The 144,179-nt window shown below is 36.6% G+C and overlaps 6 protein-coding genes, 1 long non-coding RNA gene and 1 pseudogene across 9 annotated transcripts; 6 read left to right on the forward strand and 2 right to left on the reverse strand.

The window, feature by feature from the left end:
* The first annotated feature begins 1,224 nt into the window (after positions 1-1,224).
* LOC129259485 (solute carrier family 35 member F2-like) lies at positions 1,225-17,860 on the forward strand. The gene is made up of 6 exons (XM_064098456.1): positions 1,225-1,386; positions 4,029-4,335; positions 5,312-5,465; positions 6,957-7,122; positions 11,151-11,358; positions 12,445-17,860. The coding sequence occupies exons 1-6, from the start codon at positions 1,286-1,288 to the stop codon at positions 12,736-12,738; spliced, it is 1,230 nt and encodes a 409-aa protein (XP_063954526.1). The 5' UTR covers positions 1,225-1,285; the 3' UTR covers positions 12,739-17,860.
* Positions 17,861-21,089: 3,229 nt separating this feature from the next.
* LOC129259484 (epithelial cell-transforming sequence 2 oncogene-like) lies at positions 21,090-49,883 on the forward strand. 3 transcript variants are annotated; one of them, XR_010293373.1, is made up of 22 exons: positions 21,095-21,563; positions 23,757-23,792; positions 24,433-24,672; positions 25,080-25,217; positions 26,030-26,132; positions 27,053-27,261; positions 27,851-27,987; positions 28,401-28,533; positions 29,240-29,355; positions 29,754-29,932; positions 30,573-30,665; positions 31,812-32,003; positions 33,014-33,120; positions 34,732-34,863; positions 35,529-35,717; positions 36,697-36,914; positions 37,817-37,964; positions 38,507-38,737; positions 44,780-44,940; positions 45,655-45,827; positions 46,695-47,410; positions 49,466-49,883. XR_010293373.1 is itself a non-coding variant. In XM_064098457.1 (21 exons), the coding sequence occupies exons 1-21, from the start codon at positions 21,276-21,278 to the stop codon at positions 46,823-46,825; spliced, it is 3,354 nt and encodes a 1,117-aa protein (XP_063954527.1). In that variant the 5' UTR covers positions 21,090-21,275; the 3' UTR covers positions 46,826-49,883. The 3 variants fall into 3 exon arrangements, 2 of the variants coding, with proteins under 2 accessions (XP_063954527.1, XP_063954528.1); XM_064098457.1 differs by having other exon boundaries at positions 21,090-21,563; positions 46,695-49,883; XM_064098458.1 differs by lacking the exons at positions 45,655-45,827; positions 46,695-47,410 and having other exon boundaries at positions 44,780-44,887.
* Positions 49,884-50,511: 628 nt separating this feature from the next.
* LOC129259483 (fatty-acid amide hydrolase 2-A-like) lies at positions 50,512-63,500 on the reverse strand. Its single transcript, XM_064098459.1, has 8 exons — positions 63,451-63,500; positions 61,209-61,403; positions 60,091-60,310; positions 59,021-59,230; positions 58,287-58,406; positions 57,299-57,558; positions 56,353-56,608; positions 50,512-55,288 (listed from the first exon to the last, which is right to left on the reverse strand). The coding sequence occupies exons 2-8, from the start codon at positions 61,380-61,382 to the stop codon at positions 54,930-54,932; spliced, it is 1,599 nt and encodes a 532-aa protein (XP_063954529.1). The 5' UTR covers positions 61,383-61,403; positions 63,451-63,500; the 3' UTR covers positions 50,512-54,929.
* Positions 63,501-68,789: 5,289 nt separating this feature from the next.
* On the forward strand, positions 68,790-72,025 carry LOC135153966 (very long chain fatty acid elongase 6-like; annotated as a pseudogene).
* An 811-nt stretch (positions 72,026-72,836) lies between these two features.
* Positions 72,837-73,809, forward strand: LOC135153879 (very long chain fatty acid elongase 6-like). Its single transcript, XM_064098460.1, has one exon. The coding sequence runs from the start codon at positions 72,939-72,941 to the stop codon at positions 73,722-73,724; it is 786 nt and encodes a 261-aa protein (XP_063954530.1). The 5' UTR covers positions 72,837-72,938; the 3' UTR covers positions 73,725-73,809.
* A 2,794-nt stretch (positions 73,810-76,603) lies between these two features.
* LOC129258404 (uncharacterized) lies at positions 76,604-85,226 on the reverse strand. Its single transcript, XM_054896683.2, has 2 exons — positions 84,729-85,226; positions 76,604-81,337 (listed from the first exon to the last, which is right to left on the reverse strand). Exons 1-2 carry the CDS (start codon positions 85,007-85,009, stop codon positions 80,698-80,700), a joined length of 921 nt encoding a protein of 306 aa, XP_054752658.1. The 5' UTR covers positions 85,010-85,226; the 3' UTR covers positions 76,604-80,697.
* Positions 85,227-91,362: 6,136 nt separating this feature from the next.
* Positions 91,363-102,560, forward strand: LOC129258958 (charged multivesicular body protein 2b-like). The gene is made up of 8 exons (XM_064098461.1): positions 91,363-91,826; positions 93,103-93,194; positions 94,924-94,965; positions 95,413-95,514; positions 95,903-95,953; positions 97,802-97,904; positions 98,883-98,986; positions 99,912-102,560. Exons 1-8 carry the CDS (start codon positions 91,796-91,798, stop codon positions 100,017-100,019), a joined length of 633 nt encoding a protein of 210 aa, XP_063954531.1. The 5' UTR covers positions 91,363-91,795; the 3' UTR covers positions 100,020-102,560.
* Positions 102,561-114,679: 12,119 nt separating this feature from the next.
* On the forward strand, positions 114,680-118,444 carry LOC135153967 (uncharacterized). The gene is made up of 3 exons (XR_010293449.1): positions 114,680-114,857; positions 116,495-116,619; positions 117,164-118,444. It is a non-coding gene; the product is annotated as an uncharacterized LOC135153967 (long non-coding RNA).
* Positions 118,445-144,179: the final 25,735 nt, after the last annotated feature.

Here is a 144,179-nt window from a genome sequence, read left to right on the forward strand (position 1 = left end):
CTGAGAAGGATCCGTCTTATGCCATTACTTTTAGCAAGTGCCCTTTTGCCATCTTATAGGTGCCCTTTCTCGTATCAGTGCCCCCCACAAACGTGTTCTACCTTGCCCCTTTCACCTGAGAAGCAGTGGCGTACCTGGGATATTTCACAGGGGGGGGCAAAACCGTCCGCCAAAAAAATTGACAAGCAAAAAAAAAAAAAAAAGGGGTCTTCAAGCTCGTCAGGGGGGGGGGGCAGGGATACGTCCTTTGCATGGGTTGTGGCTCGTCAGGGGGCAGACTGCCCCCTCTGCCCCCCCCCCGTAGGTACGCTAGTGCTGAGAAGGACTTGTTTTACGTGTTAAAGAATGCCCCTTTGCCTTCCATAGGTGCCTGCTCTTCATATCAGATAAGGTGTCCTGAAAAACCATACTCTTTTTGTGCCTGATTAGCGCCCACGGTATCTTATTTAGCATCGTTCTGCTTCCTTCTCTGCAAGTGCATGGGCGGAAATCTGTCCCCAAATGTAGGGGGACCACGGGCTGGAAACTTCTACAACTAAAAAAAAAAAAAAAGTTATCACCCCCCCCCCAAAAAAAAAAAAATTGACAAGCACCAAAAAAAAGGGTTTTCACCAAAAATGTAAGGTCATTTAGTCCAAAATACATATTATTACGATTTTTGATTATGTATTTTTCTCCATCATAAAAGACCAAAAATAGTACTGAGGGGGACATTTAATATTGTGTCCCCCCTACTATTTTTGGTAGAGGGGACGCGTCCCCCTGGGATTTCCGCCCATGAGTAAGCGCATATTAATTAATCATAAACTAAATAAATTAATGTAGGCCTATATCATTTCAACTCGTCCATTTATTAGTATACTTCCATTTCACTGAAAGAAAGATTAAGAAATAGCATGCACCCCCTCCGCCCTTCCCCCCCCCCCCGCATTTTACATTGCTAATTCGCGCCTGCATCATATTGTTTAGGGGTTTTTTTTCATTTCATGACAAATAATCCATCAAACAAGCAAACATGCAATAATTAAAAGGGGGTAATTTCCCAGGGGTGCAGGAAAAGAATGGGGGGCCGGATCCCGAGATCCGGGCCCGATCGAGATACATGTATCCATGACCTTTTTTCCTCTTGCCTCCGTACCCCCTCCCCCTCCCCGCGGGTCCACTTCTCAAATAAAGTAAACTCATCGCCAGTCACTCTTGTCGCGTAAATATGGATTATGTAGTGTCTTGCGAAGTATACTACATACTGTGTGCATGTGTTGTTTTCTATGGTTGCGACACCAGCATGGCTCTCGGAAACGATGTTCCGTACGTTAGTACTACTGAAGAAATTCATTCCAGCTGTTGGACTAAAACAAGAAAAATATTTTCACCTTTATTTACGATGTAAGTAAAACCATGAATATTTTAATTTTAGATTTACCGGACTACCAAGGCACCATCAAGCCGGTGCACGAGTTCGCGATCGCATCACTCTTCAGACCAGCAACATGAGCAAGGGTATGCGCTGTTGTTGTGCCACTACGTTAGTTGGCCGTGGCTAGTAGAGGGGCCTTGCATGCTGAAGAGAGTGTGTGTTCGGGGGTACAGGCTTATTCACGTGGATGTCGTGTGTGTATGTGATGTCGGCTGCTTGCAGCATGCCGCAGATGCTACAAATGCATTCCTGTATGTGATGTGACTGTGACTTTGTGACAAAAAAAGTGTTATTCAGTTTTACGTTTTTAGAAAAATATTCCCATTGTGCATATTGTTTGGCAAGACTTCGTACTTCCATGTGTGATAGGTCCCATCCACTATACAGTGCGTCCCCCAAAAAAACTATACACTTGAATGCATGGCTGCCAAATAAAATATATATCACTTTGGGGGAAAAGACTTATATAATTATAAATGGAAAACCAATAAAGTCAACTTTCAAATGACACTAAAAAGTTGGAAAACTAGTCATGCTCGAGCGAGCAGTGCCCACTGAAAAAAAAGGAAATGAAAATTAGGCTGGGCCGGAATTAGCCTTACAATTTCTTTCAGGTTTTTTGGTTTGGAACTTGCAAAGGGGAGGGTTTTGTAATGAATTAATGATCAATTGTGATCAGTTTGTTGTTTGAGAAAATTTCATGAGTTATTAAATTGAAATTTAATGCATGAGTGATCATGAATTGCAATTTTTAGTGCAGCATTTTGACTTTATCATGGGATTATCTCAGCAATGTGTCCATGAGAATAGGGGGTAAGATAGGACTTAAGTAGCTAGGTGAAGTACGTTGATGGGATAAAGGTCAACAGAACATTTAGCAACCCCTCCATCTCTTACCCCCCCCCCCCCCCCCCACTTCTCCCCTCCTGAGAGACTAAGCTAGGCGGCTAGGCTGGGCAGGAATTTTTCTCAAGTGCAGTTTTCGAGAGGTTAGTCCTTTGGAACTTACAAAGCTAAGGATATGCTAAATAAATGAGCGAGATAAGTTTTGGTTTCTTAGGCAAATTTCATGAGTTGCTCAATTGAAATTAAATGCATGAGTGAACAGGAATTGTAAGTTTAGTGTAGCATATTCATCTTGTGGACCTCAGCAGTGTGTTCGTGAGAGTCAGAGTACATGTGAATTGTGATGGTACCTGTTACAAGCAAGAGGGCGAGATATGGTAGGACTTCCTCTTTGTATCCTTTTACAAATTAAAATTCATATGTCTATCCCCTCCACCTCCATTTCCCCAGCTCTCTCCCCCCTCTCTCTCTCTCTTTCGTACTTCCTGGATTCAAATTGACATTTTTTTATTTAATAAGATATATTTCACAAATATCCGTAAAACCCAAAGTGGAGGAATAAAAGCAATATAGCCACATGAAGCTGCTTGCTATTGTTGACCTCGTACCATCTAATATCCCAGAACCCCAGGATGATAAAACCCACTTTTTGGCTGAAAAAAGGTTACAAAAATGGGAAAATTTAGGTATAATTACCTTTTAACTCTACAAATAATGGTTTAAAAGTACTAATTATAGGAAAAACAAATTGCCTGCCCCCAAAAACATATGAATAGACACCAAAACCAGAGAAATTGACCACCAAATAAAAAAGTTGTGGCCAAAACTGTGATTTTGGGGGGTTTTGGCGGCCATTTTGGATTTTGACTCGGCACACTTTTTTCTCGGACCTGAGACAAAAAATATTGTCATTTCATGTTGAGATACATTACAAGGAATAAAAAAAAACTGTTGTCATATTGAAATTACAAAAAAAGTATTTTTGACTCATGTATAGCCCACTCCTATTAGTAGTGCAATTTAATTCACTTTCCCAGGCTTGGAATTTGAAAAGTAGTCTACCCAAAAAGTCCAAACCAAAACTTGTGGTAAAACGAAGAATTCATGTCATGTTCTTCTCTAACTTTGTTTATAGTTAAGTATAACTTTTGCTTTAAAAAAGCTTGTGGCCTCTAACATGTATTGTAGACTATGGGTAATTGAACAGAGTGCATCTCAGTGAGCAATTTCCCATCTTTTTCTCCCTTTTTAGAGACATTTTTTAGTCCTTTCGAGAGAAAAAAAATGCTTAAAAAAACAGCAAACTTTGTCCATTTAGTTTTCTCCAGTATAAACTGTTTCCAAACCATGAAACACATTTTTTGTCCATAATGCACAGCTTCGCTGAAGTTACTGTGCCAAGGATCTTCCATTGAGTACAGTGCTCTTTGCTTTCTTTGCTCCTCTTTGCTCCACTAAGATCTCCGATCTTAATGGAGGAAGAACACAGGAGAGGGAGAGAGAGTAGCCCTGATTCATAATTTTAAGGCCACCCCTTGAATTCACATAGGATTCAGTGTAGCACATTTTAGCTGGTTTGCTAAAAACAAACTAACCCAGGCACATAAAATTTGTTGAATCATTTTATTTTTCACCTGCTTATTCTATTCTTCTTATTTACAGTAGCACTCTATCTTTGTTACCCTGTAACTTACATGTACATTTGTGAATTGCAAGTTACTCACATCTCATTTTGCTATAAAAACTTTTTTTTTGTTCATGGCAGATCTTTCCTGAAGGTTTTCCTTGGAGGCCAAGCGTTATCCTTGCTCATCTGTGGCACAGGGGTCACCAGCCAGCTCCTGAACGACAGTCATGGAATCAACGCCCCCACTACCCAAAGCTTTGCAAACTATCTTCTCCTGGCGCTGGTGTACTGCACCCTATTGTGCCTGCGCAAGACCAGGGAGAAGAACTTTTACCACATCTTCACCAAGCGATGGTGGAAGTACATTCTGATAGCACTCGTAGATGTGGAGGCAAACTACTTGGTGGTGAAGGCATACCAGTATACAACGCTTACAAGTGTCCAGGTAGAAATACACCTTTTCATTGTGATGTCATGAAAATAAAAGAAGTAAAATATTTGGATTATTAAGAGCAGCAGTGTGCTATTTTTGTCTAGCTCTGAAAATTCCATATTGATGTGATGTATTGGTTGCAAGATTTATCAGGGACTCAGTTTTAAAGGGAGCGAGAGCAATCGCTTGCTACGGCTAGCCTTAATCCATTTCTGGTAGAGCGATTTATAGCTCGCCTATAAAGTGAATTTGATTTTTTTTTACATAAACTGATAAATGCAGAAAAACTAGAAATCAAGTACATTTAACATCATGCACTTCTGTATTGTTTGTACAACATTCTACATCCATGTATAATCTCTATTCTGACGTCACTTAATCTGAATGTCGAACGAGTGTCAGTCAATGATCGAACTGTTAGAGCCAACCTTGAAACCCTCATTCTTAATCAAGGTTTTGATTAATAACACGCAATTACATTTAAGCATTTAAGCAATAATACATTTAAAATGAGATAAATATTGCATATATATTCAGGGCATCTGATTTATTGTCTCCTTTGGTTGTGGGTTGTATAACTTGGTGTACATTTCTCCATCCATTTTGTTAATCAGACAAAAAAGCTCCCTTTGTATGTCAAAGAAGAGCTTTTTGCAGTGCTTCCCTACCAGTACCACTCCCCATAAAAATTTTAGGAGAGCTTTTTATTGCGGCCCTCATAATTATAAAACTCGAGTCCCTGATTTATTATTAAATTCTTTATTGTTACTATTTTGCAAAAGCTTTTTCTCCATGTATCTCACCATAATTTAACATTTTATATTGATAGCAAATTGAAACCAGGGTCTGATTTACCTGGTGCAGGTTACTGCTTTGGCATCTCCATTACAAAGATAAAGGAAGGATGATGCTTTACTTGCAGACAATTTATATCAATTATTTTGATTACTCTGTTTATATCACTGTATGATTATTATTCCTTTTCTAGCTGTTGGATTGTATCACCATACCTGTGGTAATCTTACTTTCGTTTCTCATCCTGCGTACTCGCTATCGCATCATTCACATTGCTGGTGTGGTAACATGCATTGCTGGCCTTGGGGCTCTCATTGGAGCTGATGTACTTGCAGGCAGAGCTGGCGGTAAGCCAATTTTCATTAAACACAACGGCTTGGATAGCCAATTGTGTAAAAATTTGACATTGCATTTGGTGCTCAAGTCATTAATACTTGTTTGGGAATAATAATGAGTAAAATACTTTTCTTTTGGATTAGTGTTTGGATAAAGAACATAGTAAATATAAGAAATATATAATCTTCATGAAATCATGAATGTTTGGCTTCTCGTAATTTTAGCTTTGACTTTCATACCACGGTCTAAGTTAAACCAGACTGGGTCATTGTGTGTTCCATTTACAATGTCCACTGATTTTATTACATTTTGAAAGTAAATTATTTTTCGCTTTTCTTTAATAAGTAAATTAAGGGTTGCATGGGGTAATAAATTCTAAAAATCAATTTGGTTATTCAACATTCTCTGGCTTTTAGTTGTGAACCTCTGCTAGTTTCTAATAAAGATGGGTTGATACTTGATCAAATTTTCCAGAAAATTATATGTAGAAAATGTATTTTAATCAGAGTTCATCTTCATGCTGATAAATCTCAGGAATGGCATCTGGGAAAAATAAAATAGGGTATCTTAGCAGAGAATAGCTAGAGGGATTTCATGAAGCAGCTTGTAAGTGACTTTCAACTGACAGCTGTTGTAAACTACTGAAATTCTTACATCTGATTGGCTGATAGCAAATTCATGAATGAAATTACAGGCAAAATGATTTATGAAACTGACTGTAAATGTTGCAGTTATTCCAGGTTCAAGAATATTTTAATATTTCCAGAGGGAGGTATTAAAGATGACAGGACAGACAGGTGGCCATTCGTAGAATTCCTGGACAAAGCAATAAAATGGTATACAGTATATGCATTGGTATCCATTTGAATGCCTCAGCTGCACAGACAACTGTCCTGTTTTGAGGTCCCAAATAAATTCATGCGATAAATTTTGACCCAACACGTTGTCGGATTGGTTTCTGGCCATGCCCTAGTTGAAAAAAAAAACTGTGCTTGCAACAGTGATCTTAACATTTGCAATTGGGTCACAGGTCTTGTATTTGTTGTTTACATCAAAGAAAAGGGAGTTCCTAACCATAAGATATGGTCAGAAGTGTGTAAAGCTGTATTTACAGTACATTTTTTGACATAAATTTAACCACCATTTATCTTTTTATATAGGGAGGTGGGGAGAGAGAGGGGCGGGTTCAGGGGTTAGAAATTGCAAGTGTGTTGACCCCATATAGTCACAGAGCCCTCTCAACTCTGCTAATATAACAACAGAATTTGGGGAGTTTTGCTGGTGAACTCACTTGAGATAGTGATGAAGTCAAGTGATTTTGCTTTTGCCATGAAAGAAAGCAAGCTCATAAAATGAAATAGCTAGGGAAATTAGTATGAGTTGATTATTGTACATTTTCTTCTCATATGTATCTTTAATTGTATCTTCTTTTTTTTAGGTGAATCGTAGGTTTCAATTTTATTAAATCCATCCCTTTTTACTTGAAATTTTTAAATTTGCAGATGGTACGGCCCAGAACAAGCTATTGGGTGACATATTTTGTTTGCTTGGAGCAAGTCTTTACGGTGTCTCCAATGTAGCACAGGAGTATGTGGTCCGTCAGTATACAAGAACAGAATTCTTGGGCATGGTCGGACTCTTTGGGACATTTGTATCTGGAATACAACTGTGAGTAGGATGATTTTTTTATTATTTCACAATCATTTTTTACTGTTAATTTTTTTATTTTGGCAGTCCAACATTTTTGGTGGTGTTTTTTGTTATTTTTATTGTTACTGATCTCTCTGTTGTTATATTTATATAATAAATGCAGATAATGATGATATTTCCTTTCTTTTCTCCCCCTGCCTGTCTCGTCCCCTCCCTTTTCACTGATCTGTCTATCACTTTCTTTTTGCTCTTTTTCTCACTTTCCTCATGAGTTAAAGACCATCTGTTGAGAAAGACTTCTCACTTTCCATAACTTCTCTTTATGTTTCACTATTATGTATGGCAATAAAGAAGGCAAAGTTAGGATTGGCATTTTAAGTTGAAGGATTACTTCAGTTCATTGTGAAGTGTAATCTTCTTTATTGAATTTCCACAGCTTGTGATTTTGCACAATTTTCCCAAAATTTGTACTTTGTGACTTTGTCATTTGTAAACTACCATTTACCCAAATCATAAAATCCTTTTTATAATCTTTATTGCTGTATCTTATCATTTAGTCAGCTATAAAATGTTTCAGTTAGAGAAGGTTCATTGTACTCGATTCTATTACATGTTTTATAACCTTTATTTTAAAGGTAAAGGTTAGATTAGGGTATCTTAAGAATTCGTAACATAGATCAGGTTTTGGATGTAAATTTCTGTTATGGTTTCATTGTTGCAGATTGAATAGTCCGTCTTCATAAAAATCTTTTCTTCAATATTACATATGGATTAATAGTGTTAGAAATATGACAGAAATTGAGAAATTCAATCCTATCCCAATGAAACTCCCCTTTGTATCACTTATACAGTAGACTCATGTACGTATGTAAATATGTTTGTAATTGTAAAGCATACTAAAACTCCTGGGGGGGGGGCCACTTCCATTGACGAGTGGATACCATGCGCGACCATGGGGTCTCGAAAAGCACCCTAAACACTTATTTTCCTTTTTCTGAAAATGCACCCCTTAACAAGTATTGGCGTGTGAAACCCTACCCTTAACAAGTATTGGAAACAAAACGATACTCTTGCATATAGCAAGTTCCCTGAATTGACCCCCTAAACAAGTACAGCGATATTTTTGTCTCACCTGCATAGCAGAGTGAGACTATAGGCGCCGCTTTTCCGACCGCGGCGGCGGCGTCAACACCAAATCTTAACCTGAGGTTAAGTTTTTTAAATGACAGCATAACTTAGAAAGTATATGGACCTAGTTCATGAAACTTGGCCATAAGGTTAATCAAGTATTACTGAACATCCTGCCTGAGTTTCATGTCACATGACCAAGGTCAAAGGTCATTTAGGGTCAATGAACTTAGACCATGTTGGGGGAATCAACATCAAAATCTTAACCTAAGGTTAAGTTTTTGAAATGTCATCATAAATTAGAAAATATATGGACCTAGTTCATGAAACTTATACATGAGGTTAATCAAGTATCACTGAACATCCTGCATGAGTTTCACGACACATGACCAAGGTCAAAGGTCATTTAGGGTCAATGAACTTTGGCCGAATTGGGGGTATCTGTTGAATTACCATCATAACTTTGAAAGTTTATGGATCTGATTCATGAAACTTGGACATAATAGTAATCAAGTATTACTGAACATCCTGTGCAAGTTTCAGGTCACATGATCAAGGTCAAAGGTCATTTAGGGTCAATGAACTTTGGCCAAATTGGGGTATTTGTTGAATTACAGCCATAAATTTGAAAGTGTGTTGGTCTAGTTCATAAAACTTGGACATAAGAGTAATCAAGTATCACTGAACATCCTGTGCGAGTTTCAGGTCACATGATCAAGGTCAAAGGTCATGTAAGGTCAAAGAACTTTGGCCATGTTGGGGGTATTTGTTGAATTGCCATCATATCTCTATAAGTGTATTGGTCTAATTCATAAAACGTGGAAATACGAGTAACCAAGTATCACTGAACATCTTGTGCGAGTTACAGTAGTTTTCAAAATCAGCACTGCTGCTATATTGAATCGCGTGATGCAGGTGAGACGGCCAGAGGCATTCCACTTGTTATTGTTATGTGACGGACGCCGGTCGTCGGTTTTACCTTCACCTACATCATTGGGTTTAAATGTAGTACAGCCCCACCTACCACATCTCGCGTAAATCATACTCTAAACACGTAGTGTTGACTCTTGGGGCAAAAGTACATCCTTTATAAAACATTTTAGTCCTAATTTTTACACCCTCGCAAATTTGACCCTAAATACGTAGCTTTCCTGGTGAAAATAGATACCCTATTTTCATTATTTTAATGTTTTTGACACCCTTATCACGTTACGTACGTAACGTGTCCTATCTTGAAAAAGACATCCTTTTTACGTGTTTTTTGGGGTCGCGCATGGTATCCACTCGTCAATGTAAGTGGCCCCCCCCCCCCCCCCCCCCCCCGGGCTAAAACTTTAGGTAATACTATATGAAGATGACAGTTATGGAACCACGTTTTAATGTCCTTTGCACCCCAACTTGCCTCCCCCACCCCCACCCCATTCCGCAGAACACTCTTAACATGGGCTCTGAGTTTGATAAACATATGGGGCATTGCAGGGAACTTACACTGTACGTTTTAGTTCCATCAAATAATGTAAATCAATAGTATTTTATTAATATCAGTTCAAGGCCTTTTTACAAGACAGATTTGTTGATGAAATGCATTTAATATGAACTTGTCATATTTCTTGCAACAGCCCATTGTGCTTGATTATGGAACTTAAGCTAGGTTTGTAATTGAACTTACATGTACATTTAGTTAATTGCAACATCTCATCTACTCCTGCTACATGTATGCTATTATATGGGGATGATGTTACAGTGTGCATGTATACACTGAATAGTATGAGGGAGGGATAGGTGACAATGAGAAAAACAAGGAAATACATGTAAGACTTTATAACGAGTTTGCATTGATGACTAGAGTCTTTTGTGTTGTTTGTATAGAGGCAATTTGGATTTCATTGTATGCTTGAGTGACTTCTAATGGAGAGCCTTGACAGAAATTCAATTCTTTTAGGTGACTCAGACTCCCCACTAATTGGTGCTGAATATCATGCTGTATGATAGTCTCAATGTACATTGTTATCATTTTGAATGGAATAAAATAGATAGTGGCTTAATTGGAGTATACTGAGAAAACTTGCATTCTTGAAGATAGGAGATTCCCAAGCAGTGCGTGTCATTGTGAGGGGATCAATAAACCAAAGAGAATAGTTCTGCAGTTTATGCTTGAGTGATGGTATCATTACCATCCTTTCATGCATGGCCCTTCATGGTAATGCCCTCCCACTTGTTTTTTGTTTTGTTTTGTTTTTGTTTTCATTATCATTCCCTCTATACTGTAGTGTCAATGCCAGTAAACAATAAAGGGTATTTGGCTTTGCCTGGAAATTAAGTTGTTTTTTTTAAGAGCAGGGTGCAGTAATAACAATAATACCTTAAGCTTATACAGTGCTTTAATCTCTAAGCACTAGAAATGAGTAGTTACAAAGATATAATAACATATTAACATAAACATATATGAAGAATAAAAGTAAACGATATGTCCAATCAAAGTTCATTTCAGGGTGAAGAGATATACTTTTTTAAACGATTCAACGGAACAATGCTCAAGTACATGTTATCATTCATTTTGAGTTGAAAATGTGTTCACTTTCCCACTTTGAATTAAAGACAGCGCTACATGTAGGTGTTCTTGTAAAAAAAATGGTGTATGCACAAGTATTTTTCATATTTAGAGAATGTTTGAGAATTCTAATGATGCTATTGCTGGCCAAGATTAATTGGATCAATCACAAGTCTTTGTAAGACTTTCTTGTCAAGGAGAGATCGCAAATCCGGTATGGTGTAAATCAAAGTAGCTGTGCTTGAGCATCTGTTCAGAAAAGTTAGATGCAAACACTGGTATCTACAATACATGTTTACGAACATCCAGCCATAAACTTTAAAGCGAGTTCCTTTCTATTCTTGTTCATTTTTCTCTGTCATTTCAGGGTGGCTCTGGAGCGTCAAGAACTCGCCACCTTCTCCTGGGACATTAAGGCGATCCTGTTGCTCCTAGCCTTTGCAGCGTGTATGTTCTGTCTCTATTCTCTCTTCCCTGTGGTCATCAAGTGGAGTAGTGCCACAGTGGCCAACCTGTCCATCTTGACAGCTGATATGTACACCTTGTTCATCGGGCTCTTCGTGTTCCATTTTGTGGTAAGATATCTTGAGTAGTCGCCAAGCGGAGACCCACCCCACCTTGGATGTGATTACGCTCAGTTTGCCAAGGCCAGAATAGGCATTTTGAATCATGTATTAAAACATAGTTGCATCCTCTTATCTATTTTTCTACCATGCGGATATAGATGAACTGAAAATTCTTCCCAAAATGTGTGTTTCATATAAGCACTTCTTGAAAACATGGTTTCTTGAAAGCATCAATTCAACATCTTTAAAGGTCAAGTCCACCTCAGAAAAATGTTGATTTGAATGAATAGAGAAAAATCAGACAAGCACAATGTTGAAAATTTCATCAAAATCGGATGTAAAATAAGAAAGTTATGACATTTCAAAGTTTCGCTTATTTTTAACAAAATAGTTATATGAACGAGCCAGTTACATCCAGATGAGAGAGTCGATGATGTCACTCACTCACTATTTCTTTTGTTTTTTATTGTTTGAATTATACAATATTTCAATTTTTACGAATTTGATAATTAGGACCTCCTTGCCTGAAGCACAAAATGTTAAAATAATGGAATTCCACGTGTTCAGGGAAGAATGAAACTTCATTTCACATGGCAATGACGAGAAAATCAAAATATTTCATATTTCATATAATAAAATACAAAAGAAATAGTGAGTGAGTGACATCATCGACTCTCTCATCTGGATGTAACTGGCTCGTTCATATAACTATTTTGTTAAAAATAAGCGAAACTTTAAAATGTCATAACTTTCTTAATTTACATCCGATTTTGATGAAATTTTCAGTGTTATGCTTGTGGAGTTTTTCTCTTTTTATTCAAATCAAGTTTTTGTTGGGGTGGACTTGTCCTTTAACAAATGTGCATTTTAGATATATTAAGAAAAAGCATTATCATCATTTTTATTTTATTCATTTACCCATATAAATGACATGATGTACATTCATGTATATACATATCGAAAAGATAGAGATTGATCATTGTGGCATGTGGATTGGGGTTCACAAAACAGAAAATCTTTCATTTTGATTAGAGCTATGTTGACCCTCAACACGTAGTCTTAAAGTCTCTCTTATCTTATATTTTCCTCTTCCAGTTTTCTGCGCTGTATCTCTTTGGCTTTGGCCTCATCTTCACTGGAGTGATCATCTACTCTCTCAAACCCACAAAGGACGCTCCTTCGGGACCAAGGTCATACAGTCTGTTCCACAACAATCAGTCATCGGAAAACATCACCCGCATCAGCATCCGAGATGATGACGATACCGCCGAAGGGACGACGACAACCTTGACAGATGGTGCCGACATTGAAGGTGCAGCGCCGAGGGATGACGATACCGAGCAGTTACATAAAGAATTTAGCAAGAGTCTCAATGGTGATTCGAACTGAAGGAGAAGGTAACCTCACTCGCTTAGAGGTTGCCTTTTTTTTTCTTGTATTCTTTTTGTAAGTTATTATTGAATTTGTAAAAAAATTATTCCATCTCTGCTTTGGCCGGCACGGCTGGATTTGGACTATGGAAATGTGCAAGGTTTCATGGACATGGAATTTGAATGAACTTCTCTGTCAAAGCAAGATCTGCAATGAATCCATAAGCTGTGTATCATCCGCTGAAGGGAAATCTGTGGAAGTGCCAATGTTAAAAGAAAGCAGTTGCAAGAGAAACATTTTCTCTATGTATCTACATGTGATCATCTACCTGATACAAAACTTCCATTGGAGGGATAAAGACTTGAAGATAGCAAAATAATATTTCATTTGCTTGCTTCAGTGATTGGAAATGCCGGACTGTTGGGCCAAAAGGCAGCAATGCTATATATCAAAGCATATGGGTCCCTTTTACCACTAAAGTTCAATTTTGTTCACTGTGATATATAGTTATAGATTACTTCATAAAATTAATCACATTACCTTATCAATTTGCTTGAATGATACATGTATATCCTCCATACTACTTTCTCATCTTTTCTGCCAAAATGATTCATTCGAAAGTTATAATCAATCAAGCGTATGATATCACTTACAATGACTGTACAAACCCAGTGCACTATGAAGCAAAATGCAGGCAGTTCTATTTTCTACGAACTGCTGTGAGAGCTCATTGAATTGTCCTTGAAAATGACATTGAGGGCAATTCCATAAAGAATATACATTCGACCCCCCCCCCCCTCATCAGTTGACCTTCTTATAATGGATTGGTTCTATTTTCTAGTTCATATCCATATAAAAGGATGTAATGGTCTCAAACTATCGTGCCTTGTAGAGTTAGTGGAGTTATTGGAAGTAAGAGTGGAGTAAAATGAAAGTAAAATGGCTGATGATTTTATGAAATTTCCATAGAGAATTTAATGTACAGTTGAGGCCAAAAATTACATACACCCATGGAATTCAGTGAAATTTGTTCGCTTGCCAAACATCGTAAAATTTACTCTGTCTTCAGAAATATGGATACTACTGTGACGAATTTGGTATTAAATTAAAGAGGGTGTTAAAGAGAATTCCAGTAGTTGCAGTAAACACTGATTTCATGAGAAAGTCTGTAAAACCAGGCTTAATTGTCAGTATATCATCGAGGATCTAGATCTGGTACAGTTACATAAACTGAACTTTGTGAAATCTTGAAATCTACGCTGAAAAATGTTCAGACTGAACTTCCCCAACACAGATAAGCGCACGTGGGACTGTGTATAATTATTGCTTTGAGCGAATCCTGTGCTTATTTGCTGATTTCTCAGCAATTACACAATTTCTTCCAGAATCCTTTGGCACATGCGTTTTATTTATGCAAACAGACACTTTGGTGGTCATTTCATTGGATTCTGTACGAACTCATTTTGGTATCGTTACCAAAACTAGCATTTACCTTTAAGCTCTTTCACATGATTGGGATGCAGTTGGGATCAAAGTATATTTGAGATGTCATTTTTTTTTTTAAAGTGATATGCCAAATGTATTCTTTGTTTGTTATTATTCTTTCAAATATTTCATCGAAATATATAAATGTCAAATCTATGATTCATATTTCATTTTCTATCATGATATGTCACCACTGAATAAACAGTGTAATCTGAAATGTTTGTGTTGAGAATGAGAAGTAACTAGCACAAATATGAAATGTTTTTGTCAAGTTTTTATATTTTGATTTGTCTAAAATATGAAGATTTTTTTTTTTTGGGGGGGGGAGGGAAATGACACCTAAACATTCTTCAGCTCCTGATGACAAAGCAATGTAATGAAGGAGCATGACATACTCATTTGTTTGATATCAAATTTGTCATGATAGCACAAATATTTTATAAGATACAGTAAATTTTGTGATGTTTGGCAAGTGTCAGATTTTCTTTGAATTTCCTGGGTGTATGTAAACTTCTAGCCTCAACTGTACATGAAAATTTATGACACTGTCAAAGGGGTAATCATGTTGAAAAAATTCTTACTTTTTCTTTTGTTTGGGGAGAAATTACTGTACATTGATATCATGCTGTAACCATATTGATATACATGTATATCCCCTATGTTAATTGCACAGTTGGAATAATTAATTGAGAATGGTATTTAAATACTTAAATAGTGGAGCGTTATGGCCCAGTGGATTAGTCTTCGGACTTTCAAACAGAGGGTCTTGGGTTCGAATCCCAGCAATGGCGTAATTTCCTTCGGCAAGAAATTTATCCACATTGTGCTGCACTCGACCCAGGTGAGGTGAATGGGTACCCGGTAGGATTTATTCCTTGAATGCTTTTGCGCCTATATATGGCCGCTCAGCTACAGCCGGGGTAATAATAATATACCAAGTATATTTCAGCGCCTTGAGCACATAATCAATGTGGATTTGGCGCTTTAGAAATACTCTATATTATTATTATTAAATTTCCTGCAACAGATACGAAGAAGAGTTCTTGTGTTATTTGACCTCATTGGGAACAATATGTGGTCACATACATTGTATGACATAAAAGTCGGGAGGGGGCAGACCAGTGAGCTGCTTGAGTTACACTTCCCATGCTTTCAAAGTAATTGCTCATTGGTAATTAATGTAGATATGGATTTCTCATAAATTCCCAATCATGTTTTAGTAACCTGGGGGTGTTTCACAAAGATTTAAGTGTGACTTAGAGTCGCACTTAAATGCTGACGCGTACATGATACGCAATGCGCAAGCTTATTGATCAATATGCAGTAGTGCGCATCACTTTAGCACGATCTGACCAATGCGGTCTTGGCTTATGATATGCGGTGCCCCACGCAACGAGGCATTTAAGTGCGAATCTAAGTCATGCTAAAATCCTTGATGAAACTCCCCCCTGGTTTACTAGATAGGAATATGTGTCTTATTTTTCAGATTTTAAGCATTTTTTTCCTTAGCTACCTGGAGGCACTGAGTGGAGCCAGATGAAGTATTGGCAAACCTACCAGTACCACTGATGTACAAACAGAAGCTTTTAGTCATCTGACATACATGTACATGTATGTTAAACATAAATCTTGTGCTTTACGTCCACTGTGTTAGAAAAAGGTGAATAGGTATGGTTGCCTGTACAGAGATGCCTTTCTCTTACTTTGTTTTACATTAATCTTTCATTTTTTTGTACATAATTTGTCTGTACATGATTGTTTTTAATCATTTTATATGATATGAATTTATATAACTATACAGGAACAGTACAAGTATTATTCACAGCTCAAATATCATTAGCAATGTATCATTTATTCACAGGTAGTTTGCATATTTTACAGTTTACAATTTACAGAGAATTATAAAAAGAATCAAAGATTCTAACATAAACAAATCATGCAGCCATTTTGCACAGATACAGTACCTGTAGGCAATCATTGAAACTAGTATATAATATAAGCTTTGTTAAAATTGGTATACTTATTTTTGGCTCTGGAATGTTGCTCTGATTGTACAGAAATAGTTACAAATATTACATGATTCATGTATTATTAGCTATTGGTCATTTTGCAAAACATCTCAAAGTGCAAAAACTTGAAACATGTATTCTCTTCTTTTTTTTTCTTGCTTTTTTTTTCTCAATTTCTGTATTCAAATTCAAGTTTGATCAGTTAATGCTTTATTATAAAACATCATGCCAGAAGATATGTACCAAAATAAAATTGGCATGTTCTCATATTATCCAAGCCACTGAAATGTTTCTGTGAATGTACAAGAGAAGTAGAATCTTTATTTCTATGTTGCTTGCCACCCATTTATTACCATTTTTTTAGGTCTTGGTTTTCATTTGAGTAATATTCATGTTCAGCCAATCGCTGATACAACAGGGCCCCGTCTTACAAAGAGTTACGATTGATCCAATCATATCCAATCAATCGTAACTTTATGGAAATCCATCAGTGTCATAATTTTTTTTACAGAAAATTTGCACAATGTCCTTTGTAAACAAAGAGAAGCATAATGACATTTAAAGAAAACAATGAATGCATGATGGCATTTAAAGAAAACAATGAATGCATTGTGGTCTAGTGGTTCTGACTCTTGCCTTTCAATCAGAGGGTCATGGGTTCGAATCCCAACCATGGCATGTTTTCCTTCAGCAAGAAACTCATCCACATTGTGCTGCACTCGACCCAGGTGAGGTGAATGGGTACCCGGCAGGATTAATTCCTTGAATGCTTGTGCGCCTAGGCAGCCCAGCTAAAGCCGGGGTAATAATAGCAGGGCCCGCTGGGAGAACAGTTTTCGGAACTGAAGTGGCTACCCTCGGTAAATATACAGCTATTATTAGAAAATATTTTGAACAAACATGCATAATAGATGTTGACGTTGTTGCTGGCCGTCCATAGTTGTGATTGATCGGAACAATCGCAGCTCTTTGTAAGATGGGGCCATGATGTTACATAATGTACATACTACATACATGTTCAAGGTGGCATTATAAGTAACAATTTATCATCAAAGCACTAAGAGTCTGTATGTCTCACGCTTCATAGTACATTAACTTATTCTTTTATCTTGCTTCTTTTCAGTGTCATTCAGGTTCAAAGTTTCATAAGAGAATGAAAGAAAAGGTTTGCACAAAGTAGACATATCAAGTAGATAATCATCGAAGGCCCCTTTCACTGACCCAAAGGGCAACATTTAAGTTGAAAATTCTGGCTGTAAGGAATTTGCTAAATATTATGGTGGTATCTGTCAATTGCTCCCGAGCTGTTTGATAGAAATTTTGCAAGAAAACAACAAAATCCCACCGAACTTAAAGTAAATCCTTAAACAGTTTGTTTTGGTACCAACCTTATCCACTATACAATTGAACATACTTTAGTAAAGTATGATAACAGTGCTAGATATTGAATCAAATGTTGTAATGTCCTTTTCATTTATCATTTGCATGTTCACAAAAAAAATGTACATCACTTGAGAGAAAAGATTACGATTTTCTTTATATTCAACTGTAGGATCCTTATTAAACTTGTTGGGTTTATTATCAAAACCCTATTTCATAAAAAAACACCTGCATTTATGAAATATAAAAAAATATATTATACAGTCCCCATTGCTTCTATGAAGTATTACTCTGTGCAGTTTTTGATACATTTAAAGTACTGAACATATTAAGTCATTGTAATGTCTGCAAGCACTGCCTGATTTATGTGTTGTGAGTTTTAAAAGAGAATGCCCTTTTTCTTGTCTAACAAGAGGCTATTTTACTACACATACATGTATTATTCATGAAGAACCCAGTATCCAGAAATATGGAATGTACTATATCCTTAAATACTTAGGACTGTATTCTGAAGTCAGGTTTAACTTAGACCATGGTCTAACTCTGTGCTAGAATTATGGGAAGCCAAAAGTGTAAAAAATTTTATTAAGTTGTATGTTTCTTATGTTTGCTGTGCTCTTTCCTGATTCATTGATGGTGAAGACAATCGTCGATTTATAATTCCTCGACAATTATGAATGATTTGAGAGCCAAATGAGCTGAAATATGATATTTCTACCATTAGTGGTTTATGTGACAATTGGCTTTCCATACTTAAACCACAACTTTAAACCTGAGTTAAAGGTAAACCTGACTTCAGAATACGGGCCTTAGTGATAAGCACATAAGGTTCCAGGAAGTATTCAATATTTATTTTTCAGTTAAGTTGGAGCATGGAGCTATTAAACACCGATAGCTCCGTGGTGATAGTGTACCTGGACTAATGGTTTAGTGGTAGTCTCCTTTCAGGAGACAGTGGCCCGTATTCTGAAGTCAGGTTTAACTTAGACTCAGGTTTAAAGTTGTGGTTTAAGTATGGGAAGCCGAAAGTATCAAATTTATTTATTAAGTTGTACGTTTCTTATGTTTACTGTGCTCTTTCCTGATTCATTGATGGTGAAGACAATAATCTATATATCTTCCTAGACAATTATGAATGATTTGAGAGCCAAATGAGCTGAAATATGATATCTCTACCGTTAGTGATTTATGTAACAATTGGCTGTCCATACTTAAACCACAACTTTAAACCTGAGTTTAAGTTAAACCCGACTTCAGAATACGGGCCAGTAAATTTTGGGTTCAAATCTAAACAGATTGTTTTCAGTACACTCCAGGCACCCAGTGCAAAAGGAGTTGCAATCAATTGCCAGCCTTGAAATTAAACGCAACTTGATTTTCAACAAATCAGAAGCTTTCTTTCTTCAACGGGCTTCTAATCATGTATGTTATCTTTACTCTGCGCAAGCCATGATTGGCATTACATAAATTTAAAAAACTTGAGACAATATGAATGAACCTCAAAAAAACAATGTTTTATCCACCATGACAGTTAACCAAAGTATTTTGTAAATAAGCTTAAAGAACTATTGCATAGAGTTGGGGTTGAAGAATCAATTTGCAGAAAAGTCCATCCCTCAAAAAATGGCTCTCACAAGGTTGCCATCCTAGAACTTTTAACATTCGCATTAACAGTACCAAGAAGTAGTTGGTCATAAAATGCTTTGCATGTTTGCCTTGCATTGTTCAGTTAGTTTGATCATAAGATTATTGTACATGGTCATTGGTATGCACATTGCATGCTAAGGAAATAAATGAAATACCTTCTTACTTTCATATTTATCCACCATGTTCTTATCGAGGTGTGCTTTCAGATTCGATTTACTTAAGGACGTTCCACAGTTAAAGTGAAATCCATGTCATTTTCACCATACTTTGCACATAGATAGTTTAGAACCTTAATATTCGAAATATGCAAAAATTAACATAGGTCCATGTGCTTGATTTTTTGCTATAGAACTTCAAAGTTCACCCAAATTGATGTTCTTAGGAATTGCGCATTCAAAAGAATTTGGCATTTTTAGACCGCCCAAGATTACTACAATGAGTTTAAACCTGTATTACTCAGTCAAAATACATGAAAAAGTCATCAAATTTCGCAAGAGAGTTAAAAATTGTATCGTTAGAATGGAGAATATATTTATAGTGCTATTTGTTTGCAATTTTAAGTTTAACAGCACTGTCAGTTCTTAAAAATGGCGTAAAAGATAACAAAATCCCAATCTAAAAAATTTGAAATTTCAGTACCAAACTACAAAAGTACAATAAATGCTGCACTTTATTCAAAATCCATGTCATTTTCACCAAAATTTGTAGAGTTGTAGAGGAAGGTATACCTAAGAGGAACAAACATTAAAAAATAGGGGTTCATGTGCTTGTTTTTAAACTATCAGTATTTTTATTAGAGCAAATGTGCTTTTTAAAACACCAAAAATGCGCCGAATGCTTTGTATCTATGTGAAGAAAAAATCAAAACCACTCTAACATTTATTCAAACTCGGGGTAATATTCGTGATTCTTGGCAGCACTGCAGAGTAAAGTATTTTGAAATTGTAGAGAATCTTTTTTTTTAATGGTCCATGGAATAATTCCATTTTTTAGCTTCATGAAATAACGCAACCGATCTGCAGTTAAAGTGCAGAAGATGAGAAAAATCAGCACATACCCGCAGCTAATTAATCACCTGTTCATCCATTGTGACGTCAGCGCGCAGAGTGTAAACTATGCGCAGATCATAATGCGCACAAACATAACTGTGGAACGTCCTTAAGTGATATCAAAGCAATCATTGTTATGGTTTGTACTATTTCATCATTAAATCAAGTTTTCAAGTCAACTTCCCCAAACAAGTCAAATTTTCATTTTTTCTAATGTTCCAGGGTTTGGTTACTTAAACTTTGTTACTTTGCACCTAAAGATGTTCTGTTTTAAATTTACATTATCAGTCTTACTGTTCTAGATACAGGGGGAGAAAGATAGAAGGGAGAGAGAGAGGGGGGCAAAGATTGAGATAATATGCATCTGGTTGGAGGTGGGGATGGACATTGGGACACAGAGGGAGAGAGAGAGATTAGAGTAGAGAAAACTTATGAGGATCAAACACTGTAGGAAAGAGAAAGAAGAAGAGAGGAAACAAAGTGTAAAGTGAATGTGAAGGAAGAAAATACAGACAGGAATTTGATAACTAGTGTCATTAGTGAAGGCCTGAAAATAGAAAGAGAATAGTGAGAATTGAAAACATTGACAGAAAAAAAATCAAAGAAAAACAGAGGGAGACAAAATAAATCAGGAACTCCTCATCACGTTTTCCCTGATGAAGGGGAAGGACCCCCCCCCCCCCCAAAAAAAAAAAAAAAAAAAAATCAAATGGAGAATAAAATTATTTGGAATTTGCGTTAATGCGTTCGAGTCTTTTTCGGATACGCAAATTTACTGTCATACATCGGATCGGAATATACTTCGGATACAATATTTGTTAACCGTTAATCAATACTGGAAAAAGTAGCGTCGTGTGGCCATGGTGACAACAGGATTTTCCAGCTTTGTTTGCTCTAATTTAGACCTGAAATATCAATTACCACTTTACGCATGACTTAAAGAGTATTTTCACGGAAATATTGAATCTACTGGAACATTGTAAAAATGTCGAACTCTCCAACAAAATCAATTCCGCGTCCGAGGACAAACAGCCCGTTGAGCAGGTCGCTGCCGGCTTCGACCGCCGGAGCTTCGGGGACAGCACCTGTTGATAGGGTGCTCCATTACAGGGCGGAACATGCAGGTGATCGTTCATTGAGGAAAACGGCGCAGGTCTCTCCTCTTCAAATGAGTACACCATCGATGCGCACTGGAACAACTTTCAAGACCAACAAACTGCAGACAAAACACAGTACATGGACACCGATATTGCACAAACCATCAAATGAACAGGTAATTATTAATTAGACTTATTTATAGTATAGTATAGGATTAGTCAGTTGTTTTTAAAGACCAGTTAAGTAATGTTGAATTGAACTTTGAAGGAATGATCGGAAGCAGTAGGATGGGGGGTCGGGTGTCCGCACACTTTATATTTTTGAAGCCTTCTTTTTTGTCTTTGGCTTACACTAAAAACATGAATTCAATAGTTGTAATCATCTTCTATTTTGTTCTCTATAATATTTCCTAACATTTTGTACTAAAAATTGATGAAACTTCGCTTGTAAATTTTTCCAAATGACTTTCTAAAATTGATCGTCCAGACACACAACAACTGGATATACAGGATCACCTACTTCTTCCGTACAATGATCATTAGGAGGATAGATCTGTTAGGCCTAATCTTATTTCAATTCAATTGACATCAAAATTTCACAATCAATCATCAGTCAATAATTGAAACAATAAATAGAATAATGCCTACAAATTCAACGGATAGACAAAGTACGGTAAACAAAAATAAACAAGTGGAGGGACGAACAAAGAAAGGCCTGAGGCCTACAATTCAATTGCAATGGCTTGTCCCCAACATAGACTCTATATCATGTATATATTATCATTTTACACTAACTGATCATAAGCAAACAAACAGACACAAAAAAGCAATAAAGTCATTCATAAATTAAAATAGAGTCAGGGGGTATACGACTCGGTCATGAGTCATGAGTGATCAATGCCTTTTTAAATATAGACAGTGTACATAGGGCAACTTTTGATATCAGAATCTAAACGATTCCATAGCTTTGCTTTGGACCAATAAAAATATAACAAGTTAGTTGTTAGACAACATTAGACATTTTGCAGAAGTTTGTTTCAGTCTAACCTTTACTTAGTCTAGATCATCTCTCTCAGGCTCAAACTTCATTGATCAGTTCAAAGAGTTGAAGCAGTCTCTCATCTAGACCAAAAGCTTCGGTCTCTGTTATGTTGGTTGTTCCGCTGAACTCCGTTGGCTCCACTAACCAATTACAGAGACTCAATGGCCCATGGCCATATGTTTATGTATTAAGTTCGAATAAACCAGGGAAGTGGGAGTTGCGCGACAGCCTAATTAATTCACTGTTTTCCCCCTTTTAAGTTTAATTTTTCCTGCTTTGGTGCATTTCAGGCCAAAACAGAATAATAATCTTTATTTTAGTCCAGTTCTTTTGATATATTTTTATGAAATAAAGACAAAAATCGATGAGCCCCGTTGGGGGGATCTTGCATTGTTAACCCCCTAATGGTGGCTGCACGATCGCGAGCCGTCTGTGTACGAGGATAAATATTTAAAAAATGTTTTAAAAACTCCTCAAAACAAACGGCTGCCATCTGTCTATTTCTCATCTACTATCTAGTCATACTGTCATAGTCATTTCTCTAACTTCTAAAGTCTTAATCTTGATATTCTCTTAAATTGAATTTAAAGTGTTAGATTGCAATTGAAGTCAAACTCAATAAGGCTCAAGAACTACACACCACACAAGTATGTTCTTTTTTTTTAATGATAAATTCAACATTTTCTTTGAAATGTAGACTAGATCTAGTCTCAATTGGTAACTTTTTTTTTTGGGGGGGGGGAGTATTAAAAATTATGCGGTTGGTAGTCAGATTTTCATTGACTATAGATAGAGCAAGGAGTAGCCAGGGAGGGACAGGTATGATTTACAATTGCACAAATCCAAATCAAAGAATGAAGCATAACATATAAGCAGATTGTTAGCCCCCCCCCCCCCCCACATTTTGTGATTTGCCACAGGAATGTGTGGAAAATCTTATATGTTCACCCAATTGCCCCCTAATTGGCAGGATTCTTGTGCAAGACCACAGACACAGCCTAAGCAAGTGCAAGTAATTTCCCACTTTATGAAAGGGTTCCTGGCATAATTCTGCAATATGGACTTCATATTATTTTTCCTCCAAACGTTTTCTGGCATGCTAAATAAGTAACCCTGAGAATAAATATAGTGTTAGAGTCTTCTTCAAAGTCGTCTCCAAATCTTGCAAAGTGTAGAAAATTGGAATAGATCAAGATATATACGTACAGTATGTAGTTGATTGCATTAAAAAAAACAAATTCTTGTGGGATATCAGGAGAGACTGTTATCCAGGTTGAATTTTTGTATATTTGAATGATAATGTCTTTCATGTTTGTTTCAATTTCAGCTCTATTTAGAAAGGAGAGATTTAACTGCACACTGGGTAAGTTTTGAAATTTAAGACAGATTATTGAACAATGTGAACAGTGATGTAGGAGTAGATTCTGGTTCACAATCTTTATTTGGTCCCTGTCTCTAATTCATTTAAAACTCTTTTAAAAGAAAATTGGAATTCGGAGGAAATGAATGTGGCGTTCCTTCTTAAGACTAAGGATTGAATTTGAGATTGAAGATTAAATGGAATCTTAATATTTATATAGGCCTACTGCTGCACATAAAAGATAAACTAAAAATTCTACCCTGGAAGTAAAATAACCAATACTAATTATTTGCAATTTTGCAAGATGGCAATGGATTATGGGAATTATTCATATTGCATTTTTTTTCTTGTAGTATTTATTGGTTATTTTCATCATGATTTTATGAGTGTGAAGGTTTTTTTTTTTTTTCTTCAGTTATTCACATTTGCTTTAAATTTGCATCATCCATCATCTCCATCTATATTTTCACCATCACCATCAAAAGTATGGTCATCATTATTATTATAATCATCATCATCATAATTATCACCAGTTACCTCCAAGACTACCTCCAGTTCATCAGCATTCTTCTACATCACCCAATCCATCGATCTGCATATATTGTGAATTGATAGAGACCCTACATGTATACAAATTTTTCAGTTTGACCTGTGGACGGATTCCCAACGGAAGCGATTCCTGCAGTTCCTTCTGGTGCACTGCAAGCGTAGCCAGCTTGTCTTTCTCCAGCAGTTCTTTGACAGTAAGATTCCCCTCACCCATGTGGACTTCACCAAGATCCTACCTCGCTTCCTCTGCCTCTATATCTTCTCGTTCCTGGATCCCCGCAGTCTTAGCCGTGCCTCCATGGTCTGCTGGCACTGGAAGTTTGTCACAGAACAGGTATTTTACTGTTGGGGGTGGTTAGAAAAGAGAACTTAATGGATTATTGTTATTTTACTTTATTTATAAGAAAGAATTGATTCTCTTTAACCAGTTGTAAGTCCTGTTTAATGGACTGTTAATGAAGATTAAAACCATTTTGAATGCATGTTTTCAAGAGATACAACTTCTTGATCATGAGCGTATCAATTCCATAAGACAAAGAAACAGAATTATGTGACTGAAAGTTACTGAAATAATTCTTTGTATTTCTTAATCTTTTTGTCAGATTTTTCATAAAGGTAATTCCCCTTTTGTTTTTACATGTTTTGACAACTTAATTGATCTTATTTATTGCATTTATGATATGAATGCAAATTTTTTTTTTCATAAAGCTTCCATATTGTTCCTACTTCCGTTAATTGCAGGATGAGCTGTGGGTTCACAAGTGCCTCCGACATGGCTGGCTGTTGCCTTATGTGCCAAGAGAGAATGAATTTGGAGCTTGGAAGAAGCACTACATCAAATGTTTTAGGTCACTTGATGTTACTCAACCAAATGAGAAGGTAAAGGAATCTCTTCAGCTACTGAGATGCAATATTGGAAATAAATAATTTGCTAATGAATGATTCATTTTCTACCGAGATTGTATGGCACATAATAGTTGTTCAGTGGTGTGAATTGGTTGAAAGCACATACGACTGGTCCTTTATTTCTCCTAAAGACTTACAATGTACTATTGACTGGTGGTGAGCAGTTATGAGTACATTATAGTAACCAGTGAGATGGGGAAAGTTTATAAAATATCAAGGATCCACATTAGTATCTCATAAAACATAATGCACATAAGTTTGCTCAGGCAATGGAGTGATAACCCACACTTTTTTCCAAATGTGTTATGGGGCCATTCCACTATCATGATCTGAAACCCAGACCATTAGATCGGCGGAGAGTGGGAAAGGAATCGGTTGATATCGGGGGCAGCGCAATAACAACGTTGAAACAACGGGTAACAGTGGGTCTAATATTCAGATCGGCTAAAAATGTTATACATGTTCAAAATTTCATGCCGATCTTCCCGAAAGGAAAAGCGTAGACGACACGGCGTGCAGTATTGGGCTGAGGGTAATCAGGTCTTTCCTGGCGTACGAACAGCGGCACATGGACAATTCGTATTGTACTGCAAATTATATTTTCGCCTACTCCCAGTAAAGTGGTTCATTTTCCCCCGATCTTACCAGATCCGAAGGTTTGTCAAAATCGTAGCAACATTGCCATAATGGAACGGGTGCTTTAGAACTGTTTCAAAAGGTACCTCAAGCTTATTTTTACTATTGCACCCAATGATATCTATCATTTTTAAACTATTTCCCTCCAGTCTGATAGGTATGGCAAGCTCGGGGATGGATCAACACTAGCAGAGAAAGAATATCTCAGGAAACTGAAGGCAGGCCGGATCAAGGAACCACCTCTAAATCCACGTGAGTTAAGGCCACCACACACCTTACGACCCGACTGGCTTGCGACTGAGTGAGGGAGGGGAGATGAATCGCAAGGTAGTCATAAGCCCCGACACTCACACCTTGCGATTCGACTACCATGCTGTCTGCGACTCACTTATGCGCTTTCTGCTTTTTGCCATAGCAACTGAGAAAATGGCGCTTACTACTGCTTACGCGCGTTGTATATCATATACGCGTCATGCAACTCTGCTGTCTGATTGGCTGAAAGTTGGATTGAGCTTGCGATCCAGTCATAAGGATTTGACATGTCAAATCCTTACGATTTTCCTTGCGACTTGTCTCTGACCGGTCTGCGACTCTCAAGCTGACAAGAGCTGTGACGTCACATCTCCCCTCACTCAGTCGCAAGCCAGTCGTAGACCAGTTGGGTCGTAAGGTGTGCGGAGGCCTTAAGACTGCTTTCCTTAATCATCTGATCATCTGTTGATATAAAATAAGTAGAATTGTGTGTGACACTCAGACTGACAGGTTTCAATGTCATAGAAAGACTCGTTGGAACAACTAAAGACCTATTGACATTACAGAAAAGGAAATGAGTAGAAAAGGAAGGGGTGTTCTGGAGAGATGACTATATTGCATAAAGAATTTTTTACATAGCCTTAACTCTTGGAATGGGCATACTGAATCTAAGTATCAAGTTGAAAATAAGAAACTGTAGTTTTAGATCAGACTTTTATTGGAATTTGATTTGTTAACCTTCATTTGGTTAACAATCACTCAAGAATTGTTCTTTGAATTGGCCACTTATAAATCTCTTTTGCACTTTTGTTTTAAAATTTATGACGCTTCTTAAACATAAGTGCTTGATTGGTTTTGTAAATTCATTCAATACCGTATGTTCCACTCCCAGCCTTTTAAATTTATAATTTGTCCCCTAGATCCCTATGCTGAGAGGGGACCATGGCTTGACCCTGATCCTTGCCCCCAGGACACCGAGAAGGCTTTCAAGAGCATGGCGGACACCGCCAACCCGACCTTTGGCCAGCCCCTTCCCAGGGCACACCAGAGATCGTGGACGGAACCCGCCCGTAACTTTGAATATGGTCTGGAGTCTGGCAATAGAAAACAACAGCACAGAGTGAATCAGGTAGGCTGCTTGGTGTTTTCCTTGGGATAAAAAGTATTTATTTTTCATTTGTTATTTATTAATTTCTGTCTTTTCATCTATTCATTTATCTACATGTATTTGTATATTGATTTGATTGATTGATTTGATTGATTGATTGATTGATTAATTGATTGATTGATCGATCGATCGTTCGCTCGTTCGTTCGTTCATTCATTCATTTATGTATTTATTTATTTATCTATTTTAGATATTTTCACTCTTTGATGAAACTCATTTGGAATGTTATTGGTTATCAATTAGCCTGAATCGAAGTAAATTTCAGTCATCTGCTTGGTTTAGATTTGAATTAATCTTAAGTACAATCTTAAGTACAACTGATGTACGTCCTTTACCAACTGAGCCAAGTCGCTATACCCTTGTTTGATTATTTTCTTTCCTTTCACGATCATGTAACTTTGCTGGACTGAAATATCACATATGATGTCCTTGTTAAAAATTGTAATTGCTGACATAGCACACACAAAAATTTGATTTCAAATCATGAAGCATTATTCAATATTGAAATATTAAATTTGTTTTCTTATTTGTTTCTTTATTTTCACTGTAGGATGTTGAGGAGACAATAGGCAATGACAGGAGTCTAGCCACCTCTCTATCTGCCTGTATTGCTGTTGAGCTCAGTGAGAATCCAAATAAGATCAACAGGTCCTGGGCTAAACCCCAAGTTCAGCCTGTTTCTAGAAGGTACTATGATAATGGCATAAACTCAATCATTTAAAGTTGCATAAAAAGAAAGATCTCGGCTCTTATTATTTTTTGTGTTTGGCCCATGCTCTGCATCCATGTTCCTTCCTTTTTAGTTCAGAGTAAACAAAATATATTGATTTCATTGGTGATTGGAAAGAATACTAGAATACTCGAAGGAAAATTTATTGACTATTAAAATTTTAAGTGGCAAACAAAGTAGCAAACAGGAATAGCTTTATTATTCCATGGAACCTCCGAACCAAGTCTAAGTGTTTTGTTGGAAGATCAGTTAAGTTTGGCAGTTCCTTTCATTACATCTTGATGAAATAGATATTGATACTTTATTGTGCTACAGAAAAGAATTTAGTGCTTCTTGCTATTTGACAACACCATGACCCTTTATTTCACAGACCAGATCTGTCTCGAGGGGGAGACTACTCGGCTTTCAAGAAAACGTGTAAACATGATGTAGGGTCAAAGGTCATCAGAGGGGATTCCCCTTTCAGGATTATGCTTATATCTAGTGAAGTACCAGCTTATCAAGTAAGTGTTTAAGGTTTTTCTACCATTTCTTACTATTTTTCTACTCATTTGCTACTATATCTTTGAATGTAATTTTGAATGAAAAACAAATTGAAAAAGTGAGGTAATATATAGAAAGTGTTGGAGTGAATAGACTTGTTCTGTCAATGATGTTTCTAGAATTTCATTAACAGGTTGATTTCATGCAGTACATAATGATTAATGATGTACCTGTACCTTAGGAAGCCATTTAATATTCATGTTTATTAATTGAAATTATGTTTGAAAGGAATGAGATGATATCTGAACATTGCCAATATAAGGTTTTAAGCCATATTAATTTTGGTCCAATGAAAACCCTTTACTTGTGTGGGTTAAAACATTTCATAACTTTTGATGTAGGTAGAACCACATTTTGAAAACGTGAATCCAATTCATAGCACGTCTTTCCTTGCTGTTACAAACCACTTAACATTTTGCTCTGGACACTAGATATATACATATTGGTCACTGAACTGTGATAACATTTCAAACGAGTCGAGGCGAGCTGTATGGACAAGCAAAGTTTCATTACAGTTTACTGATGTAAAACTAATTGTCTTTAATTTCAGATAATTGATTTGTAAACATCATTTGTTCCCCTCCCCTTTCCACTTTCTGAGTAAATATTCTTTTGATTAAATTCCCCTCTTCTTTGTGATATCTTTTCCATTCCATTTCCTCTTAGCTCCTGGTATCAGCAGCCAAACCTGATGTATTGCCCATAGTATATGAGTATAATGGTAGCACCATAGAATCTCTACTTACCTTGCTCCAAGCGACAGTAGGATCATATCAAGCTAGGTAAGATATTCAGGTCTGTCATAAACCTTGTTCACATGCAGGAATGTCACCATTGTCATCATTTGAAGGGAAATCCAACCCAATTAAAAACTTGTTTTTAGAGGGAGAAAAATATCAGGCAAGTTGATTCCCCTTTAATTTGTGATCATCATCACCATCTCCATCACCGTTTTCATCATCATGAATATCTTCAACATCACCATCACCACCGTCATCATCATCTTCATCGCCATCACCATGCATCATCATCAACACCATCATCATTACTATGTTACTATTTTCATCATTATCCTCTTTGCCATCATCATTACCATTTTCATTATTATCTTCTATATCATCCTCATCATCAAGACCATCCTTATCATTGATATTCTATTGTTTTTTTATATACCCTTTAGGAGTATCGGTTTGTTCACCCTTGGCGAGGACTCGGTTCGGATTATCAGAGAAACAGCCATCACGTCTCAGATGATAGAACACCCGGACATCAAGAACTTCTGGGAGTCTTTCTCCCAGTGCATTGAGTCGGCCAAAGAGGGAGGATCGCTGGATTTCTTTGCTCCACTCGAGGCAACAGGTAACATCTCCTTTGACAGTAATTTACTACCCCACCTGTTTAGCAGGATGGTCTTGACCTCTTGGTCTACCCTGACTGTGTCTACTTTCCGTTTGTTCTCATCGGACCTCGGTATATCCTAGTTCATCTACAAGCAGTTAGTCTACAAACAATTTGATCTAATTTGCCAATTAGCCCATTTACCTATTTTTTATAATTTCCAGTTGGGTTAACATCCCTTATTATACATCATTAGTTTATGAACAAAATTTCCAAATTGATAAAAGTTCAAAATAATAGGTTGATGAAGTGGAAATTTAGACCATCTGTGCATGAGACTAAATGGCAGTTAAACTAAGTGGGTGTTAGACTGATACATGTATGGCCAATCCTAGATCTAATTCTGTTAAATTTCCATGTTTTCTGAATAATTTCTGATTATATGCTATAATGGCCATTAATTTCACCGTTTGAAAAGATTCTCGATCTGATTTTATTCAATATTGACAGGATTTATCTCTATTCTTCTCTACATTTTGGTCTCTTATTAAAAAAAAAATTAGTTAGGTTAAAGTAGAAGTTCCTTTTGAATATTGTGCTACCCATGTATGAAACACATATGGATTCTCACTTTTGATTTCTATTTGAACATTACTTTCAGCTGGTGGCCATGAGATGATGTCACGTCTATCATCTCTGATTGGTCTTCGACTATCCAGCCCTGCCACCCTCTCACCCACAAGGTTCGATTATGGTAAGTTTTAGTGAAACAAATCAAATTACACAAATTCCTTTGATTAAAAAGAACGAAATTAAAACAGCACCTGTGTAGTTTCAACTTTTCAGAAGTTAATAGGGTCTATAATGATAATGATAATGATAGTTTATGATTTATATAGCACACTTTCCATCTTGATTTTTTTATTTATTTAAAAAGTACCAAGTTCTATGACATTTCTTAAAGCAGATTACAGGCGATACATTTGATCCTTCTAATAGATCATAATATTACATACTTCATGTAGATTCGGATCATTAACAGGTCAGTAGGCTATCAAGTGACCATATCTGTGAGGATCGCATTTGTAATATTCTAGGTTTTGACGTTACCTCAGTGAATACAACTGTGTTGTATTGTAAATGACAGCAGTATATTCACTGAGGTGACTTCACTCACTGCTTATAAGCTGCACAATCAGGTTGTTTGATTGATGTTTGTGCTGTTGTGTGTGCCTAGATTGCTTTAAAGGGGAATCCAGCCTTGGTCATAAAGTGTTGAATAGAAAGCAGAAAAATAAATAAAACAGAATGGCGAAAGTTTGAAGGAAATTGGACAAGCATTAAGAAAATTATTGCTGCTTTAAAATCGAGATCCCTAAGACTATGTAGATTTCAAATTGGCAACAGGGTAAGTAAATTATGACAAGGGGCAAGCACAACTTTCTCATTGGCCATGTACTTAATAATCTGGGATTTGTGGTTTTCTCCTAAGTACCCATTCCCTGGGGCAGTAATCTAAATATAACCAAAAAAGTATATTGTTTTTATCCTCATGAACGAAAAATTACTTGAAGTAAAACTTTTGAAAAAAGGACTTTTAGCCATTTTATGTATTGGAGTACATGGAAGAGTAGTCCTTGCCTTACATCACTATGACATCACCTATGCGGCCAATTTGAAGTCTCCATGGGTATAATGATTACCAATATTTACAGCTTTAAAAAATTCATGACTTTTTTACTGTTTGTCTGAAAGCTATATTTTCACCTCAGAAAGATATGTTTTCTTAGCGCTATGCACTTCAGGAAAAATATGATCCCTAGAGAAAAATGTTGTATTCAACATATAGGTAAGCAATAATTTGTAAGTAAAAATAACATTGATTTCTTTTACCCGACAGTGACAGGGGAATGGCAGGACACGGCTCATACACGACCCAACCCTCCGCCCAACTCCCTCTACTTTCAAGCAGCACCCCTGCAGGCGTGGCAGGCCCTAGCTGGTCGGGTGGCTGAGGCAACCACACGATGCAGCGAAGATCTCAGGGGGTTCTTTGTGCAGAGGAGGGAGCAACTCCTGCACAGAGTAACAGGTAATTTTTCATTTCGGTTCAAGCATTTATTTCTCATGTGTTAAATAAACATTTAAGGTTACAATACAAAAATATATCAAGAATTCTACATAAAAATTGAACTAAATTGGCAATAAATCTGAGATACATATACAAAATCAATAGCTTGATTACATAAGATGTACAAAACATGAGAAATGAGGCACTAAAAGCAGCCACGGTGTTGTTTCATAATGCTGCTTGTAAGTTATGCATTCATGTAACTATACCAGGCTTTAACCAATTGGAGAGTGAGCCTGCATGCATGTATATGCGGCCTGGAATCTATGGAAAACCTGTGTCATAGCGAAATCATTCAAGTCTCCAACGGGTCAAATTTTGATGTTTATACCACAAGGCCACTCTTCCTGAGGGCACATATCTATATCATCAGATACAGTTAGATAGAAATCTTCATTGTGATCTGATGGACAAAAAGTGTGTGTAACTTAAGGACAGCTGCTAGAATATTTTATTTGATTCGTTTTATTCTATGAAAATATCTAGAGAAATTAATAAAGTTAAGTAGTCATAAAATTCCTTAGGCATTGTCATAAGTGACTCAATGTTTAAATGATCAGATCCCAATTTGAACATTTTGTAATTTGCATATATTGTGTCCAGCTTTTTAAAATTTTTAGGACCTTGTTGTGCCTCCATAAAAATATAACACATTTAATGGTTGAGGCCCAGTGGATTAGTCTCCAGAATTTGAAACAAGGGGTCATGGGTTCAAATACATGTGATATCCTTGGTAGACATTGTGCTGCACTCAACCCAGGTGAGGTGAATGGGTATTCGACAGGATAAATTCCTTGAATGCACAGCACTGGAAATGGCAGATTGAGATCAAGCTAATTGATAGCGCATCTCAGAATAGATCATTTCTAAATAGATGGTTCTACATGTATGTAAATATAAATAATCATTTAATCATTACAATATCATCTGTAATCCGTTCCCCTCTTGCTCAATCTCTCTGTGACCCGTAGGTGATGTGGTTCTAGAGGAGCTAGGAGAAGATGGTTTAGGTGTATGTGATCAGGTCATGGTAGCATTAAGAGAGGCTTTGGAGGAACTAGCTAGATATCCTGATCAGGTAAGTCAAAATGGAATTAGGAGAAGATGTTTCAGGTGTATTTGATCAGGTTATTGTAGCTTTCAGAGAAGCTTTGGAGGAACTAGCAAGACTCCTTGATCAAGTAAATCACACCAAATCTTTCTAATAATAATAATAATAATCCGCATTTATATAGCGCTTAAAACATCGGAACGACGTGTCTAAGCGCTTTACAGATATATCAATCAGTCATTCCTGCACACAATGTATGTCCTTCCTCCACTCCCTGTGGAGTATTCCAGTCAGTCGCCGGTGAGGTGCACACAGTACTGGAAAAGCTACAATGGCTTTCACATTCTACCGGGTACCCATTTAGCACCTGGGTGGAGAGTGGCAATGTGTGGATTAACGCCTTGCCAAAGGACGCCAGACCACGGTTGGATTCAAACACACGACCCTCTGTTCACAAGGAGAGAGTCAGAACCACTACACCACGGCTCATCCATTTCTAAAACTTTGCTGATGAAAAGATTTGTTTGGATTTTTGTTTGCTTTAATATCTGTGTTCAAGACTTCAAATAATACAATTATTGCAGCTGATAGTTTATTTGATGCTGACTAGCATCATGAAATGTTGCAGAATACCATGAGCAGCTTTTATAGAGAAAACCAGCCTGTCACACTAACCAAGTACATTGTACATCTTGTTCAACACAAGAATTCAAAGTGATTATGAAATGGTTGTAGATTATCTGGGCTTGTATTCAGAAAATTACAATACTTTTTGTCTCGTCTTCATTATTCATTTAAAAATGTTAAGGTGTACTTTTGATTGCTTGAGGTGCACAGATTTTCACTTAGGGACCAGAGCCCAAGTCAAGAGCCAACTTCTAATTTCCATTCATTTGTGATGACTAAGATTAGATATGATGATATCCAGAATACTGGTCCAGGTGGGTATTTCAGAAAGCTGTTGGTAAGTTAAGAGCGACTATAAGAATGAGTGGTGATCCTTTCTTGTGGTAAATGATATACACCAAAATGCTCATTGGTGATGGTTTAGCGCGTAAGAAAGAATCACCAGTCGTTCTTAACTTACAAACAGCTTTATGAAACGGTCCCCTGGGCTTCAAAAAGCTCTTATTGAGCAATCCAGATACCCGATATGAAACTGAGCCTTATATCAGGGGTGTTTCATAAAGCCATTTGTTTGTTAATGTGACTTTACGAACGACTGTCGATCTTTTCTTGTGGTTAACGACATACCCCAAATTTTCATTGATGTTGATGTAGCGCCCAAGAAAGGATCACCAGTCGTTTGTGTAGTCACTTGTAACTTACGAAGAGCTTTATAAGACACCCACCTGGGCTCCGTAACACAAAGATTAGCGATCAATCGCTAAATGAACTGACCAATCAATATCAATGTTACACGCGCATTAGGTTTAAAATACTGACCAGGGACCAATCAGTGCGGTTCTTTCGTATTTGTAATTCATCGCAAACCTTTGTGTTACGGAGCCCTGGGTCCCGTAACACAAAGGTTAGCGATTAATCATACGCTTTTTTTACGATTGATTGTACATTGTAGTCAATGGAATCAATAGACATATTCATTTGTAATGATAAATTTTCTCTTTTCTCTCTTAGGCAAATCCAGCAGCATTCCTTGGGGAGACTCTTTTGAAGATATCTGGACAAGGTGCACCCCATCATCAAGGGATGACCAATGGCACACCAGGGGCACCAAGGCAATCTAATAAGATGTCTGGCTTGAAACTTGTAAGTGAATTCCTTTTTGTACCTCCTCCCCCAATGTGTGCATGCCAGAAGCATTGAACTTTCAAGTTATCTTTCGATTCGTACTATCTTTCAAATGCAATCTATGTATTGTCATGAAACTTCATCCCCATGTCTAACATGGGCAGCCCATGATCAAGCTTTGTGAGGTCAGAGATTCAAGGTAAAAAGTCTTTAAAATCGATTTCAAACAGTTTCTATGGAATTGAATGTTAATGAAATGTCATACCTTGGTCTAGTGTGGAAGGTCTATGTTTTGTTCAGACTTAGGGTCATGAGGTCAAATGTCACAGGTCAAGATATACATTAAAATAACTTTCATATTTAAAATCATTATAGTTATATCTTCTTTCTTTTTTCAGTTCAAATTTGTGAAAAAGGTATTTTCCTTTTGATGTGATATTTATTCCATATGTGTTGATAATTATTAATTTTGTAAGAATTTTCGTCTTACTACATGGATTTATCTCTCCATTGCAATATAAATTGAATATTCATTATTGACCTTTCCTGGACCATGATTCACAAAACTGTCATAAGTCAACATCGAAATGGGTGCTTGATAGTAAACATGTTTGAATGTGATATCTAAAAAGTTATTCTTGTGTGACTGCTTCATGAAACCTGCCCCTTTATATTAATGTTAGGCCAGTGAAAGCCAAGATGATATGTCGATTGGTGAAGAGATCGAGGAGGAGATTGAGGAGTACGAAGAGGAGAGCGAGCAGGGGCTGATCAGAACAACCAAATTCCGTCCTGAACCCATCAACTCAAAGACGTTCTTACGGACACATTCCAAACCCAGCACTGTGCAACAGACATTCCAATCTATGCAGGTGAGTGTAGTTTATCAATTTCTATTTAGTATTGCGAGGTTGTTAAAATCATGTATTTCGAAATTTAAAAAACTTTGAAGCAGCTCACAAATACCTTTACTTTAGAGATATGGCAATATAGGCTTGGCTTTGACTGAGCAAGGTGCCACCTGGAGAAGGAGAAAATTTCATGTGGTGCCTCTAGACCATTTTTTCACACTGAACAAAAATATATAAAGTATACAGGCTGTACCCTGAGTCTTGAGGGTTAAGATTCAGGATATAGCTGCCTCAACATTTCTGAGGCAGCTCAGAAAAAGCTGTATTTTAGAGATATCACAGATATCATGTGAACAAAATCTCCAAGTTCCTGTAGAAAACTCTTTCTAAACAGAGAAGGTTGCTGCTCATGTTAAAACTCTAAATCAAGCTTTTTCTGAGCTGTTCTAAAGATTTTTTTTTTTTGGATACATGGTGTTTGTTATCATATACATTGTTATTCATTAATATTCTCATAAAATTTCACAGTTTTAAATTATTTTTGATGGGGAATTCACAAAAGTGCATTTTTATTTCATATTCATCTACTTTGTATGACAGGAAGTGATATTTTTGTGGTTGAAGTCCTGAAAGTGGCACGAATGAGACCACCAAAGAATATTGAGCATATATATGATTGGAGTACTAGTAGCACAATTATCAACCATACAAGTTCGTTCAAATTGTTGTTTCAGCTTTTGTTTTAATTGTTGAACTATTTCAGAAATGATACCTTGGGGAAAAGAAAAGTGCAATTTTTACCTATTAATACCCCTTTTTGTGAAAAATTAAAGAATTTTCCTATATATTTCATTAAATATCTTAGAAATTTATTTCTATTTCTTGGCTGTCATAGTTGGCATATATGTTATTTTTGTTTTGACGATTGTAGCAGTGATGTTTGTGTTTGCTGGTATTTGCATTATGACTATTTATGAATGACCTTTGTATTGATTTTCAGTTGAACACACCCCCTGGCAAGACCCACTCTGAGAGGAGGAGAGCAGTAGCCAATGAGATTCTTGATGCGGAGACGGTGTATCTCCGAAGACTCAACATCATTCACAATGTTTACTTTGAGAGGCTGGCGGCAGCGTTGCGATCGAATCATGCCATCATTGGGCAGACAAACATCAGTCTCATCTTCACAGATACTAATAATATTCTCAACGTCACTAGGTATGTTATTTTTTGTGCTATAGATCCCCCTCTTCCTCCTGGATTAAAGTGAGCCACCTCTGGCCAACATTACACAGTGACAATGGACGATTGCATTCCACTTCAATATCGTGTAATTTGGGAGCCGTTTCCATTCATTGTTGCTGTGTTTTTAACTAGTTTTCATATATAGATAAAGAAAATCACAGTTTGAGTTAGAAGTATCTTGAAATGATGAACAGAGTTTGTATAGTCATTTCAAGGATTGAGATTTCTTGAAAATCAGACCGTAGCCCGTTTCAGTGCTGCTGTTGCTTGAACGTATCGGCCCGTATTCTGAAGTCAGGTTTAACTTAGACTATGGTCTAACTCTGTGCTAAAATTCTGGGGAGCCACAGATTTTGCCTATATTTTATATTTCTTATGTTTACTATTTTGTTTCCTTTTGCTTTTATAATGAAGCGAAATACTTAAGTTATCATTCACAGACAATTTGGGTGTCATATGAGTTAATAAATTGGATGTGTACTGTTAGGAATTTGTGCCCCAATTGGCTCTCCATGCTTAAACCACAACTTTAAACCAGGGTTTAATTTAAACCCGAGTTCAGAATACGGGCCATTGACTCAAATGTTGCAACTCAAACTTGAAAACTGCTATCTTTTAGTTTTAAAGTGCATGCTTGTCCTCTTAGGAAATTTTCGAAAAATTAACGGACCACAAAAATGTCTACTTTAAGTGTTATGAATATGTTTTCGTTCTTTTACTAGGGGCCATCATTATCTATTGAAAAGTTTAGTCTCATAATTTCTGTTATTTCTTCCTCTTGAAAAATATTCATATGAAGTGTGAGAGAAATGTTCCCACTTCCATGCATTTGAATAATTGTGATTGCATTTTTTTGTACATTTTCTTTCGTTTAGGGGTCTGTATGAAGAATTGAAAGGTCGATTAGAGAGTTGGAGTGCCCAGCAATGTTTGGGAGACTGCTTTGTTAAGTTCCAATCAAAGCTCAAGGCCTATACCAACTTCCATAACAACTATGCAATCATACTCTCAACGATTGATAAGGTAATTTTTATTTTGATACCATGTAAATTAAATCAATAATCTGAAATTGATATTTATTTTCATCAACTATTACACTGTGAAAGACATTGCCACATTCAGAACCCCTTTTTTGCATTCTTTGTGTGAATGATGTCATAACACAGTATTGATGTTATTAAGGACGAAAATGCATGCACATTCCAATTTGACACCAACGACAACAGAGAAATGCACATAATAGAGACAAATAGCATTGCCAAAGGGAGATCTGGCAGAATTGCAAATTCTCATTTTTGATTACATGTACTATCTTGTAACCAGCAATATAGCTGTCAATCAGAGATATAACTTCACCTGGTTTTAGCTATTGATGGCAAAATTGGTATCAATTTTTTTTATCCAGCTTGATATTGAAACTCGCTTTAGCAGCCTTTTTTGTGCTCTCAACACCAACACTGTAATTGAATTCACCTTATGACTCTCACTTTCAAAAGCAAGAGCCTGAATTATGTGCCTTAATCAAACAGTTTGATATACCCAATGACTTTCTTTCTCATCTCCAGTGTCGAGAGCAAGAGCCTTCATTCCGCGCCTTCCTCAAGCAGCACGACAGCTCCGCTTCATCTGAGATGATGACCTTGGATGAGCTGTTGCTAGGCGTGGCCCACCACATCCACCACTACAATCGCCTCCTCTTGGCCTTTCATCATGCCACACCCGACGATCACCCGGACAAAGAGGACCTGATGACGGCCATTCAGACATTTAGGCAGCTCCAAGATCTCATTGACCAGGTAATGATTGGTGGCTTTAGATTGTCCTGTATCCACTCGCGCTGTATGTCAAATAACATGACACACAGAGAATCTATACATTTGAAATATGAAAAAGCCACTCTTAGATGGGACGGGCAGATAGGTACGCATTGCAGAAACCATAGTGGATGGGTTTGCGGTTCTGTGATGATTAATATCCTCTAAAGATGAATCACAAGTACCGATATGATATTGCTCTTTGAATTTTTTTAATTCCTCATTTTAGAATTTACTTTAGATGTGAGTGAATAAGCCACCTCCCCTTTGGGTGACATATTTACTTTTGCTCAGGAGCCTCTCAAAGGGCATAGGGTTAAAGCTAGGATTGTAATAAGAGTTTTTGGTTCAAAATAATGTAAAGATGAGGATTGGGGGTTATTTTGTTTTGCAGGTTATATTTTAGGTTTGGCTTAACGTGCAGAATGTCCAATTGTCGCTGGAGCAAATGTCATGGAACCCACCTTTAAGCCCCCTTTTACAAAATAGATAATTATACATGAGCACCACAGCCGTAATCTGGCAAAAGGGTCTATCTGCATATTCGCCCTCGAAAAACTTTCTGAGAAAATCAGCTTTGAAGTTTGAGCATTTGATAAACTTGTAGAATACTAGTACTTGAGAGTTAATTTTAGCTGGTGGACTCTATTCTATCACTTAGTTTATCTTTGAAAATTATTTTTAGTCCCTTTTTATTATTTTAATCTCTTTACTTTTCTTGTAAGATCCAATTTAATGCAGATAGACCCTTTTGCCAGATTAATCTCGGGAGCAAAGACAGTGATATTTATCTGGCAAAAGGGTCTATCTGCACATAGACCCTATAAAAATTGGCTGTAATCCAGCAAAAGGGTCTATTTGCACATAGACCTTTTTGCCAGATTAAATGATGGCAGATGATATGTTTATTTTATCAAGCAAACGGGGTCTATCTGCAGATACACCCTGTTGTCAGATAATTACAGAGGGAAATTGTGTTAATTTAACCAGGCAGAAAGGTATATCTGCACGGATGGTAAACTATAATATTGGACAGGCTGCGCAGGACTCTCAACTTCATGGTCTACAACCACTTGGTTTACTATCCATTTTGTCCAAAACCATTTGGTCTACTAGACGTTTGGTCCATAACCATTTGGTCTACTAGGCATTTGTTACAAAACCATTTGGTCTACTAGGCGTTTGGTCCACAACCATTTGGTCTACTAGGCGTTGTTACAAAACCATTTGGTCTAATAGGCGTTTGGTCCACAACCATTTGGTCTACTAGGTGTTTGATCCACAAGCGTTTGGTCTACTAGGCGTTTGATCCATAAGCATTTGGTCTACTAGACGTTTTTACAAAACCACTGGTCTACTAGGCGTTTGGTCCACAAGTATTTGGTCTACTAGGCGTTTAGTCCACGACCATTCAGTCTACTAGGCATTGATACAAAACCATTTGGTCTACTCTGCGTTTGGTCCACAAGCATTTGGTCTACTAGGCGTCTGGTCCTCAAGCATTTTGTCTACTAGGCATTGTTACAAAACCGTTTGGTCTACTAGGCATTTGGTCCACAGGCATTTGGTCTACTAGGTGTCTGGTCCACAACCATTTGGTCTAAGTAGTCATTTGGTCCACAACCATTTGGTCTACCAGGAATGTTACAAAAACCATTTGGTCTACTAGGCATTTGGTCTACCAGGAATGTAACAAAAAACATTTGATCTACTAGGCGTTTGGTCCGTAACTAATTGGTCTAAGTAGGCATTTGGTCTACCAGGAATGTTACAAAAACCATTTGATCTACTAGGCGTTTATAACTAATTGACTTTGTTATGAAAGCAATTGGTTGGATGCACAGGGTGTCTTAGCGATTGGAAAATTTAAAACCTAACCCCCCCAAAAAAAAATAAATAAAATAAATAAATAAATAATAATAATGACACTATCCAAGATTTTACACTTAATTGGGTAGGAAAGTGTTGATTATACAAAATTAATCAATTATTAAGTTGGGCATAACAATATTTTTTTATTTTTTTTATCTATCTTATAAGATCTTCATTAATTATAACCAATTGTATTTTTATTTCTCTTTCTCACACATGCCACAGACTGACGAAGAGTTTTCCTTTACCTTTCATTCTTTAAGAGCTATCTGTTTTCTTCTAAAATCTATGATTTTATTTTTTATATGGCAGTCTAACATCTACCAATTGTGTTTTTTCATTTCTTCTATTTTTTGCCTTTTTCTCCTCTCTCCCTTGCTCTCCTTTTCTTTTTCTCTACTCTTCTTCTTTCGTGCTATCCATCCCTTCCTTTCTTAAATCTGTATTCACCGTTTGCAATGTTCTGCATGGGATTACAGTGTTTACACTTTAATTTGTTTAATCTTTGTACAGGGCCCATCCTCTCAATTATACAGATGCAATTTCATTCACTTACATAATCACCATGAAACTGCCTCAAATCCAACATGTAGGCTATGGTAATAAACTACACAAAAAATTTTAAGTGAGCTTGAGTACTGAACTTTAATCCCAGCCATTAAAAACACTAAATGTGTTTTCATAATCATATTTCAATTAATGAGCGCTATATACAGATTCATTCAAATTTCATTCAAATTAACATTTTTTCCTTTTCCAATTGAAGTGAATGTATTCAGTATAATTTAATCAGTTGTGCATCAGTTGTGCAACTGTGCATTACAATCAGTTTAACAAAAAACAATTAACGAGATAAGCAAAACCTACATAATTGAAATCTAGGTCATTCAATGATTCATAATTTTTCCTTCACAGTTCAAATTTTTCATGAATACAGACATGAATTTATGGAGCTAACCACAATGTCACTTATTCAATTCAAGGCTTATCAAAAACAACAGTCTCAGCTGAATTATAAATTATTAATAGAATAATTTCATATTTTAAGCATTAAAAACAGCAGCATTTGTTAATATACTGCAATAAGAAATATGTATTTTTCTAAGGCAAGATAGCAGTGAAATAAATATACATGTGATATTGAATGATGAAAATAAAAAGAGGATAAAGTATGAACATATAAAAGAGCAAGACGTCATGGGTCAAACATCTGCATCAAGTATGATAAACCATTTACGGTATTTGCCGTATTTGCCCCCCCCCTCTAAACATATATAATTCATATATTAAAAAACTCAATGAAGATATTATATACTACAGGGTCGTGTAACACAAAGGTTTGCGATTAATCGTACGCTTGATTTTTACGATTGATTGTACATTGTAGTCAATGTAATCAATCGTAGAAAAATGTTCTACGATCATTGCTAAGCTTTGTGTTACGGGCCCCTGGTGTGTGCCTCCAGAACAGTGAGTTCTACATTTTTGTATACAGTTTTTTAAAAGGTGAGTTTTGAGAAGGATTTTGAATGAATCAATTAATGGATGGATCATTTTTTTAATATTGGGTGGGAATTTAGTAGGGGCAATACATAAAAACGCACAGTATTTTTGCGAGACTGATCATCAAAGTGGGACATGTCGGTGCATGTGGTTCAGTACAATGCATTTAATTCCCTTTCGGGAAGACTTGATCTCGTCCTGGTAGTCATGGAAATCAAATATTGCAGACTTTGAGCTCAATTTCATGGCAATATTACAATGAATGCTGTCAGCTGCCATTAATGTATGTCCAGGTTCTAGGTACTTGATGGCAATCTTGACCTGATGATTTAGATCATTCACTTATTTTTGTCATTTCAGAGAAGAAAGTCCAGTTTTAAATAAACTCAATGAAAATAATATATACTAAAGTAACTGGTGTGTGCCCGCAGAAGTACATGTAGAAGGATTATTAAGCTGGAAGCTCTGTAAAAGGGGAAGTTCACCCTGGAAAAAGTTTATTGTAAAAATAGCATAAAACAATAATTAAACATATTACCGAAGGTTTGAGGAAACTCCATCAAAGATTCAAAAAGTTTTAAGAATTTGAATCATTTTATTTGTGACGTCATATGCGAGCAGCTTTCCTACATATTGAATGGTAAAATATCAACAGAATGTCAGTTTCTCAGAAAACTGAAAATAGTTTTCATTGTACCTTAAGTATATCAATATACAAATCATTTCACACCAGTTGCTAAAGAGAAAAAATATTTAAAAAGTCATTACGAACCATTACAAAGTTGGATTTTATGTATTTCATATTACATAACATATGGGGCAGCTGCTCGAATATGACAACACAAATCAAAAATTTTAATTCTAATTACTTTCTTAATCTGTAATGGATATTCAATAAACCTCTAACAATATATTTTTATTATATCTTCTGCTATTTTTACAACAAAGTTTTTGTCAGGGTGAACTTCCCCTTTAAGAGGTGTGAACTGCATTTCAAATACCTACTTCCACCTCAAGGTCAGGTACTTGGTTATTTACAATTGATTGTTTGTAGAACATTTGTTTGTGAGGTTGCATGACAGTGACCAGCTGCATTATCTCCTTCTTCTTGTCCTCAGAGATGCCACGGGCTGATGCCATTCTTGGAACTGAATCTACTGTGTTTTCCCCATCTGCGATCAACTTAGTGATCTCTTTGCTGGCAGATTTTCGAAGAAAATTTACCTCTTCGAACTCTTCCTGATCTTCATGTGAAGATTTTTTGTAGAGACTGTCAGTTCCTCTCAGGAATTTTACCACCCTCACATCTCTCAATCGGACCTTCGTATTTTTCCGAGACTCGGCATCAAAGTGGTACATGTCGGTGTGGTCCAGTACTATGCACTCGATTCCCTTTCGGGAAGACTTGATCTCGTCCTGGTAGTCATGGAAATCATATATAGCGGACTTTGAGTTCAATTTCATTGCAATATTGCCATGAATGCTGTCAGCTGCCATAAATGTATGCCCAGGTTCGAGGTACTTGATGGCAATCTTCTTGACCTGATGATTTGGATCATTCACAATTCTGGTCATTGCTGAGAAGAGAGTCCAGTTTTTATTTTGGGCCGTACAGTTGTCAGCATAGATCTTGATCTCTTCCTTGTCTCTATTCGCACGTACAAAGTGCAGGTAGGCACTAGCGATATTAAACGCCATCCTGCCGGCTTCACCTTCATGCCAGAGAACACATATATTAGGGCCCTTTTTGGAAGGTGAAGCGAATGTCTCATTAAACAAGACAATCTTGCGTGCGAAATAGTGCTCCTTGGTGGGAAGTTTGGCATAGATATTGCCTTCTGCATGTCAGCGGTAACAACCAAGATGTTGTCTGTTTGATCCATGAGGGCTGTGTCTCTGTGAATGGCATCCCGTGCCTTTGCAGCTCGCACCTTGTGGGGGGCATAATTTCTGCATGCTTCACAGTTACAGTCTTTGCAATTGTGTTCTTCATCATTTACATGTTTGTTTGTGTGTAGTAGGCATACCTGACATAGCAAGCTGCTGCAGGCTAGGTTGGGCGCGGGACTTTGATAGACCTTTCTGCCTAAATAAATTACACATCGATCCCCCACCTTTCGATTTGGCAATAGGATGTATGCGCAGATAGACCCTTTTGCCTGATTAAATGAACACATCTTCTCCATAATTTAATCTGGCAAAAGGGTCTATGTGCAGATAGGCCCTTTTGCCTGATTAAATAAATATGTCTTCTCCACCATGCAATCTGGCAAAAGGGTCTATGTGCAGATAAACCCCTTTGCCAGATTACTACCACTTTTTATAGGGTCTATGTGCAGATAGACCCTTCTGCCAGATTAGATACCAGTAAAATGATGGAATTTGATATTGGTGTCCTCTGGTATCTCGAAAACGAAAGCTCGAGTATCACTGAGAGTTGGCCAGATGAAAATTTTGGCCTCATAAACCCAGATATGAAAAAAAAAATTCCAAAATTTTGCAGATAGACCCTTTTGCCAGATTATGGGTCGACCAGTGGTAACCTCTCACAGTAACATTGCTCAACAGTGATTCCAATGTTCATGTTATCATATTAATATGATTCTGTCTTCTGTATTTTCACTTTTTTATCATAAACCTGTTGTGTAGAACAAGCAGCGAGGTGAAAGAGAGCGTGTCTTGAAAGGTCTTCAGAAGCGTATCGTAGGTTGTCCCAGTCTCTTAGAAGCTAACAGGTTCCTCGTCCGTCAAGAAACGGTCGCTCTGATGGAGTCAGTCTCCACCTCAAGCAAGACCAACAATATCAAAGGGTGAGTGGGAAATGATTATAATGCCAGTAATTATAATATGCAACATTTATATACTGCTTGATACAACATTTCGAAGCACAGCATACTATTACATCTTTAGCACAGCCACCCTGATGTGCTAGATCATTCAAGGAATTATTTTCTACCTGATACCCATGTACTTTGCCTGGTGGAAGATTGGGAGATATATACTGAGAGTGACTTGTGTCACCCTCCCAATACAGAAGAACTGAAGTGCATCTCCAGAAATGAGTTTCAGTGGCCCAAATTCACAAAGGTGGTTTTTAAAACCATCGGTTGGACCCATGGTTTATGCAGATTTCCTGTATAAATTACGCTTATTTACTGCGTGTATTAAAAAATGTCCAATGTTGATGTGCGCTTTTGTCTCAGTACGCCAAATTGACGCCTGTTGCCATGGTTAAATGTGCTATTTTATTACTGAGTCCACTGTTTGTTCAATGGGCTTATTAATTGAAAACAGTGGACTCATGAATTAAGTCCCATGGATAACCATGGTAACAGGCGTCAGTTTGGCGCACTGTGATAAAAGCGCGCATAAGCATTGGACATTTTTTTTAATATACACGGTAAAGAAGCGTAATTTAAACAGGAAATCTGCAGAAACCATGGGTTCAACTGATGGTTTTAAAAACCACCTTTGTGCGTTCGGGCCATTATGTCTTGATATTTATTCAATTCCTTGGTTTGCAGGCCCATGAAGCATGTAAATGACCTTTGCTTGTTTCTATTCAACGATGCTCTTGTCGTCACCCACGAGGGCTCCCGTCACGTGCCTTACACCCGCCGCTCAGAGACTTTCTACAAGTTCATTGTGGCTCTGAGTCTGACTAGATTGCAGGTTCAGGATGTACCAGATTCTAAATGTGAGTATATTTGAACTGCCTCATATTCCTCTTTTGAATTTCTAACATGATTTCAGCATTGAATAAAACCATTAAATATCTATAAAGGTGGACATGATCCTAAATATAAGTATAATTAGCATCCTCACATTCCTCTCTTAGCTCTTATGTTCTTTTAGAATTGGATACATCTAGTTTGATTGTGCATGTTTGTCTTGTGGGAGCTGGGTTTGAGTGGTTTTACAGACATGTATCAGTTAGATTGGATTATCATCATCTGGAACTGACCTTTGAACCTCACAGGTGAAATGTGGAAGAGCAATGTATAGCAATGCCTTGACTTTCAGGTCTAGTCTGGATTCTAGGATGAAAATAATCTGTTCTTGATGGAAGAGTTGGCATCAGATACTGTAATGTGATCAAACTAACTGAACTCCCCCCCCCCCTTTTCTCTCTTATTGAGCAATGCCCTTATAAACTTAAGATAGAAAATGAAGCGGGAAGGCACTTCCCTAGTGAAAGTTATTTTTGTATTGTATTGACTTGTCTCCCTGGTAAATATATGTATCTCATTAAAGAAAAATGAAAATTTATATTAATTTATTTACCATATGTTATTACTTAATTAAGTTGTTATGGTACAAAGATTATTAATAATTGAATTATCATTCCTGGGCCCTGTTGCATAAAAGTTACTTTAGGGTAACTTTGCCATGGCAACATGGCTCTCAACAGCCAATCAGAATCGAGGATTTCTTTAAAGATACCGTTGGATGGCAAAGTTACCATTATATTAACTTTTATGCAATGGATCCCTGAAAGGTCGCTTCTATTCATGAAATAATGTGGTAATCAATGTGTGGACTGATTGTTTTTTTATTTCTTCAGATGTTCAGCATGGTATTCTGTTGGTTTCACCCAAGAAGAGACTGCTATGTTCAGCTGAAGACTATTCCTCCAAGGTGGCACTACTCAGCATACTGGAGGAAACAATCAGAGCTGCTTTAGATGTAGACTGAAACAACAACAGGGGACAACCCCAACAACCGCCATAACAACAAGAAAATGTGGAAACTTCATGGTGTAGTGGTTCCGACTCTCGCCCTGTAATCAGAGGGTCGTGTGTTCTAATCCCACCATGGCCTAGAGTCCTTTGGCAAGATATCAATCCACAATTTGCCACTCTCCACCCAGGTGTTAAATGGGTACCTGGTAGGATGAGAAAGCCTATGTAGTATTCCTAGCAATTGAGTCTTGGAAGTCATTGGAATGCTCCCCAGGGAATGGAGAAAGTGTATGTTGTGTACAGGCATGCCAGGATCCGATGACCAGGGTAATGATATATTTGTAAAGTGCTTAGAGATGCTGTTCCAATGTATTAAGCACTATATAAAAACTTTTTATCATTTAGAAAAGCAAGATCTCAAAAAGCAGCAACAGTACCAGCAACATTGTTCTGCCTATCACAAGTGGAGAGAAGCGCTGTGGATATTTGGCGGCTCAGCTACAGCCGTGGTAATGATACGATACCAAGTATCAAGCGCAGTAGAGTATATGCAATTATAGTAGCTGCGCTATATTAACGGACCATATTATTATCTGTGGTACATGCTTATTATGAAGAAGTCAAGTGTGCCTTTTTTTAACTCATGGGTGGAGAGAAGCAATGTAGATCAAATGCTTGTGTGTTACCTGAGAAGAATATGAATTTGCATGATGTAAATGCATATTAATTCAAGCAGTATTGAACAAATGTTTTTTTTCCATGCAATACCTCTATTTTATCACTGTTGCAAGTGGAAGAACAACAGACTGTCGTGTTACACATTTATTTATAGTATTACTCTGTTGCCTGTGTTCCAGAGTCCAGATTAATTTTAGGCCATGGTCTAATACTGTGGTGAACTTATCGGAAACTGAAAATGTCAAAATTTTGTTTAAATTGCATGTTACTTATGTTTACTCAGCTCTTTCTCATGCTTTAATGATGAAGAAAACTAAGATAGGTTTTATTCCCAGGTAGTTACGAATGATAAGCGTTGAATGATCTGGTACATTGAATACTGTTAGAGATTTGTGTCACTTTTGGCTATCCATAGTTCGACCTTAACTTCAAACCAGAGTTCAGATTATGGGCCGATGAGCAAATTATTCAACTTTATACAACTCTCGAGAATGTTCTGTTATCCGATTGGTCCAAATCGGATCACATGATATTCAGCAAACTGCACTATGGCATCCAAAATGCACTGTCCTGCACTCTGACGTCATACCAAATGCACAATCCTGCACTCTGACGTCAGAGTGCAGGATAGTGCGAGGTCTGGAATTATCTAAAATTATTTAGTATTTAGATCTAACATAGCATTCGGGGCAACTCAGTAACATGGGGGTGTATAAAACAAACAATGGACGCATTCTTGTGCATATAGGACCTAAATAACAAACTCTGTGCTCGACTCGCCAAATGGATATACCGCACTCAGAGCGGGATATCCATTGGCTCTTCTCGCACATCGTTCATTATTTGGCCCTGCATGCACGCGCTTATGTGCATTATTCTTATACTATCTTTATGCAGAGAATACAGAATGAGAGCATTCATTTACATCCGTCCTGCTGAACATTCTCAGCATCTATGCAAGTACAGTGCCTTTTCTACACATTGAGGATGTCACCTGTTTTGGCTGTATGCAAACTTTTGCCACTTTAGATATAACGTGTTAGAAATTATTGCTGATACTGGTGAAAATGTGAAATACATTTGGTGATTTCAAGCCCATTGTTGATGTTGTGTTAGAGTGTGAATCAGGCTGTAAATGTATAACCTACTTCCAACATCAAGGCTGAATTCTCAGAAGAGGTTGCAGTTGTGCCCTGGTACAAAACCATGGACGCTGCAGATTTTGTGCATTATGCCAAGAGTGCTCATTTATAATTAGACTTATCTTAAAATGCGATAACATAATCACAATCACGTACACAAAATTTTGCGTAAACCATGGTTTTATAACATAAATTGGACTTCAATTGAGAACATGGGCCTAAATGTCAAATATCACATTGTTGGATCGAGAGAAGTGCAGTGATGTCACTAGCTGTATGTATCCACCTCATATATATCAGATGCTGGTTTTTTTTTATGTGTGTGTGTATTTGTCAGAACGAACACAATTAGACAATCCATAAAACAACATGTCTTTCCGTCCAACCCGTACATGTATATTATCTCATTTTACTTCACTTCATGAAATACTAAAATAAAACATAGCTTGAATGCATTGCACCACTTCATATTACGCAAAAAGCGGAGACAAATTATTGCAGGTAGATTCTGTATAATTATAAAGGGGGTAGGCTTTTTTGAAACGCTTGATTTCACTCGCAGGGAAGGGCGCCCAACAGCGTTGAGTAAGTGCCTTCGCACATCGGCACTCGGCTGTGTATAAAACATATGGGGACAATGAGAGTGTGTGTTTGGGAGAGGGCACAAGGGTGGCATCTGTGGATAATTCCAGCTTTTCTTTCACCAGAAACCTCCAAGATATATTCATCTCTGATTTTAGAAAGAAAAAAAATTGCTGTTCCTTCATTTCTCTCATGTTTTATACACAACCCAAAATGCCGATACAAGACTGTCTACTTACTCAACGCTGTAGGGCGCTCTTCCCGAGCGTTTCAATTCATGCTTTGAGTGTCCAATCTTCCCCTTGTAGTGTCTCTGACCATTACATACAATATCTTCTCCTTGTTAATAGTAATATGTATTCTATTTTCTTGTGTTGTGAAGATATAATCAGTTTGCTGTGAGTGCATATTACTATTGTAATATGAATCTATTGATATATACCAAGAGTGCTACTATATTTATGCATAAACATTCCATTTTTATCTTTTTATAGTATTCAGAAATTATTTATTAACAAAATGTGAATGTGAATCCTGCCTTTCGAAATCAACTGCCATTCAAATCAAATGAAATATTGTGATTTGTGCTGCGATTTTGCGAATAATGTATGTTATAATTCAAAGCATGATGATCAAAATAAATAAATGTAACTTTTATCTTTCCATTAATATTGTTCTTATTCTCTTCTTTTCTTGCATACAAGATTGTGGTCTGTGCTAAGTTAACATTGCCAACATGATTGTGATGACATATTTATTTGAATTTGATTTGAAGCTTTCGAAATCCATGCTCATTTCATTTTCAGATTAATAAGTCGGGGACTGTTTCATAATGACTTGTTTTAATAAAAAATGCACCATTTCGATGACAATTTTACCATCAGCCTATCAAATTGATGGATTTCAGTAGCATTAAACTATTATTGAAAGTTCAACTGCATTGGTAACTTGCGGCAAGCCGACTCGGTGCGACAGATAAATCAAACTTCCAAAAGTTTATGACCAAATTCCCTCACCGCTACGTCACTTCCGGCGAAGATCAGACAGGTCATATCCCTAAAGAAGGCTGAAGCGTGCAGTCAAAAATTTTGGGGAAAATAATTTTTGCCGAATTTCATTTGCATTAGGATCAAAAGTTAAAAAATTTTGGAAGACTTTTCTTTCAGTTAGGATGTGACCATGTTGTTAACCAATCTGCTAGTAGATTATAAACTAAAAGAATCAACTCATCAAAAGATTAGACATGATGAACGAGAGTACAGAATGATCTACATAAAATGAAAAACAGAATCGCATCTTAAATAGTTCATAATTTTAATGTCAATAGACAGAGTTGAGAAAAATCATCACAATACAATTTGAAAAAAAACATGTATACATAAAACTCAGAATAAAATTAAAGATATGGCATAACATGGAACAGCATTACAATTGATTTTAAGATTGATTGTGTCTCCTTGTGTTGCAGGGTATTAATGCAATAGGGGGCACGACAGCTCAGTCGGTAGAGCGGGGGTTTCGGATTCCGGTGACCCGGGTTCGATTCCCTCTTGGTGCGCTACTGCCCTTTGGCAAGGCATTAATCCTCATTACCAGGTCCCTCGGAGAGGACCTAAAACCATCGGTCCTCTGGTTGCTTGCTAACAAGCATTCATGCTTTCTTAGCAATCGGGTAATCACCACCACCACCATTGAATGACGGGTATTCATCTTGTTCTAACCTTTGATATAAAAAGCTGGATTGATCCCATTGTATGCTGCTGCACACTTGACCTTTGAAGCTACAGGAAAAGTACTCCAGTGGGCCAAACCAACACGTAAGAAACAACGCACACGCAAGAGAAAGAAGTTTGGAACTTTGTACCTGCTTGACCTCTAGAAGTACTTTTAATGGCCTCAAAAGAACGCATTGTGGACTTGGCGGTTCTCCAACTTTTTCATAACGATGGCTCTAACAGGTTAGATTGAGGACGCTGAAAAGCTTCCAAAAACCTGTTTATCCAGTCTTTACCATAGGCCAAGTATAGATGTACAGAAACATGTACAATGACACACACTAAACCATTTTCAAATACAGGCGAAACCTGTGCCCTTTAACTATCATTACAAATATTATGTATAAATTTATTTATGTTACATCCACACACTTTAACCATTTTCAAATACAGGTGAGACCTGTGCCCTTTTACTATCAATTACAAATATTAAGTAAACTGTTACATCTCCAAATCCATTTTATTGAAACTTGACATAAAACCATTCAATGTACGAAAATAATTATTTTGACAAAGCAAATCGCACAAATACTGTAATTTTCACCAGTAGCTCTGGTAAGTAATAAGATTAAATATCTTCAATACTAAAATTGAACACATGAACATTGCACCAATAAAACAAGAACATATGAAATCTTAGAGGGATTCACATGATTATAGCAAGATGAGGTCAACATTATTGTAATTTAAAAACGAAATGTAAAAAAAAAGAGTTAATAACATACTGCATTCAATGATTTAGCACATACCATCTGCAAGTCACTTTTTACATTTTTTTAAGACAAAACCTTACACCACTACAAAAATTACGGTAGCGATGACATAAAAAATAACCTTTTTTTTTTGCTTTTCAACATTGTGGATACGTCTTGGTGTAGCATGATATAAAATGTGCACAGCCCAAATTTGGTAGAAATTGTTCTAAGGAGGCTAAGTCTAGATGTGGCCTTCTGAATACCAACTACATTTGGCCCCGCTAATATTGGTATAATAGAGTACCGAAGCGATGACATCAGTTGCCATGGTGTCATGGCAGCCTGGTTCTAAACAAATGAAACCGGAGCGTGTTTCTCATAGGAGAAAATGGCTGCTATCAAAATTTCATCGCTCGCAACCTCAGAATGATGGTAATTTTTGCAAATGCAAATGTGTATAAACGATCGTCAGCTGCGACTCTGTTTAGAACCAGCTGGTTCATTGTCATGACAGTGACGTCACGCTTCGGTACTCTATTGATCGAGTTCCAAATGGTTATGAACCAGGCCAACCTATACTTATTTCAATGGGGCTAAGTAAGCATGGTGTGACCACACCTCGGGTCAATACGAATCAATTGTGTCAAATCTGGCATGTAGAGGATTTACATCATTCACTGCTGAAATGTCACAAAATGCTGAAATGCAACAAAAATTGTGTCAAACTTTAGCACTCTGAGAATTTTACAAAAGCAAACTCCACTCAGAGTCAAATGTTTAAGGCATTCTTGCATCAAAAATAATATGCACAACAGGTACATTTCTTTGGTCTTGCAACTGAAATTCTTTCAAATCACATACATGTAGAGATTGAATTTCTAATACTGCACTCTAAATCACACATCATTAAGCAAAAAACTACCCTTCACACAAGGTCCTATGTCTATTCTATCAGATACAAAATCTGGATGAAAGCGACTCATATTCAGGGGCCTGTAACACAAAACTTAGCAATGATCGTAGAACATTTTTCTACGATTGATTCCATTGACTACAATGTACAATCAGTCGTAAAGATCAAGCGTACAATCAATCGCTAACCTTTGTGTTACAGGACCCTGATGGGTGTTATAAACTGGTTTGTATTTCTTATGCGAACCTTTGTTCTCGTTACCCATATTTCTCTCTTTCTTTCCAGTCAATATTTCTTTTCTCTCAACCGCTTAAAAAGCAATTTGCAATTTTACGATATATAAATTATTATTATCATAATAGGAGGAGGCGATCGGAAAGCGTATCATTCATATCGCTGAAACCCGCAACTGCTGAGAAGTATAGTGCCTGCATTGTCTGTGACCATAGATCTAGATAATTCTCAGGAAAATATTGTAAACATGTAGAAACTATTATTGTTGCACAGCTGGGGGCTATTTTTCATTGACTGATATCATCACTGTTGATATCAGAATGGCCTAATATTTTCTACTCATGAATAATATTTGAATTATAGGCCTACAAATGTCCCTTTATCTTAAATCTAGATTGTACATAATTTTCCTTGGTAATTTAAGTATAAAATGGCAAATTTTCCCAAGTGTTATCACTGCACTCACTTTGATATTGGCTCTCCTTTCTTACTATCATCAATTACTCCTAAAATGCACTTCAATAAAAAATTGGCTACATTCTTTTAAAATCTGATGTAAAAATATCAAATATCAATGGAAAAAATTGTTTTAAAAAATCCTTCGATTTTCGTATTCTATCATGTCGTCATATCACGCTGCTCTGCAAACTGCAAATACGGAATGTAAGAGAGTCATATATCAATTCAAAGAAGCCAGGGAAGAGGGGTAAAATCAGAGTATCACCCCCCCCCCCCCACCTCCACACATGCACACCCTGGCTGAGAAATTCATTAACTTCTGCTTTTAATCCTCAAACCCTCCCCCTCCCAACACCCATTAAGACAGATAATCAAAATCTTACACAAAATTTTTGGTTATCACTTTACAACTGTAACAGCAGTTCTGAACGAAACTCATAATGTATAACTAATAAGCCAGTTCGTAGTTCCTTTCTGCACATGATCAAAAGATTCTACGCATGATCAGTGGAAGGTCATTTATACTAAAGTGACATGGTGGTTTAAAATCTAATGAGATAAGCACCAACTTTGATGTCTTGATTATTCATATATTCTTTTGAATTGTGGTTTTCATTTACATCCACAAAAAACAACAATGCGTCCACGAACGACTGGTATTTCACAGGTTGCCAAGTACATTGTGCAACATGCTATGATATGCATTCAAAGTAGGAATGCAACAAATATCTTCATAAAGTGTTCATTGGTGTGCTATTCTAGTCACCTGGTCTATTCAATTTCTTCATCCTGCCATGTAAGGCAAGCTTACATAATATCTTGCTTTGAAATCTGCCTATCATAATGAAATAAATGAAAGGTCATTTGACCAAAATTGTCCATGAAGTAACTACGAACTGGTCTATTGTAATTGTATGGTTGTGACAAAAAAATCCAATATATGTTTAGGGTTTTTAAAAGCTTTTTATATATATTAAACAATTGTCATAGAATATCATTAATCTTAGTACTTTTCAAACTTACGGATCCAAAATACTGTAGGTAATACTATTCGATGGGGAAGAAAGTCTTCAATTTCAATTTCCTAAGCAGCAATACAATAGTGGTAGAAAGCAAAAAATTCTCCTTCAGACTTTGTCTTTTGCCATCATAGCTTCACCACAAAAGTGACTACATGTAGGTAATACTGTTATTGAATGTTCACCCTGACTTTATAACATATGCTTGTGTACTATTGAATTTCCATTTCCATAGGAATAACAATCATGGAAAAAAAAATCACCATATTAATGATGAATACCTTTTTGACTTTGCAGTCGATGATAAATATTGTTATGATAATTCATAATGCAAATAAATAATCTAATGTTATACATGTATAATTTCATTATACAAGTTAGAAATATCATTTTTCTTGTAACTAATTGCATAATTGAGGGATGTATTTTATCCTAATCTTGAAGCATATAACCATAAGACAAACAATCACACAAAGATTATAATATAAATAAGAAAATACAATTATAATTCAACTAAAAATATATTATCATTTTAAAATGATTTTACCATGTGATTGAGCAATACAAGCAATACAATCAATGTGGTAATTTTTTACCATGTAAATAAGTGACAAATACCATCATTCCAATGTCTTACCATGTAAGTGAGAAACACCAATAGGAGAAGTCCAGCCTCCGAGCCCTCTCTCTAGTTCTCTAGCAACGGCAAGGGTCAGGTGATCACAGTACTTATTACCGACCACCTGAACACCGAGCGGTAGCCCATTGGTGCTGAGTCCCAGCGGGACCTGCGTCACCGGAAAGCCGAGGGCATTGAAGATCGCCGTGTAGGCTACATTGAACGGGTAGAAGATGGGGGCGTTGTGGTAGAGCGCCATCTTGGGGTGGGTAGGGTAGAGGAGGACGCCGTCATCGCCCAGCATGGTGGAGATCTCGTTGCGTAGTTTCTGGCAAGCCTTGAGAAGTTTCTCCATGTTACCTGATTAAATGAAATTAGATTTGTGTTCAGTTCATAATGTCTCATTCAGTGTAATGTACAATGTCGGAATAGATCATATATCATCATAATTTACTAAAGTTTTAGACATTTTATTTCTTTGCTTCACAACACACCACCAAAGTTCAGTGTAATGAATTGACCTAATGGATTTTCAATTCATTCCACAGATACTCTTTAATAGTTCCTCTAATATCATTTTTTCATACATTATTGACATTCTGCACTTCAATTAAAAAACAAATTGTATATGGATGCTATTATAATCATTATCATCATTATTATCACCGTCATCACCATCATCACTGTAATCATCAGTTTTATCCTTATCATTACAATAATAATCATCATTACCATCATCATTATCATCATCACCATCATCATCATAACCATCATTACCATCATCATCATCACCGTTATCATCACCATCATCACCATCATCATCATCACCATCATCACCATCATCACCATCATCACCATCATCATCACCATCATCATCATCACCATCATTACCATCATCATCATCACCGTTATCATCACCATCATCATCATCATCATCATCACCATCATCACCATCATCACCATCATCACCATCATCACCATCATCATCACCATCATCATCATAACCATCATTACCATCATCATCATCACCGTTATCATCACCATCATCATCATCACCATCATCACCATCATCACCATCATCACCATCATCATCACCATCATCATCATCACCATCATCACCATCATCACCATCATCATCATCACCATCATCATTAATATCATCATCATCACCACTAACTCCATCACCACCACAATCATCATCATCATTATCGCCATCATCACCACCATCACCATTGCCAACTTCACTACAAGTATTATCATAGGCATTATCTAATAATTTTCACAAGTCAAATATTACTGTTTGTCTATGTGCTAGAGAATTGCATGTATCTGTACTTTGTAGTACAGACAAGACTCATTTTGAATTAAATCCCCACTTCCTCCTCCTTTCCCATCAACCAAAATAAAACAAATAATTGACTTACCCGGCATGAGACGGTCAATATTCTCAATCAGACCGAGAAGGATTGCTGGAACAGTGTGGGTGGACTGACCAAAGCAGCGTTTGACAAGCTCAATAATGGGAGTGACCGGAGCTCCATGGTCACCCATCTGACTGGTAAAACTCTCCTCATCCGAAGCAGTCATCATCGCCGTCCACATACCCATAGAGTAGAAGAATCGACGATTGGTCCTGTGGGTCACCTGAATGTCCAGTTTCTCCTCAAGGTACTTGCCTGCCTAAAATTAAGATGAAATGGAAAATCAATTCATTTAAATTCAAAATGGTAAGGTAGAATACAAAAAGGAACTAAGGAGATGTGATGCAGAATTAACTTTGTTAAATGAGATAAATATTGAATAAGTGCACTTTAAGAACAATTTTAAATTTTCAAAGTTTTTCAATCAAAGGTTTCAAATTTGTATAATTTATCAATTGTTTTGATGTAAATTTGGAAGGTTAGTCCATAAAACCCAGGGCAGCATGAACCAAAGAACGTTCACCATGTTTTTGTGAAGATGGAGGAACAATGAGTAAATTCTCAAATGGAAAGGGTGTCAAAGGTGGCATTGTGAAGTCGAGTCTGCATGAACATACTGAGATATTGAGTTAATGAGTTACACTCAACTAGTCTGATTTACAAGGGTAACCACTTCAGTTATGAAACTGCTCTACCAACGGGCCCTGCATAACATGTTATTATTATCCTTCTCCAATCTCAAAGCTGAGCGCCAAGCAAGAAGGCAGGTCCAATTTTTATAAATCTTTGGTACGACTTTGCCGGGGATCGAACCCATGACCTCCCATTCACAAGGTAGGCACTCTACCACTAAGTCCACTAAGTCACTTTGTCAAAATAAAAAAATTTCCGTCCAATCTTTCCTGCAGACCTGAACAGCACTATGCTACAGTTAACAAAACTAACTCACCCTGAGCTGGGCAGCTCTGAGCTCTGGATCTAAACCAGAGGCAAGCATCTTCCGGTCGTCCGTTCCCATGCTGAAATACCGCAGCCTTCGCAGGTCAACGTGCTCGTCCAATCGCAGTTTGGCGCAGCCATGTGGCCCAGCCATGACCTTGAGGAGAGGGATGAGGTCCACCGAGAATCGGCACAAAGGTCCAGTTACCATTAGTTCATTGCCCTTGGCTGTCTGGACAGTCGGGTACTGACCATCATTGTTGACCACACCTGCAGTCAGACAAGGGCAATATGTACAATATAATTCTAACATTTGCATGACACTGACACATTTCAAAAGGAGCGACTTATCTATACGAGCTATTACATAGTGCATGTCCTAATCAGAGGTAGTGCGAACAAGTCTAGATAGAAAGCCAGATGATGAGTCTGAACACAAGAATCAATATCCCAAGCATTACAAGAACCTCATTTACAGTCTGTGTGCCACAAGACAAGCCAAAATAAAACATTTGGTTTTGTCTGCAGGGTTCACAATGTCACACCAACTTTAAAGCTGTATTGAATGCTATTTCAGTTTCAACTTTGATTTTAAAGGTTCAGGATATAAATCAATGGACTTCTCACTGATGATGCAACCAGACAGACTTGCTCCATAGAACTTACTATAAATTGAATATTACAAGCATGTGTTATAGGCTTCCGATATGATGCAATTGATTACATATGAGCTTCTATTTAGTCAAAAATAAAATAGAATATCATGATATGAGGAATCTTAACCTCAGTCAGTAAATCGTTTATCCAATTCATATATTACTTGGTTGTGGTTATGCATATTTTTTATATAATTTTGGTAATTCCTTGTTTATTGAATATTAATGAATTCATATAATTTTCACCATATTTGACGTAAAATTTGAAACTGTTAAATCACAATACTTAAGAAGTACTTGACTATTCTACCAGAATGATATAGTCAAAGGAGTAAACATTACCACAGCTGGGCTTGTGACCAAAAATGCCATTGAAGAATGCCGGCATGCGAATGCTGCCCCCTATGTCAGCTCCAATGCCCATGACTGAGCCTCCAGCACCAATGATTGAGCCTTCTCCTCCTGTAAAAGATGTGAAATCATGCATTTTATCTCAATACCTTCTATTATGACTTGATCTACGACGCTTGTAAATGGGTTTTTACTAAGATTCTCTGCCTTGGATTTCTTCTGAAAACACTGATAAGAGAATCAGTGCTATAATTTGTCTTCAATCCATTCATCAACATAAACAAGTTTGTCATACTGATCATTATATAGTTTAAGATCTCGCCATTCATTTTTAAAGAAGCCCAAAGAAGGTGCATATTGATAGCCATTGAAGAGCTAGCCCAGGTTTTAGAGCCATACAATATAAATGACTCTATGGATATTCAAAAGAGCTAACTTTTAACCAGTGGAGATTAAATTCTGGCTATTTCTCTATTTATCCATGTCTAACTAAAGATCAATTAAAGAGAGTGATGTAGGTTTCTTAATACTTTCATACAATATTGAATAATTCTTTGCCACTTTGTTTCTTCATAATTTGTTATCGATATATCAGATTTTTTAATCAAACTATAAAAGCATGGGAAATAAAAGTAACTGCTGCCAATCAGAAGAGCAAATTCTTATTCATTTTTAGTTGTTGAATAACATGCAAAAGTCTACTCTAATAAATTAATTTGACATACCAGAACTACCCCCAACCATCCGCCTGATATCATAAGGATTGCTTGTCCTCCCGTAGACATAGTTAGCAGACTCATACCACATACACAGCTCACTGCAATTGGTCAGTCCCAGTACGATGCACCCCGCCCGCTTCATGTTGGCGACAGGCGGGGCATCACGTGGGGCCGTCACCCCTTTCCTGTTAACGAGGCCACTGGTGTTTGGCATACCTGTGAGTATTATGATTTTATTGATATCACTTATTTGCAATTTCATACGAATTTATTAATAATTCATAAATATCTACTTATTATTGAAACACATTATATGCCAAATAAATTATTCTGTTTAATTTCATGTTGTATCAACAGATTCTAACCTCAAGATTAGTTTTGTAATTCTTGCAAATACTATGTTTTTAATTCAATAAATATGCATTTTCATGACTATGTAAAGCGCATCTATAGAGAGATGTTTATCTAGTATGCGCTTAACTATTGTTCTTTACTAATATTTTACAATATTACAAAACCCACGCATAGTGTCACAGACAGTCACGCCAACGAAACTGACTAATAAGTGGACAACAAAGAGAAGAGGTCTATAAAGTAACATAATAAGAGGCATGTCCATGAGATTATGCTTTTTGTTAATGAACTTTTGTCCATTCAATGTTGAACTGAGAAAAATTACAAGAAAAGAGACAGACATACACTGCAGTAAGGTTTTTACTGAAAGACATCCATGCATACCCCCTGGTAGCACCTACTTGATATAAACTGCAAAGTAATGTGGTAATAAATCCTGCACATGCAGGAAATGTTAGAGATGATGAATTTGTTAATGAAAAACTATCATTGTGGAATAGCTTTCTATTTCTTCGAGAGAATATTTCAAAAGTCTGGTGACCTCATTTCAGGTGTGAAGGGAATAATTATTATGACAAGTATTTATGCAATTCTGAAGATCTTTTGTTCAAAATTACTGGACAATATGAACTCCAAATTTGATCTAGGTGAAAGAAAGCTACACTCAGGACGATCTAATTCTTGCCCGATATGGCAGACCATCATGCACCATAAACTCTTACCTGTCACTTCAAATGCTTCCTTCACGGACACAGGAACACCAAGCAATGGGGCATTCTTCTCAGAGTATCTCTCAGGCACATCCCCAGATTGCAACATCCTATCAACCTGCTCCGCTTCTGAGAGGGCGTCGTTGAATCGCTCGACGACCACGGCATTGAGGAGGTCGTTGACCTCTTTGATCCGTGCAATGTAGGCTTCCACCACCTCGGTACAAGTTACCTAGGGAAAATATAGGTCAGGAATGCCAATTATTCTATCCAGCATACATGTACATGATCCCACCCTTATGATAGCCAAAATTGCACCTGAAATTCCCAAAATTAAATGCTTGGGGGTGACCTCCTTTTCTAAAGTCTGCCACTACACTAATAAAAAACCCTATAGTTTAGAAAATAAATTTTATACATGCAGTAGAATAATGAGAAATTCATTTACTGCATATTTGCTTGTTGCAAAAAGTATTGTTGTAAAAAGTGGCCTTTGAACTGAAAGAAATTGCCCTGAAATTGCCATAACTGCCCTAAAAAAAATAATAAATTATTTCCTACCGTTATTCCATCTAATGGCTTGAGAATTAACATACCCGGTAATCCCATTTAGTAAAAAACTTTCTATAAGTTATTCTCCAGTCATTATGGTAACTACTTTGACAAACAGGACTCAGTAGTCAATCAAATTCATGGTTTCAAATAATCATAAACATGATTGCACATGCATAAAAGTGAGATTTTATTCAAACGGACTGAAATAAAGCTTTTAAAGGTAATTCTAGTATGGCCAGGTACGTGGGATGCTCCTCATATTATACTAATCTGCTAAATATCAAAATACTGAATAAATTAGTTTTCATTTCTATGGAGATCATTCTTTCAGAACATGCTTGCTAACTCTCACAGCCAAGAAAGGCATAGGAACAAATAACTACAAATCTTCCTGGAAATGAACATTTCCGAATTCAATAAATATAGAAAATTATGGTAATATGGGTTTGTTAGAATCGGTTTTGTTTTGATGTTTCATTAATGGCCGATAGTCAATAGTACTTTGTAAAAATATCTTATACTTGAAGAGTTCTGAATGTAACTCAATATTCATGTTTAGAACTAGTGATACTCACCTCTCTGGTCCTAATCTTACGGGCAAGGCTTGTGGCACTCTCAAGGAGTAGAGGGTTCCTGATAGCTGGGATCCTAGCCTTGGCACGGTCCCCATTGATGATGAGAGAGAATATAGAGACCAGAAGACCTAGCAGATAGTCCAAGATGCTCCTCAGTTTCTTGTAAAGGGACATCTTGTTATCACCCCTGTAAAGCTGAATTGTAAATAGTTAAAATAGATCTATCAGGTAAAATGTTGTGACATATTTAAGAGGAAATCAACAACAAACACAAGAATAAAAATTAAATGTCATTTTTGTCTTTTTTTTACAACTGGCACATACTGATTGGGATCCTCCATCATCATCAATCTGCAACATTATCCTTTTTTTTCTCTTCTTGCCAAGGTTGCGGTTCTCTAGACAGGAATAACCGTCGTTTCTGGGGATTTATTCAACAATTTCTGACATTTTACTGTAATCCCCATTTACCGACGGTAGGGTGTACGTGTGGGCTCGCATGTGTTCTCATTCCCTCCCTTTTGTCAATTCACAGTCCAAAGTTTGATGTAATTTTACACATCGAATTTACAATCTAAGGATGTATAAACAACAAACTTTTAAAACTTGATATTTCACTGTTTAAATACTTTAAACGATATAGATGAAAAAGGCATGAAAAATATACTTTACCGATGTTTAATTGGGTTGAACACGATAAAAATGGTCAAAATGGCAGCCAAACTATAAAATATTTACAAACGAACGTCAACAATCACGAATGTGATATCGATATTGCTTTCGATATTATACGATCTGCTCCATATGCGAGCGAAACCGAAGATAAACGATACTAGTTATACTAGTACTAGTACTAGTTATAATCGCGATATATCGATTCGAGACATTAAGTTAATAACGATAATGACGTCATTCAAGATGGCAACTTGCAAGAAAAACCGTCAGGTCAGGTGAAAATGTCTTAGATGACAGATTTCTCAATCATCCAGAGGATTTTTTTCAATAACTCCGGCCCAAGGTATGCAATTACTTAAGTTTTTTATATTTCCCTGATAATGGAAACCATGAAACTTTCAATTTTGCTTAAAAAACAGTTTTAAATCGCGATCTATAAAACGCTAGTTCACTATACGTTGGCTGTAGGTACGGGGCCCCATCCCCTTCAGTCTATGTATGGTGAGTGGAGCCAACGTAGTTCAGCGGAACAACCAAAATACAGAGACTGAAGCTTTTGGTCTAGCGGTTCTCCAGCTTCTCCGACGACCCCATCATCCATCATTATAAAATAATATTATAGTCTTTTTATAGACCCTGAACATTAATCATCATCCTTTTTTGTTTGTTTAAATTATCTTTGTTATGATCTCTTTGAACTGATCATCATTTTCTTTATGACTGGCGGTTTACGAGTGGCGACTGTTCAGAGTCAAGTCAAAGCAGCCAAGCAAACTCAACTGTTAGTCGTAGCCGTCAGTGGTTTATTAACATTCATCACGATCGATAACCCAGGGAGCTCCGGCCCGCGGTAGCACTCCAAATAAAAGGGGAAAAAATAAATTATGCACTTACCTCGATTATAATAATTAATATGGATGTCTATCGGGACACAGAATCCTGACATCGAGGCACAAACTGGACCCTCAAAAAAAGGAAAAGTTTGACCTCTATGTCGCATTCGTACTCGGTATCAATAGGCCATTTTGTTTTCAATTTTAACAGAAGAACGAACGAGACAGAACTTTTCCTTTAATATTTAGAGGGTCCAGTATGTGCCTCGATGTCAGGATTCTGTGCCACAAGTGACGATAGACCTTCATCCATATGACCATATTTTCGAGATAAGTGCATAATTCATTTTTTCCCCTTTTGTTTTGGAGTGCTATTGGACCCAATTTTATTTCTACCCCACTTTGGAGAGTATATGTCTGCCTAGTATAATACACAGACGAGTCCTGGGCTCCGGGCCGCAACTCCCCGGCCGCGGGCCCGGGTTACGAGATCGAGTGACGAACATTAGACTGCACCGTACCGTACATCAATGCCTACAAATGGGACCGAGGCCAGGTTATTCTCGAAGTCAGTCATAGGTAAATTGATGATTCGAGATCAATAACGCAAAAATTCAGATAATATAACTTCACCACAATATTATAATCTTGCATTATTTTATACCTAGGCTTTCGTTAAAGTTAAACTTTTAGATTTGTAGAACTAATCATGAGAATATAACAGTATATATTACCTCTACTCTCTAGTAGCAGGACTTTATCTAAACTTATCTATGATTGCATCGCTGAGGGAGACATTTCTCATGAAGTTGTGAGTGCGTCTCATCAGAAAAAAAAAATCGAATAATAGGCTGAGGCTGATCAATGCTTCATTCATTTACAAAATATTAATGATACATTATTGTCTCCTCTTTCATCTGGTGCAAGTCTAATGATATTGAAATACCTGTATGTACCCATTACACCGTACACAAATCTAAGCAATTGAAAAATACGCCCTTTTCCTGGGGAGTGTTTCATCAACATTATCGTCCGACAAGTTGTCAGATCTGACAACTTTCCTTGATTTTGATTGGCTGAGAAGCAATGTAACTATGGTAACTGTCGGATAATACAGGACTTGTCGGATAAAACGTCCGACAAGTCCTTTCATGAAATGCTCCCCTGATTTCTTTTCCAAATGTGATACTTTTGGCCCGGACTTTTGGATCGCCCGTTCAAAGAAAAAAACACAACTCTTTATGCGTTTATGTGTCAGACTCCTAAATTTTTCTCCTTTTTTTATTTGGATGGGCAGAGAAAAAAATTGTCTAAAAAAAAAGAAGAGAAGAAAGCAGGGGAGGTAGAAAAAACTCAGGTGCAGGGGTGGCGACTGACATTGCCCAAGTGGTGGGGGGGAGAAGAACGGGGAAAGCCGGGGGAGGACCTATGCAGCGCTTAGAAACAATATAGTAGAAGCGCTATTGTGTTGCTTGCATATTATTATTCAATTGAGAAAAGGGATGACCTTGCTCTCCGTCTAGGCCAATATTTAAAAAAAGGGGAAACGCAATTAATGCACTTGCCACCCCGCATTATGTGACACCGCCCCTACGTGGAGATCATTTAGACAATCACTAACCCAAAATACGAAGGATAGAAGAGATCATGCTGGGTTGTCTACTTGAACATGATGGCTCGATCAGAACGTCTGCCTCATGAACGGGAGGTCGATTCCCGGCCGAGTCATACCAAAGACTTTAAAAATGGGACCTTCTGCCTTTCATGTCAGGCGCTTGACACATGGAAATGGGGAATTATACCCTGAAGGAAAAACCAGTTCCACTGGACCAGTTAGACCAGTAGAATTTTAACTGGTAACTCTGGAAATTGGAACATCGGTTTACTGGTCTAACTGGTCATACTGGTCCAGTTAAAATTTTACTGGTCCAGTTAAAAATTAAACTGGTCTTGAATTACTGGAATTTTATACTGGTCTTGTTTCTTGTGGTTTTTACTGGTCTCACTGGTCTTCATACTGGTATCCAACTCAAGCTGGTCTTTACTGGTATTTTCTACTGGTCTGACTGGTCCTCGAACTGGTCGAACTGGTCCTCGTACTGGTCTTACTGGATCAATTTATTACATGCATAATGCATTTGGTTTGTTATATACCATGGTCAGTGAAATGTGATGGAAAAGATGGTTAGTAAATTATTCTTTCTGCTGTTATTTTAAATGTGATATATGAAATTACACATTAGTTCACACACTTATTTGGAAAGTTTTTAAACAACAATGAGTGCCATTGCAAGGATATTCCATTCTAAATCCCGATTTTTCTTTTTAAAATAGGAAATATGCAAATGAGGTAAACCACGTGATCAGCATCATCAGAATTACTGGTATTACTGGTCTTGACCAGTTCAATTTCAAACAATGAATTACTTTAGACCAGTTGACTATATCAGAGGAAAATATCTTGCTTTGATCTTAATCATAATTAAAGGAAATAATTATTTTAATGATAATGTTAATACTTGATAATTATGATAATATTAATAATAATTATTACAATATCGATAACAATGATAACAGTAATAAGAATTATGACAACAATGATCATAATAATCATAATAATAATCATTATGATAATTATAAGAAGAATGATGATAACAATGATAACGATAATAACTTTCTCTGAATTGCAAGATTCATTTTCCATAATTCGTCAAATGATCTGACTTGAAATAAAGTAATTATTTATTGGACCAGTAACACCAGTTTGATGAAAAACAATTTAACTGGTATTACTACTTTGCTTCAACTGGAATGTAATTGTTTGAACTGGTCTCCAGTTGATTTTTACTGGTCCAGTTAAAAATCAACTGGTCCAGTAAACATATACTGGAAACCAGTAAAAATCTACTGGAAACCATTAATTGGACCAGAAACACCAGTTTGATGAAACACAATTTAACTGGTATTACTAATTGCTTCAACTGGAATGCAATTGTTGGAACTGGTCTCCAGTTGATTTTTACTGGTCCAGTTAAAAATCAACTGGCCCAGTAAAAATATACTGGAAACCAGTAAAATTCTACTGGAAACCAGTAAAAATTCTTAATGGTCTTACTGGTTTTTCCTTCTGGGTAATGACATGTTATATTATGCAGGGCCCGCTAAAAGAACAGCTTACAGCCGAGTGGCTATACCTGGATAAATACTAAGAACTAAATGTTACTGCGGCAGTAACAATAGTAGTTACGTAGTCTATTCATCATTAAAACTTTCAAACTGTTCAAAACGAAAGGGATACATACAAACATAGAAGAAAGAACGCCGAGAGCAAGCAGGGCATACATTAATAACAGATTCTGATAACAAATTGGTATATATATATATACAATACATGATTACAATTACCCGGAATCTAAAGTATTCAAACAAACATGAAAATTGAAAGAGCTACTGTAGAAGAAGAAAAAAAATACTTTGCAATGGGCACAGTTGGATAGGCTTATTTCTCAATACAGCAATAAGCCTAAACCAGCATCATGCCAATGCTGATTAATGAATTAAAAATAATAAAAAAAACCCGGTATAATCACACTGAAAATGACGGCAATTTGACACCTTTTGATGCAGCAGCTAGGCTGGGAGCAACTTTGCAGTCAAGTCCACACCCACAGTAAAAAAAAATATTTGAATCTGTAGCAAGCAAAATAAACATGAATAATTCTGAAGATTTGATCAAAATGGGACGTATTTATAAGAAAGTTATGAAATTTTGAAATTTTGCTTATTTTCCAAAAAATATATAGAAATATATGCACAAATAATCAATCACACTTTGATTTGATCATCATACACACCCAATATCCAATTTTCCTTACTATGTTAAATTACAATATTTCAATATCTACAGATTTGATAATAGTACCCTGCTTGAATTACAAAATGTTTTAAGTCAGTGGCAATCTCACATGTTCATGGAAGAATAATTTTGTTTGAACACTGCAATGAGGAGTACTTAATTCCAAATATTTCATATTCAATTTCATAAAATATACAGGTTAAAGAAATGATGATTGGGTGAGGTCATCGGTTCTATTATATACCGACTAAGATGTTAATATAACGGTTATATTGAATTATTTAGTGAAATTTCTCAACTGTCATGCGATTTTGATGAAATTTCAGCCTACAGCTTGGTTGATTTTTTTTTTCTTTTCATTCAAGTAACCTTTTTGTTTGGGTGGACTTTTCCTTTTGATAAGATTTATGATACATGAACAGCATATTAGAGAGTTTTGCACTGTGATGTATAGAACGAATCTATGAACACAGTAAATGTATTGAAAATGCCCATCAAATGACAATGAACAGCTGGGCCCCGTCTTCATGGTCTTACAAAGAGTTACGATTGATCAGGGGCCCGTCTTGCAAAGAGTTGCGATTGATCGGATCAATCGCAAAAGTCAACATATAAAATGCATCTTTGTTCAAAAAAAATTTTAGATATGAATGTATATCCATTAATTAATTGCTTTCTTAACAATTTGGTGTGTTCTCCTTTGTTTACAAAGGACATTTTGCAAATTTCCTGTAGAAAATTTTTATGACACTGATGGATTTCAATAGAGTTACGATTGATTGGATCAATTGTAACTCTTTGTAAGACGGGGCCCTGATCGACCTCAAGTATATGGAAATCCATCAATGTCATAATTTATTTCTTAAAGAAACTTGCACAATGTCCTTTGAAAACAAAAGGAAGCATACTGAATTGTCAAGAAAACAGTGAATGTATGAATATACCTAATGTCTAGAAAATATTTTGAAGAAACATGTATTTTAGATGTTGGTGTTGCTGGCTTTCCATAGTTGTGATTGATTATATCAATCATAACTCTTTTTAAGACGGGGCCCATGTTTGCTGGAAGGTCTTTGTTAAATTGTTGGTACTAAACCGATACAACAGTTCCGTCCTAAGTTTCGGAGCTGACGACAAATTGAAAAACACGTCGTTTGTCCAGAGTCTAGGAAGAAACTGCGGCCTTAAATTTACAAATTTCCTACAGATACTTCGTGGTTGCTCTTTATCATTAAGGGCATTAGGCAATACATTTGTCTATGTTCTTGAAAGCGTTCTCCGAGGCGGTGCAAAAACTCCAGGTGTCAGTTACAGTTACACATGCAGGCGAACCCAATTCCAGGGCTCAGTAACACAAAGGTGTGAAATGGATTGCAAATATGAAAGAACCGAACTGATTCGTTCCCAGTCAGTATTTTAAACAGATTACCCATGCAACGATGATCTTGTTTGGTCATTGGTAATTGTCGATTGATTGCAAACATTTGTGTTACGGAGCCTAGACCGATCAAAGCTTCTACGTTATTTTCTAAGGCATATCATCGGGGAGGTTTAGCATGTTTAGAGTAAGTGTCACCGGTGCGCCTGGCTGGATAATGAATGTATAAAGGTGAGAGAAAAACTTGCCTTTACCGTTGACCCACCATCTATAATTATATTGTATGGTGTTTACCCGTCTGCATATAGAATTCATACGCAAATACGCAAACGAATTTTGACCGAGTAAAAATATTTCTTTTATTGAAATATTTTACAGGAGGGTAAGGTACATGTAATGCGCATCGATTTGAAACTTATTGAATAATTGAGCAGAGACACTGGGCCTGGGGCCTATAGGCGGGAGGAAAATATATCTTTAGAATCATTTATGTCAGTTGCAATTTTTATTTGACAAATTCTTTCTAAAGAGAAAGGGGAAGGAGAGAAAGAAAGAAGGGATGAGCAAAAACAGAGAGTACATTAGAGAGTAAAGAGAGACGAACAGAGGTCAAAAAGGGAAAGAGGGAGAGAGAGGGGGCAGAGCAGAGAGATTTTATTCTTGAATTACAAATACACCCAAAGCGAGAAAAAGGGAGAGAAAGATTGAGCAATAGAAAACAAAACCGACCGTCATCACTGCTAAAAAGCCTCACTCCTGAATCCGCTCACCCCATACGCCAAAACATGCAGACAAAACATGGTTCAATCATTCGTGTAAAACGCTTTTGAGGACAATTTTCATGATTTGAAAACCGAGTTCTATTCATTGAATCCAAACAACAAATGTTAAACTCGTTTGGGCAAACAACGATCACGTTTACTTATTGACCATGCACGCTTCATATTCAAAATACGTCGTACACCAGCTAACACAGTCTGCAAATATACCAGAGGGTGCCATCATCATCTGATTTTCATATTCATATAGGCCTGCATGGAATTTGGTGTAAACACATATACTGTATTATAGCAATTGGATATTCCGGCATTCTTTTAATTTCAAAATATAACTGAGTGATACTACGATAACGTCAGTCGACACAATGGTGCTGAGGAATTTATATCTCAATGGAGGATCATCGTTCGACACCCATTACCATGGGCAATTGCTCCGACAGCATTGGTGGGCTTCAATCTTTATCTCCTTGGCGTACATATTTATCATTTTCGGAGGAAAGCGGTTGATGTCCAACCGGAAACCTTTCGATCTCCGCCGTCCCCTCGTTGCTTGGTCGGGCAGCTTTGCTCTCTTCAGTTTCGCTGGTACGGTGGTGCTGCGTCGTCGAAGACGGGTGGCGTGCAACCATGTGCGACGCCAATTTCTTCAACGGGAACGTGGGCCTGTGGGTTTGGCTATTCGCACTCAGCAAGGTCCTCGAGCTCGGTGACACGATCTTCATCATCCTCCGCAAGCAGAAACTCATATTCATCCATTGGTATCACCACGTTACAACTCTCGTCTACTCATTCTATTTATACGCCGACTGTATGTCTGTTGGACGCTATTTCGGCACTTTGAACTTCATTGTCCATTTTGTGATGTACTCCTACTACGCCCTGAGTGCTGCCAAAATCATCAACAAGCCTCGTCAAATCAAGATCTCGATTACAGTCTTCCAGCTCGTCCAATTTGTCATCTCAATCGGCGTGTCTCTCTACGCGGCATTTGAACTTTCGGCGGGAAGGCACTGTGACATAAACTGGCTAAATATTTTCTGGACTACGGTCCTGTATGTAAGCTTTTTGTATTACTTCCTCAAATTCTTTCACGATGCGTTTGTCAAACGGCCTGAGAAGCAAAAGATATAGCGAAAATCTTTATCCCTATGTATCAGTTTACCTGAGTGTTTTGTTTGTGATGTAAATACGCACTAAAAATAATTTGAAATTATATTGCTTTCTACCTCTTGGATATACATCAACCAAACAAAATTAAGTTTATACGAACGAAAGTCATCTTTTTTCTCATTTTCATATAAGCTATAATTTCTTCAGTTTAACCGGAGATAAACGTTTTGAACCCTATTATAAATCATATTATATATTATTGTATTATTATTAAATGTAACTGTTCTTTATGAGAAAATATCGCGTAGGGCTATTAATCATTTCACCAAAGGTCATATTTTAGGACGACCCGTCGTCACAAATCAGTCACACTTTGGAGGTGTTTCAATATAGGCGAGTGCACGCGTGCCTTTGAAATTATTGTACACTGCAAAAACGCCGGTGTTAATTTAACACCAGCCTGGTATCTACATCAGTCTACATCCGATTTCGGAGAGGTGTTGAAACAACACCGATTTGCGTTAGGCTAACACCAATTTGGTATTTAAGCAACTCCAATTGGTGTTAAACCAATATCGATTTGATTCTTAACTGGTGTTGTTTCAACGTTTTATTAGTGTTGACAATAATATAGATTCCAAGCTAGTATACCCGCGTTTTTTGCCGTGTAGAAACTTTGTTAATGGTAGTTTCCTTGAAATCCTTGATTCTGAATGACTGTTGAGCATTGTTACCATGGTAGTTACCATTTGATTGCAAAGTTACTATAATATAGTAACTTTTTAGAGCCACATGACATGGTGCACTGTAAAAACTGTGGTGTTAAAACTGACACCAGTTGGTGTTAATAGAGGACCACACCCCGAGGTGTTAAAATTACACCCTAGAGATTGAACATAACACCAAAGAGTGTAAATGTAACAACCAAAGGTGTTGTAATAACACATATAGGTGTTAAACTAACACCATCAATTTAACACCGGAGTAAAATAACTGGTGTGGTCCTCTATGTACACCGGTTAACACCACAGTTTTTGCTGTGTGGCTCTGTGGTAAAGCGCCCGCCTCATGAACGGTAGGTCGTGGGTTCAATCCCCGGCCGAGTCATACCAAAGACTTTAAAAATGGGACCTCTTCCTTCTTCGTGTCAGGCGCTCGACGTAAGAGGATGGAGAAAGGCAATATGTTATGCAGGGTCCGCTGGAAGAGCTCACAGCTGAGAGTGGCTAATCTGGGTAAATAAGAGTTATTATTGTATTTATTATTGTATGCAACGGGGCCCAACAATAACGAATAAAAGGTACAAGTTTACACTCTTTGATGCAACAGGCAGGGAGCTCCTTGAGAGGCCCATGCAACCCAGTCAACAGTCTAAATGTCAAGTCCACCCATAGCCAAAAAAATTATTTGAATCAATAGCGAAAAATCAAACAACCATAATGCTGAAAATTTGAGAAGAATCGGACGTAAAATAAGAAAGTAATGACATTGAATTTTCAAATGACAATGAACAGCTGGAAAGTATTTGGTGAACTGGTATGTACAGCAGTGCATGTCTGTCCAGGGTGAAACTGCTATTTTGATTCACCAATTTCCTACAAAGACGTCGTGGTTGCTCTTTGTAACGAAGAGCATTTGACAAAACATTGTTCTATGTTCTTGAAAGCGTTGTTCATCGGCGTGCGAAAACACTCTAGTGTCACAGTTACACAGGCGAAACCAACTTAAGGGCCCGTTGCATAAAAGCTACCTTTGTCATACAATGGTAACTACCGTGGTAACAACGATCAGCAGCCAATCAGAATCAAGGATTCGATGCAAGTTACCATTGGATGGCAAAGTTATCATAATGGTAACTTTTATGCAACGAGCAACTGACCGACCAACGCTTTTAAGTTATTTTCTATGGCATATCATCGGGCAGGTATAGAGTCTGTTTCACCGGTGTGGCTGTATAATGAATGTTTAAAGGTGAGAGAAAAAAAATCCCTTTATTACTGACGCACACCATTCTATAAATATATTTTATGATGTTTACCCGTCTGCATCAATAAAATTCATTCGCAGTAAGTACGCGAATGAACTTTGACCGAGTAATAATATTTTTTATATTAAAAATTCACATGCAGTAGGGTAAGGTAATGCCCATAAACTTAATGAATAATTGAGCAGAAACACTAGCTTATAGCGGGAGGAAAATATCACTCTTGAATTATTTATGTCGGTTGCAATTTTTATTTTACCAATTCTATCCGGTCATCTAAAGAGAATAGGGGAAGGAGAGAAAGAAAGAAAGAAAGAAAGAAAGAAAGAAAGAAAGAAAGAAAGAAAGAAAGAAAGAGAGAGAGAGAGAAAGAAAGAAAGAAAGAAAGAGAGAAAGAAAGAAAGAAAGAAAGAAAGAAAGAAAGAAAGAGAGAGAGAAAGAGAGAGAGAGAAAGAAAGAAAGAAAGAATGGATGGAAGGATGGGCAAAAACAGGGTACATTAAAGAGTTAAGAGAGACGAACAGAGGTCAAAGGGAGAGGGGGAAAGAGGGAGATGGAGAATTTGAGAGATGGAGAGGTGGAGCAGAGCAGAGAGATTTCATTCTTACATTTAAGATACACCAAAGTGAGGAAATGGAGAGAAAGAAAGATTGCGTAATAGAAAATTGAATCGGCCTTCATAACTATGGATCACTAGCTGCTAAAAAGCCGCACTCCTGAATCCGCTCACCCCATACATGCAGACAAAACATGGTTCGATCACTCGTCTAAAACGCTTTTGAGGACAATGACATGATTTGGAAACCGAGTTCCATTCATTGAATCCAAACAACAAATATTATACTCGTTTTGGCAAACAATAACCACGTTACTTATTGACCCCCATGCACGCTCCATGCTCAGACCTACGTCATACATCAGCTCATATACAGTCTTCAAGTCATTTCGATGCCAGAGGCATTAGCTGATCATCCGACTGGCATATAACCCTCCGGAATAAGTACTGGTCATTGGATGTGACCAAATACTATACCGCATATAGCAATCGGATATTTCCGTATTCTGTTAATTTGAAATCATAACTGGGTGATGCTGTGATAACTTCAATTGAAACAATGGTGCTGAGGAATTTATATCTCAATGGAGGATCATCTTTCGACACCCATTACCATGGCCAATGGCTCCGACAGCATTGGTGGGTTTCAATCTTCATCTCCTTGGCGTACATATTCATTATTTTCGGAGGAAAGCGGTTGATGTCCGACCGGAAACCTTTCGATCTCCGCCGTCCCCTCGTTGCATGGTCGGGCAGCTTTGCTCTCTTCAGTTTCGCTGGTGCGGTGGTGCTGGTCAGAGACTTTGCGCGCTGCGTCGTCGAAGACGGGTGGCGCGCAACCATCTGCGACGCCAATTTCTTCAACGGGAACGTGGGCCTGTGGTTTTGGCTGTTCGCACTCAGCAAGGTCCTCGAGCTCGGTGACACGATCTTTATCGTCCTCCGCAAGCAGAAACTAATATTTATCCATTGGTATCACCACGTTACAACTCTCGTCTACACGTGCTATTTACACGCCGACTTTATGTCTGTTGGACGCTATTTTGCCACTTTAAATTTCGTTGTCCATTTTGTGATGTACTCCTACTACGCCCTGAGTGCTGCCAAAATCATCAACAAGCCTCGTCAAATCAAGATCTCGATTACAGTCATCCAGCTCGTCCAGTTTGTCATCTCAATCGGCGTGTCTCTCTACGCGGCATTTGAACTTTCGGCGGGAAGGCAGTGCGACATAAACTGGCTAAATATTTTCTGGACTATGGTCCTGTATGTAAGCTTTTTGTATTACTTCCTTAAATTCTTTCACGATGCGTATGTCAAACGGCCTGAGAAGCAAAAGATATAGCGAAAATATATACCCCTATTGTACCAGTTTACCCGAAAGTTTTCTTTTTTATGTAAATAGGCACTGAAATCATTTGAAATGTATTGTTTTCTACCGCTTTGACAGCCATCAACCAAACAAATCTAAGTTTGTATTAACGAAAGTCATTTAAATATAATTAAGCTATCATTTTCTTCAGTCTAACCGATAAATTTTTTGAAGCCCATTAGAAGCGACGAGCATTTCCCTCCCCATTCATAATAAGCATTTTACCAAAGGTAGCTGTTTTTTATGAGAAAATATCAAGTAGGGCAATTCAACATTTCACCAAAGAACATAATTATTTTAGGATGACCCGTCGTAGTCACTTATCAGTCACAAACTGAAACTACAACTATTAAAATGCACCCGATCTAGCTGCATTTAAGAAACAGGCTGCTGAGCAAAACATAAGTAAAGAAGTATATAAATATAGCGGCAGCGATTGCATGAATGGCCTGCACGTCTATAGCGTCTTTGAGGCGTTCAAGTGCAGTATTTACAAGAAAGTGTTTCAATAGGCGACTACGTGTGCCTTTGAGCGTCTTAGGAATATATTAAATTTATATCTAATCTATTAATAATGATAAAGCAGCTGACAAATGTATTGCAATTTTCGACATAGATACATTGGTCATCTAATAATTTATCGTAAAGTTTTGCGGAAGGTCGTCTATAACAGACCTTTCAGTGTTGCATTCCCACTAACGAATCTTAAACAGATTCAGAAGTTCATGACTCAAACTGATGCAATTCAATTAGCTGCAGCTGTATTGTTACCTTGAAGTATATGCCAAAGAAAAAGATAGATAGTATGGTTGCCTCTGAAGACGGTCAATTGCTTAAATCTTATAAGATTTGTACTGTTACTTGTAGGCATTATTGGAAATTACCGTGTATGTCTACCAGCATTTCCACTAATTCAAATCCCCTCATGGCAATAATTATGCATATTTATTTATATATATATATATCAAAATATAAATATTTCTTATTTATACAAGAAGGCCTACATCAGTCTACATTTCTTAACTATATGCAGAAAGTCAATATTATATTCTCGATTAGAAAGATAAGTTATCATCGAGATACTAAAAACTGCTTCTATTTCAGGGAGGATTTGTTGAGTTAATGATATACTACACCGTATGAGCTTATTTTACCGCAAATCAAACATAAAGAGGAACACCCTCTCAAGCCAGCATTACTTGACTGTTCGGATCGCATCTTAAATATAACCGAAGTGTGTAAATCATTGATAGAGAATTGATGTAATCAAATATTGGTTCAATTTGGATCCGGTAACATAATAGATTAATGGCTACAAAATTAATTATGTCAGCTTGTTGTGTGGTTAGCCGGAGACCTGCAGGTATGCTTATTAGCTATCAATTAATATGTTACAATATAATATTGATATTAGGCTATCGCAATGCACTGATGTCATGTTCAAGTTGAGATAGAAAACAAGAACCTAAATTATAAAGGCTTTGACGTCCCAATGGCCCGTATTCTGAAGTCGGGTTTAGCTTAAACTCAGGTTTAAAGTTGTAGTTTAAGTATGGGAAGCCAAAAGTATCAAATTTTTTATTAAGTTGTATATTTCTTATGTTTTACTGTGCTCTTTCCTGATTCATCGATGGTGAAGACAATCATTTATTTATACTTCCTGGCCATTTGTGAATGATTTGAGAGCCAAATGAGCTGAAGTATGATATCTCTACTGTTAGTGATTTATGTAACAATTGGCTATCCATACTTATACCACAACTTTATTTACAACTAATTGTAGCATTATTATAGTTTGCCATATTGCAACAGTTGATTGCATGATTTATTGTAAATTTTGTTGTTTATACAGGGCCATGATTTCATTATGTTCAGATAGGCCTTAATGAAATCAGAAGGAAATATAGTTTTTATAGTGTATTCCAAAGGACATAATTATGACGATGAATCCATATGGTGTTTAAATAATCGTAAATTCAAGAGAAGGAAGGAAATTTTAAAGATACAAAACTTAGTTGTGGACACTTTACAACTGCCATTACCTTCTTTTAATAGATAAATATAATTCCTTTGTAAGTGATCTTGCTGACACCCCCCCCCCCCCTTCCCGCAACTCTCATGTCCAAAGTCCACGTTTTAAAACCACCATCAGCAGATCAGGGCCCCGTATAACAGAAAGACAAGCTATTGATTGCTAAATGAAATGGCCTATCAAGATCATCGTTGCATGCGCATTTTGCTCATTATACTGATGAGGAACCAATCAGAATCTTTCTTTGAAATTAGCGATTATGATTTTTTGGGGGGGTCAGCCACCCCCCCCCCCCCCCACACACACACACACACACACCCTCCCACAAACACAAACACACTTTCATACCAGTTCCGCATCCCTATCCGTCTACACACTGTTATGTTGAGATTTACGTTTTGTTGGGGGCTGGTTCGACATAATATATTCTATTTCGTGGTGTTTAATTATGATGTATATTATAATAATAATTTGATTTGACTGTTATGTTGAGATTTACGTTTTGTTGGGGGCTGGTTCGACATAATATATTCCATTTCGTGGTGTTTAATTATGATGTATATTATAATAATAATTTGATTTCGTGGTATTTAATTATGATGTATATTACCAGCATTATAATGGCAATGTCAACAATTAAGGACTAAAATTGTTTTCTTTTCAAAGCCACATATGATTCTTTCTGTTTTGTTTTCAATTTATTTTCGATTTATTTCAATTCGGTTATTTTGTGACCCGCCCTTGGTAATTCTAATAGGCTATGTCTTTGAATAATAGAATAAAAACAAAGACATAAAAACTGAAATTAATATTTTTTTTTGGAGTATCCCATTCTTCATCTAGTTCATGGTGTATTGTAGAACTCAAGGTATTGTTCCATTTGTATGAATGCAATGTATGTTGGAACAAAATTTGTCTCTTGTGGTTTTTCATTATATCGCAAGTTCTGTATATCATGATAATATACATTATTCACAGAACACATTATACATGATTATCTCCAACAAAGTCCAAGTAATTTTGCGTATATTAATTATTATTATTCGGCAAATAATACAAAAATAAATTTTCAGTATAAACAATACAAAATAAGAAATACCAACCATTGGAACGCCAGGGACAGAAAAGGTTAACTGAATTACTGTGGCATGAAGCCTCCTGATTGATTGATTGATTAATTGATTGATTTATTACCCCATTGTGATATTGTATTTACACCCAGAATAAAAGCATACATGAACATGGTAAAGCAATATCAAAAAAAAACATTTTAATGGGCAAAAGACAAAATACAATAGAAAAGATAACGATCAAAGACTAGTAATAGTACAACACCAAACAAAAGCAATATTATTGAATGCAGGGACCGGTAAAGACCGAAGGACTATAACAAGGCTAATCCCCTATTTTTTATATATGATTATTTATATTACATACATACAGAAAAATATACACAAACTTAAAAACAAATCCACAAATTTTAATTACTGGTTTAAAGTGAAGCTAAGCTTATAGTGGCAACCCCTGCAACCTTTTTAAATATTTATGTTATAGAAAATATACAACCTTGTTCATATTTTATTATTAAATATTTTGTTACGTATTATGTATTTTCTTTTTTACTTTGTTTAATTTATGAAAAGTTGCAGAAACAAATGAAAATTAAAATATGCCGAATATAAAAACATCAATACAATTTTGAAAAATATCTAGCCCCCCCCCCCCCCCCCCCTCCCCCGCTCCACTCCAAAACTTCGTAATATTTGTGCAGCAAATGCTTCATAAGGTATTTGTTATTGAAATATCATAAGAAAATTATATTACAATTGCGATTTAAGTATATGATATTTTGGAGTAATATGAAAAGATCCGACACATCATACCTCGTCAACTCTTTCTGATCATGCTTGTTGTAAACACCCTGAATTTCTTCTTTTTTCCCCATTTAATGGCAATTTTTCAGTTAATGAGTCGAGAGCCGGATGTGATGGGCACCTTTTTAAAGCTCCATTTAACTGTCAACGTAGTCTGCTCAAAGAAGTTATTAGTGGAAGTAAAACATGCAAAACCAGGGACATGAGAAATGGTGACTCGACATCTGAATTTTTTCATAACTTGTTTCCTTGATTTACCAACAAATTCCCTCGATTTACTACTAATGTGCTCTATTGGTTTTTAATCCACCGTTAGTAAGCCGAGGGAACTATAGTTTGTAAAACGAGGTACAGAGTTAAAAGCCTAGAAAAAAAAGAGTTGTGAAAAAATATATATCATGTCACCTTAGGGGCACCGTACAATTCTGATAAAACAGGGGTGATTATTTTGTTCACCACTGTCGATTAGAAAAAGTTGAAGTATATACCACTGTGAAGTATACTGGTTATCATTGACAGATGGCGCAATTGCAGAGTTGCAGATTGCTGTGATTGGAGTACATCTAACCATGCTCTGAACATGGAGGTAACCTAATTGAGATCAGGGGATCGTTTTAAAAAGACCTGATGGTGACTTACTTAATTCAGTTTTAGTTTAATTGTAACTTAATCAAAAGTCCACAGGCAGTGCTTTACCCAGAGATTTAAGTTCGTAATAAAAAAATTCACAGGCAGTGTTTTATACCCGGGGGCAGGGGGTCACTTGTCCCCCCCCCCTCCCCCCCCAAAAAAAAATGGAAAGTGTCCTTTATCAAAATGAAATACCCTTTTGTAGTAGAACAATACATTTTAGGCTAGAAAATCACAACATTTTGAGCTCGCATCAATTATTGTTTAGTAAGGTACTCATTCTGTTCTTGGTTACAAAAGTACTTTCTCAGGTTGGAATATCAAAATTTTTCAGCTCGCCCATCGCGCTCGTATTATTTGATTGGTGAGATATGTATCCTATTCATCAATCACTAAATACAGTCCTTATCAGGTTTCTTTTCTGGTCAATATATTAAATATTTCAGCTCGCGTCAATTCCTTAGTTAGATTTACATCATTTTCATGATAAAAAAAATACTCGAAATGTTTAATTCTCATGTCTTCTTACATGAAATGTCTCAAGTTTGAGCTCGCGATTCGCGCTCGCATCATCTCGCAAGGGTGCCCTTTTAACATTAATTAACGCCATAATTGACCATAAGCGAATTCATAACTTTAGCTTTGAATTTTTTTCCAAACCGCTCGCTCGCGGAAAAAACATAAATGTATAGGCCTATCCTATCGATCAGAAATCGCTTTGGCCTTACTCAACTTTATTAATACAAACACACAGCTACTTCACGCAGATGATAATCTAATGGTGAAAATCCGTTTGCACCAAAATGCCCATTTTGATATATAAGTGCCCTTTTTACCCCCCCCCCCAAACGAAATTCGTCCACCGCCCTCGCTCGATCCACAGTTTGAGATGTCGTTGCGCCAAATTGCTCATTATTTTCAATCTGTTCAGAACATAAAATACGCTTTGAACACTCCGTACGGTGCTATAATCTCTGAAAATTGAAAAAAATTATTGATGTTCAAATTACAAAATTTTACGCCACCGGGCATAGTGGCTCATTCGTAGAGCGCCCGCCTCATGAACGGGGGGGGGGGGGGGCATGGGTTCGTTCCCTGGTCGAGTCATACCAAAGACTTTTAACAGTGGAACCTTGTGCTTTAATGGTTTTGCTAGGCGTTCATCATTTATATTGGAGAAAGGTTATAATAACATAATAGCGAGTGTTCGCACTGCGACGCAGGACGAATTCAAGAACATAGCAAATTATTAAAAATGCCCGTCAAATGACAATGAACAGCCAGGTGGTCTATGTCGAGAATTGTGAACCGAAACAGCAGTTTTGTCCTACGTTTCGGATCTGATGAAAAAAACAGCAAATATGCCGTTTGTCCAGAGTCCAGGGTGTAACTGCTGTTTTGATTCACCAATTTTCGACAAGAAATCTTGGTGTCACATTGTCATGAAGGGCAATTGACAATACATTTTCTATGTTCTTGAAAGCGTTCTGCGTCGCGGTGTGAAACTCCCTATGCTATGCAGGGATTTTATATGGTTTATAAAGAGCAGGTTAAAAACTGTGACTATATACCCTGGGTATAAATAAAATAATCAGTAGTAGTAGTAGTAGTAGTAGTAATAGTAGCAGTAGTATTAGTATTAGTATTAGTATTATTATTATCATATAAGTAGTAGCAGTAGTAGTAGTATTATTATTAGTAGTAGTAGTAGTCTTAGTAGTCGTAGTAGTAGCAGTAGTAGTAGTAGTAGTAGTAGTAATAGTAGTAGTAGTAGTAGTAGTAGTAGTAGTCGTAGTAGTAGTAGTAGTAGTAGAATATAGTAGTAGAATATAGTAGTAGTAGTAGTAGTAGTAGTAGTAGTAGTAGTAGTAGTAGTAGAAATAGTAGTAGTAGTATAGTAGTAGTAGTAGTAGTAGTAGTAGTAGTCGTAGTAGTAGTAGTAGTAGTAGTAGTAGTAGTAGTAAAAGTAGTAGTCGTATCATTATTATTATTATTCAGTGAGATAAACTTCGAGGTATCAAAATATGTTATCTCTATAAGGGATGTTGTAAAGGCTACATGTTTTGTTCTTCATACAGACATATTAAAGAGAGATTTCACTGCAATCGTAATCTTTTTTAAGATTGGTCTACAAATAATAATTTTACCTAATTGGTCAACAGGTTGAATAACTATTTATAGTTATGATACTTATCATGATGGTGGGGATGATTATGATGATGATGATGGTAATGAAAAGAAAGAGAAGGCGGACTATGATGATGATGATGATGATGACGACTTTGATGATGATGATGATGATGATGCTGATGCTGATGATGATAATTATTATGATGATGATGACGACTTTTATGATGATGAGGATGATGATGATGAGGATGGTGGTGGTGGTGATGATGCAAAATAAGATTTACAAAACACATAGTTTGCTCTGAAACATTTCCTCATAGAATGGCATCGAATGATCAACACATTTGATGACATCATCAGGCAACTTATCACGTGGTACCGATCCAAGTCCATCTGGCACGAAACGCGTGCTTGTGAAAGCTCTCTCATAATACATAAACATCTCCTTGAAGACGTTTTTACCCGCTGTGACAAAATTGTTTGGGATTTCACTCGTAGGTTTTAACTGAAGAAGCTTATCGCAGTAGGGGAATCCGACGGCGGTGCAGAATGCCCGGATGGTCGGTCCTGGTCGGGTAAGGATATCGGATGCATCGAGAACAATCGGGTTCGGATCGATGTTCTCTTTCACGTACTTCCAAAGCCGATGCTGATTTTCGTACCATTTCATTGGTTGATTATCGATCGGGTCATCTCGGATCAAATCGAAGTCGGCTTCGGAAGATATCATGCCGACCTCGGCATACTTCGACCCGGCTATCTTCCTAGCCGAAGTGTAAACCCGAGTCGGATCCCGGATGAGGAATGTGTATTTGTATCCTCCGGGAAGGCATTGGGGATCGATTGGATTTGATGCCATCTCCTTGAGTAGAATGAAGTCACCGTTGGCATTTTCAAGATCTTCCTTGATGGTTTGATATCTATATAGAGAGAGTTTAAAAACAAAAGATGACGAATTAATCAAGAACCCGTAGCGTATAGCAATCCAAACACTGTTAAATGTAATTTAAACAACGCTGTTTACTATGCTATGTGAATCGCACAGTCATTGTTAAAATAGTTAAAACAAGTTTTTAAAATCTTAAAAAACCATGCACAAATTATTGATAATTAAACATTTCAATTTAAACTGTGTTGTTGTTGATTCACGTATTAAACAGCCTTGTTTAAATTATTTTTGACAGTGTACTTTAATGTCCACAGATAGTCCCAGTAACAATGAACTTGGATGAAAGGAGAGCAGTGACTTATACATCCTCGTGACCAAATGAGCCTTGCTATTAAAGGCCTACATATTTTGTACAGTATGTTCGGACAGATTGTTGATTGTTTAGACAAGATGGATTGTTCAAGAACTTTCCTCATTTTGTATGTAGATTTCAAATTTCTGTGGTGCGTTTTTGTTATTTTACGTATCATTTTTTTCCTACACTTTAAAAACTATCGGGTAAAAATGCTCCATGAGGACAATTATGTGTCCAACCAACATTGGGCATTTTTATTATTCAGTGTGATGAAAATTTTGCCCATTCTAAAGTGATTGCTGCTTATTTTTTAACCTTACTGGACAATATGATTCCCGCATTGGGTAAAATACTGCCCCAAATTGGCTAGTCAGGTTGGACACATAATTACCATCGTGCTGGTTAAATTTTACCCAATATTTTTTTTACAGTGTTCACGGAGGCATAGTAGCTTGAAAGTGTATATATAAACATGTTCTATCCTTTCTGTATAAGCCTACTAAACTCGAATATTGTATAAATTTTAAGTGAGGGTTTCATATATTTTTTTTAAACTAAACATTTTGGTTACAGTCATGATGTCTACCCTAGTCCCATGTCTGCGTTCCTCTGCCTGCCTCTCAATTTGGCGATCTTCAAACCCAAGGGCCCGTACCAGTGGCGTACCTAGGATTTTTCACAGGGGGGGCAAAATTGGCCGCCCAAAAATTTGACAAGCAAAAAAAAAAAAAAAAAAAAAAAAAGGGGTCATCAATACAAAATTAAGATTTTCGTACCAGAAAAAATTTGACAAGCAAAAAAAAAAAAAAAAAAAAAAAAAAAAAAAAAAAAAAAAAAAAAAAGGTCTTCGAAATCTCGTCAGGGGGGGCAGAGTGCCCCCCATGCCCCCCCCCGTAGGTACGCTAGTGGCCCGTACAAACTATGGGGGTGGCGCCTTTTTTTTCCGTATCCAAGCGAGTCCGTAAGTCTGTTTTGGAGGCTTTGAATCAGACTACAAATCTTCGACCTGTATTTTTACAGAGTACATAGTTTTGAAAAAAAGCAAATTGTTTATTAGCATGTCACTCTAGCAACAAGTTGTTTAAGCTCTTCTGTAATTGTATAAACTTGTTAAACCACTTGTTTAAAAAGTTTAAACAAAAGTTGTTAGAGTGACGGACTTAAACAACGTGCTTAAAATTTTAAACAACGTTTTCACAGTGTATTGCCTCAAGTTTTAATTAAAAAATTACCTTTAAAACAAATGTTCAAGGCGAGACTCGAAACTGCATCAATAGCGCATCGTCTAAACGATCACGTCCCGGATCATGTCACACCAGTCAAGCTGAACGATGTGTCAAAAACTATGCTGTATCTTGTAGCCAAGAATATCCATGAGGCTTAGGGGTGTTGCAAGAAAATATTTGCGATCAATCGCAAATATTCTGTTATAATTTTACAGTTGATTGATCACTTTTAACTTTAGCAAATCAGATTACGCTCCTTGTTTCATGGAGCAGATTAGCAATCAATCGCAAATTCGCAATTTATTGCACGGCATATATGCTTGAAAATAGACTTGCAATTAATCGCAAGTTTCTGGCAACGCCCTATTAGTCTGACTACATAAACCCTATTATATCGCATTTCCCATAGACTTTGGTCTCGCTTGGCTATCATTAAAAAAGGGGCACTACCGGGGGCACGCGAAGGGGGTGAGACAAGGCAACCGAGTCGTAACCTCGTATTTTTTTCTGTTGAATAAAAAAATATACAATTACACGAGCATTTTTTTTTTCATTTTCCATGCATTACTAAATCATGGGGGCGTTCGTCCCCCCGTTACCTTAATCCCCATGGAGCAGCCCGTTCTACACGAGGGGTAGGCCTAGACTCATAGGTATTTTTATTTCATCATCGAGTTTCAATTTTATCTATTTCATTCGCCATAAAAACATGAGTACATACATATAAACGAGAATTAATCAAACACAATTAAAAGTAAGAGGACAAGAAAATACAAATACATTATATAAACGGTTTTATATTATGGGAATTGAGACGGCAAACCGCCTACCACTTTGTACTTAATTGTACATCAGTTAAAGCAAATACGTTATATACATTACAGAACTTAAAAGAGACGGTATACCCATGCAGTTGTTTTGGTTTTTTTTTTTTTGAATCCGAGTCGTATTAAATATCCTCCGGTCACGATATTTTGGTTGTAAGATTTTACAAACAAAAATGAAATGTTCGCCATAACAAAAATGAATGTTAAGCCATTTGTACATCTCTACCAAAACCATTTTATGGCATATATTAACGTAAGGGAATGTAGTTCCTCTTCGTTCATCAATATCATATTGATCTCGGTCCCCCCTTTGAGCTACATAATTTATATATGTGTTTGTTGCAGGGGAGAGATTTTAAGGGGGCAAGATTACGTAAAGGTGTGATCGTTTTTCCCCAGGTTGATGATTTGGGTCGGTTAAAGAGTTACACGACCAAGAGCTCTAGTTTAATGGTCTTCATTCACATTTCTTTCTTGTTCACTACCCCCCCCCCCCCCTCTACCACTTAAGAAAGGGGGCGGTCACCCCTGCCTCCCATATCACTGTACTTGGATGTACTCCTCGTGTAGGCATATACTTTTCCAACCAACTTTTTGAGTGGTATTCAGAAAGAGATTCCACCATTGATGTGTTGTAGCAGGTGAAGAGATTTATAAAAATGAGGGGGTTGTAGTACTTAATAATTATGGTAAACGATTTTGACTTCAAAAAGAAATTCCATCGAGTGAAGCGTGCGAGAAAAATTATATTCTTAAAATAGACAATAAATCATTCTTATAGATTTAGCAATTGATTTTGATGCATTCTCTTTTAAGGCTATATACGAAAAAAGAGGGAAGAGAAAACTAAAAACTATCATTCGAGGAAATTCGATACAGATTATAATGTTTTATGTACATGTATGAGCCTAACCAAACAAAAAGAAATTTTTTCGTCAAAATCTTGGGCGGTCTCCGTTCCACCCAACCAAAAAAACAGTGTCGTCCGTCAACTCTGGAGAAAATTGTACTCACGACATCCATCTCGGCGACATTCGGTAGCCGACATTTTTCTCCCAGATGTCGTTAGCCTCTTCGTAGACGGCCTCGTTGCCGACGATGTCGAGGGGAAGCTTACGACCCGTCGACGTGGAATAGTAGCCTCTCAGTAGAGCAGCATAGGAATAGATCTCCAGATAGACGTCCATTCCGTCAATGGCGCTCAGACATTTGGTCAATACAGTTGAGGTTGATCGGGGGACGCACCACAGTCCAACGCGAGTTGGTTGACGATTCGGTGGTCGATCCTGGGCCATGTCGGTTGGTCAAGTCGACCGACGTTATGAGAACTATATGTTGTGATGTCGGCTAAATTTATTAACGCGTTTAATTCAACCCGATGCTTTTATGAAAATAGATTGCGTTGCATGCAGAAATAGTGTTTACATGCCTAAATGTTTGGTAGGTATTCGCGGAGGGAATGACAGAGAGGTGTGTTTCACGACTGAGCAGTTTTGTCAGCAAGTTTTCAATGGCGAAATATTACTCACCGCCAATCAAACGCAAGGTTTTCAAGTCGCAAATATAACAACTACAGGAGAAAATATAAAAATTTGTTGTATTAAATGCTCTCCGGGGTGTGTGTATCCTGTATTTGTATCCTCAACCTTGCGTTTATTATCCTTGTCCCTTAATGATAATAATAATCATCATCTGGTTTTCACCAAAAAAAGGTCGACCTGACTAAGCAGAAATAGCATTTGGTTTGACTCTGAACTGTAAATGCGTCTATACAATTAAATTGTGTAGCGTATAATATTTTTGTTTTTAGCTGCGGTGGGAAAAGATGATGATACTAAAAGTGATTTGTTTGGCAGGTGACACTGGGGCTGGTCCACAAAGTAAAAATTCATGGTTAGTCGGTAATTTCTGTTCTGTCGCTTCTGTGAATTTTAGAGAAAATCTATACTGGGTAGATTTCTTCTCCAAGGCAATTCCACTCATTAACGTACAGATTGGGGGCTTGGGTAGCCTTGGGTAGCCTCTTGGGTAGTAATGTACTGTTTTGTAATAATAATAACAATCAGATCTTGTTTTTGAACTGTAGACCTAACTCCCAAGTCGCAGGAGCCCCCCCCCCCCCCCCCCAAAAAAAAAAAAAAATATATATATATATGTGTGTGTGTGTGAAATTATACATGTACAACAGCTTTGGCAACTCTTTTATTTAAATATTTTGTGAAAGGAATGGATAAAAAGAACAATGGTAGGCGTAGCTTAAATCAAGGTTCCCCAGAGCTATCTGCCCTTTTGGAAAAATTGGTAATGCCGAAAAAAGGGCAGATTGTTCTGGGGAACCTTGATTTAAGCTACGCCTACCATTGTTCTTTTCATCCATTCCTTTCACAATATATATATATATATATATATATATATATATATATCAATAAAATAAGGAAATGAAAGGGAACAGGGTAATGACATTATTTACTGGATATAAGCAAAAACAGTCACAGTGTAAATTGGCCTGTATTTTGCTCACTCACGTCGCTTACTCGCAATATTTGTGTCCCTCTATTTTTGTAACATTATACATTCCACTCTATACACAATAGTAAGGATTTAGGCCTACACTTTAAGTATTGTAAATGTTACCCTGCATAATAGCGTATGATCCACAATGATCTTGGTGATGGTCATGCATTTCCTTGTTAATAATGCTTAAACTTATTTTGAGTTCTGAAAACCCATGGGGGCGAAACATCTCCCTGGGGAACTCCCCATTGTACTACTAGATGGCGTAGGCCATTTAAGATATCCAACTACCAATTATTTTCTATTTTCCCCATGGATGATTGAAGAGGTATCTTTTTCCAATTTCATATGAAATAAACAAATTAATGAATTAGTAAATAATTAGTAAATGCAATATGTAATTCATGTACATGGAAGAAGGCGCGTAAAGACCCAGAAAGCAGCAGGTGTTTGTGTCGGGAGACGCCTGTAACTTAACAGCAAATACCAAAATAAAGTGCTAAAGAGAAAGAAATAGAAGAGGGGACAAGAAAAGGGCAAGAGAGGCAAGCAAGGCGAACGGCATTAATTACTTACTATAATGCAACCTCCATCTAACAATTTTCGTCAGACTGTGACAGTCAGTCGAAGAATCACATTTCATGCAAGGAATGGTAAAAAGATATACCATTTGACCCGTTTGACAACGTTTATCTAGGTATAGAACGAATTTTTAAAAACCAAATAAACATGAATTATGTTTTCCCTTGGATGGTATCGCCTACTTAGAAGTGGCCTATCTGAAAAACCTCTCCAAGGGTAAAAAATGTTCTGATAAACTGAAAAATAAGAATAAGTAATCGCCAATTAAACATGCACTTTCCTGTCAAAACTTTGACAGACAAAGAAATCCGAACAATCACATTTTGGAAGCACATTTCCGCAAAAAAATCTGACGATAACCCCAAAACGTCATCATCATATTCGTAAGCACAATCGTGCAAAAAATTCTGACAGCAAAAAGAAAAAGTTAATCAATATATTATTTATCAATGCTGCTGTTCACGTGAGTTGGACCAGTGTCCCCCAAAACATCCGGATCAAGAAGCTTATTTCCGATACTCATATAACCCTCATAATTACACCAACAATGAACTTTATGAACAGACTGTTTGTTATTGTACGTTGTCTATAACCAAATTTACCAGGGCCTACATGGGAACGATTTTGAAGAGGGGGCGCTGGTTTGAAGAAAAAAAAGTTTCGTTCAAAAATGCAAGTGATTTCGGTGAGAAAAAAATGACAAGCAGCATAAAAAAAGTTTTCGCTCCAAAATGAAGGTGCTTTTGGTCAAATTTCTACATGTTAGCATACCAATCTAAGTTTGAGGGGTGTTGAGTATGGTGTAAGCTTACAACACGCCCCCCCCCCCCCACCCGAGACGCTGGCACTTAGGCAGGTGCTGCTTTTCGATCTATTTTCATGGTAACAAAACATTAATTTACTGGCGTCTAACACCGACTGACCAACATGGTTATGCCGAGGCAGGGAGGCGGACATCCTCAGACGCAAGTAGGCCTATATAATAAATAGGCCTAAGGCTTCTGACCCTATCAAAAGTATAAGTGATATACTTTTTTGCCCGTCTTTTGTTTCCGTGTTTACATACAATTGAAAATAACCAACTCAATTCCCGTTTCACTATTTGATTAATAAAACATGAGTGGATAGTCATTATAATAGTACTCCCTGCTATTGTCATCAATCATAACCTTTTTTTCGGGGCCGCGGGGCGGCACAGGGGAAATTTGACAAGGGGAAAATGGCTCAAAGATGCTTTTATTGTGTAATAAATGTAAAAAGTTAATATTATTGTAGAAGGGGCCGATCCAGGATTTTGTAAATGATGGGCCAATAAGGGGACCTAAAAACGTCCATTTTTGTTTTGCCATTCTCTATTTTTAGTGTGTGACACGTAATGACGTAATTGTTTCCAAAAATATATACCACGCAAAAAGGGGTAAAAAATTAAACACCGATCTTATCAAATGGGCAACTAGGGCACAGTACCTTCTCAATGTTAATCTGTAGTGAAAACAATGCAGGATCATCCAGTGCAGTACAACGGGGTCCCGATTCCCTGCCCCTGGATCTTCTGGTATTGACAAATCATCCTCTTTTCATTAAGGTTTTTTTCTATCTCCCGGGCCCTACAAACCTCCAGCCGCGGCGCACCACCCCTTGGTCCTTTATCGTCACCATTATAGACTAGACAATATCATAACATAATTTCAATTTCTCCAAAAAAAATCCGGCGAAAGCTCAAATATGAACATAGTGAACAAAATAGAAGTTTGGGGGTCCCTAGCGCTTATTGGCCCCGTTATACGAAATCCAATTGAAGGGGCATTCCAAGACATTTGTGTTTCAAACGATTGGATGGTTCTTGCACAGTGCAAAAAAAAACCGGTGTTGACTTAACACCAGCCCGGTATCTGTATACGGTCCACACCAGAAAGGTGTTGAAAGAACACCAGTTAAGAATAAAACCGATATTGGTTTAACACTTATTGGTGTTGCTTAAATGCCGAATTGGCGTTAGCCTAATGCCCAATTGGCGTTAGTATAACGCCAAACCGGTGTTGTTTCAACACCTCTCTGGTGTGGACCGTATAAATACCAGACTGGTGTTAAATTAACGGGCGTTTTAAAAAAATTGCATAGCCAAAAAAAAAAAAAAAAAAAAAAAAAAAAAAAAGGTCTTCAACCTCGTCAGGGGGGGCAATAAAGGTCTTCAAGATCGTCAGGGGGGGGGCAAAAAGGGTCTTTTAAGCTCGTCAGGGGGGGCACGTATATGTCTTTTGTATGGGTTGTGGCTCGTCAGAGTGCCCCCCCCCCCCTGCCCCCCCCCCCCCCCCCCCCCCCCCCCGTAGGTACGCTAGTGGGTGTAAGACACAAAAGTGAAAGAGAACATGGGGAAAGAAGAAGATCTAACTTTATACAAGGTAAACAGGTAAATGCAATCCAGGAACCAAGTTTTAAAATACCGTTATTTTGTAGAGCTCGGTCGGTCCTCTTCTCTCACGTAAATAGTTCTTCTTATAAACTGATGTAAACCTCATTTATCCAGTCATGGGTCCCGTAACACAAAGGTTAGCGATTAATCGTACGCTTGATTTTCACGATTGATTGTACATTGTAGTCTATGCAATCAATCGTAGAAAATGTTCTACGATCATTGCTAACCTTTGTGTTACGGGCCTATGAAATAAAATAAGAAAAAACAACTGAAAATCAACTCACTGTTGCGACGTTTCGCCAATTATGAATAATTTACTCCATACCCAAAAATCATTTGTGAACGTGGTATGGCTAAAGTAAAATTTAAAAAAAAAATAGTTTTCAATACGAAATAAAAGTGATTTCCATAGGGGGTCCTGCCAATGATGACTAACACACGCAGACCCCCCCCCCCCCCCTCCCCAGGCAATTGGGTTCCTGAGCAGAGCACCCTCAGCACCCCCTTTTCCCATCAGGGCCATCGTTTGTATAAGCCATAATGCAACATATACTGGCAATAGTTTCGTCTTTTAATAAAGGCCATTTGAATGATAATCAGTAATTCACAGTCTATTCATTATGTTCATACGACAATAATTATGTTACCAAGTAGCAAAGCGAGTACTTATTTTTCTTCTCAAAACATTTTATTATACACTCTAAAGAAAGGTTTACCCAATTGGGTAAAATGGGAACATGCATGTTAGTTGGGTAAAAAAATTGCGTTGAAATAGCCCGATATGGGGTTAAAAAAATACCCAGCAAACAAATGAGCTTATTTTGTCAAATCCACAACTCTTTGTCGTTTTCAAACCATTTACATCCATAGGCGGCGGAAGCGGGGGGACATGTCCCCCCCCCCCCCCCTAGATTTGAGGTGGGGGACGGTCCCCCCCTAAAATTTTAGTTGATAACCTTTTTTTTTTTTTTTTTTTTTTTTTTTTGCTTGTCAAAAAATAGTTGATAACCTTTTTTTTGTTTGTTTTTGCTTGTCAATTTTTTTTTGCTGGTCCCCCCTAATCTTTTGGGCTTCCGCCGCCAGTTTTTACATCACTTATCACTTTCAGTTGTTGCACGAAGAAAAATATAGAGGATGATTACAAGGATTATCCAAATATTTACTAAAATGAGCATTAGGAGAAAAGCTTTTCTTCAACACATTCACAATGTTCAAAAATATAAATTAAACTCGTTAACAACCCTTTGGTCACCGGAAATTTTGTCATTAATCCTTTTTAGAAAATAAGAGGGAGAATGATAGAAAGTGTAATTGACAATTTGAAACAGTAAGATGGTATTATTATGTATCAATGTTTCACTGAAACCATAAACTGAAAATTTCATATCTAATTGGGAAATAAATTCACTCAAAGCATCAAAAAAAAAATTCAGGCTTCTAGCATTAAAATGCAGTAAACTAAAAGTGCTTCTCAGCACTAACGCCTTATCGAGATGATTATTAAAATCATCCTTAAGCCAGTATTTACAATTAGCGATATCGAAAAATTTCTTTTGCTAAACATTCAAATCAGAATTCATGGCAATCATCATCATCATCATCATGGACTACAAGGTTATTCGAATCCCGGATTCGAATCCCTTATATAGAGCTTGAGACAAATCCGTGAAAGTCTCGAAATCATCAAACAGGCATCTAAATTGCTAATATTATCAAATGGAAAGTTATACATTGGTAAGGTGATAAAGAAATGTATATGAGGCTAAGATTTGTTTTATGAATACATTATTAAGATAACGATGCTCAATTAATTGAACATGAACATGAGCTGTATATACACCGACCTATAATGGAGAAGACATTTGTTATACAAATTGAAAGAAGAGTTCAATACCTATATACATACCGGTGTATATACAAATAGTGGTCAGCAAAACAAAATATTTCAGGGGATGGGCAGCGACTGGGGATGGGGTGTGGGTCTGTGGGAGGGATGAGAGGGGTGACGTTTATTTGAAGACTGTCCCCCAAAACCCTGTTTGGAATACTTGAACTTACGTCATATGACAATTACAAACCCTCCTAAAAATAGATAATGAACTAGCTTTGCACTGGCCTGGTGAGAATGAGTCATACAACCCAACCGCGAACAATTCGCTCTAGCAGAGGAATCGTCCCAAAGTATCAGTGAAGCTGGAAAATTCGGTCAGCAAAAGTTTTGCAAAGTGCAAGAAAGTACTTCAGGAAAGAAAATAATATAATAATTATTAAATTAGGACTACCATGATTCTCCATAAAATAATGATAATAATCGACCGCAATTCACAACTTTAATCAAAAGAAGTTATAATATATGACTTTAATACTTCTTAGTGATCCGCTGTATCTCAGATGTCATAAGCGACCTCGTTAATTTTTTTGACGATATTTGTATTAGGCGAGTTGTTGAGCTATCGATCTCGCTCCCGATATACGCGAACCCATTGTTTGTTTATTGTGGCTTATTTCTAAACCAGAAAAGTCAGATCTCTGAACATTATACTTTTCATCTTTAATACAAACTGCAACGATGTCCCTTTTCAAGAAGCCGACAGACAAAGGTAAGAGTATGACTATGAGATTTAAGGTTAATGGGGATAATAAAGGCTAGCGCTGGGCCTAAACAAAGTTAGCTGAGGAGAAAAGAATAACAACGGTACCGTACTACCGGTACTGCCGAGGTAACAACGTCCGGCCTCCGGGTAGCTCCCCCGTCGGGTGCGGGTGGAGGTTGCGGACGTGTCAGTAGACTGAGTTCCGGGCTAGAACTAAGAGTAAGATGTTCTAATAATGTTAAAACCCGGGGGGGGGGGGGCACTCAGTATATAATGCGTGGAGTGTATGTGCCGCGTAGGGGACCCCCATTTTTACAATCAAATTTCCGTTCCAGGGCATAGCCATAGCATTTTTATCTTGTAATATGGTGAGACTACCACATATCGACCACCTCTTTTGAAACCGACCACCATAGAAACGGTAAGAATCGATTTTACGAGAAAAAAAAGAAGCAACAAAAAGTAAAAATTTAGTAGAATTAGGCCCCTAATCAAAATTGTATTGACCAGACCCAAACCCCGCTGAAAAACCAAGAAATCCGATACGATAGGAAACGGCTTTAGAACAAATATCCGTCGTCAATCGTCGAATCATGTGCCGGAGCTCGCAATGGAAGTAGTGAGACGATAATTTAGCACGTTGACATCATAGAACTGATTTTGAAGAGTAAAAATATTTCGCCACCGCGACAAGAATCGGCCGTAAACTTAGCGTATCGTGGGTGGTCGGTTTTAAAAGACGGGTGCAAATGAGCAAATGTAAAATCGTTGTATTTAATTTAAATTATGCAAACTATTAACGAAGTAACATTATTAGGCCTTGCCCTAGATGAATTGTAACCTTTTTAATCTAGTCTAACATTAGATCTAGTCTTTTCGATGATTAGATCCACATTCTGCATACTTTGACAAAATGATTATTGAAATTTAAGTTTTCTTCGAGAAACGAAGTAGGCCTTTTTTTGTGAATCACAACAAAACGTTGCAGGTGGTTATGCCACTTTCTTTTCTTTTGTCCTGGAAAATAATTCAATAAATTGTCATGATAGGCCGCTCATCAGACAGACAATTGTAACTATGCGGCTTAGTGTTTTGGAAGTCGGTAGAAAGTGTACATCTGCTAACATATAGCGAGAATTAATACCCGATTCACATTTCAAATTAATCTACATTTTTTTTATTATCAGAACAATCCAATACGGTACATCATACACGTTCATTTTTATGTTTACTCCTATTGATTAGGCTATCTATTTCTCTAATTATTCAATTTTGTTTCCAGAGGTTTTGAAAAAAACGGAGAGAGACCTGAAGAAGACACAACGAGGAGTGGATAGGGACAGAGTGAAATTGGAGAGAGATGAAAAGAGATTAGTAAGCATGATCCAGGGGCCTATTACATTAGATAGTTGCGATCAAACACACCTCAAAAAATTTATTTTCAAATGATGAAACATGCATTTTGGGGACTTGCACTTGATTTCTTGAGTTGCATTTAAACCTTGAATGCAACCCTTTCTGTAACAGGCTCCTAAACTTCTAGAATTTTAAAATTAGTGCAACATGGTGGAACCTGCAGACAAGACCAGGGTCCCGTAACACTAAGGTTAGTGATTGATCGTACGCTTGATTTTCACAATTGATTGTACATTGTAGTTAATGGAATCGATCGTAGAAAAAATGTTATACGATCATTGCTAAGCTTTGTGTTACGGGGCCCAGGGAAGGGTTTCATCAACATTTTCGTCCAATATGTTTCCTTGATTATGATTGGCTGAGAGGCACTACTACCATAGTAACTGTGGGACCATATAAACTGTCGGATAAAACAGTACTTGTTGGATAAAATGTCTGACAAGTCCTTTCGTGAAACGATCCCCAGGGGTCCGGTCTGTGACTTTAAGCTTAACGGTTGATTGTGGGGATGATTTTTACAATTGATTGCTTTGAATATTTGGTCTGATCAATCATAGCATCTGCCCAATGATCAGTCACTGGCTTTATGTCACAGGGCCCAAATGGGCCAGCACACTGATTTGACTTGGCATAACAGACAAGTTGTAATTGAGGTAAACTCACTAGATCGGATCATGTGTTGGAAATAGCTAACTTTTCACCTAGCACATAGTTGCCTGCAGGTTTCAATGTGTCTTTTAAGTTTAATCTTTATTTTCATTTCATCAGTGGTTATTTGCCAGGATGCCATCTTTCTTCAAATAAGTTGTGATTATTCAGGGATATCATTTTACAGGCAAAAGCCTGAATTTTTCAGGTCAAAGAAACAGTGCAAAGTGATTTTTCAGGCCTTCTGGTGAACTAAAAATATCACTGATTTGTGAAGTTTAGGCTTTATCACTGATGAAAATCAGGGATTGTTTCATGAAAGTGTTAGCATGGACTATATATGTATGTAAAATTAATTGCTAGCGAGGTAGATTTCATTGATATCCTTGACTTTGATTTGCTGAAAAGCTCTGGTATGTGAATGTTAATGTGGTAACTGTCAGAGGATAAATACCTGTCAATGTTGACTGAAGAATCCTAAATTTGTAGCTAAAATTAATGATGATCAAGTTCAGATATTCAAAAGTTTTTGTCATGCATAAAGTAAAAAGAAATTGATGGCATAAAAATCATATTCTGGCTGTTGGTATACACAAAAATACCTATAATATATATAATAAATAAATCGTGTTACCAAATTATATGTGATACAAACTTGCACAACCAAGATACACAAAAATACTTTAAAGTTAGTTAAAAGTTGAATTGTCAGTTTGCGTGCATCAAATGTCATATACACATTTTGTATATTTTATGCTGACAGTTATATTGTAAAATAATGAAAAGAGCACTATGAAATGCTGGTGTTGCAAACATGAATAGGCACATAAGAGCATATGTCTTATTGTATTTTGAAGAAAAAAAAATCTAATTTAAAAGCACCTCACAAGTGCTTAATTTGCTAATTATTGAACAATAGGACTTTCTAACTTCCAACAAAAATAGATTTGCCACTTACCGGGGATGGGGGGGGGGGAGTAATATCTATTACCTATCATCTATCAATACATAACTTTTTTTTCATTTTCATTGTTAATAGGAAATGGAAATAAAGAAGGCTGCCAAACAAGGCAACAAACAGGTGAGTTGTGATTTGTCAAAAATGCAAACATACTGACTGCTTGAAAGGTAAATTTTTACTACTGTACTCCTGTGCCCCATCTTACAAAGAGTTACAAATGATCAAATCTATCGTAACTCTATGGAAATCCATCAGTGTCATAATTTTTTCTTCAGGAAATTTGCAAAATGTCCTTTGTAAACAAAGGAGATCACACCAAATTGTCAAAAAATCAATTAATTTATGGATACATTCATATCTAGAATTTTTTTAAAAATAAACATGCATTTTATATGTTGACTTTGCTGGCTTTCCATAGTTGTGATTGATTGGATCAATCGCATCTCTATGTAAGACGGGGCCCTGGACCACCAATACTTCAAGGATTGGAGCAGAAACCACTGTTTTTTAACCAATGATAGGTAACAGAGCTAAATTGTATCTTTTGAATCTTGTTCATCTTTCCAGGCATGTGCAGTATTAGCGAAACAACTCGTAAACTTAAGGAAACAGAAAGTTAGGTTATATGGGGCCAGTGCAACAATATCATCAGTCAATGCGCAGACCAAGGTGAGTGTCAATCATGATAAATAACATATTTATTGATGTTTGTCTTTGAAATTAGATCAATTGTGGGAGTGATTTTCAAGGAATAAAATTTTTCTCATACTGACACTGTACAATCCTCAGAGGTGCAATTTTAGAAATATCACAACAAAAAAATGTGCCATTTCCAAAAACATACACTAAAATTGTGTTTCTCATTAAAAAAATGTTAGAATACAGTAAGCCATTTTGTTTGAGAAAAGGACTTGATTGGTTTAGCATTGTGATGTGAGATTGTATTTTGATCTTTCATCTCCTCACATAAGGTTAAATGTTAATTAAGATTTTAAGAAACATTGAGATATCATGTGTTTATTCCATAAAATGATCTCTTCTTTTCCTTTTTTCACAGTCTATGGTAGCTAACAAATCCACCGCAGAAGCCATGGGGAGAACAGCAAAGGTAATCTTGTGCTGCAAATTGCAGAGCTTTTGCCTGACCTCACTCTATGTTTACAAGTATATAATGTAAAAACGAAGATAAAAGGTTGAGTAATTTCCTGTATGATTTCCTCAACGATGCTTAGACTCATTGGCCCGTATTCTATAATCAGGTTTAAGTTAGACCATGGTCTAACTCTGAGCTAAAATCATGGGAAGCCAAAAGTGTCAAAATTTGTATTGCATAGTATGTTTCTTATGTTTACTCTGGTCTTTCCTGGTTCTTTGATTGTGAAGACAATTATCTATCCATAATTCCTAGACAATTGACAATGATTTGAGAGTCAAATGAGCTGAAACATTACATCTCTACTGTTAGTGATTTATGTCACAATTGGCTTCCCATACTTAAACCACAACTTTAAACCTGAGTTCAGAATATGGGTCATTGAAATAACAACATGTTTCATGCTTATCATTGCCTGTATACTTGTGTGTGTCATTTGAAAGAAAAATATCAAGTTCTCATCAAAACACCTACACAAAGACAACAGTTACAAACTGGATTCATTTTGAACTGAGATCTTTATGGTGCTACTTGAGAGGTTGCAAAATTTGTATGCATTGAACATTTTATATAGCGATGTTGTTGCCAGGTTTCACAGAGTTTGATACCATTTGGATGTTTATCCACCCAGTTTCAGAGCAAATCCAATGTAATAAACCAAAACGCTATGATCCACAAATTGCCACACAGAAAGTCATCATCTCACCCTTCATTGCCAACAGTATCCAAGGCTGAGATGGAGAATGTCTTTTACTGGGACAGGGAATTCTGGCCCCACTTACTTTAATTCCAGTCCATTTTGCCATGTTTCATAGAGCTTTGATACCATTTGAATGTTTATCCACCCAGTTTCAGAGCAAATGCAATGCAATAAACCAAAACGCTCTGATCCACGAATTGTCTCACAGAAAGTCATCATCTTACCCTTCATAGTCAACAGTATCCAAGGCTGAGATGGAGAATGTCTTTTACTGGGACAGGGACTTCTGGCCCCACTTTCTTATTTCCAGTCCATTTTACCTGCCAGGGATCCGTAGTTATTAATCTATTAATGAAAGCTGACAACAACATTGTGCAAGTAACAGGTTGTGAGACTGAGATTGCATAGTGTGTAATTATTGGGGGCATTATGGAGTATATCAAAATGCAGATGGGAAATAATTGATGATTCATTTGTATATGCAGTTGCCAATTTAAAGAGGAATGAAACCTTTAGAAAATGTGGACTTGTGTGGAAAAAGAAAAATCAAAGAATAAGAACAAAGAAAGTTTGAGAAAAATCAGACAAATGATGAGAAAATTATGAGCATTTGAATATTGCGATTACTATTGCTATGGAGATCCTCACATTGGCAATGCGACAAAGATGTGTGATGTCACATGTGAACAACTTTCCCTTTGGTGGACTATTAAATACCCCCAAAATGTATCTTTTTGCTCTTTTCTATGGTGGTAAAAACTCTTTATCCACAATGTATTCTTTGAAAATTTGTATTACATGCCCTCCTATAGAATGAATACACAATCTACTGATAGATGTGATAAAAGAGGCAATTTAAGTAAAATATATACAAAAGTGGCTGGGAGAGTTGTTCACAAGTGACATCACATATTTTCAAATACTCATAACTTTCTAATTATTTGTCTGATTTCTTTCAAACTTTCGTTGATCTGTTTCTTTGATTTTCTGTTTTCACAAAAGCTATCTTGTTCCAAAGGTTTTGTTTTCCTTTGATGAATTTCTGAATTGATTGATCTTTGTCATTGTCCTTACTGCCATTTTCTCCCATGCTGTGTGTTTAGGCGATGGGTGCCATGAACAAACAGATGGACCCTCAGAAGGTGATGAAAACGATGCAACAATTTCAGGTGGAATCATCCAAGATGGAAATGAAAGAAGAGCTGAGTGAGTACTAAAAGATGACACGACTCTACTTTCATTTCATATCATATTATCATGCTGCGATGAATCAAGGCATTTTCAGTCCCTAACAAATATGTTAAAATAAAGATCCAATTTTATTGCACATATTAATCAGTTAATGGGATTTCATTATCAATGAGACTGCAATATCACTTAATTTGTTTAAAGGGAGATCTCGGGCATGCAAAGTTTATCCTGTCGCAAAAAAATTGAAATTTATTGATCGTTCATTTATACTATTCTGAAGAGACAATACACACCAATTACTCACTATGTCTGGCATACAAAACAAATATCAGAATGTTAAATGGCTCCATAAGTGATTTGATACAGTTTTGGGGACCCATATCACATATGTTTTGATTTGGCGCTGAAGGGGCAGTAGTGTATAGTCAAGCTATTTGTCAATTGCATTATTAGGGATATTGAAATTGTTCCTCACGTTTTCAGCAAAATTCATGAAGTTCGGCCCACACATTGGTCTTAGGATGAAGAAAAAGTTCTCCTTTCAGCACACATTCGCAAAATAATATATTGTTAGGACATTGGAAAGTGCGTTACTATGTTGGTAGCATAACATAAAAAAAATTAAGGATGGGAAATTTGAGAAGAGCAAGCTATTTGCTCATGGTTGTAGTATTAATGAGACTTTCTGTTTTGCTTAAGAACTTTATCTGATTGTTATGATAAAGAGAATGTCAGTTGAGAACAATCTTAGAAACTTGACCTGTTTTGGTAACCTGTCACTTGCGATAGTTCAAGCCTCATCAGACCTTCGTTGTTGATTTTGTGTTTAATTCATCTCACAGCCCCCCCCCCCCCCTTCCCAATTATCTCTTTAAGAAGTGTGAGCAGATCATTGGAAACAAACATATAAAAGCCATATCTTCACAGATTTTTCAAATCTCTATATTTTTCATCTATTTTATATATATATCAATTTTCTATCTCTTTCTGCAGTGGATGATGTATTGGACAATATTCTAGGAGGATCAGATGAAGAGGAGGAAGACGCCATCGTCAATCAGGTCTTAGATGAGATCGGTATTGAGGTTTCAGGGAAGGTAGGTTTGGAGGTGTATATTCTTTTGGTCCACAAGCAGGTGGTCTGCTTCTCAGATAGTCTAATGCTGAATGGACTATACCCATTTGGTCTGCTATGGATTCGGTCTAATTGCCATTTGGTCTATAGGACCCTTGGGCCCGTATTCTAACGTCGGGTTTAACTTAAACTCAGGTTTAAAGTTGTGGTTTAAGTATGGATAGCCAGTTGTTACATAAATCACTAACAGTAGAGATATCATATTTCAGCTCATTTGGCTCTCAAATCATTCATAATTGTCTAGGAAGTATAAATAGATGATTGTCTTCACCATCGATGAGTCAGGAAAGAGCACAGTAAACATAAGAAACATACAACTTAATAAAAATGTTGACACTTTTGGCTTCCCATAATTTTAGCACAGAGTTAGACCATTGTCTAAGTTAAACCTGACTTCAGAATACGGGCCATTGGTCTTATACTCACTCATGGGGCATTGCAAGAAACTTGCGATCAATTGCAAGTCTTTTTTCGGTCCCTTAATTAATCATAAATTTTGAAATTAATTGCAAATTTGCAATTGATTTCTAATCTGCTTCTTGAAACAAGCAGTGTAATCTGATTTGCTACAGTTGAAATTGATCCATCGATGGTAAAGTTGGAACATAATAATTGCCATTGATTGCAAATATTTTCTTGCAACACCTCCTTAATCTATTTCTAATTTATTCTTATGCCCAGTTGGCCTAATTATAACTTCATCTACTCATCATTTTTTTTTATCTTTTCAATTTGAAATGAGTATCATAAACAGTTCATTTACCCATGTAGTCTAAATGGTATTACACCAAGTTGATTTTAGTCAAAATGTCTACAGCCTTTGTGCCAATATTCCATATTTTCAAAAATGTGAATAATATTTCTCCTCTCTGATCTCTCATTTTCAGCTTGCCGATGCACCAGGGTACAAAGGAGCCCTCCCGTCAAAAGTGTCAGAATCACAAGCAAAGGATAAAGCTTTAGAAGAACAACTTGCCAGGTTAATGAGGGAATAACTCTAATTTCTTTTCTGCTAGTAATAAATGTATATTTATGTCAATTTTTATATATGTTTTTTTTTTTATCGGTCATTGACTATTCACCATTTGAAATGCCAATGAGAACTTGTCTATGACACTATGGGGTGTTTCATGAAGTGTCTTCTTACTGATTTTCATTGACAAATTATCCCTTAGCCAATCAGGTGCAAGGATTTTAGTAGCTTTTAACAGCTGTTACTGAAAATTTGTGATGGATTGCTTCATGAAACATTCCCTTGTGAAAGGATATTTATGTGAGTATGGTTGTTCAACATACATTGCTTTCTGTATTTATAGTGTATTGGATTTATACAAGGACATCAATTATAAAAGCAAACAGTTTTGTGAGGAATGTATTTTCAGAGTTTGAGGAGTTACTGCAGCCCCAAATATTGAAGCTCTCAGGTCATAACATGTAATCTTTCTTACCTAACTTTGATCATGTGTTAAGAATAAATAGAGGTTTTTCGTTGCAGTAAAATAGGTATTGGTTGTCATTTGATAATTATAGTCACCTTCGTATGCAAGGAGTATGTTTTGTTATCAATGAAGATTAAATATAAATTCTCATTTGAGTATATACTTGAAGAAACTATTCATAAATGCCGCTTATCTTTCAGTTCAGGTCAGTTCAATTCATTTCCATATTCCAAGCATCATGATTTTTACCCCTCTTAAATTCCAGGCCCAGCGTTAGATTAAGCTCGTCAATATACAAAATGACCCACTCTCTGTCATTTTTGGCAGTGTAATTTTTATTTCTCATTGACACCGGTCTACTTCATGCACAAAAGGTTACATGGGAGCAAAGAGCATTTCTCTCATCAAAATATATTATACATATATACCAGGCTTTGAGTAAGTATAGCTGGACTTATTTTTCCGAGATTGGACTGGCATTACTATTTTTCCCCAAAGCCCCGAGGGAAAAATAGTAATTTTGCCAGTTCACCCAAGGATGAATAATTCCCTATATACTTTTGAAATAATGGCCTTGTATGTTTGTTTTTTTATCCTACATTTAAGAAGATAGAACAATAGATCTTCATAATCTAGTTTTTGTACTCTTAGTTCATCCTTTTCTAATCTGAACCAAAATATAGATACTGCGCTGTGCTGACTTGACCTATTTTTCTTGAAGCCATGTGCTCAGCGAAACGCGGATTTGTGCCTCGCTGATGGCCGGTGTGCCCAAGAGATTGCATGATCTGTGTCAATGATCTTTGACGTCAATGAGTGCACTATTCCATCATTGACGTCACGGGATAGTAAATTCTCTTCAGTTGGCGTTTCATTTTCAAAATCATAGCAAAATAACAAGAATATGTTTGGTCACATGATGCTATTTAAACCAATCAGCGCACAGGATTTAATTTATGTAGGATACCGGTATGATAAAATGTAATTTCACAACTGTAGTCTATGCAAATCGCTTAGTCAGCTTGAACAGAATTTGAAAAATAACTGCATTCCATCTTACGGACATTTGAGATTCACTCAGTCAGTCTGAAATATGGAAAGCTCTTGATGATATAATCCATCAACAAAGGCATTGGCACTGTGTTATTGTGAATAAAAAGGGGCTTGATGCCACAGTCGCACAGGCCAAACTGACTCCAGGAGAACCAAATTTTATCACATTATTTACAATGACATACTTTGGGTTAGTTTGGAGGGGGTTTCGTTGTGACTGAAGCTTGATTTGGCATACAAACACAATCATGAGTATAATTTAAAGAGTCATCTAGGCCATGTCTTACAAAGAGTTGTGATTGATCCGATCAATCACAGCAACTTCAACATCTATATGCATGTTTGATCAAAATATTTTCTAACTATGATGTATTTTCATGCATTCATTGTTATCTTGAAAATTCACTGTGCTTCTCTTTGTTTACAAAGGACATTGTGCAAATTTCCTGTAGAAAAAATTGACACTGATGGATTTCCATAGAGTTACGATTGATTGGATCAGTCGTCACTCTTTGTAAGACTGGGCCCTGATTTTACACATGCATTTCAGATGATTGTGATGTTACTTGCAATTAATTTTTGAGATGGTAGGATTAATCTAAACCCTTTGTGAAACAGGGGCCCAGGTTTCAATGTTTTGTAACTTTTTTCCCTTTCTGTATTAAATTAATGCATATGTTCTTTTTTGTATCACTTTGTGTCATAAATGCTTTAATTCCATCTCGAGTCAACATCGAATTTTTGTATTTCTGTTGTGTATTTTCGAAGGAATGTGACCACTTGGTTTAGTATTGATCCTGGTGATCTGATGGACTTTTTTGCCACTCTTGACATTTTCCTGTTGCTTTTCAAACAAGCTTTTAAAATAATATCAGATGCCTTTTGTATCTTCATGAGTAAGAGCTGCAAAGCTCTTGTACGAATCCTGTATTGTCGAGTCATGTTATTTTTTAATGTTACAAACTGTAATAGTATAGTTGTAAATCTATATATATGAGAGTATTTTGTATCTATAAAATGTAAATAAATGCCCATTATAAATGATGTTTATCTTGCACGTGTATCCATTCTTAGTCTTGGCACTGTTTTAAAGACATTGTGATGATGATGATGATGGTGATGGTGATGGTTATGATGATGATGGTGATGATGATGGTGATGACGATGATGATGATGGTGATGATGGTGATGATGATTATGATGGTGATGGTGATGGTGGTGATGATGATGATGGTGATGACGATGATGATTATGATGGTGATGATGATGATGGTGACGATGATGATTATGATGGTGATGGTGGTGATGATGATGGTGATGACGATGATTATGATGGTGATGGTGATGATGATGATGATGATGATGATGGTGATGGTGATGGTGATGGTGATGGTGATGATGGTTATGACGATGATGATGACTGATGTTGTTGATGTAAGGAAGATAAGTTGTATTGTGAGGGAAGCCCGAGGGAAAGGCATACACAAGTTACAACACTTAGATCGAATCTTTGAAGCAACTGTAAACAGCGCCCCCTTGCGGTAGATCTACAATATTCAACGACAACTGCCAGTGCCCAATTGATAACTCTCATAATATTAACAACTTTGGACCTATCAGCTTCAAACAGTACAGTCAATCAGAAGCAGAAGTTACCCTTGAAATTGGCATTGGGGGTTCCAATTAAAGGAAAATGTCTATCAAGAATCTTGCCTAACATTTCGCCTGATGGGGGCAAGAGACAGGGCCAACCACCCCCCCCCCCCTCTCTCTCTCTTCTATCATCACGGCTGTCCAGGTCTATTTGATTCGAGTTTATTATCGGCACCCCTGGTAAATGGATTTTATGTCACTGACGATACAGGTTTCATCGGGTCAGAAAGGTGCTTGACTAATTAATGGCCTCTTAATCTCTAAATTAGACAAAGTAACGTTTAAACATGGACGCTGAAGCTCTGGCGCCATTCGCATTAGACATTTAATTAATAGTAAATTGACAGCCTGACATTTTAGTCTACAGACGGCATGGTAAAAGATTTTAGGAATCGTGCCGTGATGAAAGTAATGCAAGCGTGTTATAGCATAAACCATGCAATAAAAAACGAGGATGATACCTTGTCGAGGGCGGAAATCTCTCCCCATAGGTAGGGGGGACAGGGGCTGGAAAATTTGACAAGCAAAAAAAAAAAAGGGGGGGGGTCATCAGCCCAAATGTAAGGTCATTTCGACCAAAATAAATTTGACAAGCACTAAAAAATTTATTTCTTTATCGTTAAACTTTTGCAACCCCATCTAAATATGTCCTTAACCAGAGGGTCTGCAGTTGCGTAGTCCATCTTGTGGTCTGTATTAAAGGTGATGTCGATTCCATTAAGTCCATGTTTAGATTGTAAATCCTATTCAATCATCGCCAACAGAAAAGTTCACATTCAATAGCACAACTGAAAATCAACGTATAATCGAGAAGGAAAAAAATGTTACAAACAACACAGATTTTCATGGATTCATGAATGGAATGATAATAACAATGACGATAATGATGATGATGTTGATGACGGCGTTGATGATGATGATGATGATGATGATGGTAAAGGTGGTGGTGGTGATTGTGATCGTGGAGTTATTTTTGTTGGAGTTGATGTTGTTGTTAATGGTGATGATGATGATGATGATGACAACGACGACGACGATGATGATGATGATAATGATGGTAATGATGATGACTATGATGATGACTATGATGATGATGATGATGACTGTGATTATGATGATGAGGAGGAGGAGGAGGATGAAGATGATAGTGATAACAATACAATCCCATAACCTTGAAATCGCAACCACATGTGCAAATGCCTTAACGCAAAGCTTCCCCTAACCCCTTTCCCTTCAAAACATCACATTGGCTTGCTGCACTACACGGCAGATTGTAAGTTGGGCTATAACCAAGCTCTATTTAATAAATTCAATAGTATTGCCATATAACATAATAATTAGGATGCTGAATGCACACATCCCCCACACACCCTCACAACATATTGGCCTACATCTCTCTATAGACATGATAGACCCTTTCCTTAAAAAAAAAAATTGATTGGTCAAAATAACAAATGTGTCGGTGACTATATATCCTACTGACAAATATATGCCATAATCAAGCAATAATTTTTATTGATTATAATGTATCAAAATTTTTGGTTGATAAGATTATTGACCATTTTATCGGTCAGACACAATCATATTCAACAAAAGAATTATTACTTTGACCAATCCATTGTTATATTCACCGTTTATTTTACCAATTTTTTTTAATGTAAAATGAGTGGTGAAGTAATACCCCCGAAACACCATCCAAAAATAAAACAAATAATAGAAAGAAGATGGGGGAAATAAGAGATAAGAGAGCTCTAAAAAGGAGAGAATAAATGATCAGATAATACTTGGAAGGATTTATATATTATAAAGGCGATTATTGAATGCGTGTAAGGAGACAATTAAACGCGAAAAGCTATTAAAAATACATGTACATCACCCTCAGAGTCAATCTAGTTTTCTTTTGATAACATTCGGACAAAAGTAATTCAATGGGCACATGTCCATTTTATTGAACCAATTTACTGCAATGTATTTTAAATACGAGGTAATTGCCCCCCTTGAATTGAAGATGAAAAAGTGCCATCAACCTATGTCATCGATTTCTGACCGTGTAATCTCCTGAGTTTATCAATGTTTTCCCAACGTGGACATCGATTTTCCCACCAAGTAGTTGCGAGCTTCTAGCTTTGGTATCTCTATTTTCCTTCAAATTTGCATCAATAATAGCCCCCTCCCCATTGGCTTACAGATGAGTGAGAGACTTTGGGGGCCATGGGCCCGAAAAGAAAGAAAAATAAATGGAAAAGGGTGAACTATTATTAATGTTTTCTGAAGTTTATGTCAGAATCTATCACAATATTAGTTTGTTTATTTTTAATCAAAAATATAATTTGTTTTGCTATTTATGAGTTTTGCCCCACATACCTCACGAAAAACAACATACACAAACACACGTCCCAGAATCGGTTTTTCTCAAAATTGTTTCTCTCGTGTAATTTGCATTTTGAAATGTTAATCTGGAAAAAATATATATATGTTCGCACCATTCTCTTTCCGGTCAACATCCTGCAAAAGATGTTCCATTCAGTCATCAATGTAAATTCATCCATGTGTTCCCTGTATGCTAAAATTGAATAAAGTGTAAAAATATTCTGATAAACATAAAAAATTAACAATCATAATCTTCAAATACATATAAATTATTTTTGGTATCTTCCTCCCTTACTTCCAAATGTGGGTTAGTGATCAATGTTATTGAAAAAATAAAAACCACCCCCTTACCACGGATCCCCTAATAAGCTTTAAGTGGCTTCTTTCGATCGATAAAAAACTGGTTGCTTTAGTGGGCAGCAGGTCGCTATTACCATGTTTCTTTTGTTCCTTTTCTTGTCACCTATTGTCATGATTGTTGGAGGGTTTTAGTAACCCGCAAGGGAGCTGGTAGTTACCCATTGTTACCCCTTATAAAGACCACAAATCCCTTATCCATCTTATCGATTATATTTCCAGTTTGCGCGATCTTCTTCCCCGTCCTCCCAGGTCCCTGACCGACAAAGGTGATTGCAGTTTCGACGTATTTTTGAAAATTATCTTGGGGGCCCTCGAGTATCCAACGCCTTCAGTCATAAGCCATCTTGATGTTTTCATTCTACAAGAGAAAAAAATGCATTTCGTTGTACTCATTTGCGTCATTTTACCAAAACGGGCGCATTGTCTGTTAGGTGTCCCCATCCCAGTAAATTTCCTTTAGAATACATAGCTCGCGTAGTAGTAACGTATATATTATAATTATATTTATGTATCAAATCAATTTGAAGTTGTTTTCGAACAAATGCATTGAAAAGGCTTTGAATGAATGGTAAAAATAACCAATGTGTTATATGTGACTTATCGACCAAAATTTTCATGTTATTTGTTAAATAGAATCTACCAGAATTTTTGTTGATTGAGTGTCTTATCGGTAGGACACACATCCACCCCCAGATTGTACCCTTAGAGTGTATGTAAGTGTGAAGGGGTGTGTAATTGTTGTTGTTTATTTGTTTTTGTGTTATTTATAAAGTTGCCAACATGCATGCAGAGGTCAAGTCTTCTCAAAGATGCATAATCACTGCATGGTTGAATCTATAGGTCAAAGAACTCGAGGCTACCCGGTTCACACACTATTCAATTATACAGTGCGTCCCAGAAAAAACGAAACCGAGATTTAGCGATGATTTATCATAACTTAATCATAAATAAAATAGACAAATGACCTACCAATATAAAGCTTGGAATCTCCTCTTTCATCTGGTATTACTTAGATTATTCCTCATTCACGCATGATTGAGCAAAAACAATTCGAAGAAAGGATGCCAAAAACTCATTTGGCGGGGGGTATCTGAATTTCAAAAAGAAAATCACATGAATAAAAAGTTTGATATCTTCTCTTTTCTTTGATACCTAAATCACGGAAAATGGTCAAGTAGTAAAAAAGTTATGATCCCTCGAAACAATGCTTGTATTTCCATAATTTCATTAAATAAACGTGTTTTCACCGGTTTCCCACTGAAGCTATCACACGGTAACAAAAGATCGTCAACAAAACGGAGTGTCGAGTGAGTTTGAACGCTAGCCTGTAAAACCTCTTCATTTTATGAAATTATTGAAATTCAAGCCTTATTTCAAATAACGAGAACTTTGTTATTTCTTGTCCATTTTCTGTAATTGAGGTATCAAATTAAAGAGCAGATATTGAACTTTTTTAAAATGTGGTTTTCTTTTTAAAACCCAGATACGGCCCGCCAAGTGATTTTTTGGTATCCCCTTTTCAAATTGTTTTTGCTCACTCATGCGTGAATGAGAAATAATCTAAGTAATATCAGATGAAAGAAGCTTTAAAATGGTAGGTCATTTGTCTATTGTATTTGCGATTAAGTTATGATAAATCATCGATAAATCTCGGTTTCGTTTTTTGTGGGACGCACTGTAGATGTAGATTGGTGGGACAGCTGACGGTCTTACAATATTCGTTAAAAATCCGGCAAATATTACACCCCTCCTCCTACCTCCGAAAAGTTACTTATTCAGGTCACAAATTTTGAGTCAGAGTTCATTTTAAGTTGATAGACTTGGGGTTAAAAAGATACCTGCAGTTTTGAAGACGTTGTTTTCAATTCATTAAGACATGCTGCTATGGTCGCTATAGGTTTCATGTTTGGTTTTGAAAATTGATTTCGACAAATGAGAGGATCTTTAAGGATATTAAAAATCCTGACATGTACAGGGGCTGGTCGAGCTCCCGCCAATAGGGGGGGGGGGGCGGAATTTTTGTTCACCCATATTTTTCCCAAATTGGCCGCTCCGGGTTTGTTTCTTATAGGGCTTGTCCTAGTGGCGTAATTAGCCAAAAATTTTGAGGGGGCTCAATGCGGCGTATCGCGTAAAAATCAATACAAAGTTGTGAGCAAGCGAGCCAAAATTTTAACATTTTATTACAAAAATCAAAGTTTTTGATAGATTTTGACATAACATTTTTGGAAAATAATAGGCCTATATTTCACCCTTATCCCTTTCCTTTTCTCTTTTTTTTCTTGGTCGTGAAAAATTATGGGGGGCAAAACAGTCATTTCTAAGCATTATTCTTATAAACAATATAAAAAGTGTAATAATCTCATTAGCCCCATTTAAATAGTGCGACCGCAAAGCGCGACCTGAAATTTTTTGGAATTTTATGTATTTTGTCCTGAAAATTGAATATTCTTGGCAATGTTTGTGAACCTGAGCAAGATGCGTATATAACTAGATAATTTTGATATGGGTTCTGCCTTGATCGAAACTTGTTAAGGACGTTTTGCAGTTAGCCATTAAGACGATACATATTTCAACTGTGAAATAATGCGAGCGCGAAGCGCGAGCTAAATTTTTTTTTTACCTTCCGACCTAAACAATGGACATTCTAAGCACTTTTTGTAATCATTAACGGTATAGGTATAAAACAAACAACTCATGCGAGCGCGAAGCGCGAGCGGAAAAAAGAGATTTCAGACCTAAAAATGAGACACACTAATCATGTTTTGTAAATCATGAAAAGGGATGCATAATTTGGTATCTTCCTACATTAATAATGCGAGCGCAAAGCGCGAGCAGAAATTTTTTTGATATTCTGATCTGAAACTGGATAATTTTAGCATGTTTTGAACGAAGATGAAGCTGCGTATCTCAATTAACATTTGTGCGCGTGTTTTAGAGTTAGACAGAATCTGGGCATTCTTAATATATTTCATTTTTTATCACGAAAACCAATAATGCAAGCGCGAAGTGCAAGCGGAAAATATTTGATATTCCGGTATGAAAAGGGTGAATTTAAGCACTATCTAAAGCACTGTTTAGGGAAATTGTGAAGTGGATAGCACTTAATAAATGATGCGAGTGTGAAACGCGAGCTGATATTTTCATTATTATTTCGACCTAGGACCTGGACAATTTATCATCATATGAAATTGATTACTATCTTCATATTCCACTTTCTAAGCACGATATGAATCTTGTCGATATTCCTTTCTGAAAAGGGATAATTTAGTAAAAGAATTCATGAAAATTGTATGATATTTATTAATGTAATAAGCCTAATGAGTGAGTAGTATGTGTTAACATTGAGGCCTGAAAACTGGGTATTTTTAAGCACTTTGTTATCATGAATAGGATATATGAGTTGATATATTTTTAACAATAATGCGAGCGAAAATCGCGAGACGAAATTTTTGATAAACTGTAACAAAGGGGGATTTTAAGTACTACTAGTTTGTTATAGAATTTGGCAAATCAAATAATGCGAGCGCACAGTGCAAAAAGCTGCAAATCATAATCACCCAATAAAATTAATCAGAGCACTTAAACAATCAATTTGTAAGTCAAACAAAATAATGAAAGCTCGATGTCCGAGCTGAAATATGCTTTGTATATTCAAATATATTTTTAATTGATATTTTAAGCGACATATCAGACTATTGAGCAAGATATGTATCTCATCGATTAGGCTATGCGAGCGCGAAGCGCGAGCGAAAATTTAATATAGTGACATGAAATATATATTTTATTCATTTTCCAAGTCTTCCCCTGACCTTATTTTATTCACTCGCCCCCTCCTCTTATTTGTCCTCTTTTTCCTCCTTTCTTTCCCCTTCTTTTTCTTTTTTTTTCATTCCCCCTTTTTTTCTTTCCCCCTTTTTTTTCATTTTTTTTCATTTTTTTGCTCCGCCAATAGGGGGGGGGGGCGGGCCCTCGGCCCCCCTGGATCCGCCTATGCATGTAAAACAAAATCAAATATTAAGAAAAATGCTGAAGGAAAAAATGTTATATCATAAGATTTTAAGAAATACAGAGAACAAACTAAAGAACAATGAAGGAGAAATCCTTGACAATGCTACCAGACTAGCAACCCCTTCACCCCCCCCCCTATACCAGGCACTCACAGTGGACCTCTCCATTTCCAGCATGTTATTTTCAGCCACAAATATTTCATGATCCATTTTAAGTTTCAAATGTATAATTTAGATGAATATATATATATATATATATTGTGTTACATGTTTCTTTATTACATTTAAATTGTTATAACTGTATTTATGATGGATTTTGTCTACTGTTTTGTTGGAAATGAGAAAAAATAAAACTGAAACTGAAACTCATAAGAAACCAGCAACATCCGTAATGAGCAGGTGCGTTCGTTCTCGACCCACTCAACTTATTTCTTGAGAATAGGTAACGGATTAATAACGGGAACGGCAGTAAATAGATCCGTTATGTAACTAAAACGGATATTGAAAACGATTATAACGGTAAACGGCGCATAATCCGACGTCGCATGCCTCTTGAGCCCTATTATTTGAAAGAGTTGCAACATGTCCGTATCAATTTCTGGAACTAAATGGCGTTGTAATTATTTCTATTGAAGACAAGCAGGTGTCCATGTAATTGAAAACATGCATTGCATAATTATTGCGGGATCGAAAACGAGTCGTGCACTTTCCTATAAAGTGTCGTCAATTGTTGTATGCCCATGCATGGTATGCCTTACGGCAGTGGAATAGTAAATTGATTTGGGTATCATTAAAATTATGTCAAAACCATTTTAACTTTCCCCTCAGAATGTTCGTTGCTGCACATAATTATGTTTCACTTTAAATATCGATTTATCAAAGTCGAAATTCGGTTGTTGAACTCGCTTAGATAACTGCTGGTCGCGAATTAACATTGACAGGAATGAAGGTCTGTAGGCCTATTGCTAATTTGAGATGTTATCAAGACATATAAAATAACTTAAAATTAATAACTTAAACCGATGTGTTACTTGGGAAATGAGTTTGATCAAATGTGATCATAGGTTCTAGCAAATGATATGTTAAATATTGATTGAGACTCATTAGTTAAAGAATTTCAGGAAATCTGTTTAGAATTTAAGTGCACGCCATGTTAAATAGGCAACAATTCAAGGACAAGTCCACCCCAACAAACAGTTGTTTTGGACAAAAAAGAAAAATCCAACAAGCATAACAATTAAAATTTCATCAAAATCGGATGTAAAATAAGATAGTTATGCATTTTAAAGTTTCGCTTAATTTCATAAAACAGTTATATGCACATCCTTATCGGTATATAAATGAGGAGACTGATGATGTCATCCACTCACTATTTATTTTGTATTTTATTATATGAAAAATGAAATATTCTAATTTTTCTCGTCATTGTCAAGTGAAACAACGATTAATTCCTCTATGAACATGTGGAATTAGCATTGTTTAATATATGGTTCAGTCAAGTTGGTCCCTATTGTGAAATCTATAAAAAATAAAATATTGTATAATTCAAACAATAAAAAAACCCAAAGGAAATAGTGAGTAAGGGACATCATCGACTGTCTCATTTGCATGTCACTGAGTTGTGCATAGGCCTATCACTGATTTGTGAAAAATAAGCGAAACTTCAAAATGTCATAACTTTTTTTTTACATCCGATTTTGATGAAATTTTAAGCGTTATGCTTGTTCAACATTTTCTAGGGTGGACTTGGCCTTTAAATAGGCAACAATTCTGCAGAAAATACACTGCTCTGTATCACTTTTTTTTGTTTGGGGGGGGGGGGGCTCCAGCCAGGGTCATCACACTAGTCCTAGTGGTTAAGTTCATAAACTGAATGAATGGATTGTTCTGAGGGTTAATTATAATATAGATGGATAGATAAAATACATTTTCACACGGTAAAAACCCAAAGAGATACAAAGTCGGATTTGCAATGGGGCAGTGTCATCAAGAAAATACAAACTAGTATAAAAGGCATCCTCACTAACTGCTGAATACCAATCTGTACTACCTATCAAAGTCGATAAATTTATAGGTATATTAAACAACATCTTCTTTCTATTATTAGTTAAGCTATATCATTACACAAACTTGTTTAAATTTGTATGCAACATTGTTTACCATAAACATGAACTTTACATTATAGTTGTTTAACAGTCTACATAACCATGCGTAAAAAATTAAAGATTATTGAAAATTAAACTTTGTTTAAGATTTTAATCTCTTGTTTAAACTGTTAAACAGCTATAATATGTTGGTTAATATAGTCTATATAGAGTTGTATAAAGATATACAGTGTTTATATATACTGTAGGGTTAAGTTTGCATGTTGAACAATACAAACGTGAGTACTTTGATTGCACCCCATGTCCTCCAAAGGGATATGCAATTTTATTGAAAAACAACCCTCTATATTATTTTGGTAACACAGAACAGAGAATAACTTGTCTTCGCAGTGGGGGAATTTAAGTAGGCATATTTATCAGCAAGCTTACAATCAAAGTATAACCACAATAAAAGGAGAATGACAGGTGGAATTGGCTAATCTTCTTCTTATTCTACCATTACAAATTTCTTCTGGCGCTTTCCAACAATAGGAAAAGGATTGGCCACCAGAGCCGATGGGGGTATGCGTCAAAATAAAATGGGCACTGACACACCACTTTAATCAGAATCGTATTGATTAAAGGAGGATGAAAAGAACATCCCATATCAGTTATTATAAAAATGAAAAATTAAAATCAGTTTATATTATAATCTATTTGTTTTATTTTGTGGTAAAATCCTTTGGCTAAATACTTTTCCTTCTTCTTGATATATCCATTATGCTCTATCACTGAAACATCATTAAGCTGGCAACAAGACCGTTTCGATGTTTATAGATCATCAGATGCATGGAAAAGTTTTGGTAATACCGGACGAAAATAGTATTAAAAAAAAAGTCGGAAATTTGTGATCTCGTCTGATCGATAAAAGTCACCAAAGAAGTAATGTTGGGGAAATGCCTCTTTACTATCAGTTTTCAGTTTCAGTTCAATTTTTTCTCTCCCTTTTTTCCCATTTCCAACAAAACTGTACAAAATCCATAAAAATGCTACTAGGATAAACAACAAATTGAAGTAAGAAACTATTTTTCATTCGAATGAATAGTATAGAAGTCTGAGGTTACGTTCTCAATAACTTTGGGTGGCAATATTATTGTGTCCATTCTATTATTGGTCTATAAGGTCCTTGGGTGAGATCAGTGCAACCAGAGTATAATTGTTATTTATCCCTGGAGAACACGACAATGATTATTTTTTGCGACTTCCTTCAGCTGCATAGGCCTAGTGGATTAACCCCCCCCCCCTTACGTAAGTATGGCGCATACCGGTTTTGCTGCTATAATAATATCAACATATTTATTTATTACTCATAAATTCTCGCAAGGTTTTAGGACTATCTGAACATAAAGAGACATAATACAGACTTGCACAAAGGAAAGAGGAACTAAGGCAACATTTTAGTAAACGGCGGTTCGATTTGTTAAGGTTGATGTAACATATTTAATTTTACCTTTACTGAGTTATATGCTGCTCATTATTGCCTCTTCTTAGTTCTAGCCTTCACTGAAAAAAAAAACATTGGGTAAAATTTTAATCAGCACGATTGTGTGTCCAACCAATTGGGGCAGTATTTTACCCAATGCGGGAAGCATATTATCCAGTAAGGTTAACAAATAAGCCGCAATTACTTTATATAATGGGAAAAATTTTCATCACACTGGATAAATAAATATGCCCCAAAGAAATGCCCAATGTTGGCTGGACACATAATACCCTCATGGACAATTTTCACCCAATATTTTTAGAGTGTTGTTATTTCTTGTTATTATTTTTGAACGATTGGTTTGTAATTCTTTTCTTTCAATCGATGAAAATTAAAAAAAAAAAAAAAAAAATCCATGGATGTCCAAACCAGGGAAGTGGGCGTGGTTAGAGAGGTGATTATGTCACCTCAATATTTTGACAATGTAAAAATAGGTTATAAGTTATTAAAGAATAATATCGAGAATCATTGTGGACGATATTTTGCTATATTAATTGGTTCAAGTAAAAGGGAAAGGTATCTAAATAAATGCATCGAATCGACACATTTTTATTTGACAAATAGAAATAAATGATATCGCTGATCATTACTTTGTAATAAATACTCAAACTGTGTTTTCGAATTGCTGAAAGACACTTTCCATCATGTATTTTGCTTTAGTCCGCCAAAATTGTTTTGTTGCTTTTTGATAGTATTTTCTAAGTCTATCAACTAAGGAAAAGAAATTTCAGTGAACTTCTATTCATTTTTGGTTAACTTACTTTCTTTCATTAAAAGAATCCCTCATATTGATATTTATAATTTATCACAAGGCGAATTTGGCGTATAACTTAATAAGCTTTTTTGGGTACCCTATATAGATCCACAGAGATACGATCTTACGTATACGTAAGCTCCCGAAGGGAGCTAGAGAGGGAACTCTTTCCGCGCGTTTTTGATTTTCCATAGGTTTTGTACATAACAAACATGGCTGCCATTTGGCCAATTTGAAGGTTGATTTTGGAAGGTCAATGTTTAATTCATGAGTAATGACGTCAAAATACGCACAATGCACTTGTGTGATTGGATAAAACGCTAATGTTTTATTCATGTCCTCATGCATTAAACATTTTTTTCCATCCCACAATTCCCTACGATATCTGTGCGAAGTGTCGTTCTTTTTTACTCCGCGAAATTCAACTTTTTGAAGTACAATAGCAAGACTAATTAACTGTTTATAGAATTAGTGTCCGGAATCATGATTTCTGAGTGAAATTCAGTTGAGCAGAAAATCTTTGAGGGAACATCTACATCAAAGTAATGGCATTCCATACAAATTAAAGTAAGTTATGTTCAATTTCGTGCTTTGATCTCAGTTGTAATTGTGATGTGTTTGATGGGGTTCGGCGTCGCAATCAGGGCCATACCGGTACCGGTATGTGCAGTTTACTACGGAAACCACAATTTCCATATTTCCATTTCTTTTTCCTGATCCCAAATAAATCTGAGATCTGACTGACATATTTTCTCAGAAAATAATACAGTTTTTCGTAGAACTAAGTTTGTTAATTTTAATTAGAATGCTTCATGTCCGTCCTTATGAAATATGTATTTCAGTTCTATTGTATATCAGGGGTAGATGTGGACTTGTTCAGTAACGGCAAAGCTGCATCAAATCTAAGCCTAATATAGTCAAAGCGGGATACGGCCTTTGATGCCGCCGGTGCCAGCCGGCTGCGAAAGCGCCGATGTAAGCTAGGTCATTAGGTGTTGGGAATTAGTGTCAAACTAACCAGGAGCTCCCTGGGCCTGGGTCAGTGTCAAACAAGCTTGAGTTGAAGTTTGAAGTTGGGCCTGGGCCTACTGATTTTTTGACACCGCTATTTCATCTTTATATGAATCAATATAATTATCTGCATTTAATTAAAAAGAAATTAAATTAAAAAATGAAATTAACTAAATCTATTTGGAATGATATCGATAGATTTTGCCATGGTTATGCAATGTCAATGATTTGAGACAGATTTTAGTCTTTTTTTTTACTAAAGTAAGGCCCTCCTGCCCTATAGGATAGGTCTAACTTAGATCTAGATTTCTAAAATGAAATTCTATATCTGTCTGATTTGATTTTTTTTCTACGAAGATTTAAGTTAACTTTATTTTAGTCCCTGCCTGGACCATTGGACTAAAATTATAATTAGCCTAACATAACAGAGTTAAATGATTCTTATTTTCGGCGGCCAACATTTCTTTGTCAGGTTTCAACTTATAACGTCTTTGGGTTTCAAACTGCTCAATTATCGTATACCATGAGTGTGCAATTTTTATGGGAAGGGTTGAGAAAATTTATAGTGTCCCATTTTGAATTTTATAAGTATAAGCAGAGAGAGGAGCTGATCCAATTGATTTATCTTTATTGTCCTCATCACTGGACCTTATTAATGGTGAAAGGCAAAGGGTCATTTAAACTTGCAAGCAAGCTAACCTTTTTTTTAATCAAAATTAAACTTAAAGAGGAACTCACTTAGACGTAGAGATTCACATGTTTATAGACGAGTGCAAAAAAATTAAATAATTGTCTCGCACTGGTGAATGAGCGAGAGCCAAATTATCACACAAATAATAATTATCCTACATCTGTCAAAGCTGGCTTGGTGTATATTTATTGAAGATTGACAAAAGGCCTCGCTATAGTAGGCCATGTATGCTTGAACCATTTACTGACTCTTATTGACAATGAAGATGGTCAGCGGAAACAGAGCCAGGTAGGCCTATGCCTATTTTGTCAGTGGAACATGATACAGAGAGAAGGGAAGTTTTCAGTCAAGACCAGCTTTTCTTTCTAGTTGGGAATATTCATAGGCTTAGGATATGACAAGCTGGAAATTTTGAAAATATTGTTTTAAAAGAGGAATTTATTTATCACCTCTAAAATTCTAAACTGTAAAGTACATGTATTGTGTGTATTTTTCATTGCAGATCCAATGGAATCAAGTTCTTAGCAGTCCCAGCCCAGTCAGAAGTACAAAGTCAACTACCATTTGCACATCACCAAGAGTTACAATCTGATGAGGAACAGGATATCTGAACTAAAAACTTGCAAGGTATGCTTGTTTTCGTAAGAAATGCCCCCTATTTTATTTATTTATTTTATTTATTTATTTATTTATTTTTTTTTTGGGGGGGGGCTATAGCAACTTTTTCTGAATCATTTAATTCCATATAGTAAAGCTCCATTGTGAGTTAATATTTATTTGGATTCAGATTCACCATTCCATTCTCATCAATGCATACTTATTGTCCATGTCTCTCATCTATACTAGTCATACAGAATATCACTTTAAAACTCAGTTACTCTGTAGACAGAAATAAAAAGGACAAAATATTGAGAGTAATCTTATTATATATATTTGAATGAGTTTACACACTTAATTAAAAAAGTTCTATGAATAATGATCTATAAATAGTGATCTATGATTTTTATCTGTCTATATAGATTACTACATGTGCATTATCTAAATAATATTGCATGGAAGAGTAGGGCCTAATAAAAAGTTTTAAAGTTCTTAATAAACTGGACTAGATGAGTAAGAATAATTTGTATCAGCAGCTCATTTTGTTCTTTTCTCTTTTTTGTTTACCATGCAGGTTTTGCAGGCTGTTTGAGTATCACCATGGCAGATTAAGAAGAAATATATTGGCCAAGTTCATAACAAGTAGTTACTTCATCACAATTACACATTTTAAAAATTGAATGAATTTGAATAAATGTGTCAATACATATTGAATGTTGCTTGAACTACACATCTGTAGAAAAAATAATAACATTGGAGCATAAATATTTAAGTCCATAGGTTTCACACAATATTAAAATATTTTCCCAAAGGGCACACCTACCCACCCTTTATTAAAGTTCTAATCATCTAAATGGAGTAGTAGTGAAATAACTTGTAATATTACTATTTTGAAAGGGATAGGTTGCTTTCTGGTAATATAATCAATTCAGAATGGGTCTTTACTGAGGTCTGGGCTATGTAACATACATGCCTACAGACATACATAAGACAATAAGAAATAATGGGTTTTCATTGAAAAATGTGCATACTAAAACAGGTGACAGAACAAAGGACTAAGAAATCACTCTCATTCCTGGACCCCCTTTCATTAAGACTAACCACTACCCTAACTTTGCCATTCTAGTTACAATTACCATGGAAACATTAAAGCAACAGATCAACATTGAGGTTAGTTGCTGGTTACAATTGGGGCAAATTTACAATAATTGAAGTCTTCATAAAACAAGGACCCAGCTGTAGTGCTGGACATTAAGCTGTTGAATTTATTTTTTGAGAAGTGAAAAGGGGCACTGTATTGTCCATGTCCCGTATTATGAACTAAATTAGCTCTGCAAATAAAAAAAAATGTTGGAAAAAGAACACAGCACTTCACAACAATAGACAATATGCAATTTTGTTACTGATTTACTAATATGCAGATTTGGGAAGGCACTCTTTAGAGGAATGTGGAAACAGGCTCCCCTTTCTTGTGAAGTGCCCCCAGTTAGATAAGCATGCTATTTCTTGTCAGCAAATGCTGAAAAAATTACTTGATATTTGAGGAACCGACTTTGAGAGAGAGGTATATTAATCTTTTTTAATGACATCCTTCATGCCCCATTATATTGACTATATAAGGCTTATCAATACCTGTGAAAGTGAATATACGTACTTATTTTTTTATTTCTTTTTTTCTCTAGATTTTACCCAAAAATACATCCATTCCCTTGTAACAACCTTGCAATTTCTGTTGCTTTCATCATATGCATTTTGCTGATGTAATGTGATGCTTTGGCGAAAAAAAAGGATAGGAATATTTTTATCACGTATTCAAAAATTTATTCCTTAATAAACATTTTAATTTGAAATATAATTTCTAATCTTGATTTATCCGTAATTTATTTAATCCACCAATTCATATTGCGTGAAAGATATGTGATGATGATGTTGTTGCTACCAAACTATGTTGTGATGAAATGGCACTATTTAGATGATGGTAATGATGATAATGAAGAATACTTCTATATGACTGGAATATGATGGTGCTACTGATTAATTGATTTATTGATTTTGTTTGTCAGGTATCTATTGGTATGATACTAGTACAACAGGTAAGAGTATAACATTAAGTATCAAAATACCATGCATGCATGGCAAGATATTCCATAAAAGCCATTGCAAAATAGCATACTGTGACATTTTATCATAAGGCGCAGCCAAATTAAATATTCTTCCTAAAGAGATAAATGAGTTTGATTTAAGAGTGGGATAGAAATAAAAATGATATGAGAATAATTTGTTGCTCGCATGATTATGTGGTATGTGTGTGTGTGGAAGAGAGAGCTGGAGAGGGGGGGGTGGGATCAAGAGATTTAGGGGGCGGGCATGTACAAACAAATTTATTTTGCTTGAAAGTGACCTTTATAAGATAGCCTTGATGAGAGCGAATTCATGCGGAGGGGGGGGGGGGGGGGGAGTACTGGGCTTTTTTTTTGCTCCCATCCCAAACTCAGAAAATTTGTTGTTTTTTAAATCTTCATAAGATTTGCACCAGATTGCTCATTTCAATTTCATAAGGACAAAATTACCTTCTGATTGCTTTGCTCTCTTGCTCAGATTTCTCTGATCATTTGAGTACTTACCCCCCCCAAAAAAAAAAAAATAATAATAATAACATATGAATAATTATGGCTATTCATGATGTGTAATGAAAATAATATGCAGTGATAAACACCTGATAGAGCAAGCACATCCCAAAGTTCAATCATGATTAATAAATCCCTATTGTAAGCTTCCATATGTCTTCCAGGGAAATATAGCTAGCAAATAAATAATTGTATTAATTGATGTAGTAATAATCGCGACAGATAATAATTAAAAATATGTAAACAAAGAAAGATGAATAAACAACTGAATACCGCGGGGGATGAACGGGGAATGAATGAATTAATTTCATATTCAATCACGTCGCGCATTATGCTAATTAGTGACAATATTCTTATTTGCATATTTTTACGCTCTGCGCGCAGGCCAATTATGACCACGCCTCCGTTTCGCTGGTGTGCCATGAAGTTGCGGTGTCCATAGGCTTGTACGCGAAAAATGGGAGCAGTGTGCACTTTTGACCTTCCAAAATTTCCCCATGTCTGACCGGATGCAGAAGCGGAGTTTCACCCCCCTGTATAGATCAGATGGCGGCGCCGCTTGCGTTTCGTAAAATCATGGACACAGCTTGCATCTGCTTTGCATTTTTGTGGAAGCCCTCGCGAAGCCACACACAAGCATTTGACACTAATGAATTGTACGTGCGATATACTGAGTGTGTACGGCGAGCCTTCATTCATTCATTCGGTATTTCTCGCTCCGACTCCCGTACCCATTTTACTACGTGACGCCGCGCTGTGTAGTAGTACGAGTAGCTCCCATCATCGCAGTGCACCTGTTTCGTGAATTAAGGAATGGTACGGGTTTGTTGATGTGCTGTTTTATTCGCCAAAAACGAGATGCTCTGTTTACGATTTCATCGTTTTTAGAATTTTTATTGTGAACAAGGCCTACCCATGAATTGAAGATACAGGAGGAGGAATATATTTAAGAATTTAAAGAGCGGTTTTACCATATGAGCTTGAAAATGGCCGAATACGATGGGAATATAGTCACGGAATGGCTGCGATCCTTAGACATGCTTGCCTATTCGCAAGCTTTCTTGGATAACGGGTATGATGAGTTGGAAACTTGCAAGCAAATTGGACCAGATGATTTGGACGCGATCGGAGTTGTGAATTTGGAACAGAGAAGCGATTTGCTTATGGCTGTGGATAGGCTACGAGAAGAAGGAGGAACAGCAGTTTATTTCACCCTTGTTGGTCCATCTTCCGACGATGAAGGAGGGAGTACCATTGACGAGCTCTCGACGGGGAGGGTACCAAGCGTGGACTGGACCGGGAGTGATGCGGGGTCGGCCGACTCCAGGGCTCCGTTGGTGAGCCGGGTCGGACGAACGCCGTCGATGGAATCGGCAGATGCTAATTTAGGATTAGGATTAGGATTAGTAGGGCTACCGCATGTAGGATATCGGGATTCTCCCGGTTTACAGAATAGAGGATTATACAGGGAGAGGAGGACATCAGCAGATAGCCGAGTTTTGAGTAATACCCCTGATATACTACGGAAGGTAAGTAGACAATTGCACAATCAATACACAGCACAACTCACAAAAAATGCATTGTAATAGGGGGCCTATACTATAGCCTATAACATGAATGCCCAATTGTGACCATAAAGAAATTCTTTTACTGTTGACTTTTATGATTGGTGTACATTTGTCAGCAATATCACTGACATTGAAATGCATTATGGTAGAGAATAGTGGTTTGTTTTAAATTGAAAGGAAATTTTTCCTAGAACATGAAGTAGGAAGTCTATTTGAACATGTATGAATCATACTAGTGTTTTTGTCGAATCCACAGAGTGCATGCACTGTGTGTAGGAGTGTACACATGACTCATGATTACCCCTCGCTTCTTATTCATGGTGAAGAATTACTTTTAAGGTCAGATGATTAGATAAGAACAAAATATTGTAAATAAATTTAATAAACCATGTATGTTGCATTATAATTTTTGATCAGATCAGTCAAAGATGCAGTTTAAAGGTTTCTAAAACATCAGATTCTGAATTATGATATTTGAAAAACTCTTCAATTCCTGTTCATTTTGGTGTAGGCCGATGTATTTCTAGCAAAATATGTAAATGATTTACTTAAAAAAATTTCAATATGAATTAATTACAATAATCAGGATCAGCATAAAGGAAGCATGACTATTGACTATCATTGCTTCTTTTGCCAAAAGTTGTACCATAAAAGTATGCCTGCATGCTTGGATGTTTTCTTACAAATGTACATAATGAGAACTACTTGTATGCCACTTAATCAGGGTATACCAGGGACTCGATTTTAAGGCGCGCGAGAGCGATCGCGCGCTACATGCGCGCCTTAATCCATTTTTGGTAGCGCGATTAATAGCGCGCCTCGCGATAGCTGACCTGCGCGAAAATGCCTAAAGTCGCCCTCGAAATCACCCAAAATCATGCTTTCGGGGGCGACATAAAATCTGAATGTCGCCCCCGAAATTATTGCCGAGTGATAACAACTCAACGGCCCACTAGTGCCATATGCTCGAGCTCCGCTTACCATTTAAAAACCATCCAAAATCCACACTCAAAATCACGAAGAAGCCTTAAAAGTAGCGAGTAGCGCAGTTTCAAATTCCAAAGTTGCGTTATTTTTTCTGTACCACGTATTTCCATACACATGGTACCAGGTATGGAAAAAAAAATCAACGCAACGGTCGGGAAAGAGTTGCATGTATAGGGGTCCATTATGACTACCACCGTGTGCCATTTCGAATGCACATGTTTCCCCTACAGATATCACAATTCTGTGATACAATAATTCGAATTACACAGGAAATAAATCCCAGAGTCTAGTAGTAGTAACCTAGCATTGGTGAGTTGTCATTCGGCTTTGTTTTCAAAACGGCTCATTAACTTCCAAAATAAGTTTATAATTTATCAATTATAACTAAAAAATCATTTGTTTTCTTTTTCTAGGGGATGAGGTATTATATCAGACAATAAATCATCAAACAAAGCTCCATCTTTTTTACAAGGACGGCGGCAGGCTCACGCATTGGCGCTTTTACTAGCTAGCCAGTTGGAGCTCTGTCTCTCTGCCAGAGCTCTGGGGGACAATTCGCTCAGTAAAGGCCTCAATGATGGTGATTTTCTGTTTCAGACAGAGTTTACATTTCAGGAATATTATTCAAAACTGCCAATAAAGTTTGATGATTTCTTCATTGTCATGTATATTTAAGTTCTTAATGAATACATTCTCACCAAATTTAGACTCCCCCATAGAGAAATTAAATTTTCATGGAGATCTGCGTTTTCAAAGAACTTCAGGAAAAGTTAGGGTAAGTGGGCCTTTATTACATGTACATGGCTGACTAGGGTATTGTACTGGAATAAATGGAGTAGAAATTAGATATTGAATTCATTTATATCCAAGTCCAACTCACAGTCACGCACACACCCACCCATCCACACACACCCACATCCAAGATTCTAAACATGATAAATAACTTTAAAAATCATACAATATTAAACAAAAAGTAATAATTCCTTAATAAGTGAACAGGTATTCCTCAAAATACAAAAAAGTAGCATTTAAAAAGAGCCCCCGAAATTTGACCAAAAAAATAAAATGGAGCCCCCGAAAAAAAAAAAAAATTGTCAGTGACTTAACTTTTAGCCAAAGTCAAAACCTAACTAAAACAGGTTTTACAACACACAATCTAATTACAATACATTGTAAAACAATTATAAATACTTCCTTTGGTTGTTGATTGTAATTTTATAGTACATACATTTCCTCCATCCATTTTGTTAATTGGGCAAAAGCTCCCCTTGTATGTTGAAGAAGAGCTTTTTGAAGTGCTCCTCTACCGCTCTCCTTAAAAGTTCTAGGAGAGCTTTTTATTGCTCCCCTTATAATTATAAAACTGAGTCCCTGCTGTGGAATATTCAGTCTTCATATTAATTCCTGAAAACATTTTGCCTCCTGATAGGCTCTGATCAGAATAGATGCAGAATAAAGAATAAAATTTATGATGTCATTAGGAAAGATATTTGTTACCATGGTACCCCTGCTCAACTTGGTTATAAAGCCCATTCCTGTAATTCTTTTCACCAGAGTGCGTCTTCTTGGTATTATTGTGTTGATTTCTGAGATGCAAATGGAAATGGTGAATTAGTGATTGGTAACTGATGATGCTTAAATTGGCAGTAGATAAATATTTGTTTCCGAAATGGAAATATTTTTCTCTCACTCACCCCTCTTTAATGTCTTGGTCTTTTACTCTTATAGTGCAAACAATATCCAATCCTCTCAAAACTCCAATATCAGATGATTTAAGACTTATTTTATATTGAGGATAAAAGCAAAGCATTTGATATTTTACTGATAACATGGAAATAAAAGATGGATGATGTGTTCATTGGTGTTGAAGAGAGTGCACATGGCTTAAGTTCAATATAACAATCTGAGCATGTACTATCTCTCTCTCTCTCTTGTGTTCTTCCTCCGCTAAGGTCGGAGATTCAAATATCAAATAGTCCAATTTGCCATGTACCAGTACATTTTTTGTTGTACATACTATCAAAATTTAGAGATAGAATCTGCAATATTTTAAAAGCTCTGTTGACTTCATTGCGTACTGTACTACCAGGGGTCATGTCAGACCGTGAAGTGCAGTGACGGTAGATGGTGTTGATACCGCTACTTTTATCACCAACCATGCCGACCCAATCATTTTTAATTGCTGTATGCACCTGTTTGATCTATAGTGTGTCTGCCATAAAGTCGTCAAGACCACTTGATGTCATTGGCATTAACAACTTTATTGCATTTCATAATTCTATGTTGCTGTTATTATGTTTCTTTGATGTGGATGGAGATTGATTGAATTTTTTTTCTTTTCATATACAGTGCGTGTAGATGAGGAACTGAAAGTGTTAGTATGTTTTTTGTGTGGATCTGGTACAATGTACAATTAGATTATAATTTCCAATGCGATGAGGTATAGTCTATTTTTAGGGCCTTTTAAAATTCAAAGCTAAATTTTATTACCTCTTTATCGAAAAAACCTCATTTTGAGGCAAATATATTAAAAACTTTATAGATACTATGATGTATAAAAACCAAAATAAACTGGCAGTTTGAGTTATTAATAATGTTTAACTTGGGAATTTTAGAAGTGTCTGGTACATATTGAAGGTCTACAAATGATTCATTTAGAAACATCAACCAAAAGAACTTTGGGAATATATATAAATTTTTTTTCAATACAGACTTTCATATGCTACCATTCTCAATACTATTATCATGAGTGATTCAGTGGGATTGTCAGTAAAAAGATCCAACATACACCTGTAGCTCTTCGCAGTGAAAAGTTAAAATGATTAATATTCATAATTTAAATACACTGTATTCAACAACCGCACTATAATAAAGTTCTTTTCTGTATTACTGTTTATCTGCATCCTTTCAATTCTGAACGCCCTCAAAATCACTAAAATAATCATCAATGTAAATTTGTGCCACTGCCCACTAATTTGTACACTCTGCAATATCAACTACATGTAGAAGAAACACACAGATCATCAGTAGTGTACGCATGATTTTTCTTTAAGGGAGGGGTTCAAGCTGAATAAAATGTTGACATTGACAAAAAAAGGTCTTCACCACCAATTTTTGTTGTTTCCTATCCCCAAAAAAAACTGCCAAAAAAAAAAGGTCTTCACCACAAATATTACGTTGTTTTGTACCTAAAAAAAAATGGCAAGCAAAAAAAAAAGGTCTTCAAAATGTATTGCGGGGGATGAATTCTTAGGGAGAGGTTTTGGGTATCAAAAAAAATTAAGGGGGGGGGGGTTTGACCCCCTGTAACCACCACCCTGCGTATGCTATACTGATTTTGAGTCTTTGACTTTGATCGGTTTGATGGGCATTATCTGTCCTGTCTTATATGAGTTTTACCGAATACAAATGCCTGCTATTAAATAGTTTACAAACGTACTACACAAAACATGTTTAATTTCAAGAGCAAGAATTGAAAGTACTCTGTTGTCGTGTCTTCAGCTGTTTGAGCATGTCAGTTATAGGTCGACATACAAGATACTGCCCTCAAGCAACAACAGTAACAGACAACAATCAGACTTCCCAGCATGCTGTAGTGTGGATTGGCAGTTTGATGGGGGGAGGGGGGTAGGGTTTGCCACTGCCCGGGTAGGGATTTTGAGTAATATAAAAGAAATGCATGCATTTACCTTTTACCCATAAAGTTTAAAACTAAAATTAAAACCAAAAGGTATGCTGCATTTATTTCTATTTATTTTACTATTTGTGTATTTTTTTTTTATGTTCCACAGTCATCACTATGTAACAGTCGTCCACTACATTTACAGTACCCCTACTTTTGGTTAATGTATAAATTGTAAAGCTGCCAGGAAAATTTGAGATTTATTTAATTAAACATTAATTTTAGAATGGGTGTATCCTGTCAATGTATGAAAATGCCAATAGAAACCATGATGTAGGTAACACATTTCCATTTTAAGATTTGAAGTTATGATTATGAATGTAAATTGCTCTCAATATATATCTCTCTCTCATATATTAATTGAGTTCCTGCTTAATAGTTTAAAGACAGACTGTCCGTTCATATTTTAGTAACGATTCTGGCTACTAATGAAAAATTGCTTACATTTACTTTTGTTTCAGTTGAGGAGGGAATTGCCTGAGTTTTACACATTAATTGCTATTTTGTCTTCCAATTTTATTTGATTCAGTGCTCAAAAGCAGCTTCAAAAGGTAGCTTCAAAAAGCAAGAATATGCTTTAACCTCACTGTGAACATTTTCCCAAATAAAATGTTGAGAGTCACACTTTTACAAAACAATTCCTATGAGAGCTTCGGCAAAGAGAAGTTTATTTTGCACAGTACAAAGAGACCAAATCAAAATGTATTGGATCCTCTTTCATAACCCATCTTTGCAAGTTGTGTTTCTCAAGTCAACACTGGTCATAGACTATGGAACGATAATAAGATTTGTAACCAAACTTAACTCAAAAGCTAATATTGGCTTAGTTTGGTGGTCAGTTACATTACAGTGTTTTGCTTCCCTTGTTGGCTCAGAGGTGCTAGATTGGACTATGGTTTGACCTACATGTATACACAGTGTCCAGTCTTAAGTGCTTTCACACAAGATCTTATACCAATTACAATGCCACAATTTGAAAGTTTATACTGTATATAATGAATTTCTGGAGCATAATATTGAACAGATCTTTTACACCATCCTAATTGTATTTTAGTTTCACACTTCCACTATGCCCTTTTTGCCTCTGTTATTTCAATACAAAACTAATTCTAAATCCATAATTAGGATTATAAAATACTTGTGTGAAGAGGGTTGGTTGGCTGAACAACAGGTGCATTAATTGCTTTTTGTGTGCTTTGTTTGCTTTCTTTGTTTCGGAGCTTTGGTGAGTCATTTGAAAGAGAGCAATTCAATTTTCATCATGTCTGAAAAATACTCTGAAATAAAATGAATAAAACTATGTTGAATAAATTTCCTTCTTTGTCATGTCATGTATTATTCTTGCTCTGTATGAGTTTTCCCTTTGAAGTTAATTACTTAATTTACAATTGAAATACTGATAAGGACCAAACTTAGTACAAAATATGATACAAAATAAGTTTAGTGAATGGAACAAAGGAAAAGATATAGAAGTTTGAAAGAAATCTGACTTAAAATTTTGAATTAAGAAATTTGCATATTGATATATGGAGTTTTAATTGTGGATATCATAATGTAACAGATTAAAGATGTATGAAAAATCTTGAATTTGCAATTTGTGGGGTAAAATTAATTTTACTAAATGAACTAAAAACAACTTTCCTATTTTGGGATTAAGTAATATCATTTACTATTTTGAATATATCTCCTTGGTGCTTTCTACCTGGAGGACCAAGCCTACAGGGTGAAGGCCATGTAAAAAGACTGTAATAGAAAAAAAAATTGTGAAAAGGAAGATACTGTATGTTTGAATAATTTTCTGGCTGGAGCATATAGTTTTCCCCAATTAATAAAGTTTCCCTATACATGTATAGTCCTAAATGTACATCATAGTGCAGGACTTCTATTCTGTCAATCTATTCTGTCAATGTTTGTGAAATTATAATGATTACAACTTTCAGAAATGTCTGATATTGTTCAAACCTTTGCATATTTTTTTATTTTTCATTTCCAGAACATCTTTCCATGACAGCTTTTGGCTTCCCTTAAAATTGGGGGAGGGGGGTGGGGATGCAGTTAGTGCAAAGAGTCACAGTGCTTTAGTATTTCATTATACTTTATACCTACCCCTGTAGGTGGAAAGCTAATGGGAATTATGCGCATATATTCATCAGTTTATCCTGATCTGGAAATGACATTTAGAATCATGGAGAATTCCACCCTTTTCAAAATCATCTGACATTTATGGCAATTAATAGTGAATGGCATTTCAGAGAAGTATGGAGATAAGTGCTTGTTCTGGGCCAAGAATGGCTATGTTTCCAAGGTGTTCTAAATATATATGACTGGCCTATTTCTCTGGCTGAGGTTGGGCCAATGGGGGCATTTTGTCAAATATTTACATACCCGTCCAAGACACTCGAGTCCTGCCTCTAAATAAACCCACATCTGTTTGTTCCTCTGCAAATTTTCCTCTCTGCTCTCATCCTTTCTCATCATTACACTTTCTTTCGCGTCCCTCAACTCTTTTTTCCCCCTTTCATCTCACACTCATCCTTTTTAATTAGATGTATTAACTTGGACTTTCTATATGTTTGGCATTCATAATAATGAATCATATGTCCTTCTCTCCTCTCTGCCTTTGGGCATTACAGTTTCTTCATTTTGTCTCTAATGCAATAATGAATTTTGTCTATTATAACCCCATCCCCCTTGATGTATTATAGATGTATAATAGTCAGTTACCAGTCCATTTAATAACTAAAAATGACATTTGTGGCTGTGTGTGTGTGTGTGGGGGGGGGGGGGGTGGTTCTTGAGAGCTTCTCTCATCCCAATTGCCCAGAAATTAACTGAATATAGCCAAGGAGGATAAGACCAAGTGGGACATGATGGTAATTTTCCAGAACTTCCTTGAAAGTGTAATATAAAAATTGGTACACTTCATTACACAGTAAAAAGGCTGTTCAATTATTTTTTTTATACAACGCTGTTTTATATGAATCTTACACAGTAGTTGTCTAATAGTTGAAACAACCATGCTTAATGTATTTGAGAATTGCATATAAGTATTGAAAATTAAACTTAGTTGTTTAAGATTTTGCACACTTGTTCAAATTGCTTAAACAACTTCTATAAGGTTCATATAGTGTTGTATACAAAACTTGGAAACAGCATTTTTACTGTGTAGCTCCATACCTCAAATTCCTCACTTTACAGCATGCATTGAACTGCAGTAGCCTGTCTGTTCTGCATGGTGTTTTTGAGTGACTCACTGCCAACACTCTGGAGACCACAGAACTGCTGAGCTGGAGACTGACAGTAAATAATGACCTGATATGACCTCTTGTGACCTTGAATACCCTCTGCTCCCTTGTAGGCATACAGTACACATAATTTGTAGGCTGCACAGAAACCAAATTATATGTATCGGTAGTACTGTACATGTATTGATGTTTTTATTTCATTCTAATGAAATGAGTAAGAAATGTATTCATTCTGCACAACATGTGCAGTGTATGCTATGAACTTGAAGCCCTTTGAATTCCAACCTGAAAAGAATTGACTAGTTTGGTCAGATGTTATTGTTTTTCCATAGAGCCATGGTTCTTCCATGATAGTTTGAAAACAATGTTGTCGTTATAGAACTAAAGAATTACCCAACAGATAAAAGAAATCATCTGACCATTGTCTGATTTTTAGCAACTTTTTCCTGTCATCTTGGCATTAGGACCTTGGATGCTTTGATGTCGAGTATTACCTTTTGAGAGAGAAGGCAAAAGAAGCTATAACCTACATGTATATCACAGCCACACTGGTGAAATCAACTCCAAATTGACCAATCTATTATGTAAAATTACTACTGATAAAGGCCCATTGTACACACATTTGGTCCAAAGCAAATTTGCCAATTGCCAACTCCTCTACTATCATTTGGTCTACCATCAGTTCATCCAATATCCACATGGTCTAATCGCCATTTCGTCCACTCACCATTTCATCTAATAGCCAGTTGGTCCAATAGCCATTAAGTCCATATACCATTTGGTCTAATTGGACTTAAATGTTAATTGTGCAAAATGAATGAAAATAAAATGGATAATATAGACCAACTGGTTATGAGACAAAATGGTCATAGACAAACTGGTGATTAGAGGAAGTGATGATTGGACCAAATGGTTATTGGACCAAATGGTTGTTAGACGAAATATTGTTTAGACAGAATGGCCTTAGACTAAAGGAAGGTAGACCATGTGGTGAGTGGACGAACTGGCAGTTTACCGTACCATCGTTTGGTTTGGAGTCGGTTTCGTTGGTGTGACTGTAACGTTGTAGCTGCATTGTCCTGCAGTGACCTTGATGAACCCTTTGAACTCTATTGTTCTCTATTCAAGACCATGTGTTTGTTGATACAAGTCTTTTACCTGGTAGATAGATTGCATTCATCTATCCCGGTCGGATGGAATGCTGGTGGAGGTGTAGTAGGTGTACCCATTCCCAATCAGCAGTTTGTAATGTGCTGAAAAGCGGAGTATTGCCGAAAATTTTGACAATTACCAACAGAATATTCAGTCATAAGTTTAAAATAGTCCATCTAACAGAGCATTTCACCAAATTTTCAAAGCTGCATGTAGGAATAACAAATTAACCATAAGAATATGGTATACCATCGAGATCATTTAATTTGACTGTTGTCTTCCCTTTTCGATACCCCCCTCATTACGTATTGTGTCAAGAGTGTTTATTAAAGGGATGCTCCAGGCTGAAATATCTAAATAAATAGAGTGAAATTCACAGAGCAAAATGCTGAAAATTTCATCAAAATCTGATAACAAATAGCGAAGTTATTTAATTTTAAAGTTAAGCAATATTTTGTGATATGCACATCGTAATGAATATTCATTAGGTGGGCTGATGATGTCACATCCCCACCTTCCCTTTTCTTATGTTACTGCTTGAAATCATAATTGTATCATAATTTCATACATGTGTGAATGATATGTCTCCCTTCTAATGAAATAAGGTGCAGCAATGAATGTCTAATGCACTTAATCAGTTTTCAATCAAATGTTTTAAGTTTTTGAATGAAAACATTTTAATAAACCTAATTTCATATAATACAATACTGTACAAAAGAACAAGTGGGGATATGACATCATCAATTTGCTCATTGAATATTCATGAAGACAAGCCTAGAACTATTTCACCTGAATAATGCAAAACTTTAAATGTCATAACTTTGTTATTCCTTGTCGGATTTTGATCAAATTTTCAGTGTTTTGTTTGTCTGATTTTTCTTTGTCTGTTCAAATCATGTTATCCTCAGCCTGGAGTACCCTGTTAACATCCATGAAGCCTATTGAAAGAATCCCAAGCTTACATGTATCTACATGTATTTAGCACATAGAATGATTAAAGTGCTAGTATTTGGTTGACTTGGTAGCCATTTTTGTATGATTCTAATTGAATTAAATGCATGTGATCATTACCACAACCTCAAGTTATTCAAATCCCTTATCAGAGGTCACTATATGTTGAGTTATTGACTACTTCTTTTTTTGGGGGGGGAGATGAAAAATTATTATCCTGTCCCGCTTAAATTGTATACTGTGCTCACAAAAAATAAATTGATTCATAAGTGAAACATATCTCCATCCTATACACATTTGGTAGCTTTATGAAATTCATGTAGCCGGCTCGCCATATCAAGAGCTTCATGAATCCATTCTTTTTTTCCCTCGAAGATGACGATACCCTGTTTGCTGAACTCTTCTTTAAGTTTAAATCTGATGCGGAGTGACAAGTGCCAAATTAGATTTCACAAATTTGGTTGGAGCTAATTTGCAATGTGTGTTACCGCAGACACAATATATGGGAGCAGCTCTCTGTGCCTGCTTGTAATGATGATTGTCTTTCCTTAAAAAAAGGAAAACTGTTTCTTTCCCCGCCTCGTGCCATTTGTGATATTGATGTCGCCATGTCATGAGAGGCGTGTCAAATTGAATTGGATCTGTTACTAGGATGTATAACGGGTAATGGCATGTAATATGACAGTTCTGGAGCGAGTGCAGAAATTTGGATTAATTTTTATGTGGGATAGAAAGAAAGCCTTACACATTTGATGAAATGATAAATTGATATGATGATTGAATTAAGATATGTATAGGCCTATGGCTAATGAAGGTTTGTACATCACTTATTGAAGTACCTTGCTCCATGTATACTGTACAGTATGTCTCTATAGAGCTGTTTTTCCATGACCTACCTACATGTACATGTAATTCGGTAAATTGCCAATTCGTCTACTCCCATCTCGTTCACTTACCACACGGTCTACTTTCATTTAGTCTTATGCCATTCCGTCCATCGACTTTCGTCTAACAACCGATTGGTCCAAAAACCATTTGGTCCAACCATCACTACGTCTAATCACTATTTCGTCTATGACCATTTTGTCTCATAACCAGTTGGTCTAATATCCCCTTCATTTTCATTCATTTTGCACAATTAACACTTAGTCCAATTAGACCAAGTGGTATATGGACTAAATGGCTATTGGACCAACTGGTTATTAGACGAAATGGTGAGTGGATGAATTGGCAATTAGACCATGTGGTGAATGGACGAACTGATGGTAGACCAAATGTTGGTAGCTAGATGAGTTAATTGGCAATTGGACGAATTGGAAATAAACCCCTTATTTATGCTGAAATAGGAGAAAATACATACACATGTACTTAACATGTTTTTACATTGTATTCTTTATAACACTGAAGAAATATCATGTACAATTTATTATTCATAGATGTGAGGGTAGTACTTGTATACTTGTCTATGTGTGTGTGTGAAATGCTAGGCTTTAGCCTATCATCTTTGTGAACATTTTACATACATCATGAACAAAAGATGAACTTGCCTTACTATATGAATTCATGCACAATATGGATCTTCCTTCCAGAAAATTGATAGAGATTCATGAATAATGTATGATTTAACATTATCCATTATTAAAGCCCCCCCCCCCACCTAAAGCTCCCCTCTGCATCTTATAATGTACAAGGAGCTTCTGCTTGTCATTTGTTGAAAAGAAGTTATCTTATCTGGAGAGAAGGGTTTCGTTCCTGGGATTTGCCTTGGAAATGGGCAAGTTTTATTCAAGCTGTTTCTGGGGGGAAGTGTGAAATGTTATTTTGTCCAAACATCCTGAAAATTCATGAGGGTTTTGAGTCATGCTGTCCGATTATTCTCCGGAGAGGGGAGAAAAATTGGCCTGTTTGCTGTATGATTGGGTCATGAATGATTAATGCAGTGTTGAGGAGAGCGTAAAGGTGCCGTATGTGTGTACTTGGGTAGGAAACATGTGCGCCTACATGTTCATGGAGGCCATGGCGAGAAGAGAGATGGAGGTGGATCTACATGTAGGTCGACTTGAAGAAGATTGAAGAAGGGGTGAGTGTGGAATTTTGAGGAAACTTTCGTTTAGAATAATGTTAGGATTTAGGGACAACCAACACTAAATGTGTACACAAAAATGGCAGCCATACCAAAGTCAAGAAACACATTGACACTAGCAACAATTAACTCGGGAGTAACAATCATATTAGTTGAAAAAACACTCCAAGCTACAACAACAGTATTATAAATTAAGATCAAGAAAGGGGGAAAAAGAAGGTTCCAAAACTGACTGTTGTAAAGATTAACACACAGCGAGAGCACTATAGAATGATAACATAAAACAAAACAGAACAAAAAGATGGATTTAGGTTGATGGCAACAACAAACAACAAAATAAAACAGCAGCAAAAATGATGTAGTAAATAAATAGGATTTAATAGGAGAAATCATAATTTGTAAACAAATTTTCGGCATGACTCCTATGGGCATTTTCACGGTAACTGACATTACACGGCACAATGTTTTCACACATTTCATTGTGTGTATCTCTAAAACGACAAATGATGGGAGTTTGCTTTTGATAGAGTTAATAAAGTGAACCTTGCTGTATACTCTGATACTAAGTTTTCCTATGTAACCACATTTTTTTACGCATCAGCAAGCAAAAATGTGTCAGTAACTGACATTACGCAAAAGGACATGCAATTTCAGGGTGTTCATTAAAATTGAAATATCTCATGTCCCTGAGTAGATAGAGTAATAATTTGAATATGTAAATACACCTCCGTTACTAGGTTAAGATGTGTCAAAATATTAAACAATTCTTTTTTGTCTTTTGGGGGCTATGATAATTTTTCCACAACCATGCTGGTAACTGACATTACGGTAACTGACATTACACTTAATTTGCCATAGAGATAACACATGGAAGTCAAATGTGTGGAATCATTGCATTGTATCTTCTGTGCAGGGCTTCACATGAAAGTGAGCTTGATGTGGAAGTATACCAGAGTTTCTAGGAATATTTCAATGAAAAAACTTTTTCTTTTTCTCAATTCCTTTCTTTGATTTGAAAATTTTTATCAGTACTTGTCGGTAACTGACAATACACATTTACATTTACCAGTGCTATATGATTTTCAAAGGCATAATTTTCTTGGTACTTATATGTAAGGCTTTTTAAAATCATAAAAGTTTTATAATACTTCACATTTTTAATTATCAAAAGATAAGAAATGTATGTTTTACTTACTCGGGGGGGGGGGGTGGGTCATAGCAGCTACATGTTTCCCATAGTAATTTAATATTGCATTGACTGTACACATGGATTTTTCTGACTATACACCCATAATATATTCATCAGTTTTATATTGACTTTTTAAACCTTTTCCTTCTCCAACCTCCCCCTCCCCCGAATCTCATGCAGCCATGTAGTTTTATTGATTTCTATTCTGGTCAGTGCAAGCAATGCTTGTTCATATCTGTCGGATTTCAATTCTCTTCATAATTTGTTTAATCATTTTCTTTGCTAATTTCTTTTTTAAGCTGTCGACAAAAAATGAACTCCAGCTTCTAAACTGAAACTATTTGTAAATTAGAAAAAAAAAAAGTTTTAGTAGATCCATGCAACATTGATCAGAACTGTAAAATTTCACTTTTCATCTATAGGCCCTACTTGTAAACCAAAAACAAAATTGTATCACACATCCACACTACTAACTGTATAAAAACCAGGAATTTACTTTTAGCGAGGCAATGCTCAAAAGAATCCTAGAAACTAAAAAAGGGACCCTGGAAATCCCCTTCATCACAATGTTAAGCTTAAAAAATGTTGCATATTTAGGCAATAGGTTGGGAAAAGTACCCCCTACCCCCCCCCCAAAAAAAAAAACCAAACAAAAAATTGTCTGATACAAATAATTAGGTACTTGGTAAGTGCATGTACAAAACAATTTCATAGTAATTTTTTTTTGCACGATGGGAATGCAACTTCCTTCATAATTTCATATAGTATTCCTTGTGAACTATACCTTTTAAAGTCAATAGCAAGCTCATTCTGGTGTGACTTTGAAAGTGAAAAACTTAAATAACAAGTATACAATATTTCTTTACCATAAAATTGACCACATATTTGCATTTCAATATTGGTAACCAACATTTTATCATGGTAACTGACATTACATCTCGGTAACTGACATTACATTTTCCACTTGGTAACTGACATTACATATATTTAATGGTACCCTATGGCTTCATTGTTAATTGGTAATCTTTAATTTTGGTGTAGAAGGGAGGGGTGTTACCTAGAGAGGAAATCTACCAAGTTTCATATAATATATCCTCTTTTCCAGGAAATGAGATAAAAAAGTTCATGTTTTCGGTAACTGACATTACATACCATATCACATACTTCATCAATGTTTTTTTATCAGATGAATGAATTACTGGTGTTTCTTTCTGTGGGATTTTAAAAAGTGTTATAATAGCAAGCTAAATCACAGGCGAAAACATCATGATCAAACCTGTTCTTTAAAAATCTGTCAAACAAAATATGTATCAATATACTATTTTCAACACTAATTTGTATCCATACTTTGGCAGCCATTTTGAAATAAAAAATGGCTGCCAGAGTCGGAAAAAAAAATTGTCTCAGAAACTTCAGGTCTTGTTTTATTAGAAAACATAAAGAATTTGACATGAATATCAACTTGATTTTTTTGCCTCTGTGTCCATCTGTGGTGAAAATGCCCCTATGTGGTTACGATCGCATGCTCGATCTGTAATGAAAATCATAAGTCAGGAAAAAATTGGAACCAGTGGGATTCGAACCTGTCATCTACTGCTTAATAATGTAATTATACAAGTATAATGGAGACATCAGAATGATATCAAGATCATCTTGACATTTTTAAAGTGATGACTTTAGATGTATATCCATGTATACCCCAACATCCCTCAAAACGGGCAACTAAATTGACGATGACAATAACAGAGGCATCATTATTATGATAGTCAATTTTGTATAAGAAGCAATTAATTAAGTAGGTGTGAGTGTTAAGTGTCAAATCTCATTAGTTTGACCTTATTATTTACATCAAACACAAGTTTGGCTTTTTACACCCTTCAAATGGAACCCACACCCCAAAACATTTAAAGGGCGTTTGGTAGGCTAATCATATACGTAGCAGACATATGAACGTACATATTTGGGTATATGTAGCCTTATGGATATGAAAGTACAAGGCTTAGGTCTACACTTTTATCTAGTCATGCATTCAGAATATGTGTATTATTTTGGGGGAGATACAGTACTAATAATATGCAACATTTGTATAGCGCTTAATACAAATGTTTCTAAGCGCTGCATACTATTACCCCGGCTTAAGCATGGCTATCCTGATTCTGAATCGAGATATTGTGCATTAAAGTTTGGAAAAATAATTGTCTTAATTCCATCAATATTCAAATGTTCATGTTACATATTTTGTAAAACAATTTGAATTCCCATCAATTTTCGAGATTTCCATATGTTACATATTTTGTTAAAAATAATTTGTAGACTGTACATTGTCAATGTTTATGTGTCCTCTGAATGCAGGGTATTACAACATTGAGCTGTTACAAGAACCCCGATGTGATGTGTTACTCTTAAACAAGACATTCAATAAACGTCAGCTGTCTGATTCCATTGGATTAACGATCTAAATTATTTGTCCCAGATAGGAGGTTGACCTCTCCATGTGTGACAAAACCGCCTCCAAACAGCTGCCTACACATGTATCTATGAAGTTGGGCTTGGATGCATGTTGTCTATTAAAAACGAGTTGTGAAGTTCCCCATACCAGGTCCTGTGCATGTAATTTGAAAGGAATCACTCTTGGTTAGTACCATATTGGTTTTTGTTTTGTGGTTGGGTTTTTATAGACTGCTTCAAAAGCCAAGAAACCAGTCAGCGTACACAATAAAAAAATTATAATGTTTTTATCAGAGCGACCAACATACCTGCAATAATCAAGTAGGACAGTCTCTCCTTTGACGTGCATGTAGGGAGTTCATTATTTGATATACTTAGCGATATGCCATTTGGACAAAACATTGTTTTGTCTAGTGTCTACGCTGTAAAATATACCGTTCTCCGAAATTGAGATGAGAAGTTTAACACTACATCAGTGATGTAATAACACTTTTCATATAACATAACAGCATTATCTATCATGCCGGTCAGTCTACCAAGTTCATTCAACCATTCCTCATTACATAATACTGTGACCTTCACTTTAATTTGATGGCGATGGTATTGGTGAAAAAACACCTCAAAAAGAAAACTGACTATATCGCATGACTGCGATATCATCAGTTTTCTGTGCAGAGTTACATGGAAGCATCTTATGAATTTTCATGTCGGACATCGGGATAATATCTGGTTATGCTCGCCGGATGGAGGATCCGATTAAATCATGTGTTATCACACAATTAAATCAACGCCTAAGCAAAACATCACTAAATCCCACCGCGCGATCTTTCACAAAATATGAAAACAAATGAGAAGGGCTCCTTCTGATCAGGAAGCCAAGATTGCATACCAACCATGGAAAGATATGGAGCCTCTGGCAATTATTTGTGCTATGCGCATCACCACAGCATGTCGAAATCCTGCGCTTAGTCCCACTATATTGTTTTTATTGTTTGTGAAATTGCTTGTCTGTGTAATACGAGTGGGGTGCCAATTATACCAGGAACTGTCATCCAAGGGATTTGCTGGTCGAGACCTGACAGTCCGCTGGTGTAGTGTTCTGACAAACGCTACCGACTGACGAAAAAATTATGGAGGAGTAATGAGGGGGAAGGATTGGAATAGTGTAAAAGTCAGTTGAAATAAGTTGAGATAAGATAAAGAGGATGAGTGAATGACGATTGAACTAAGTGCCTCTTTAATTGGGTTCTGCCAATTGCAGTTAGCCTAAACATAAACGTATGGGACTGTTCTGAAAGAAAGATTGCTTTCAACAGCACTCTTTTATGAATCATGTTGGTCATTATTTCTGTAAGTTGACATGGATGTTCCATTTGTATCCTGGCTCCTGCATGCTCCACCACATATATGGACCTAGTTCATGAAACTTGGACATAGGTTTTAAATCAAGTATTACTGAACATCATGCCTGAGTTACAAGTCACATGACCAAGGTCAAAGGTCATTTAAGGTCAATGAATTTTGGCCAAGTTGGAGGTATTTGTTGAATTACCATCATAACTTTGAAAGTTTTTTTGTCAAGTTCATAAAACTTGGACATAAGAATAATCAAGTATCACTGAACATCCTGTGTGAATATCAGGCCACATGACCAAGGTCAAAGGTCAATGGTCAATGAACTTTGGCCATGTTGGGGTATATATTGATTTACCATCATAACTCTGTAAGTGTATTGGTCTAGTTCTTAAAACTTGGACATTATAAGAGTAATCAATCAAGTATCACTGAACATCCTGTGCTAGTTTCAGGTCACATGATCAAGGTCGAAGGTCAATGGACTTTGGCCATGTTGGGGGTATTTGTTGAATAACCATCATTACTCTGAAAGTGTATGGATCTAGTTTATAAAACTTGGACATAAGAGTAATCAAGTATCACATCTCATGTGAGTTTCAGGTCACACGACCAAAGTCAAAGGTCATTTAAGGTCATTGAACTTTGGCCATTTTGGAGGTAATTATTAGATTGCTGTCATAACTTACAAAGTTTATAAAATGTGGATATAGGGGTAATCAAGTATCACTGACAAGTCTTAGGTCGCATGATCAAGGTCAAATGTCATTTATTGTCAATGAACGTAGTATTGAATTATTATATGAATTGTGTTTTTTGTGAATAATTATTTAGTAGTTTTCAACGTCAGCACTGCTGCTATTTTGAATCGTGTGATGCAGGTGAGGCTGCCAGAGGCGCTCCATTTGTTTTTTAGAATGTTCTTTGGGCCTGATGTTGCTATCATAAAATGATGAAAAGTGACCCATGACTGCCACATAATAAAACCATAATTAGATAATAAACCATAATAATTATGGTTTTAATTATGATAATTAATGATAAGTTGACTCCATGTCAAAAGTTTACGCGATCAGCCTTCAGGATTAATGTAGAGATTCAAGATACTCCCCATTAGCCCAAGTGATAGGATTCTCCTTCAAGCCATGTGGGTGTTTCATAAAGCTGTTCGTAAGTTAAGAACAACTGGTGAACCTTTCTTACATGCTAAATAATCACCAATGAACATTTAATGGTGAATGAAATTTACCATAAGACAGGATCACCAGCCGTTCTTAAAGTCACTCTTTTAACTTACGAACAGCATTATGAAATGGCCCCCTGGAACTTGACCTTGGATGATGCGCGCTTAGGCTTCTTATTTGATTAGTGTATGAAAATCATCATTTGCATCTATCTCCAGATATAATCTTTTCTGATGCATGCTGTTATTATTCCTCCATTTTTTACTCGAATAGCTGCTTCCAGTGCTCTCTGCATTCAAGGAAAATCTTGCCGGGTCCCCATTTACGTCACCTGGATTGAGTGCAGCACAGTGTGGGTAAATCACTTGCTGAACCTGCCTGGTACCCATTTACCTCACCTCATCCATCCCATTTGAAAAGCGCAACTACCATCTTCCAAATTCTTATTTTTGTTCACGCAATAACAATTCTCTTATGTGAAGTATTGTCAGTCTTGTTGGCAAGCTATTGCAACCAGGGCTCTGGAACACAAAAAAGGAGATTCATTGCAAACATAATCATGATGCCCAATCAGATTTGCTGTTTAAATGCTCATTAAATTCAACACACCCACTATCAGCCAATCAGAATCACTGTTTCATGTTTGTGATTGACTGCAATGTTGGGGGGCCTTGGTGATTCCTGCATGTATACCAATGGAAATGAGGAATTAATTCTGACCCATCACACAATTATGTTCCCCTGGTATTCTTTGGATTAACACTCTGTATTCTGTCCTTTAATCCTCCGTGCTACAATATCCTTGAGTCCCATCCATCTGCCTGCAATGGTAATGATTTCAAGGGGTATGGTTCCCAGCTTCCGTTCCGAATTGTCTCTCTGAGGCGCATCGATGCCTTGATGTCGGGCTTCATCACTGACAATTTAATTAAACCTCGATTCTCTTGCTGACACGAGAGCCGTGACCTGCACCTTCAGTGTGTTTGCCATTCCGATATATATCTGTTGCCCATCTCCGAGGTTTGTTTCGTGAGTAGAATGTAATCGCCCTTGTAGGCTAGAGGTGTCGCGTGGAACCCGTTCAAAGACCTCGGGCTGGCATCTCTGGTAAGGTGTAAACTATGCCGGTGTCATGGCAGAGAGGAAGGGCACTGAGTAGGTATCATGTTGAGTGTAATCGCTTGAGAACAGAGGACATGCATCAAGTACATGTAGGTCTATGATCAGAGCATGGCCCCTCCAAAATGCAGAGATATAGATTTACCAAAGTTTCAACGATTCAACCCCCAAATAAATAAATTTATCATGAAACAAATCATATGGTGTGTTATAGTACATACTACAACATATACGTGTGGTGTATTTGGTCCTACTTTGACCTTTAAACTAGTTGTGAAAGGGATTTCTTGTGTACAAAAAGTAAAATATGTTTGTCATTCACACAGAATCACGAGAATATCATACTCTTTGCCCATGTAGATACCTGATAAAGAGTAAAAAAGTCAGTAGCTCAATTTTCTTGCTGTATAGTTTCATAGAAGCCTCTAATAAAAAATGAAATGACAGGTTCTAGCCGGCTGATCATACAGTAGGTGTGCACAAAAATGGCAATGCTGGAAAAAAAATCTTCCGTTTCGTGTTGACCAAGAATCGGTCCAAGAAACTGCCTCTGGCATTACGACACTCAAGAGAAAAAAAAAAGATGTATTTGGGGTGTCATCCATGCCTTGATGATTGTACATGTAGGACCTGACCCAGTAACGAGGGAAAGTCAAACATCCCGAGATAAACTCCATCGACGACTTCTGCTTCATCATAGAGATCCATTAGGAGAAGTCGCGACTCATTTCCTCCCTACATGCACAAGGATCGATGGCGGACATTTCCTCTTGACTGAAGAAGACATGGCTCCAGACTTTGTTATTTGGTTGGACTGAAAAGCGACATTAAAGATTTGTTCATTCTTAATTTATTCAGAAAAAAAAAGATTTTCAATAGACCTCCAATGCAAGGTAGCGATTTGCAAAGCATCGGTACTGTTTGTAATATTTTGATTGAGTGAGCAGTTGGTGATTTTTTTTCAGGCTGGTGTCATTTCATGCTTTCATCACCCCTTTAGAACTTTAAGGGAAAGACAGTGAAGATAGAGGAGTGAAGCAGAATAGAAATAAAGGAAGGGGGAGGGAAAAGTGTGTGATTTTTTTGTTTGTGGGGGGGGGGGGGTAGGGATTTGGTAGGGATCTGGTAGGAAGGGGAAGGTAAACTATTTAGACAGAGGGTGAGACAGATCGGGGAGGGGCAGGGAGGGAGAGGGGAGATGAAGGGGGGAAGGATGTGGGAAATGGTAGGAATAGAAGGAAGAATTGGGAGGGATGATGACAAAGAGAAGGGAGGCAATAATGGTTAGGGCAAGATAAAGGGGAGGTACATGTACATGGTGCAGGGTAGGAGAGAAGAAGAGAAAGTGCTAGGTAAGAGCGGCAGTGAGAAAAAGTGGTATGGAAAGATTAAACAAGTATAAAAGGCAAGAAAGAACCAGAATAAAAGAGAGATGAGGTGATGAAGACCGAAATATACGGATGAGAGAAATTTATGACAGAGAGAGGGGAATATGAAAAACAATGAATTATAGATGTAGTTCAGGAACGAAAGGAAGCAGAAAACACACGATGATGAAGTCAACAGCAGAGAAGAAGGCAGGGATTCAGGAAACATGATTGTGGAGCCAAGATCTGTCGGAGTCTTGAGACATGATGGATCAAATGATCATAGCACAGGTGAATTTATGATATCATTTGCAGGGATTTCACCTGTCAGGCTCAAGACGCGCTGTAGGTTGCGAAATAGATTGCCAGGATTTGGTTTCAGCTCCTGTGTTCACACACAAACTAACAGGAGTGTCATATGATTTGTGTCAAGTCTGTAGTTAAGTTAGGTAGTTGAGTTAGTTTGGTTCTATTAGTGGATATTTTAGTTCAGTTAGGTAGTAAAGTTGGGTACTTACACTGTTAATTTACTTTTCTAGTTAATGGTGGGGGTGGCTTATAATTTGTTTTACTAGACAAGACCTTATAAGGCATTGCGAGATGCTTAATAGAAAATCTATTCATTTATCAACGTTTTTCCTAGAGATTTCGGGATGTGAGCCTGAATGCTCTAAGAAAGTTTCTTGAATATCAAATGTCAAAGATTTTTTCTGTATGAACATCTTCTATCCGAAGCCGTGGTTTCTGTTGCACCTCCGCCAAGCAGCGAGTTATTACTGCAGCAGCTTTTGTGTTGAGGTACTCCGAGAAACTGAAAAGATGAAGGTTTAGGTTAAAGAGCATGGATTCTGCCTGTTACTCTCTTTGATGCTGAAGCAGTTGACCTGAAAACAGTCATGAAATTAAATCATAAATAAAGTAAGTTTATTGTAAAGTAATTTAAAGTAATTGAAGTCAGTTACATTCTTTTCAATTACAATTACAATTACTTTTTTTGTTCAAAATTTCAATTACAATTACTAAAAAAAATGTAATTAGTTACGTAATTGATCAATTACCTTGTAATTGAGCCCAACTCTGCCCTGAACTGTTAAAGAACGATGGATACACTTTCACAAAGAGTACAAGATCTGTCTCATTGCCTGGGGCCCCTTGCAGAAAGAGTTGCATTTAAACGCAAGTCAAAAAATCAATCGCAAGTCCAAAATGCGCGCTGTTGATTGGTTGAAAATCAAGTTGCGCATGATTTTTAGAGTTGCGTTTGATTGCAACTCTTTCTGCAACGGGCCCCAGTGGACTTGATTGAGATTGTTCATGTAGCTACAGTACATGGATCTTAGCCTACAACCCAAGACATCATTCCATGAAGCAGAAAAAGTTAAAACTTAATTAATTCCAAATTGTTCCTGAAGATTTTAACTCATTATTTATTCTTCAAATGATTTTTCAGTGTAATGCAGCAAAATATGGACTGCCCAAATGAAATATTTATTGAACAATAAGGATGGTTATATTGATATTTTTGAATTTCAACTTTGACTGTAGCAGTAATGTAAGATGAAGTGGAAACTCACTTAGCATTCCATATTTCAGTAAATTGTACAGTCATGCATAAATTCATGAACAAATTTATGAAGCACACTCTCAGGAATTCTGAATGTAGTGAGAACCCTCAAATCCTTGTCAGCATCATGTCAAAGCAATTGATCTTTAGGTCAGCTGTAATGATAGATGGGGGTGAGGAGGATCAAGTCACAGGGTCAAAGGTCAAGGTCAAGATGTCATGGGCAGGTTGTCAAGTGCATCATTTGTTTATATCATCAAGTTTATGATCCATATATATGTATTTCCCCCCTCTTCAATAAAGTAATTTGTGGTGGATTTTCTCTGCCTCTAAAAGCTGTAGGCTTTTAAAAGGTGCATTCAGTACGACTTTCCTACCAGGCTTTGCTACATTTGAATCTCTTTCTTTCTTTTTTCTCTTAAGTCTTTACCGCAGAAAGGTTATAGTCATTTCTGTTTGGAAATATATATGTCCTCTATTCTATTAACTTCCATGACTTTTTCTTGACATTTATCCTGACTTGACTTTGCTTGGATAAAGGAATTTTTTAAAATATACTTCAAAACTGTGATTATGGATGGAAAATTGTAACATGAATGCATCCATTGGTGGTAGGGATTCCCTGCATCCTCCCGATCTCTCAGAAATATGAAAAAAGAAACCGGGAGGGGTGAGTCATACGAGGGCGACAGAACAGAAAATTTAGTCCAAACAGACGACAGCACGCTGTCACCTGTCTCTCCCGACTTCAGTGGCAGCGTATCTATTAACAGGATAGCTTAAGAGTCTCGTGCATTTGTGTGTTAGATTGGCGCTTGGATGTCCTGGCTCTTTCTTTATCTTGTGTTATCCTGCAGTGCTGATCATTTTATGATTGCTGTAGTTGGTGATTTTGTTATTTAAAAAAACAATAAATTACAAAAACATCCCGCTTAATGTATTAGCTAGTGTTATGTCAGCATACGTACAATGTATGGCAAGCCCTTTCTTCTTTTAATCCTTTTTTATATCAAGATTTGTCTTTTGTTAATGTCTCAAAATATCAAGTAATCAAATAATTGATATCAATAA

This window comes from Lytechinus pictus, chromosome 4 (genome assembly GCF_037042905.1).
Source record: "Lytechinus pictus isolate F3 Inbred chromosome 4, Lp3.0, whole genome shotgun sequence".
NCBI classification, from domain to species: domain Eukaryota; kingdom Metazoa; phylum Echinodermata; class Echinoidea; order Temnopleuroida; family Toxopneustidae; genus Lytechinus; species Lytechinus pictus.

What these genes read in the sequence shown, in the direction of transcription:
- LOC129258958 (XM_064098461.1), top strand. Translation starts at nt 91,796, where the DNA reads ATGTCCCTTTTCAAGAAGCCGACAGACAAAG. An exon ending in AGAGAGATGAAAAGAGATTA is followed by an intron (nt 93,195 to 94,923) that starts GTAAGCATGATC and finishes CATTGTTAATAG; the next exon opens with GAAATGGAAATAAAGAAGGC. An exon ending in GTATTGAGGTTTCAGGGAAG is followed by an intron (nt 98,987 to 99,911) that starts GTAGGTTTGGAG and finishes TCTCATTTTCAG; the next exon opens with CTTGCCGATGCACCAGGGTA.
- LOC129258404 (XM_054896683.2), bottom strand. Translation starts at nt 85,009, where the DNA reads ATGGCCCAGGATCGACCACCGAATCGTCAACCAACTCGCGTTGGACTG. An exon ending in ATGTCGCCGAGATGGATGTC is followed by an intron (nt 81,338 to 84,728) that starts GTGAGTACAATT and finishes CTCTCTATATAG; the next exon opens with ATATCAAACCATCAAGGAAG.
- LOC135153879 (XM_064098460.1), top strand. Translation starts at nt 72,939, where the DNA reads ATGGTGCTGAGGAATTTATATCTCAATGGAGGATCATCTTTCGACACC.
- LOC129259483 (XM_064098459.1), bottom strand. Translation starts at nt 61,382, where the DNA reads ATGTCCCTTTACAAGAAACTGAGGAGCATCTTGGACTATCTGCTAGGT. An exon ending in TGGTCACAAGCCCAGCTGTG is followed by an intron (nt 57,559 to 58,286) that starts GTAATGTTTACT and finishes GTCTGACTGCAG; the next exon opens with GTGTGGTCAACAATGATGGT. An exon ending in TATTGACCGTCTCATGCCGG is followed by an intron (nt 55,289 to 56,352) that starts GTAAGTCAATTA and finishes TCATTTAATCAG; the next exon opens with GTAACATGGAGAAACTTCTC.
- LOC129259485 (XM_064098456.1), top strand. Translation starts at nt 1,286, where the DNA reads ATGGCTCTCGGAAACGATGTTCCGTACGTTAGTACTACTGAAGAAATT. An exon ending in TTTTCACCTTTATTTACGAT is followed by an intron (nt 1,387 to 4,028) that starts GTAAGTAAAACC and finishes TGTTCATGGCAG; the next exon opens with ATCTTTCCTGAAGGTTTTCC. An exon ending in TCTTCGTGTTCCATTTTGTG is followed by an intron (nt 11,359 to 12,444) that starts GTAAGATATCTT and finishes TTCCTCTTCCAG; the next exon opens with TTTTCTGCGCTGTATCTCTT.
- LOC129259484 (XM_064098457.1), top strand. Translation starts at nt 21,276, where the DNA reads ATGTCGAACTCTCCAACAAAATCAATTCCGCGTCCGAGGACAAACAGC. An exon ending in ACAAACCATCAAATGAACAG is followed by an intron (nt 21,564 to 23,756) that starts GTAATTATTAAT and finishes TTTCAATTTCAG; the next exon opens with CTCTATTTAGAAAGGAGAGA. An exon ending in GTGAAGTACCAGCTTATCAA is followed by an intron (nt 28,534 to 29,239) that starts GTAAGTGTTTAA and finishes ATTTCCTCTTAG; the next exon opens with CTCCTGGTATCAGCAGCCAA.